Here is a 134,175-nt window from a genome sequence, read left to right as displayed (position 1 = left end):
TCTTGCAATCTGGTTCCTGTGTTTCCCAACAATAAACTAATTAATAATCTGTGACCTTTATTGAAGATGAAACAGCTGTTCTGGTGAATAATAAATACAGGATCATTTTATATCATGTTTACACTGGGAGACAAACTGGGAGTTAAATCATGACATGACAGACAATTATGGCAATGCTCAATGTAAAGCCTGTTGTCATATAAATAGCCCATGTTTCTTCTCTAGGCAGTGTTTTTAAGTCCTGCTAGCGACCCACAGCTGTTCACAGTTTCAGCTAATGCCGATCCAGCTCACAAATGGATCTAGCTAGCTTAAACGTAGATGTTTCAACAGCCACACAATATTTAAGGGTTTTTTTCATATGTGAGAAAATTCAATTCATTTATCTGATATCGCTCATATAGGACAGCTCAAGTAAGTCCAAAATGTAGAGTAGAACATACTTAATTTACAGGGGTAAATCAGAATAAAATGTCTGAGTGCTGTGTGTAGACAGTTGTGTTCAGTAAGCCTTGCAAGAGGTTAAAACATTTATAGAATCCACAAAGATCCCATTCTTTCCAGAACCCTTACCAGATGGCTAATGGCTCCAACAATCCTATGCAAAACAATCAGGCATTTTTTATACACAGCTTTAAAGCCTGCTGGACACACCAGGTCTGAACAGTGTCTGAGAATGAACAATTTAAATCATGTCCACAAAAAGTTCTTGGTGGTTATTGAGGGGGTCAACATGTACAAAAGGGGGTACCCACACTTGTTCTCTGCTTCAAACACTGATCCAGAACTTGTATGTGTATTGTATGTGTAATGAAACTCAGAACTCTGAAAATGCCTAAAATGATTTGGATGAAAGGTTCTTCAACCTAGCATTGTATTGTATTTATTGTATTTGTTTAATTTTTTATTGAACATATCAGGACTCATTGGACTCTTAACTATCTGCCAATATTAATATCACCACTATTAACTATCATTACTCTGACCATCACTGCCATGACAATATTAAGTTATACTACACCATGATTATTATATTATGATTATGAGCAGAAATGTTCAGCAGTATAGATGGTTTGGTAACTTTTATCAATAATTTATAAATAATTCTGAGCAGAGGAGAATAGATGGGTCCCACTTGTGACTCTGGGTTCCTCTCAAGGTTTCTTCCTCCAGCTCTGAGGGAGTTTTTCCTTGCCACTGTCGCCGTTGGCTTGCTCACTGGGGGTCTTGGATCCTTCATGTCCTCTTGTGTTATTTCTTTTTTCTGTCTTTTACTAATTACTAATTATGTAAGACTTTACATTTAAGGCATTTAGCAGACGCTCTTATCCAGAGCTTTGCTATTTACTTAAGAATAATCTCAGCTAGTTAGAATAGACTAATAGTTTAAAGGTACCTCTAAGTTTAGATATTACTAAACACAAGTCAGTAAGGAGACCACTCTACTATTCGCCCAAGTATTCTCGGAAGAGGTGGGTCTTCAGTCTGCGTTTGAAGAAAGCGAGCGACTTGGATGTTCGGACACCCAGGGGAAGCTCGTTCCACCACTTTGGTGCAGGACAGAAAAAAGCCTGGACGCTTTTCTTCCATGGATTTTGAGGGATGGTGGGTGGAGCCGAGCCGTACTTAAAGCTCGAAGGGCTCTTGGTGCGGATCGGCTTTTGACCGTTGCCATCAAGTACGGAGGGGCTGGTCCGTTCTTGGCTTTGTAGGCCAGCATCAGGGTTTAGAATTTGATGGGGGCAGCAGCTACAGGAAGCCAGTGAAGAGAATGCAGCAGTGGAGTAACATGGCTGAATTTAGTAACAACAACAACAACAGTTGTAAAAAGCGCTATACAAATAAATCTGACTTGACCTGACTTGACTTAATTCCAACCCATATGTAAGGCTCACTTTATCACACAATGCTACCAGTGCTCCAATTCTTTTGCCGAAAGTGGGTCAGTGGAGGTTGAGTACATTGCTGTATATAACTGTATAGAGCTGCTGTCTTGAATTACTGGGGCATCTTCAGACTGGATTGGACAACAGCAAGATTTTTTCTTTTACAGTTGTGCTTGTTTTAACAAACCCTGACAGTTCTCCTCACATGCATATGCTTTCAAGCTCAGTGCTCTTCTGAATGCACTCCTTTACTGACAGGTTCAAGATGTGGCCAAAACGGTAGACTTGACACAATTGGTTTGTCAGTGACAAAGGCTATGACTTTATTTCGTATACCCTACTGGGACAGAAGGACCTCCTTTTCCTCTGCTTCTGTTACAGGCTAGGTGAACCTGAGCCAGTTTGAAATCAGCATCAATAAAATGTCTAGTGACCCATAAAAACATATTTGTTGAAGGAGCACTGCAGCCAAAATCAACATTAAATCATCCATACAACTCTTGTAAACATGATTACTTGCCTCATACAGCCGTGCCAAAGCAGAACACAGCGTGGTGGTTCCTGCCCCTGGAGAGCACATTTTTGTGAGCCTGGTTTGTGCAGGAACAACAAGGCTCCTGCACAACAAGGCTGCACATCTATAGTTTTCTGAGCATGACATGGATTGAATAAGGATGGTGTAGCATAGTGGGTAGCAACATTGCCCTCCCTGTGGAGGATTGGGGTTTGATTTCCCTGCTGGACAAGTACACTGCACCACACCAAGTGCTTGGGTAAGACTCCCCTGGTCAACATGATTGACCAGCTTGAGCTGACCATGCTGTTTTTTTTTCCAGCAGAGTCCTAAAACTTTCTTATCTGTGTAGGTAGGTTCAAACGTAAGTTGTTCAAGACAGGAGCATCGGCCAAAAACTGTAAAGGTAATCAAACTTTGCATCCACACTGAGCCTCTTTGTTCAATATCAAGTGACTGCAAGTTTCCATCCCAGCAAATCAGGAGCACATGATCTATTTGGAGACTGAGACCAACTGACAAACAAGTGGAATCAGATGTGCTCCTGTTCCCGTATTCCAGTCACCAACATTGCTCTTGGAGATTTATCTTCCTGCTAATTTCCACAATTGACCCCTCCTTATTCAATCATTGGTAAGAGCTTACGCTGCATGCTTGAAACTGAAACTTTACCTAACTAACATATTAACAATTATCATTGTCACAAATGCTGATGGCATAATTCTGCATTAGTGATCACTTTAGCATTCAGCCAACATAAAGACACACTCAGAGTCAGAGAAAGTGATAACTTACCCTTACAGCCTTCAACATTAAGGCCACAGGTCATCTTCAAACTTTCTAAGTTCAGCCATGTAACTATTCTGCTGCTTTCTCTCTTCAGTGGCTTCCTGTAGCTGCTGCCCACATCAGATTCAAAACCCTGATGCTGGCCTTCAAAGCCAAGAATGGACCAGCCCCTCCATACTTGATGGCGATGGTCAAAAGCCGATCTGCACCAAGAGCCCTTCCAGCTTCAAGTACGGCTCAGCTTGATCCGCAGTCCCAAGGCTTTTTTCTGTCCTGCACCAAAGTGGTGGAACGAACTTCCCCTGGGTGTCTAAACGGCAGAGTCGCTCGCTGTCTTCAAGCGCAGGCTGAAGACCCACCTCTTCAGAGAATACTTAGGCAAATAGTACAGTATTATGGTCTCCTTATTGACTTGTGTTTAGTAATGTCTAAGCTTAGAGGTATCTTTGAATTTTTTGTCTATTTAAACTAGCTGAGGTTTTTCTTGGGTAAATAGCAAAGCACTTTTGTAAGTTGCTCTGGATAAGAGCGTCTGCTAAAAGCGCCTGCTAAAATGTAAAACTGTAGAAAAATCTATTTAAACAGTGTTTAAGAAGTATTTTAAAGTAAATAAAACTTTTTAAAATTTACTTTAATATACTATGTATTAATATAAAAACGTTTTTTAAACTGTGATGAAAGTTTATTCATAAGTGTTTGGTGAAAACATGATGATGTATTAATACCTAAATTTGCTTGTATATTTACAACATACTTGGACACATCTCAGTACATTTTAAATACATACGTGCATAATTTTTCACTAGGGACCTCATTTGGTAAATCAAGGCGTTCAGTATGACATAAAAAATCTGTGGTTAAAGTAGCTGCCCAGTAAGCAGAGGTTTTCTGTTGTCAACCCATGTGGACCCTACAATAGCTACTCATCCCACACCTTGTCCTGAGCACTCCCAGTATCCAGTTGAGCTTCATATCGAACCTGACCATGCATTTCTAACCTGAGATAGAAGAAGTTTAGAGCCATGAAATAAAGCAACCTGTCTGTTCTGAATGTGGGATTCAGACATATCTGGAAAATTTCTCACATGTCCCCTATTCATCACTCAACAGCTGTCATCCTCCACTCCACCAACCCAACACTTATCTCTTTATCTGCCAGTCCAACCTATAGACTTAGCAGCCCACACACACATTAGTGAAGTACCTGCAGCCTGTTTTCCGCTTCTTTCATGTGTCACACTGTTAGTCAGCAGCGTAGCGCACAGGGACTATTGCAGCATAGCTCAAGTATCAGCAAGGCCACACAAAATAGCTGTACAGTCACTCCCCCACTTTGCAAACTCAGGGAGGAGAGGGACAGAGAGGGAGAGAGAGAGAAAGAGACACAGAGAGAGAGAGTTTTATTTCATTTTGGCGATGGTGGTCTGAATAGGAGCACTTAAGCTTCTGTAGTCGGGCTTTTTTGTCTCGCCAGCTCTGATTGAGAGAAACTAATTGCACCGTTGAAAAGTGCCTCCCATGTGATCCTTCAGCCATGAATGACAAAGTGTCGCGGTCTGTGGATTACAGCTGTGCATGTGCGTCATGGGCAAATGCCAGCAGTCCCCAGAGAGCAATTCCGCTGTGGGGGATGTGCTTTTGCGCCACTCATGGACCCCAAGTGGTGGCCTGTCGGGCGGAAGCCGAGTGGAAGTGGTGGTTGAGTGTTTGTATATGTGTGTGCATGTCCCAAGGATGTGAATGGCGGGCGAACATGGTAATAACCAGTCGTAGCGCTAATGGCGAACTGAAATGGTTATTTATATGGGGCTTAAGAGCAGTGCAAAAAACCCACAGTCTGAATCCGCAGAACTCTGCCGCTCAATTATCACATTAATCTAGCCACAATCAAGCCACAAGACCAAGAGTATTCCACACGACTTTTGTGGGTCCCTCAGAAGCAAATGTACAATTTCTAAAATGGAATTCAGAATGAGCGTTGCAGAAGGCAACAAATCATGGGCACTTTTCAGGGAATGTCTGGTTATTTCAAAGAATCAGTGAGACCATTTAGATTTAGAGATTTTGGCTGGTCCAGATTGACTTACATTGGAATCAAGTTACACAAGCAGGAGAATGAAGTGTTTGGAGTCTTGCCCAATTACTTTGCATTGTAGGGTTGTGTAGGGTTGTTATTTATTTATTTTAATAAGGAAAGAGCTAGGTCTCCAGCTCCACTGCATCAATTAACAGATGCCTGTACCACCCAACATCACTTTAAAGAGTGATGAGGTTAGAGCACTATCTACTCACCCGGAAAGAGCCAGGCTAATTGTGTTCTCTTGGAGCAGCATGGCCCGACACTTGCTTATTCATTGTTTCCTCCAAAGAGTTACTGCCTCCACTGTCCACGGAAGGCATATGAGCATTTCTCTCAGAGGATGTCTTGGCATTAATTACTCTAGTCTAGATCTTTAGGCACTTGTTTAGAGGAGTCCATGTTTGATGAATGTTGAGCTACAGAGGCTGTGTTTATTACTTCTAACTTGGTGCCGTAACATTTCTATTTGACTGAATGTATAGCAAAATTTATTATTGCATATTATCAAGTAAATGTATTTCTAAAACTCGGCACCAACTGAGCAACAGGATCCCTAAAGAGCAGGGCTGAGCAGACTCATGCACAGAACAGAACATTCACATTAGAAACTAGGGATGCGCCAATCTGATATTAAGATCAGATATCCGTCCTGATATTAACAAAATTAGCTGGATCGGTTATCGGATAATTAGGCCGATGCATGGAACCGATCCTTTCACTTTAATTTGTTGGAGTGAGACTGCACTAAATGTTTACATTTTTGCAATGTTTGATAACTGCTTGTATGTTTCGCCAAGTTTCTTTTTTATTCTCAGGTTCAGCTGCTAGATTTTTATTTTGAATTACTGTGCACATTAAATATTAAAAAATAAGACTGATTACAGTTTGTGTGTTTAGCAAATGAAATCTCCTGATAGATAGATTTTCTTTATTTGAATATGTCCTTTTTTATTTTTGAATTTGAATGCTGTATCATGGTCCAGTACAATTGTTTTTTGTTTTAGTGACAAATAAATAGCAATTTAATACATTCATATCTATGTGGTAATTTGTTATATTTTGTTTTAAAAAAGTAATGTTTAAGTCAATCCTGATGCCTTAAGTCTCTCCTACATGGTGAGATATATACGGTTTATTAATTCAACAATGGTATCGGATTGGTACCGGGTATCGACCGATATACAAGGTTAATTTATCAGTATCGGAACTGAATAAGCTGGATCGGTGCATCCCTATTAGAAACCACAAGCAAATTTCAATATGCACAGAAGCACAGATACATGTTTTCAATCCAAAAAGCCCAAAAGACCATGTGGTATTATTGTTTTGTTTTGTCAGGGTTTACTGTTTTTCTTGCTCTTGCCCAGTGTGCATCTGTACGCTCCTCCTCAACCATCATCACCTGGGAAACACAAAGCATCCAGCTCCTCTCCAGCAGCAATGTTACTATGGAAACAGGTGCAGCATCTAACCATCCCTCTGCTGACCTGGGCAGTAGGGGGAGTGGGGGCCCAGTGTTGCACTGCAAAGTTGTGTAAAATGTATAAAGTCAGAGCAGAGAAAAGGTGCTAAGCTTTTCTTCAGAAAAGGGTGCAGAAATAATGTGAACCCAAAAAAATGCTGATGCTGTGTTAAGCCTTTTGTTCACTGCTGGGATTTGCACTGCCATGCTCAGTGCTGGATTTCATTTCCTGGGTGATTCATTTCTTTGTCATACACATTAACATTTTTCAGTGTCATTAAACCCTTAACGCAAAAAGGTTTATTACACAGTAAGGTGTATTACTTAGGAACTACAGGGACGTTTGTACAAACAGGTCGGGCTATTCTTTCAGCCCGCCTGCAGGCCTAGGACTGTCGTAGTGGTTAAAAGAAGCAGTGGAATGAAAATTAAGCTTGGAAAACTGTTGGCAAACAGCAATTTAACCACTTAAATGGCCAGTGGCCGCCAACGGGCCAAAAATTTTATTACACAATTATATTACTAGAGAACAGCCCCACCAGTTTGTACAGACGTGCCTGCAGTTATGGAGTAATACACCTTAGTGTGTAATAAGTCTTGAAGTGTTAAGGGGTAAAAAATGAATGAACATATGCAATTGTGGCGTATACAAACAACAGCAACTGAAACTAAGTGGATTTTGTTGGAGCAAAATAGCTGTTACCTTTTACCAAAATGTCTGCAACAAAAGAGAGAGAAGATGTTAGAGAAGAGTCCGTATAGCCTAACTAAGGCAGAGGGTGGTGAATTTTCTTTGCTTGTCCGGACACAAGTTTACTGACAATCGTTTGAATGGGTTTGAATTGAATAGGCTAATAGCAATAGTGCACAATGCTGGAACTGAATTCTACACCTTTATAAATATGGGTTCTTTTATTAAGCTGATTGAGCTCCAGCAACCAGCTGGATGGTTCAGTTGTTCGTTGCCTGGTCAAATTGTTATTTTCTGTAATGAACAGCCTCTTGTATTGCTCCTAGTCAAAAATATGGTTACACCATGGTTAACAAGTCAAAGTACTTCTTTTTATGTACTACACTCCTAAAAATAAGAGTGCTATGAAGTGATGTGATAGAAGAACCATTTGAAGAGTTGAAATTGGTAAGGAACCTTTAAATTGGTAAGGAATGCTCATCTCTTTTACAGAAGGCAATGCAAATGAGAAAATACAAAGATAAGATCCCATAAAATGTGATTTAAATAACATACATAACATATTAAACTCCTCTGAACCACCATATGAAATTCTTATGAAAACAGAATTGTGATTTTAACCCACTGATTCTGATTTTCTTTTATATTTTAAGAATAATATGATGTCAGATATTTCAGCATCTCTAGATGTGTATATACATATCTAAAGACATGTTTTTTTTAATGCCACTGTGTTGACTCTTTTGGCGTATACAAACAACAGCAACTGAAACATTTACGGCATTTAGCTGACGCTCTTATCCAGAGCGACTTACAAGGTTATTCGTATTACAGAGGAAGGCCAATGTAGTGTTAAGAGTCTTGCCCAAGGACTCTTATTGGTGTAGCACAGCATAGCCACCCAGACTCACTGGCAGGTAGTGGTGTTATCTGTCGCGCCACACCAACCACAACACGAAGTGGATTTTGTTGGAGTTGGAGCAAAATAGCTGTTACCTTTTACCAAAATGTCTGCAACCAATGAGAGAGAAGATTTTAGAGAAGAGTCCATATAGCCTAACTAAGGCAGAGGGGGGTGAATTTCCTCGTCCAGCCACAGAGAGACATGCATGAGGTAGATTTGAGGCTTTAGGCCGTCATGTGCAGCCATTTATCCTACATTAGTGTACGCACAATAAGAAGTAGCGAAGGTGGAAATATGATGCTAGGGTTGGGCATGTGGCTAGAAGCTAAATTGGCCTTAAAATGGAACACAGATTTGATGATAAACAGGTCCTTAAGAACACCCTTACACATGATCAAATCACAGCTGCTCGCAGACCTTGATGGCTTGTTGCATTATTTTTAATGTGTAATCTTTGTCTAAACCTCTTTGCCCAAACAGGAGCGTGATAGTTAATTAGCTTGCATTAGGCTTCTTCTCTTCATGGAAAACGTATCACAACTACACTCTGGCAGTAGCATAGCTACTCCAGCACTGCTAGGAGTGGGTAATGTCATTCTGATTTTCCATGCAGAACAGATATTCACTCTGAGCCTATATACAGTCAGCCCCGCACAAATCTGTTCCCCCTGAAGGTGAATATAAAGCTCATGTGCAGACAGAATAGATGTGCCAGCATTAGAGGAGCTCATTTAGGTCTCTATTCAACGCGTTGGTGGGGGGGTATGAGCTGGGGTGCTTTGTCCTTGAAATTAACACTTTGGACTCAAGGCTTTACTAATAGTGATTCAATGCAGGGCCCAGTGTGCTTATTTTATGGATCGCTCATTAGAGACAACAGCACCCCGTCCGCCACAGCTGTTCATTTTTCACATTTAGGCCTGATTGACGGCTAAGGTCACTGTACTGAAGGGTACGTCATGCTGTTTTGGGGGAAATTCTGCTGCAGCCTTCTTTTGCTGGTGATGCGTACTATGCATTTGGTGGTCACCGTGCACAAGCTTTTCATATTACTTGCCATCCTTTAATAATGCATGCCCACTTCTCTCTTGACCGTATCTCTTGCGTCTTGCGCAGTATTAGCACTAAGCTATGCAAGTGAACAAGTAATTTTTCCACTCATTAAACTTGCCTTATTTAAGGACTTGTGCTATGGGAGAGCGCTGGGTCTTTCAGACGCATTCAATGACCTTACCTTGTCATTGCGCTGCTGCCTGCGGTTGCCAGGATACTATTTCCAATGGCAACAGTAGAAGTAGAGCACTGATGGCAGTAGAGAGAGAGAAAAGAGGGAACATTCATTGGAGGTTGGAGGAGACCGGAAGCCCATATAAGAGAGTGGAAGCACTTTAGCAGCTCCAGAAGTGTACAACTGCAGCCTGTCTGTTAGCTTTCTCTAACTTTTCCATGTGCTGGTAGGTCCTGTCATATCAACATCTTGTAACACCAGCTGCTCTTTACACTTACATGAGTTTGAATTGAATAGGCTAATAGCAATAGTGCACAATGCTGGACCTGAATTCTATACCTTTATAAATATGGGTTCTTTTATTTAGCAGATTGAGTAGAACCGTGGTGACTCCAGCAACCAGCTGGATGGTTCAGTTGTTCATTGCCTGGTCAAATTGCTCTTTTCTGTGATGAACAGCCTCTTGTATTGCTCCTAGTCAAAAATATGGTTACACCATTGTTAACAAGTCAAAGAACTTCTTTTTATGTACTACACTCTTATAAATAAGCGCTATGAAGTGATGTGATAGAAGAACCATTTTTGCAAAAGAGTTAAAATGGTAAGGAACCTTTAAATTGGTTAGGAAATCTCTTTTACAGAAGGCAATGCAAATAAGAAAAAACTAAGATAAGATTCCATAAAATGTGATTTAAATAACATACATAATCTCTTAAACTCCTCAGAACCACCATGGGTTCCCGGCTTCTATCCCACTGTTATAACACACTTTTTGAAACAACTCAGCCAGTTTGCATTGCTTTTAGTAATTTTAAGGGCGTAAAAAAAAAAAAAAAAAAAGCCTTGGAGCGTTTGGGGTTAAAGGAAAAGAAAATAAACATAAAATGAACTTAGAATTTCGCACTGCTGAAAGGCTTTGGTAACATTTAATAGAAAAAGTATTTAAAATAAGACCAGCCACTAAGCTGTGAAATACCTGCGCTAGCAAATTTTAAAACCCTCAAAAAGTTGATGAAGGGAGGAGAACATTAAAATCTACTCTGAGTTACAAGTTTCACATGTTGGATGGCAGCCATACCTGACTAAAATCTTACTCTGAGCCAACCTTTAAGCTGTTAATTAATCCATAATCCAATAATCTTCTATGGCATTGTTTAAACAACCACTCGTAGCACCTTAATTTTTTACAGTGAATTCAGCAACTGTTTTGCTTAAGTTAGTTATAGCATTCAGATAAAGGTGCCACATTGGGTTCTCAGAGCTATATCATACATTCTTAACAGGAACTGCTGGAGGGATTTAAGTGAAAGCAGTAGTCCTACACTGTTTAAAGTATAAGATCCTTGAGGAACTGTAGAAGGTTCATCAGTACTATGAGTGGTTCTTTAAACAATGCCATAGAAGAACTGGATTGATTAACAGCTTAGTAAACCACTTGGTTTACTAAAGAACCATGTTTGAAAAGTAGTGTGTAATTCAGCCTTCATAAAATGTCAAACTTCATATTAACATCAAGTTTTTGAACTTCAGAAAGGTTCTTCACACTCATGCATTTTATTGTTAAAATGTTTTTAAAGAACCAAGCACTGGGAGGTTGTTTCAGGAAGCAAAAAAAAACATTCATGGCATCTTTCAAAGAAATCCACAAAAAATGTATGGTTCTTTGGAGAAGCATTCTTGTTAATGAGTTTAGTTTAAGCCCTTTAAAAAGCCTATGATCCACCGGCAGGCCAAAAGTGTATTACAAGCTTTGTAATTACCAAAGAATAGCACCACCAGTTTGTACAGAAGTCCCTGCAGTTACTGAGTAATACACCTTAGTGTGTAATACGCCTTGGAGTGTTCTAGAGAACTTCTAAATAACATTTTCCAGAACATTTCTAGAAATGGCTATTAATTATTGCTTCAATTAATGCAGAACCTTTTAGCTTACTGTATGTGCAGGTTGTGTGCTCCTTTAAAAGGCTCAAGACCCTCACAAGTCTTTCTATAGGAAACCAAAAGTGTGTCTTCTCTGGAATCACTGAACAAACACCTTTTTGTTGGTGGTTTTGGACAGTGGTGACCAATGCTACCTTTCAATGCTTATCTTTCATACATGATGAGAGCTGAATCACTATCATACAATGTAAGAATTATGCTGAATTACAGTTAGTGAGTATGACCTTTTGCAGATCATTTGTAAAATCATGCTGAGGAGTGACTAACCTCTGAAATTTCCTGTTCCAGTGAAGATTTGAATAAATAACAAGAAAAATGTAACAATTTTCTCTTTTTTCTTTTTAAGTAATGACATAACGACACTAGTCAAGCAGCGAGACAAAGACGTATCTAACAAGTTCAAGTGCTTGTCAGCACGGTGCCAAATAAATGCTCTAAACAGAAGCCCACCAAAAGCAGCAGTAGATAATAGCATATTTGGAAAAGGGGATAATAGCACTCTTATCCCACGTTTAGAATGAGCCTTTATTCTTTGCTTTCAGCTCTGCCACAAACCTCTCTTTTGTTGTAGGGAAATGTTAAAGGGGGTCTTTTTCAGAGGAGATGTTGGTGTGCTTTGAAAAAGAGATTTGGTAGATAGACCTACAGCCTGCGTCAGAACGGCATGAATACTGCATATTAATTATGATAGCATACAATTTAAAGAAAAGCTTGCGGAACGGAGCTCCCGTGTAGGTGACACTGTGATTGGTGTGGGTATTTTCTGGACTGAGTTTGACTCATTGCTTCTCCAGTAAAGGAACATTTTGCATTACATTTGATTCCCATTCAGGGCCTGGTTTGAAAGTGCTGTGCAGATATCCTGACATTTATACCCACTGCGCTAGAAATTCGCAAAGCTCGAATGAATCGAATTAAATCAAATGGGGTGATCCGAATGAACTGCCCTTTACCAATGTGAGGAGTTGTGCTTGTATGTCTGAATGTTTGTATGACTATGTGTGTGTGTGTGTGTGTGTGTGTGTGTGTATGTGGTGTACATGTACCCCATTTCAAATGTTCTCTGCACCAAACGGATGGTCATCTTTCATGGATTCTTTTACATACACTGCCCCCAACTGGTCAGACTGCCTCCCTGCAACAGATGTGAACTTGAGTGCACTTTCTTTACCTATCAGTGTCCTATCACACAACTACTGTGCAGTGCAGCCTCAGTCTGACCGTCCTTAATTTAACTGCCATTCGTTTCAAAGAATAGTCCAATCCTCAACAACTAACTGTAACGTCAGATGTATGAGTGTTTAGAGCTCCAACCTTTACTACTATTACAGCTTCCATTCGTTTCAGGAGACTCGCTTTCAGAGTTTCTGCAGACATCTGTTATAACATTTCCCATTTCCACATAAGTTCAGTCTTAGACTTTCTGATTTTCACCATCCAAACACATTCAAAGATATTGAGGTCTGGACTAAGTTCTGGGGTGATCAGTCGCTTGTTCTTAGAACAGCAGCAGCTTCAGCAGTGTGCCTGTTTGCTTTTCTTAAGAAGTGTTGAATCGTCTTCAGCAGCCATCTATGGTTTGATAGATGGAAGCCAGCACGGGCCGCTATTAGTTGACCAAACAGAATTGGACTGTACTGGTTAGGCCCTATTCACACCTGGTCACTTTGTGTGACTAGTATCTGGATTGTACACCAGGTAGTCAGTTGTGTCTCCAGTTGGTCAGGCTGAATTCTGATTGCTGTGTGGGACAGAATATGTAAATTCACTCATTGTGCACAATTGTTACTGGTGTTTTGTTTGTACTGGGAGGGTTTTGGTTGTAAAATGTGTCTTGGAGAGATGGATGTGTTTCCACTGCTATAACATGTGGCTCAAAGGTGTCTCAGACCTCCTCCTGAAGTGTTTTGAGTGATGGGATTTGTATCTGGTTTAGAGTCTGGGGTGTGTTAACACTTGTATTTTTATGTGGCTTGGTCTTATTCAGATATAGGGGCAGTAGTGGCTCAGCGGTTAGAGTGTTGGGCTATCGATAACAATAGGGTTCGATTCCCGGGCTCGGCAAGCTGCCACTGTTGGGCCCTTGAGCAAGGCCCTTTACCCTCTCTACTCCCCGGGCGCTGGAGTTGGCTGCCCACCGCTCTGGGTTTGTGTGTACTCACTGGCCCTAGTTCACTAGTGTGTGTGTGTGTGTGTGTGTGCGCGCACTGTACAGTGACTGTACAGTGACAAATACGAGCACCTTTACCTTTATATTCCTGCTACTCAAGAGGGATGAAGTGACCAGGTGTAAACAGGATCTTAGTGTTCTCCTCCAAGTGCATTCAGATGTCCAATGACATTGTGTTAGCAGTGGTTTGTAAAGATTCTGTTGTCTTGAGAGGAACAGTGCACATTGTGTGCTGGTAGAAACTGGAAATGACTTTATTGGAGAGAAAATTGTAACAATTCCAAACAAAAATCACTGAATTGTACTTTCTCATTTATACTTTCTACACATATTTATGTATTTACTCCATTAAATCTCCATTAAAGGTTAAGAATGCATTTTGTTTTGAGAGAAATTATACACTATTAAAAATAAATGTGCTGTATATAAGTAATGCAGTTGATTTGAAATATTTGGTGCAAGCCTGTAAGGCTCATGGCCAATGGCTGAGAGAAATGTGTTAGGATTAGTGTTGTCAACATTAATGCACACGATTAACCTGACAACTTTAACATGTTAACCATCTTTTTTAATACAAGTTTGGCCCCAAATTCCTCCCGTAAACACAGCGTCACTACTGTTGAGCTCAGAGAATAGATTACACTTTATTTATGCTACAATATAAATTACATTTCATAAGTAATTTTCATTCTCTTACACACACATGCATCCAGCCCAGTGACTGATTATCCTATTATCTACTATTTATCTCTTAAAATGTTGTTGAAGAATTTTCTCTATTAAAGCTTCTGTGTCCGAGCTTCATCATGTTCAAGGCTAAAGTTCTCAAAACTACACTGAGATAGTTTTATATACAGTTTATATACAGTCTATTCAACATTTATTTGTTCTGCTGCCCAAACATTCAAAGATGTGCTGACTAGCATTTTAACTTGTTAAGTGTACATTCAACTTTGTACATTCATCAATGGACATTCAACTTTTTAATCGATTGACACCACTAGTTAAGATAGATCAAGCCAGTCAGGCTAACATTAGCATGGTGGTCCTTGTTGTTTCCAACTAGGTTTCAATGACCTACACCACACCACAACATTTCAAACTGGTACCTCATTATTTAATAATAATTGTTATACTCTGAATAAAGATCACTACATTCGGTGGAATGGGATTTTACCAGTGTTGTGTAAAAGCTTGTCCAGTATAGCAGCAGTCTTTATGCATTTGTGGGTGGAGCATGGATAATTCAGTTGAAGAAGCAGTGAATAATGGGAAGCATACGGACGCTCTATCAAAAAATAAACTAAAGCACTAAATGCATCTCATTTTAAAGGTCCCATGACAACTTTTTTATTGTATTTGATTTTTTCCCCTGAGGTCAACTCATGATGTTTATGTACCAAAAACATAATTCATTTTTGCCATAGTTCATTTTTGTAAGATCATTGTCCAACCTCCAACTATTTTAAGCTAGCTGTTTTTGTTGCTGTGCCTTTAAGAATGATATATGTAAATAAGCTCTTTTCTAACTGGCTGTCCTAATTAGAAAATAATTAGTCTGCTGTGAAATACTCTGTAAAAGCTGTCAGGTTATGTAAGCTAGTAATTTTTGTGACATCACAAAGATAATGGATTTGCTATGGACTGAAGATTGAACGGTTTAAAGTATACATGCTACATTATTTCATATGTAATATAAGTACCTCTATTTCAAAATAAGCAAGTACTTTTTTAATGATTTTTAAGACTTCGATGGATTCAAAGGCTGTATATGTTGACTCCATTTGTCTTAAAAACTGAATTAATTAATTAATATGTTTATTGTTATTTTTTCTTTTGAGTGTTTAGAGATTGCCAGTGAAACAAATCCACGAGCCACGTACACGAGTTCCACTGTGTGTAAACGGAAAAAAGAAATCAGTGTTGTATAATTCTTTTAATGAAAGCACTGCTCTTCAGTTGGCCCAGTCAGACTGTAATAACACTGCTGCTCAATTGATGATGATGACCATGATGACCATGATGAAAATTAACCATGTCAAGGTCAACAGCTTCCGGAAATGTGTTGTCCAGGCAGTGTTTCACATAGAATCTGGATGAGTCAGCACTGGTAATGCCCACCACTGGTGTAGCCCACAGAATACAGCACAACAGCACTCAATGTTACAATTACATGATAGTTAAAGACAGTTAAGCCAAAAAAACACATTTACTCTCTCACCACAAATCCTAACAATCAGCCAACGCATGTCTAAAGGTTTCTTTTTTAGCTTTGCACTTGAGCTACAAGGCTAATGTCACTTACAAGTGCTTGTTGACACCTTACATCTAGATTCGTGTTTGGATTGTACCTAAATGTGCTTTGGCAGGGTTCTGTACCTTGTAAGGGTTTAAAGAACCTTCTCTTGCTGTTTGTAACACTCACACACTCATCTCTTCTGCAGAACACAGTCCTTAAAAAAAAACAAAAGTGGTTATTTTATGGCTCAAAGAACCCTTTGTAGCACCTTTATTTGTAGTGCGCTGATATACATATTAGGTTACTTCAGGTAATGGGAAATCGTTAATAACATAATGTATTCACAAAATATTGACCAAAAATGTCAAGGTACTGTGATGTATGTGTTGTGCATTTCTGCTGCACAACAAAATATATATCATTTACACTGAACTACATTATTGCAGCCAATAGGTAGATTTCCCCCTATGCCATGATGCCACCACCCAGCTGGGAGGCAGAAGCTAGTATGTGTGTTCTTATAGGCAGGAGCTCCTTGTGAAGGAAGGGCATCAAACCCACAATAATCTGCATTTGGGACAATGGGTGGAAACTGTACACATTTGATTCTTGTCTCTTAAGGTGCTCTACAATGGAAGGTTGTCTATTCATTTAAAAGAAAATCTGGCAGAACCAAAACAGAGCCGGTAAACGGGCCAATTCCAAATTTTTTACCTACCTTTAAAAATTACACACAACAAGCCCACTAGAAAAAGCTTTTCATGTATGCATTCTCCATTAAATTCTCCATGCTGAACAAGAACAACTGAGTGATAACCTGCTGATGATCACTTTGCCTGTATTCATGAAAGTTTGCCGTTGCATCACACAGTTTTATAACAGACACCTGCAGAGTTAAATTCAATAAATGTACAGTGAATTGGATGTATCTTCGTAAGTGCAATTATTCCTTCAGCCATCCATCCATTTCATCCATCATCCAACATGTGTGTCTGTATGTGTGTGTATGTGCTAAAGCACCAACCTTGGTCAAACAAATAGGCCATTAATTTGAATGCTAAAAGGAGGCATGGGAATAATCTGAGCACTGATTTTGGAAGCAAAGCAATAGAACAAAGCTTGTAAGATCTTTTATGTTGATGTAACCTGTCTCCTAGGACATGAAAAAAAAGCTCTGCACCCTCGCAATGCATAGCTTCAGGTTCTTTCACAGTTGCTCATTGTCATGTTTAATATTCATGGAGCTGAGGCCGGGAATGCAGCGGCGGCAGGCTCTGGGGGCATGGCGGCCAGAGAAAAGAAAGGCTTCAGGTGTGCAGCTCTCTCCATTCTGACTGCAATCAAGCCGGTGAAGGTCACGGAGGAAATATGTGAGTCCCTGGAGAGAAGGAAGGAAGCGCAGGGTGAGTCATTATGAATCAGTGGAGTTAATGTCAGCCTTGCTCACAGACAAATTGCTTTATACTTTATGATTTGCTTTTCCAAGTTATCTGGCTTCTTTTTGGGAGGAGTGGATAGTGGAAAGAGGCCTGGTGTTGATCAGGAAGAGCCTTGTTATCTTATCTATGTACAGCCTCAGAGCAGCATATCATCACAACATATTTCTTAATGTTCAAATGAGCTTCCTTTACATTGTGGGAAAAAAACATACTTTTTACATTAACTTGCATTGAGTTAACCTTAAAGTTAACGTTAAGATAAAACATAGATTTCATATTTTACGCAAATTGTATTCCTTATTTCCATCTTTTACAGTTGCAAACAGTTGCAAAACAACACATAAAAAAGCCCCTGAAGCTACAGCGCACCCTGTGCGCCCTGCATGGTCAGTAACCGCCTCATTGACAAATACACAGCTTTCTGTAGCAGGTAAGAGTCTCTCATGTCATGTTTGGGGGATTTTCCCCATTTTCCTAGTGTTCCTTGCGAAAGCTTTTTAGTGCTGTGTGATTCCCTGTCCCACTGGCTGCAACACAAGCCCAAAGCATGATAGATCCATTTGTGTTCTTAACAGTTAAAGAAATGTTCTTTGATGAAATTCTGCATCCTTATTTCCAAACATAAGTTGTGCTTATTAAGTGCTTATTGCAGACACAAACCTTTGCTTTAATCTGTGTGGTGAAGTCACAGGGAATAAGTTTCCTTTGATGACTTTTCCATAAAGGGCCTTTTTGTGTGGGTGCACCACCACTCCAGTGTCTGCTCAATCTTAAGTTTTTTAATATAAACACTTATAGGTTTCATATGAAACAATTTAAGGCAGCTCAGCGGTTAGAGTGCCGGGATATCGATAACAGGGTTGTGGGTTCGATTCCCGGGCTCGGCAAGCTGCCACTGTTGGGCCCTTGAGCAAGGCCCTTTACCCACTCAGCCTACTGGAGTTGGCTGCCCACCGCTCTGGGTGTGTGTGTGTACTCACTGCCCCTAACACATGTGTGTGTGTGAGTGTGTGTTCACTACCAGATGGGTTAAATGCGGAGGACACATTTCGCTGTACAGTGTACAGTGTACACTGTACGGTGACAAATACGTGCACCTTTACGTTAAGTTTAAGTTATTTCTCAGTAGGTGAAGTCCTACTTTTCTAAGAAAAACAATATACAGAATCTTAAGATAAACACAAAGCATCCAGATGATTTCTCAAATGTTCTCTTATGAAAATGTATGCTGCATTTAACGGCTTCATAAATGATGCGAGACACATTTTCAGTTTTCCACTTTTATCAATTATTCAGTTAAATCCGTGCAGGATAGCCCAGTGGAGGAAAAACACGCTTAAACTAAGCATTCAGCATTTGGTTAACAAGAACTAGAGTGACTTCAAAAGGCATTATTTTTAATGTGTAGAAACGAACAGGACTTTAAGCAAAAGCTCTATGTTTAATAATGTTCAACAAGACATTCATTCTCACAGTCTAAGACCAGTGTAAGGCCTCCATAAAGTTAAGAAAATATTTAGAGAATCATTTTAAATCTTATTTACATAACAAAGCAAAATCTTTCATCTAAGAAGGATTTATTGGCCCTTAAGGTATTTATAGCCAAATGTCATAAATGTAACTTTTCTTAGATTTATTCTAAGAGGTGCTTTTTTAAAACCTAAAAAGTTAAGATAAGGAGTGTAAGATAACTTAATCAAACATCTTCCTAAAATAATAATAATAATAATAATAATAATAATAATAATAATTGGTATCTTAAAAATATATGCGTTCTTTAATATGTTCCTAAGGCACTTTATGATAGCCCCACACTAGTCTTAGTCTGTCACAGTTCAGATGGTCAGCCTTTAAAAATGATGATGGTTTTAATAGGTTTGAGCGGTTTGAATAGCTGAAAAATAGTTAAATAGTAAAATAGCTGAAAGTGGAGATAAAAATGTGTCTTTCGTCATTTATGATAAGCTTTAAAAACAGCGTTTAAAAGACTATGGTACAAAAGGCGACATGAGAACCAATGAAAAGTGTCTTTAAGACTTCTAAGACTTTCTCAAGAGAAGAATTGAGTGTTTTTAGAGAATTGCATAAGAACAACAGGCCTTTTTCAGCAACCTCTCTTCTTAAAACCCACTAGCAGTTTTTTAACTAGATGCTGACACCAGTGGTTTTTATTATCTGGGATTAGTTCAGTTTATGAGAACAATTGGCTATTAGTATAAAAGCAAGCCTGTGATTTTGGTCAACAAAGAAAATTATTTAGAAGATATTGCCATATGAAGACCATTCTTATGAACGTCTTAGTGTTTATATGAAGATCTTTCTTTAATATTTCCTTAGGAACACTTTTCTTCACTTAGGCCTGAACCCTTACAGTCTAAGGCAAGTGTGAGACGATTGCAAGTATAAGAAAATGATATAATTGAAATAATTAAAACATGTGTTTTAGGAATAGCAATTGTTCTTAGGATATTTCTTGAGTAAAAGTAGTAAGTATGAAGTTAAAAATCACATCTCAGAAGAATTTCCTTCTTAAGACACTTTTGTGCAGACGACCCCCAGGCCTCTAGGGGGCAGTAAAGAAACCGAGTCGCGGATGGTGCTTCTTCAGCGTTTCCGTGCTCAGATCATACACAAGGACACCCAGCAGAGGATCAAACAGGGCTCTGGAGTTGAGGATCAGTCATGGCTCGGTTGCTCAGGAGTAGTGTGAGGGGGTACTTCATGACCCAGGTCCGGCTGAGCTCTGACCAGGTACTGCGTTCATATGACGGCTGCTTCAGTGTCGTTGCTCTCTCTGCCCTGCAGAAACACCCTGCTGTTTCGCACTTCTGACGCAATCAACCCTGCTGCTGATCTCAGATCTGTTCAAACAGGGCCTGGCCACAGGACGACGACGAGTTTACTCACATGTGCTCTGTTTGCTCCTTTCACTCAGGTTCTGCTCTCAGACAGGCTTCTCTCTCTCTGTGTGTGTAGGTACTAGATAGGTGTTGGATTGTTCTCCATCTGATCCATCTTGTCAGTGGAGAAGGGTTGATTTTAGCTGTGTTTCATATCTGAGCCCGTGTTTAATAGCTGCTAAAATATTTCTAATATCAAACAAGGTCATACTGCCTCTCTCACTCTCTCAGCCTAGCTCGGTTTAGGTTAGTCTGGTTTACTTGTGTGACCCAATAAGCTTGTGGGACACATTTGGTAAATGCATGCAGCATAAACCATTTTGTGTGTGTATGTATGTGTGTGTATGTATGTATGTGTGTGTGTGTGTGTGTGTGTGTGTGTGTGTGTGTGTGTGTAATACACACACACACACACACTTATTATATTTTCATAATCTGTAGATTAATTCCCCTTAATTTGATACTGCCAATGAAACCATCCCATCATAGCTCCCCCTAGCACTAGCAATGTTCCAGACACTATGAGGTTAAGGACTGTCTCCTCTGGGACATGTGACGTACCAGCCACCACCTCTTTTTGAACTGCTGCCAATGTGGCAAAGCCAGCTAACAGGTGCATGTGCCACCCCACATCGCCCAAAACAGCCAGCTGTGCTTTTGCTAACTCCAGCTGCTGATGGTAAAGCAGCGTCGCTAGGTATTTGATTTTGCAACTCCTGGGCCAGTAGTGGAAGCGCATTAGTCAGCTGAGCCACGTTTATATTGTTTTATCTAATTTGTTTTTTAATTAAGCTTGTTTATTGGCATGACTTATTACAGTTGTTTTCCAAAGCATGGGATGAAAAAATGGGAATATTGATGGAAAATATACATAAATAAAATGTTGCACATTTCTATTAGTGTTTTTATTATTATTATTATTATTGCTAACTTCCTTTCTCTCCATCTGTTTCTTGTTCTCTCTCTCTCTCTCTCTCTCTGTTGCTCCCCCTCTTGTTCACTCTCTCTCTCTTGCTGTCTTTCTCTTGCGCTCCCATTTTCTCTCTCGCTCTCTCTCTCTTTCTAGCTTGGAGAGTTGGGGAAAGGTGCCGGTAAAGGTGGAGGAGCAGGAGGGTCCATAAGGGAAGCTGGAGGAGCTTTTGGGAAGAAGCAGGCAGCTGAGGAGGAGCGGTACTTCAAGTGAGTGATCTTCCTCTGGTCTTAACATGATGCTTTTGTCTTAAAGTGACACCTGAGCTCTGAAGACGATCAGCAGCCTGAAAGCTATTCAGTTACTTCGGCATCTTGGGTGTCCCCCCCCCCCCCCCCCCCCCCCCCCCCCCACGGTTTCCTTTCACTGCTTTTAATGCAATGCTTGAAATAAATTCTGTTCCTCTCTGAGTTCCTGTCCATTTTAGTCCCGCCTCTAACCTTGTGCTTCATATTCAAGCACAGCACTGACACTCTCCTATTCCAGGATAGGCTTTAAATTGAATTTTAGTTAAAATTTTAAATTAAAATTCTTTTAAAATAGGTGAACAGCTTTTGTAACTTAAATTCAAATAACTCTTACTTTTTTTTTATAAAGTAGTTTTATTATTATTACTACTATCAGCCTTCTCTCTCCTCTTGCATTTTTCCCCTATTCACAGCTTGGTTCCAGATTTCTCCTGGATGCCCTCAGCTAGCATGTGGATGTGTTCCATGTGTTGATTTACCATCATTAAGCACTGATTTACCAAACCAGGTGTTGGATGAGAACTGTAAATGATACTTAACTAGAAGGGGAGATATCATGATCAAGAAGGTGGTTCACCCAGGATGAGGTTCAGCCATTGCACTCCGGTTGTGCAGACCCCTGCGAATTCCCAAATGCGGGAATCTCGACCACCTTTACCTTTTTAGAGCTTTGGATATGTACAGCCCCTAGTTTTTGTACTACTTCTAATAACAGTGTTCTACTAAGTAAATAAACCCTAACTGCCCATAAAGGGCAGTACTTATTTTTACAGGTGCATAAAACATTAACACCTGCACTATGAAAAAAAAATAAAAAGTCATTGTCTGTCTTGTAGTTTGTGAAATAAGAGGTTGTGATTGTGGTTCTACAGGCAGAAGGAGAAGGAGCAGATGGCCGCTCTGAGGCAGCACCACAAGGATGAGATTGAGCACCACAAAAAAGAGATTGAGCGTCTTCAGCGCGAGATCGACCGTCACAAGGGCAAAATCAGAAAACTCAACCATGACGACTGAGCTGCGTCCATCACAGGGCTCACGTGTCTCACTCCGGTTCTGCCAAAATTCACTCAATGCCTGTTCCCACAAGCAGCTTCCCACTCTGTAATCTCTTGTGGTAAATGGAGTCTGTAGAATCATTAATAAAGATCATAGGAGTTTTCCAAAAGTGGGTAAGGACTGCCTGTCTCTTGACTTTACACAGTGCCTCTGTTAGGGGTGGGCAATATGACGATGTGTTATGTTATTGAGTACATCATGGGTATCGTCAGTATTAATACGGCAAATGCATTTATCATGTAGATCCGTTACAGAGAGCCTGTGAACAACAACCAGTGTAGCTAACTGAATGTGCCCAATAAGAATAGTGGAAATTGTAGACTGGAGATTTGTCTCCAGCTAGTCATTTGAGTTCCCATTCTTATTATTTTTGATTTATTATTATTATTAAAATGGTCAACCAAATTAATATCAATGTGTATAAAACTGCATTGGATTATGCTAATTATTTTTGTAGTGGGACCAGTACTGCCCATTACACAAAAAATAACACAATGCAGTCATTTTCCTGTTTTAAAGGCACACTCTGGCAAAGGTAAAACTGTGGCTAACCACTGCTGGATCTTTTGTAAACATGCTCGCTTGCATGCCTTGACTGGGAAAATCCCCTTCTTGTGAGGTGCTTGGTGTACTTTTGAGGGTGAGATATTTGGGTTTTTATCCCTGTCAGCTGTACTCCACAGGTATTCTTCAGTTACATTGGAGCTCTTGTTGGATGACCCAGGTAAGAACTACACCAGTGCTGGCTTCTACTGTCTTGTATTAGTTGTATTAGCCCATAACTCTGACGCTAGGCCAGTAGTCAAGATTTGCTGGACATCTCAGTAATGCATGCTGGGTATTGTAGTAGGAGTACTTTGATGAAAAGAAACATTCAAACACAAGGATGTGATGGTGTGCTATAGTAGACTTCTCAGCATGACCTGACATGATGTAACTGGAGTGGTCTGGTTCTACGGTTTTGTTGTACTACACTGTAAACCGTCATTACTCTGATTACATCAAGAAAGCTTCCATCAGTGCTGAGACTTACTGAATTAAACACAGTCACTCAATAATTAACACTGATTACAGGCAAGTGAGGAATTCATTAGCTTACACCTGCATTACTGTCAGTGTGGTATCAGCTTACACATCAGTAAAAATTTAAGGGAAGACTAATAACACACTTTTATTCCATGTTTGGTACTACAGAACCAAAAACAGTGTTTCTGGACATCGGTGGTAGTAAAAAAAAAAAAAAGTCACCTTTTTTGCCACTGTTTTACTGTTTCCCTCGGTTCTACACATGAATGCCAAATGCTGTTACAGGGCAGGCTAGTTTAATGACTTTTAGTTTTTACTTTTTATTTGATGACAGGCTGCAAAGCACACTTACAGAGGGTTCAGTAGGCTCATTTCAGACTGGACTGGTATGTGGAAATTCCACCTTTATTCCGACATGGAAGCTTGATTTACACTTCAGCAGCATTTGAAGGCATGTCTCTTTTATTTAGCATTTCATTAAATGTGAGTAAAATATCTTTCTTTTAGTGTTTATATTCTTGTTGTAGTCTGAGTTTCATAAAACACCTCAAACAACATTAATTTGATCCTTTCATTAGTAACTATAGCACACAATGTCCCATTTAAAGAATAGAGAACAGCCAGGTTAAAGATCATTCTAGAACATTTTACATTAGTAGAGAACACTCTAGAACATTAGAATGGATTTAGGACATTTTAGAGCATTTTGAGTAATGAATAGAAAGCACTCTAGATAATTGCAATGGAAGAACATTCTAGAACATTTAAATGAATAGAGGACATTGTATTCAATCCAATTCAGTTTTATTTATATAGGCAGTCTAGAACATTGAATGGAATGAGAACATTCTAGAACTTTTAAATGGATAGGGAAGATTCTAGAACTTTTAAATGGATAGAGAAGATTCTAGAACGTTTAAATGGATAGAGAACATTCTAGAATATTTGAATGGGTCGAGGACATTTTAGAACATTGACATTGGGGGAGAACATTTTAGAACTTTTAAATGGACAGGGAACCTTTGAGTGGGTGGAATTTATTCCAGAGCATTCCAGAACATATGAAAGGGCATTCTGGAACATTCAAAGGGGCGGAGAACACTCTAGAACATTTAGACGATTAGAGGACATTCTAGAACACTAGCGTTGATTAAACGCATTCCAGAACAGCGTGAACAGACAGAACACGTTCTAGAAATATGAAAAATAAAACTGTTCTAGAACGTTCTAGAACTATGAAAAATAAAACTGTTCTAGAACGTTCTAGAACTATGAAAAATAAAACTGTTCTAGAACGTTCTAGAACTATGAAAAATAAAACTGTTTTAGAACGTTCTAGAACTATGAAAAATAAAACTGTTCTAGAACGTTCTAGAACTATGAAATATAAAACTGTTCTAGAACAGTAAGAGCTGGGCAGGGACTTCCCGTTAGAAGAGCTCTGTGTGCTCTGGCATTAAGAGCCAGCCCGTACTCCGCTGCGGCGCGTGCTCTACCCAGGCCGGGGTGTTTTATTAATAATTGATATAAAGCTGATCAGAACGGGTAGAAAGAAAGATTTGACCCCGACGTGATTTGAACACGCAACCTTCTGATCTGGAGTCAGACGCGCTACCGTTGCGCCACGAGGTCTGAGAGCGCGGGACAGTCTGCCGGCCTAAGAGCTTACTTTTCTAGCGGTCATCATTATCGACCCGACCCTGGTGACGGGGGTCTGAAACTGGGGGTTACTTACTCTTACTCTTGACGGGAAGTCTAAGACATTTTCTAGTAAGCTCGTTAACCGAAGCTTCGTAAATGTGTTTCTACCAGAGACGTTTCAACGTTTAATCAACAAGCACTCAATCATCTTCTATGTGACGACCAGCAAAACACAAAGCCCACGAAAACCCCAAATTCAGCCGTTATCTGTCTGCCACTACACCCAGCATGGTGTCAGTCAGAACCCGTCCACTCGTCTGAATGGGTCATACGGGGCTTTGTTGTTGACTGATGGTCTAACGGTATCTGGGCGTCATCTCACACCTTCTATTAACATAACATTAGACCTCAGTAGAGGTAGAGGTGTGAACATGGCCCACCATAATCACTCACACCAGACCAGAGGTGTTCCCTGAGGGAGGGAGGGAGGGAGGAGGAGGAGGAGGAGGGGGGGGAGGGGGGTCTAAAATGATTATTTGTCATTTTGATGTAAGTTGTTGGTAAGAAAATTGGAAGAAATGATTGTAGGCATGGAGCTAGATTTCCCTACGCCTTCTCCCCCTTCTCTTTGTTCTCACACACAGTTTGGAGTTATTCAGTCAGTGAATGTGGAGGTTTCTGCAAAGTCTTGCACATACAGTATGTACCAAAGCCCTTGATTTACTGGTGCTCACTGTGGAGCTCATAAAGAGAGAGAGGCAGTGAACAGAAAGACAGGCAGAGAAATGTTACATTTTAGTTGATGTCTAAACCAAACTTTGTACAGTTATTGAATTTTAGTTGGAAGGAACGTTTCTCTCTAGAGCACATTCAGGAGGCTGCAGGAGCGAGACACGGTGCTGTACAACTGAACATAAACAACAGATTTAAAACACATACAATAGAATATTACCTGGACATATCATTTAAAGCTAAAATACTAAACATGATGTTTGAGAATATAGATGTTATTAAGTTAATATATTTGTATAATATATTAATATAAATATAAATATATAAATATAAGTTAAAATTACTCAACACCATAATCTTAAAACCAACAATGTATAAACAGCATTCTGACACTGTGAGAATGTAACAATGATGAAGTTTAGCTGATGTTGGGTTTTGTTCGATATACCACACAAATAAATGTTGGTATTTAACGTCAACAAAATATCCTATTAGATTAAATATGGCATTAATGTTTTGTATGGACACATAGTATATACTAATATACTATACTATACACACACACACACACACACACACTATATATACATATTCCTATATATATATATATATATATATATATATATCAGTTTAATATATACATATATATATATAATCAATTTAAGAGTCATTTGCAATAATCTGTAATAAAAATTGCTATTGCTTTATTTTAATTCTTATTTATATTGTGTATATAGTGTAAATTATTTATCTACATTTATTTATTTTATCTGAATGTCTTCCCCACTGTGGGACTAATAAAGGATTATCTTATCTATCTTATCTTATATATATATATATATATATATATATATATATATATATATATATATATATATATATATATATATATATATTCCTTCATAGTTTGATCCCTGTCGCTGCTCTATACACTGTGTAAATAATTCTGAATTAATAAACCAATAGAAATGCTCCAAATGCTCTTATTTTACATTAATATCCATTAATAGCATTTTGGCTTCTCCTGTAAACTCAGCATTTTGAAGATACATGTTTTTCGTTGTACAGCGACAACATAATGAAGTGTGTATATAATCATGTAAAAATAATAAACATCACAACAACATCAGAAACTTACACATAAGTTAATACATAAATGACACGTATTTACAGTAATTTCAATAAAATTGCAGTAGAGGGGTATAGTGGCAGTGTGCATGGCGGCAGTATCATAGTAAACAGAGTGAATTTCCTTCAGAAATAGAAGGGTAAATCACACTGGACGCGCTTTATTAAAAGTATCAGTGCTGGTATCGGGCTCGTCTCGTTTATTGTACTCGGTATCGTCAGTAAAACCCGCGGTACCGCCCAGCCCCCGCCTGTTCCCCCCCCGCCTGCCCCCCCCCCAACACAACAGAACCCTCTTTCTACTCCTCTGACGTTCCCTCCTCTGACGCAATCAGCTCTGCCGGCGCGCGAGGAAGTGGCGTCGTTCGAGCGCCGCGTTCTATCTCTCTCTCTCTCTGTGTGTGTGTGTATGTGTGTGTGTGTGTGCGCGCGAGCGAGCGAGAGAGAGCGTGTGAGCGCGCGCACGTCTGTCTGTCTCGTGGACAGAACCCTCACCAACACTCGAGGTCCATTCTTCTGGCCGTCGCGTTCGGCGCCGAGAGCAGGAACACAGCCGCGGGTTGGAGGAGTCGCCCTCGCAGGAGAACCCACACCAGAACCGAACCTTCTGGTGAGGCTCAGTTGAAGCGATCCTGCCGTTTTTTCTTTTGGCGGGTGGCTCGGTTTGAATTCCGCAGGCCTCGGCTAAAGCCTAACGGCTAACCGCACTTCGCCACTTTTCTGCTAGCTTAGCTTAGCCTGCGTTAGCCTAGCCGCGGGTAGACCGGCCGCGGCTTTTTAAATAGACTCAAAGCTCATGCGCTTGCGGTGAATTCGCGTTCCTAACGCGCTTGTCTGTGTCCCTGTGCGGTCGCAGTGCGGCTAACTGTCTTTGTTTGGGTCGTTTTGAGCAGATTATGTTTAGCTAGCTGGCTAGTGTATCCTCAGCACGCGAGGGGGGCGGAACGCTGTTGTGTGTTTAGCTAGCTATAGCTAGCACGGCTGGCTAACGGTGCCGCTGTCTCAAGCCCACCGTCTCTGATTTTGGGCAGCTAGCTCTCCTACAAGTGCTGAAATCCATTGCTGGCAACACTGTCTTTGCATTTCAGCCCCGTTTGGGTGGTAATGGGGACGAAGGGCCTTAATAATAGCCGACTTCCATTCACAGCTACTAGCTCCTTCAGACCGCGGTGTGCATTTCAACAATGAACAAAAGCAGGTCGTAACTTGGTTGATTACACAGCCAGTTTGCAGATAATTTTGCTCAGACTGCTCAAAACCTGCAAAACGACCTAAAGTCTATGATTTTCTTTAAGACACCAACGTTTATTTATCAATTTTACTGTACACACCCCCCCTGCTCCTCATATTCTAGTGTTTACCCTGCTCCCAACACACCTCCTCTGCCAGTCAGGTGTTAAACAAGTCCCTCCCGGTCTGCAGAGCAGGCAAGCACTTAAATGTGCAGACTTGGGATATTGCATGCTTTCTGTTAATGATGCACTGTGTGGGAAGGCAGCACTAAAGGTCATAACTTGGTGGTGGTGGTGGTGGTGGTGGTTGTTGTTGTTGGGAGTATGGTAAACCCTAAATGTCTAGGGCAGATGATCCGTCAGAATCTGTGGGTTCCTTCAGAGCAGGCTTGGGCACTACAGAGTTGAAGTGTGAGGGTAAAACAACATTTTTGAAGGTTTACTTTAGCTGATGCCGTTTTGTCTTTCTCAGAAGAATGGCTGCTGAAGTGAATGGCAGCTCTGCTCCAGCAAAGGAGGAAGAAGAACCCATGGATGTCTCTGCTGCACACTCTGAGAACTACCAGACGCTCATTGATGCTGGGCTGCCCCAGAAAGTAGCAGAGAGTCTGGACAACATCTTTCAGACTGGTAAGAAGAGAGTCTCCAGTACTGTGTCGACTGCAAAATAGAGGGATTGTGTTAATTGTTGGATGTTTTTTTTCCTACTTGTTTTTGAAATACTTGTGGTCTGTTTTGATGCCTTCCAGAGGTTATGTGCATGTCAGGGAGCATTTTAAGAGTGCAGTTTTTTTTAATGTTTTGAGATACAACTTTCAACCCTTTAAGGACAAAGCTTCAGTAATTATTTTGTACCTTATCTTTGCTCAACAAATTAATAGGCAGGTTAACCTACTGAGTGTAAATTTGCTTGTAGTTGTAATCTTTTTAAATCTACTAGGTGCAAGTTTATTGAGTATGTGCTTGTCTTCTGCAGGTTTGGTGGCCTATGCTGACCTAGATGAAAGGGCAATCGATGCCCTCCGGGAGTTTAATGAAGAAGGTGCGCTGTCTGTGCTGCAGCAGTTTAAAGAGAGTGACTTGTCCCATGTGCAGGTGAGATGTCCTACAGTTGTGACTATTGGCCCTTATTTTTGATGAAATTGCTTTTGCAAGTATTCTGTTATGGTCAACTCGTTCACTCGGAGAAGAAACACATCAGGTTAATATAATTGACTATAAATATAAAATAAAAATTTTATATAAAAATATTTAAATAAATATTTAATATATATAATGTCTTTTATTCATTGTAAAGCAGATAATCCCTATTTTGAGATCGTTTACAGTACAGTTCTTTTTACAGCCTAAAATATATTATTTTTGCCTGTTTTGCAGAATAAAAGTGCGTTCCTGTGTGGTGTCATGAAGACGTACAGACAGAGAGAAAAGCAAGGCAGCAAAATACAGGAATCCACGAAAGGTCCAGACGAGTCAAAGATAAAGGTGAAACACTTTGGAAATCATTGTTGACTTCATTTGAACTAATCAGAGCACTCTAGCCCAGCTTTGGTCCATAACCTGCCATGTGTCTTGTTTTGCGCTCATCATTGTGTTCATGCTCTCTCAGGCACTGCTGGAGAGGACAGGGTATACCCTTGATGTCACCACAGGCCAGAGGAAATATGGTGGGCCACCCCCAGAGGAGGTGTTCTCTGGTACTCAGCCAGGCATTGGCACAGAGGTAACCCAGTTTTAATTCAATGGTAATTTTACTACTGGCCCCTTAACTTTGCTAGAGGGGGGGGGGGAGTAAGGACATGTATATGTAAAGCTCCCACTCTTGGTCAGTGAAATGTGTAACATGGCATTGCAGATTTGTCATTGCTTTTATTCTATCAAATGTTGCAAAAGGGCACTTAGAGATTCATACCTTTAGTCAAGTCTGTTGACTAAACATTGCTCTTTCCACACTGAATGTACTTTGTAGGTGTTTGTAGGAAAGATTCCTCGGGACTTATACGAAGACGAGTTGGTTCCACTTTTTGAGAAGGCTGGGCCAATATGGGACCTGAGGTTAATGATGGACCCGTTGTCTGGGCAGAACCGCGGCTACGCGTTCATCACCTTCTGCAGCAAAGAAGCTGCACAGGAAGCTGTGAAACTGGTGAGTGCGCAGTGCACTGCTTTACTCACAGAGTTAATGCTCTATTGCACCTACAGTAGGTACCTACTGTACCTACCCATATCTCATTGGCAGGTTAAAGGCACACTACAATCTGCTCATATCTTTTTATACGGTTTTGGTATTATTTAACGTAATGTAGATAAGTATCCAAACCTATTATTTGCCTGACTTTGCTTGGGTTTTTTGCTGTAGACTGTTGGTAAATCATTTTTCTGTTCTTCTTTCAGTGTGATAATTATGAGATCAGACCAGGCAAGTATTTGGGTGTCTGTATCTCTGTGGCCAACAACCGCCTGTTTGTCGGCTCAATTCCAAAGAACAAGACCAGGGAGAGCATCCTGGAAGACTTTGGCAAAGTGACAGGTCAGAACCCAGATAGTGTAAAACACATACAGTTATAAGTTTAAAGTTTTATTGCCTGATTTAAAGCGTTTAAAGTCCTTATGATAAGGTATTGGTTTAAACTTGTGTATTTGCGCATACATTTCCAGAGGGTCTGCAGGAAGTGATTCTGTATACCCAGGCTGATGATAAGAAGAAGAATCGGGGTTTCTGCTTCCTGGAGTATGAGGACCATAAGTCTGCAGCTCAGGCTCGTCGACGGCTAATGAGCGGCAAGGTTAAGGTGTGGGGGAATCCTGTTACTGTGGAATGGGCTGACCCAGTTGCTGAGCCTGATCCCGAAGTCATGGCCAAGGTGTGTGTTTTAGGTTACACATTTCACACTCTGTCCCAATTGAGTTTGCTATAGAGTTTTTCTCCCTTTTCCTTTATTTGTTTAGTTATTTATTTTTGGTTATTTCAAGAGTTTATGCTTTCATAAACACAAAATCTGAACTTTAGTATTTATATTTGGATGCACATATTTTCGCTTTGAGGGGCAGGCTGTTAATAAGTAGGAACTACAATAACTTCAGAGGCTGGTTGTGTAAATAGAAGCATGACTTGGTATCTGGATTTCGTTGACGCTTTTGTAAAACTTCTCTTGCAGGTGAAGGTGTTGTTTGTTCGTAAACTAGCCACTCCTGTTACAGAGGAATTGTTGGAGAAGACTTTCTCCCAGTTCGGAAAACTTGAGCGTGTTAAGAAGCTAAAAGACTATGCCTTTGTGCACTTTGAGGAGCGAGATGCTGCAGTTAAGGTAAAGTGAAAATGTTAATAAATCGGGCATTTGAAACTCTTATCTGTGTAGATGCTGTATTGGCTTACATGTCTTTTTATATTTAAATGTGCTAGTAGATTTGATAGTACCATTAACTGTCTACAGTTATTATAAATTATATTAATTACAGGACAATTTAAATAGATTACTGAAGGTAACTATTTGAAGGGCTTTATTTAAATTGTGTGCATTTGTTAGGCTATGGAGGAGATGAATGGAAAAGAGTTGGGGGGAGAGGAAATTGAGATTGTTCTGGCCAAGCCACCAGACAAGAAGAGGAAAGAGCGACAAGCTGCCAGGCAGACCAGCAGAAATGCAGGGTGAGAGTTTGTTCATTCACATATACACACATGCTTCATAACAGACGACCAGAAGACACACTGGACGTTACCACAGGCGCTTGCTAAGTGCAGGCTGTTCTGCATTCTCTATTGGTAATCTTAATATTGTCTCTGTTATATTAAACCTCTCCTCTCTGTTCTTGTATCTATGCAGGTATGACGATTATTACTATTACCCTCCTCCCCGCATGCCGCCCCCAGGGCGTGGTCGGGGCCGGGGAGGCAGGGGTGGCTATGCTTACCCTCCTGATTATTATGGTTATGAAGAATACTACGATGACTACTATGGCTATGATTACCATGACTACCGTGGCGGCTATGATGACCCTTACTACGGTTATGATGACATGTATTCTATGAGGGGGCGTGGCAGTCGTGGTAGCCGTGGTGCTCCACCACCTCCTAGAGCACGCGGGGTTCCTCCAGCCCGTGGAAGAGGTGGCTACGCACCAAGGGGAGGAGCTCCCATGGGAGCGGGGCGAGGAGGGCGTGGCGGGGGCCGTGGTGGACCCTTCCAGCCTCCGAGGGGGCGTGGCACTAGGGGAGCCCGGGGAAACCGTGGCGGGAATGTTGGCGGTAAGAGGAAGGCTGACGTGTTCAACCAGCCAGATTCGAAGCGCCGTCAGACGACCAACCAGCAGAACTGGGGGTCACAGCCTATAGCTCAGCAGCCGTTGCAGCAAGGTGGCGACTACGCTGGTAACTACGGTTACAGCAACGACACTCTGGAGTTCTCCCAGGATTCCTATGGCCAGCAGTGGAAGTAGAAGACACAAACACCACCACAAAAAGGTATTTGGCTACAATAAGAAAATGACAAAAAAAAAAGATCACAATAGAGCACCTACCCTCCCCCTTCCTTTGAAAAAAAGACATTGATTGGCCAGCAGTGTTTAACTGACTTCTATTCTCCATCTCCCTCTATAGAATATGTCAGTGACACATAAAGGACACGCCCCAGAATTGGCATCACAAATCCTGATTGGCTGAAAGTACGTTTTGGCTGAAGACAAGAATGTATCCGATCCTCCTCCTGCCCCTGATTGGTTTGCTTACACACAGGCCTGACCGGGACATTTTGTCTTAAATCATACTCCACTTTTATCCCTTCCATTTGTTCTTTGTTTTAAAGCCAGCAACGAACATTTTAAAGAAACAAGGACTTTTGACTTCTAAAAAAGTAATAAAAAAAAACAAGCAAAAAAGTTTGAGAGAACATTAAATTCATGAAATGGTCTTGCAGAAAGCTCATGTCCAAACATTCAACCCACCCACCCATACTGGACACCTTCTTATGTCCCCCTCCCCGTCGCTTGCTCTCTTTCTCTCTATTTCTCTCTGTGATTTCTGCTAGTGGCATAGGGATTTGCTTGTAAATAATGGCTGTCAGCTTTAGCTTCATTTTCATTTTTGTTTCTTTTTTCAGAAGTGGAGAAAAGAATCCACTGGAAGGAAAAAAGTTTTGTAGCTGGAAGTACCATTAAAAGTGTATGTTGAGCATTTCTAGAAGTAGTTCAATTGTGTTTTTTAAAAACTGATATAACAACTTCAAACTTTTTTTTCCCTTTTTGAAATTTGCTCGTTAGGACTTGGTTTGGCTCACCTTAAGAGCCATGACAGTTTGTTCTCTGATGTTTGTATTTATAACTTTTATTTTTTGTTTGTTCCGTTTCAATAAAAACTCATCCGAGCAACATCAATTGGTCAAGTAACTTGAAATCCAGTGTTTGTGATCTAAAACTGATCTGACTTTGTATCTTTGCTTATGTATCACTTTCCCTTCATACTTCAATTAAATTGGATCATTTTGCATTATGAGAAGAAGTTAAACATTGGAGAAAATACTGCATGCAGTATGAGAAGTGCTACGTATAGCATGACATGCATTTTTAGCTCTGTCAAATCCAAAATTTTTAATGGCTGTTTTTACTGATATCAAATTGGAGGCAGTGTTTTTTTAGTTTTGTTTTGTTTTGTTTTTTTTTGTATGAAAAGAAGTTATGAGAAGTTATTTTTCCCAGCAAAACGTTTGTGTAAAATGGAAGTCCCAAACACACTAAAATAATGAAGTTCAAACACTTAAGTCAATATTTATTTTTAACTTAACAGCTGCCAGTGTGGTGATCTAACATTTTGGACCTACAAGTCATTTCTCCAGACTGAAATGCAGATGGTCTGTTTGTACATCATGCTTCTCACCACATGTAGCTCTCGTGAGTCCTAGAATGCATTCTAATTTGACCAGCATTTTAATTTCTCTATGTATATTATCATTGAAGTTTGGACTCAGACAATATTCACACACTTCTGTCAGAGGACTTGATTTGACCTGCATACAGCAACTGGGGTTTTTTTGTCCATCAGAGGGGAAATGAAGTATCTACAAGTGCTGGTCATATAACAACATTTTAGGCATGTCAAGTTGTAATGTGTCACTATATCTAGCTCTCAGTTGTAGGTAACACAAAATGTGATGAGTGATTCCGCTACTGTGAATATACAGTTGCAAGAAAAATGATCCCTTTGAAATTGCCTGGAATCTTGCATTGATTACCAATATATGTGCTCTGATCACAATTATAGACACAATCAAACTAACTAATAAAACAAACAGTTGCTGTTGAGACTTATTGAGCTCACTCAGTAAACCTTCACAGTGCAGGCTAGAATAAGTAAGCAACTCTTAAGTTGAATAACCTGTAGATCCTGTAGTCATATCCACCAGAGTTTTCTGTAGCTGCGAATAAGTCTTGTCCAATGTTGAAATCATACCACAGTGGTTTGATAGGGCTAAGGTCAGGTCTCTGACTATGGCCATTCCAAAGACAACATCTGTATTTTACGACCATTCTTTAGCTGTTGTACTTGAGTGATTTGAGTCACGGTCTTCTTGCATTATCTAATGCAAGGCATCCAGGCCCTGCAAACCATGATGCTCCCTCCACCATGCTTCACAGTTGGGGTGAGGATTTGGCTTTGGCATTGAGGCTTTGGCCTCAAAACATAGTGTTGTGCGTTTGTGCCAAGTAGTTATATTGCCTCATAATATATTGCCCATAGAATATTTTCATAGAAGCTTTGCAGAACATTGATGGTCTTAAAGCCAAAAAAAAGTTCAGATGCTGCAACAGCAGCAGCTTTCTTCATGGTGTCCTTCCCGGAACACCAGTCGTGTTCAGTGTTTTTCTAATAATGGACACATGAACAAAATTTAGTTAGCTTTTTCCCTTGGGGTCAGCCACGTCTTTCAGATTGACTGTGTACTTAGGTGTTTGGCAGCGCAAAACACATGTGAAACCCATGCCTCCAAATGTCATCTTAATCGAAACCCCAATTACTCAACAATAGGATAACTTCCTTTTTTTAGCCTGCAGTATGGGTGTGTGTACTCTTGTGTGCTCAATACAAGACATGAACAGCACAATGGTTTGTATGAAAACCAGTAATCAATACAGAAATCCTGGCATTTCCAAAGGGGCATGTTTACTTTTTTTCTTGTAAAGTAGTGCTTCCCACCTGCTGGACAAAAGCCAGTGAGCAACCCTTTAAAAAATGAATAATTTTTGCCTGCTTCAAATTGAACTCTCTGGACCTCTTCAATTTCTCCTAAGCACATTCTGTCTTATTGATCAGACCCCCCCTTCCCCCTCTGCGGTATGTGGTAAGTGAACTGTGCTGCTGATGCTGCTGTCATTTCCAGAGTGTCTGTACGTGTGTTTGGTAAGTGTTTGTCCCTTTGTATCTGACTTACCCAGGTATCGGAGCGAGAGAGAGACGTTTCTAGCTTGAGGAACACACCAGAACTGTGTTCTTCTCCAGGGGGTGAGCTGGTCTTTCACACTCTCCTCTCAATCTCTCTCTCCCTTCTCTCATCTTTCTTGTCCTTTACTGTGGTATTTTAGTCATAACCTGAGCTAAAGAGATGAAAAGAGGAAAAGGCTTTGCCCTGCTGAGAGCTGTTGCCCAGCTGTTGAGCTTCTGTGAGTCAAAAAAAGGAAAAGAAATCATTGCACTTTCAATCCATTTAAAAAAAAAAAAAAAAAAAAGGTTAAGGCAGCAAATATTGGACCTGGCAAGCAAGTTATTTTGGAGCCTAATATATGCTATTGATTTGGTCAGCAAGTCAATTATTTTGTTTTTATCAAGCTATACATAATCAAGGGAACACAGTGCCCACACCCTAATTAAAATATGAATTGTGAATGTGACCAGAAACTCAAAGATGGGAGTACCTACCCTGAACATACATTCTTTGGTTACTGTCTATCCCCTTCCCATTCATTGTTAAAAAAAAAAAAATCTGTGGGACCCTTATAGTATTTTGGGTTATGGACCATTTTTACCATAGCAGTTATACAGATGTGGTATGCAAAACACTGGTGTGAATGGATCAGGTGTGGTGGTGGTATTGTGGGGATTTTAAACATTCTGTACTTACTGATCAATTTATTGGACCCCCCCCCCCCTCCCCTGTATCTCTATCCTACTGGTGTACAGATGGAGACTGCAGCTCAGTTTAATGCACAGCTTGTGTTGGCCATCCTCAAGCCCAGCGTTTCTCTATCCTGGTCTTGGAGACCCCCTGCCCTGTACATTTTTAGTGCTTTGTTTGCTTCCAACGCATTAGTCAACTAATCAGCTCATTAACAAAGCCCTTTTGGAATTGCAGGGAGTTTGTGTGTTAAAGCATGGAGTTTACTAAAATGTGCAAGGTTGGGTACCTTCATCTGATTCAAATGATATGAGTGGCTGCAGGTTTTCAAGCAAGAATTAGAGCCACGCTGGCTCTTTCTGGATAACATTGGTGACCTCTACTCCAGACCTTCATCAACGTTTCTGACCACAGAGCTGTTCTGGTCTAGATGTTTAGATTGGGAGACTATTCTCAACACACTTGATACGCTCTGCTGTGCTGGTAATAGACCACCACCCAATATATAAATAATAATCTTAACAGGGGTGTGCCTATTATTATAGTGCCTTTCCATTTCCATTATGGATGGGGTAAAGGGGGCTGTTTGGTTGTGCCGCACCACAATTGGCCATTGGCAGTAATTGTTTACCTACAAGGTGCACCGGTATGTTTCTGATAAAAATGGCCATTGAGTGTACATACAAGGTAGGTATTCCCAGTAGTGCCTCTCTATTGCTGCACCTGATTCTGCACACACTTGATTTTAATTTATGGAATACACATCTATACAGTGGTCTACATGATGTGGTTTCACATTCCAATTTTTCCAGTCCTATTTTTGAATCAGTGAATTACAGCAGCCTGGAAAGGCTCATGGAACTCAGCTGCACAGGTGCATACCTTTTTGTAACACTTCTTTTGCCTCCAGAGGGCAGCAGACACACCGTGTGAAGTGGATGCTCCTAACCTCTCCATCATAACCATGATGCTGAAGGTACAGTTGGAATCTGTAAAAGTATGCTCATATTGGTTGGCTGTAATGTGTGTGTGTGTGTGTATATTACTTTGAAGTAATAAGTGTTTATATGGACCATATAAAGTAGCTGAATGCATTAATTAGAAAGGGTGTCCACAAACATTTGGGCATATAGTTTCCAAATGGCACGACTTTCTTATTCACCAAATAAGATAGATATGGAACGTACTGGTACTGTGCAAAAGGTTTTAGGCACCTTGTGTAAAAAAACCTTGTGCACCTTAATTTGTAAAATTAAATGTATAAAATAATGTATGAATGTATATGGCCAGTAAAACACTAATGTTAAACCTGGAACCAAACTTTGTTCTTCGGACCAGCGCAGATGATCTCAACTACTTATTGAGATACATAATGAGAATGTTTCTATTTACTGTAATTGTTTACCTGCATCTGTTCTGATGTGTACAAGCAAAGCGTTTTAATAACGTGCCTTGTGCCTAAACCCACTGCACAATATGTAAAGTGTAACACACCTTTAGCATATTTGCTTGATATAATTTATAATATAATAATTTATACTAATTGATAATTCAACTTTATAGTGAGTATTATTTTTTTTGTCTCCATCACCTTTTCGTGTGCTGGCTTAAGTTCCTCTGTATTTGGCTTTGTAAAGGTAGTGTTTGTTTATTAGTTTTTTTGTCAAAGCAATCAAAGCAAAATTTCCTCATTAACTGATTAAACTGGTTGCTGCTTCTAAATGTACCCATTGAGGTATCAGGTGTGTGTGTGTGTGTGTGTATATATATACACACACACACACAGTTACCTTTTTAATATTTATATATTTATATATATATGTGTGTGTGTGTGGTCCCAGAATGCAGTGCAACTTCAAATTTGATTAAATCTTCAAATATTTGTAAATATTCTATTTTAATTCTAATATTTAATTCTACTAGTTTTTGGTACACTGAAGTGTAGCCGTGCACTACAGGTCAGGTGGAATAAAGTAAAGTACATAATTCTGTCTCCCATATGTGCCAAATTTTAGAAATAGGGATGTCTGTGAAGCGAGACTTTTAACAAGTACTTCCTTACTTGTTCTTTTCCTCTGCAGGGTTGGAGCAGCATTACAGAGCGAGGAGATGCTGAGAATGTGCTTGTGTTCAATACCCTGTTGCATATCTTAGCAGCTCTTGGGCCACGCTGACATATGCCAGCTCCCTTCAGAACTCCATTTGTTGTTGAGACATGGGTGGGCTGAGCTTACCGTGCTCTGGCTTAGAGCCCGTGTTCAGGTTTATTGGTAATACAGATGTAATTTATTACAAAATGCTGTAATTGTTTTTGTTTTGTTTTTTCTTCTCATTTGTACAGTAAGTCATTTATGTTAATTGTAGCACCATTTTATGATTCATTATTCATTTTCTTTTAATAAATACTCCAATATGACTGAGGCCAGATGTTCCATGAGTCGTAACCTGACTGCGTTCTTGGTCCTAGGAAGAGCTGCCTCATCAACATTGTTTAAAGTAAAGCATGCCTTCATGAGTTTTAGGGGTTTTTAGGGAGTTTTTTTACACATGTTGACCGTGACTCCTCCTGTGAGTCGTAGTAAAGCTTTAGGTTTTTAAGAAAAGGAAGCTTAAGAAAAATGTTATACACTTCAGAGGCAAAAGTTTTGGGACACCTGCTAATTGTTGCTCTGAAGTCAGGAATATAAAAAAAACTTATCCTGCTTTTGTTGGAGTAACTGTCTCCACTGTCCAGGGAAGGTGATTCGATTAGATTCTGGGGCATTGCTTTGAGAATTTGATTGCATTTAGTGACTAGCATTAATGAGGACATGGTGTTGGATGATCCCTACTCAACCTTATCCTGGAAATATTGGATGGAGCTCCATACATCACTCCAGGAAACAGTTTTATTGCCCCACAGCTCAATTCTGGGGGATTTGGTTCCCCTCTAGCCAATGCCTAGCATTTGGGATAGGCCATGTTGCTTTGTGTATCTACTCCAGAGTTCTGTTCTGTTAGCATTACATCTCTGCAGGGACTAGACTGTGTGTGTGTATATGTGTGTGTGTGCGCGTGCGTGCGCGCAGCCAACCACTGGTAGACCTGGAGACTCTGTAGCGTTAAAACTTCAGGCCGCTTGTAGACATGGGGAACTTTTTGAGAAGGGGTTCGGAAGCCATGCCCAGAGCCATGCCCAGAGCAATTGCCGAACCCTGGGAATGGACAGTGGGTCAAGAACTTGTTCAGTGTTTCATCCTGGTTCCCAGTCCACTGGTAAACCTGCAGACTTGGGAAAGAAAAAACAGAAAGAAAGAATGGTTTTGGAATCTCTCAAGCTTTAAGTGGCTAAATGTATTAATTAGGATGGGTGTCCACAAAAGCTATAGTGTAGTTTGAGTGGGTTTTCTTGTAACAAATAACCACTTATGTTTTTTTTATTGTCAATACGGGTTTTAAGAGTGTCCATAGCCCACAATTCCACAACACTGTTAGATATCCCTGTAATATTTTAAACAAGATACTCAAGATCAGCCCGTCTGGCACCAACAATCAAGCCACACTTAAAAAAACATGGACATCACGTTTTCCCTGTTTCTGATGGTTGATGTGAACATGGCCCATTTTGTTCCTTTGTGTCTTCGTTTTGTATTGAGAGTAATATTTAATAAAAGTCTGGATACATGTTGCATTTATAAGATGGTGCACAATTTTCTTTGAAGCAGTTTGAGGGGCAGTGTTACAGTACAGTACAAATAACAGCCAAGAACAGAAAGTGTACCAACAATGCCAGGGATGCCGGCCTTGAGATGTGTGGACTTACATGATAGTACCTTTGTAATAATTTAATATTACAACAATTTAATATTTTTTATTCATAAACCTGATGCAGCAATATGAGTTATTGTATTCATATTTTTATTATTGCAATCATTTATCGCTAATTAAATACTTAATAAGTATACTATTTATTATTTTTTGGTGTAGTGTGTTGTATTGTCCCTCTTTTAACCTTTTAAAGCACCAACCTCAAATCTCTAAAATGGTAAAACTGGTAAATCTGGTACAATTTAAACCCAACATAAGTCGCAACTTCCAGATTCACATAATGTCGAAATGAAATATTAAAATACATGTTTCGCGCGACAGCGGCGGGACTTTTACGTTTGTATAATAAAAGTCCGGGTGAGTGACGTGCTCGCACCCCTTTCCGACGTCACTCGTGTGTACGTAAGATGGCGGCTGCAGGAGCTCCTCAGGCTCAGAGCAGTGGCTCTGCGGACGATGAAGCTTTCCAGACGTTTTACACAGAGGTTAGACTGGTTTAATGTTGGCTAATGCTGTTAGTGGTGGCCTCAGCAGCGTCTCTGGTGCGGTCATGGGTCCGGCAGCCGGTTTTCTGGCTCGGTATCGGTGCCTTTCTGAGCTGTGGTGGTGTCGCTGTAGTCATTCGGCGGTGAAACGGAAGACTGATGCTCCCTGTTTCATCCAGGTTATTAATGAAGGGTGTTTGTGCTCATGGTCAGTCTTCTGGATACATTATAGCAAGGACTTTAAGAGTGACCAACACTGCAGGGTCTCCAGGGTTGGAGTAACAGCTGAGGGAGGACCCTAGTCTTGACCCAGGACCTGTAGCTTGGTGGTCACTTAATCTAGACAGGCTCCAATAATAAACAACAAACTGCAGGAAACAAGACCCCTATAACTGGGGTTTAAGACCCCTGGATAGCCCAGACTCTCTGATTCAGTCCAGTTCTGCAGGCTTTTCTTGCAGGCTGTGGGCTGTGGTTCATGCACAGAGTAGGGCTGGGAGATATGGTGCAGATATTATATCACAATATATTTGATTTGATATGATGTTATGTTATTTTAGGGTGATGTCACACACAGTAGTTGCAGATTTTAATAAAAAGTGTATCCAGGTACTGTCCCATACTAGTGTTTATCCCTAACCTGCTGCACACCTCCTTCACCAGCTCAGCAGGACTAATTCCTCCGTCTTCAGGTTCACTAACGATATCCACGATTCCAGAAAAGCATACTGTGCATCACTATAACCTTTTATTGCAAAAATGTCGCCATACTGGCCACCACTAGTGCATGGCTGCCTTGTCCCATCCGGTGTGGTAGACTGAGTGGGCTGGTGCATGCATGCTAGAGGTGGGCAAAAGGGAATGCAATGTTCAGATATCTCCAGACAATTTTGTGTTGCGCTGTATTAATCACAATGTTTTTACTGTTTGTGAAATGGCAGATTAAAAAAAAACCTCCTGTTTGGATACCTCAGTATCGGTGTGAGACACCTATCCTATCTCATACTGATGCAGTGTTTTTTAGATAGATAGATAGATCACTTTATTTATCCCACGGGGAAAGTCAGTTTTTACAGCAGCAAAATCAAACAAGAGAGCAGCATAATAAAGGCACTTAAAATAGTAGTAAGTTTTTTAAATTATTTATTTATTATTAATAATAATAATAATAATAATAATAATATGCTACACTTAATCCAGTTGAACAGGACAAGTTGGTCCGTGTTCTTTGAGCACTGATGGTATCAGAAGTTCCCAGTCTTTGCTTGTTGAGAGTTTCAGGTTAGTTATCTTTCTATACTTGAATGGTCATTTTTTTATCAATTAAAAATAATTAATTAAAAGGTAAAGGTGCACATATTACATAAATGTGTCCTCCGCATTTAACCCATCTGGTAGTGAACACACACTCACACACACACACATGTGTTAGGGGCAGTGAGTACACACACACACCCAGAGTGGTGGGCAGCCAACTCCAGCGCCCGGGGAGCAGAGAGGGTAAAGGGCCTTGCTCAAGGGCCCAACAGTGGCAGCTTGCCGAGCCCGGGAATCGAACCCACAACCCTGTTATCGATAGCCCAGCGCTCTAACCTCTGAGCCACCACTGCCCAAAAATACTGCTTATAAATATTTCAAAATACTACAGGGTTTTTGTGTGTGCTCGATCATAAACAACAAATAATAAACAACAAACTGCAGGAAACAAGACCCCTATAACTGGGGTTTAAGACCTCTGGATAGTCCAGACTCTCTGATTCAGTCCAGTTCTGCAGGGTTTTCTTGCAGGCTGTGTGCTGTGGTTCATGCACAGAGTAGGGCTGGGCGATATGGTGCAGATATTATATCACAATATTTTATATGATATTAATCATGGTTAATCATTAATAATAATAATATGATGCACTTAATCCAGTTGAACAGGACAAGTTGGTCCGTGTTCTTTGAGCACTGATGGTATCAGAAGGTCCCAGTCTTTGCTTGTTGAGAGTTTCAGGTTAGTTATCTTTCTTTGATTGATTTATCAATTAAAAATAATTAATTTATAAATACTACAGGGTTTTTTTTGTGTGCTCAATTATATATATATCAAAAGATGATTCTCTTAATATTATATTAAATTTTTCTTAAATAATCTCTTAAAACACACAGTGTCCACTTATTCAGAGGGCATTATTCTGCAAAACAAATATACTTTATTTCCTCACTGGGGTAATATGTATTTAGGGTAATCACACAAAATGTATATGTGCATCAATGTAGTGTATGGATAATAATTAAAATGATTTCCAGGCTGAAGCAGCAAATGACTACAATGTTACTTGAAGCTATTCTCTCACTCGTACACGGCCGTTAAAGTAAACAGAAAAATAAAAAATGGCTGAATCACGTTAGATAACAAACAGCATCAATGCAGAATTGACTTTTAGCATGGGGTGATGGAGACACAGCACTTACAGTGCTGTTATGCTGCTGTCTTAGCACAGCAATAGACAAAGATAAGCCATCTCCACGTTGTCCAAAATATCCCACCCTTTTTTCTGAGCTTGCCCCAAATGACACAGTTCTATACTTTGCTGATTACTAGTGTGGTACTGTGCGTTTTGGGATACAGCCCCTGTTTTCAGCGAGTGTATACGCAGAATACAGCCCACTACTACTTCTGGGCCAGCCCCTGGATTAGAAACTTAAATTGGCATTCAGGCCTGCAAGTAGCAACAGCGTAAAAGTGTAATTTATTATGCTCTGTACTTTGTATTATGTAGTGCAGCACGGTATCCTGCTGCCTCGCTGGTTTGACAGTATACTGTATCCTTTTTGTATTTTTGTCCATCAGCCCACCCGAGCCCACCAGGTGAAAAAGAAATCTTGTAGATGTAGCTGATTGCAAACAACCCAAAGGGCTTGTAGTTTATCTAAAAGTTCCTACCTTCAGTTTACATAATCAGAAGAGGGTGTTCCTAGTCTGTAAACTGGAAAATCTTGCTTTGGAGACACTCTGCTCTCTAGCGCTCTACTCTGGGAAGGCTTGACTCTAGATTTGTAGGATCTGGTTGCATTCGGCTTCTCATGAGAACATTATAGAGGTCAGATACTGTTGTTGGATGATCAGGTCTGCCAATCCAACTTATCCCAAAAGGACTGGATGGAGCCCCAGGACTCCAGGCAATGCAGCCCCAATGCTCCACTGCTCCACAGCCCCATTCTTCGCCTCTGGCTGATGCTTGCCACTGGGCACTGTGACCTTAGGCTCGGTACTTTTCTATGGTGATTGTACAAACTGAGCAGCTGTGTGGCACAACATATATCACCAGTTCCTGCCAGTGAGCTACCACACCATGTGGGAGACCAGGGTTTGATTCCCGGTCTGGGTGACTATGCTGCGCTGCACTAACAACAGTCCTTGGGCAAGACTCCTAACACTCCATTGTCCCATCTCTGTAATACGGGTAACCTTGTAAGTCGCTCTGGATAAGAGCAACAGTTAAATGCCGTAAATGTAAATGTGTCTGTAATTTCATCTCAGAGTAAATAACTTTATAAGGGTCCAGTTAAGACCTGTTGTTTTGCTTGATTGTCTGTAGCTACCTAAACTAATGTTTAAATTTGCCAGTCTTGAAATTTGTCCATGAATTAATGGATGTTGTCTTACCTATATGCAAAAATAACTGACTGCCCTATTACAAATGTATTGTCTCCTACAGGTGAAGCAGATAGAAAAGAGAGACTCTGTATTGACGTCCAAACAGCAGATAGATAGGTTGCTCCGGCCTGGCTCGTCATATTTCAATCTTAACCCGTTTGAGGTGAGTAATCTGTTTGATCTGTTAGTGAGGCCTCTGTTTATCTGTGCATTAGAAGTGTTTACACATTCATTTGTTTACACAGAAAAATGCCATCTTTGTTCTGCTGTAGGTTCTTCAAATTGATCCGGAAGCAACAGATGAAGAATTAAAGAAAAGGTTTCGACAGGTAGGCTTGTTACAGCTGATTTTAGGATAATGAATGAGGTGTTGTTAAACTAAGACAAATTGTTTTTATACTGAATTCACAATTTGAAAGTGTGCAGGAGCTGCAGGTTTAATTACAGCTTACATCATCCAAAACATTGTATTAAGTTTTAAGTGTGGAAAATGAAGCTACACACATAACTTCTAACCTGCTTGTAGGTGAGTTAGACCAATCAGAAGAAACCAAACACCTGCTTGCCAAAATGGCTCTATTGGTCAGAAAATTTGCAATTAAGTAGTCTCATTAAATTATTCAGCCCTATCTTTGACTTATTTATAAAGCCAAGAGGGATTGGCCAGAGAATATTCTTTGCAGTCTGAGTCAGTTTCTGATAAACTGGCCCTTAGTGCTCTTTTTCCTGTTTTTTTTTCTGATTTAGACACGTTTTTAAGAGAAACTGCACATTTTGAACTGTGTTCTATTCTGTTTTTCAGTTGTCTATCTTGGTCCATCCAGACAAGAACCAGGATGATCCAGACAGAGCACAGCAAGCTTTCGAAGGTGAATCTTGCTTTACAATAGCTGACCCTAATTAACAGCAACCTAATCTTAAAGTTTATATATATATATATGCATAATTGTATTTAATTATATTTATTATTATGTTATTATCTAACTATATTATTCATATTATTATATCTTGTTTAAGTAAAATGTAATTACAGAAAAATAGTGTTATTAATACTTACAAACCAAGTTAGTTTGGGACTGGACCAAAACCACCCCTTCTCAAGGGCTCTTGCGGTTATTTTGGTCCACATCCAAGTGCGATTGCTGTATTCACACCTGCCCAATCGCACCAAGGGTGAAAACAAACCAAGGTCCAGCTGTAAAAAAAATGCTCTAAATATAGCGCATAGCAGTGACCTAACCCCTTTTTTTGTGAAAATGTAATCCTCTCTGAATATGGCTAAATAGTTTTGCGCAGTTGTGTACCATATGCCACATTTAACCAATTTGCTTTTTAAACTATGTACAGCGGTTGATAAGGCATATAAGCTTCTTTTGGATGCTGAACAGAAGAAGAGGGCTGTTGACGTGATCCACGCAGGAAAAGAATACGTGGAACATATGGTGAGAGCTGCTTAGATTCAAAATTTAACAGTGTAGTGAGAGACATTTCTGCATATGCTTATAGAGGTGTTTGTTGGACTTTTCCCAAACTGACAGATGCTATCTACAAATGTTACTATGTCTTAACTCAGTTTTGAGCTGTTGATTCGCCTCAATGAAAGCCCCGAGGAGAAGCACTTGGTAGTCTAGAAATTATACAGCTTGGAGGAAACATTCACTATGGACAAAAGTATTGGGACACCTGCTACTTCAGTATTTCTTTTGAAATCCTGGGTATTCATTTTTGTTTCTACTATTGTAGCTGAGCAACTGTGTCTACTGTGCAGATAAGGCCTACTATTAGATTTTGGAGCATCACTATGAGAATTTGATTAGCATTAAGCAACAAGAGAATTTGTGAGGTCAGGTTGTTGGATGATTACCACACCACTTTAATCCCAACTCCCCAACTCATCAACTCATCCCAAAATATTGGATTGAGCACCAGCAATCATTCCAGAAAACACAGTTCCAATGCTCCACAGGTAGGGGGCTTTATACCCCTTTAGCCCACGTCTGGTACTAGACATAGGTTGCCAATAGGTTCATGTTTATTTATCGTCACTAATAGACAATCTGTGCGACTAGACACGCTGTGTGCTTTTGCAGCAAAGGTTGCAACTTAAAGTAACTGAATGCATTAATTATAATGGGTGTCCACAAACATTTGGACATAAAGTGTATTTCTTTATTACTGGCCCACTCAGCTTTTCAGACCTTCACTGGTTGGTGTTTTCAAATGAATACCATCATTTTTTTAAGCATGTTCACTTCTGCAGTTCAAAATGCATCCACTTGGTGGCATCGATGTATTAATAGTGTATAGTAGAAATGAACTAAAAGTAATTCCATTAATAATACTACTACTTCTAATAATAGTAAGCATCTTATATTTATTGATAATAGGCCTTGCAAAATACATTGGGCTTATGATAAGAATTACTATACTTACATATTTATGATTTATCAAACACACACACAATTACAATGATGAGATCCTGACTTAACATATGGACTTTGATGACTGTGTAGGCTGCTGACTGTTATTTTTAATCTACTTAATTATCTACTAATTACCTGGGTTTAGTCATGAATATAGCCTGAGCTGCTGAATTGGCTTTAAACATCATCACCATCAAACCTGACATGAATTTATGATGCAGTCAATTAAAGCAGCTATTATTTATATGTTTGTTTGTTTGTTTGTTTATATTAACCATTTGTGTTCTATTTTACATTTTTGTCAAGGAAACAAATACTAACAAAACAAGTTAATACTTGATTCATATTATTCAGCCCAGTCCAGAACTCTGCAGAATCTGCATGTTTCTGGCATGGTGCATCAATCTGTTGGTACTTTTACAATGAACTGATATTTAGACTCTGCTGGAAATATGTAGGTTTATCTGTTGACTTTGGTGTTTGAATTGACAGATGAGTCAGAAAAAGAAGCAGCTGAAGAAAGATGGAAAGTCCACAGATATAGAGGAGGATGACCCGGAAATGGTATGGATTTTTTGCTGTAGTGTGTTTGGGTTTTTTGTCAAATTGCCAGTTAGCTGTTAAACGTAAGTATTGCTGTGTCCTGGTAAAAAACAATGGTGCATCAAAACCATAAGTCATTCCTTTTGAATGTAGCTGAAGTATTTAACTATATTTAACAGCTGAAGAAGTTTTACTTGGAGGAATGTTTCATCTGTGATTTTAATCCAGTGTCAATTTGCAATGTTTGTAGTTTAACAGTCTGACAGTAGTAGTTGTGAAGTGAATAGCTTTCTGACAATTTTCTGGATGTTCACCTCTCGTTTCATTTTGTGGGCCAATTTTAAACATTATGAATTATTTTTGGGTTATTGGTGTAGTTGAAGTCTGTGGACTAAATAATTCCACAGCAGTTAGCTATTTGTGTTAGTCTCAGACTGCATCAGAATGCACTCTTGAATATGCATAATATGTACTGGCTGTGTGTTCTGTTTTATTTCTTGCCTGTTGTCTTGCACTGTTAATGTAATATTACTAGCAGTTGTAGTAGCAGTATTTTGAAGTTATTATATTGACTGCATGAGAAGGCTAAAATGACTTTGTCTGTTTCCTAGTTCAGGCAAGCTGTATACAAACAGACCATGAAGCTTTTTGCTGAGCTGGAAATTAAGAGGAAGGAGCGAGAAGCCAAGGAGATGCACGAGAGGTAATACCCAAATATTACAGCTAAATATGAAACATCTCTGTTGTTTACCGGTTCCACCAGTGTTTGGCGGAGGGGTTGTTTCCCTGACCGTCTTTTCAGGCCCTTGAAACCTCGTTTATTTAAGGTTTAATTTCAAGACTTTTTAGCAACTACTAATTATTCAGTCCCTACAATAAATAAATTATTTAGTCATTTCTGTTAAACTAATGTTATGCTTAAAAGCAAAGAACAGAGCTGTGGGCCGTCACACAGGCCTTCAGGGATTTGACATATACAAATATAAGCATATTCATATTTTTTAAATATCACCGTTTTTGCTTTTGCTTTTCTCAGAAAAAGACAAAGAGAAGAGGAGATTGAAACGCAAGAGCGAGCCAAACGAGAGAGAGAGTGGCAGAAAAACTTTGAGGTAGGTTTGTCCAAATGTGGAATGCTTCTGTTTTGATGGATCATGTGGAAAAGCTTAGAAATGCACTATGCTGTCATATTGATGTTGTCAGATTAATTGCTTAAAAATGAATGGCTCTCTAAAGATGAATGGCTCTCTGATTTGCCTGATATGATATTTACTGAACTTCAGAAGAGCTGAACGTTTAGGTTACACTGGACTGCTGTGCTACAATTTCTGCATTTTATGCATTTTACAATATTTGTAACCATATCGAATCAAACTTAAATGCGGATCCAAGTAAACGTTGTCCCTGTTTTTACGTTTTATGAATGTTTCATTTATTTAATTTATTATCATCTGCAAAAATGTACATCGGAAAATGTACTCATGTGAGCCCACAATTCCATTATCAGTGCATGCGTATAAATGCCTGAAGAATTAAATATTTAAATATTGTAATCAGAAAATGCTGGTAGCCTCTAGATAGAAATCTTACTAGATTTTTTTTCTATTTTGTTTCCCAGGAAACGAGGGATGGCCGTGTGGACAGCTGGAGAAACTTCCAGGCCAAAGGCAAGAGCAAGAAGGAGAAAAAGAACAGAACGTTCCTCAAGCCTCCAAAGGTCAAAATGGAGCAGAGAGAGTGACAATAATGTGGAGAAAGTTTAAAGAGAAGGAAGGCGAAACCCTCTAAATACCGCCCTCCCTGAGCTTTCCTCTCTTTTCGTTCCCCCAGTCTTTCCTCTTCAGGCCTTTTAGTTTGCTATTAAAGAAATGGATCACAAAAACCCCACAGATCTACACATTTCCCCTTACTCCAAATTTGTCAGATGAATTGAGACAAAAATAAGCAGGGGAGAGGGTGTGTGTGTTTTTTTTTTTTTTTTTGTTTGTTTGTTTTTTTTGGTGGAACTATGCGTTTCATTATAGTAGGCCTGTGGTTCAGAACCATGATGCTCAGCAGGTGGCACTATGGTGCAGTATTGTCCCCCCTTCTGCTTTTGTCATTTTCCGGAACAGAAGAGTCTTGCGATTGAGCTGGAGCATTGTGTAATACCATCCGTCACAGTATATTAACTCAACATTGCAACCATCACCTCAACAGTCAGGCCTGTAGTGTGTCTAGCTTATGTTTTTTGTTTTTTAATGTACATATTTGTGAAACTTGTGACTTTTGAGAGACTTGGACATGATATATGCTGTGCACATTTAAAAAACTAGTAGTGATGACCCCCCCCCTTTTTTTCTTTTTCTTGGTTAACATCTGAGAGGTTTTTGTTTTGTCTGTTTTCTTTTTTTTACCCTATTCACCCAAAATAAAACTGGTTTGTAGCTTACATTACAGCTCTAGGATGTTTTTTTATTGTTTTGGGGGGGTTTATGTGGTGATTTTGTTTAAAATGAGTATCTTGAAGTCACGGTGTGGCCATGTTACCTGCCTGCTCAGTGGTGATGTTCTTTCCATCAGCATGACTCTTCCCACACTGTTATTGTAGGTTACAGGGCTGTGAGCTACCTTCCCGGTAGAAGACTGAGGTTCAGTTGCCTGTTAGAGGGAGCACACAACACTACAGCAGTAAGGCCTGTTTACACCTGGCATTATCATGCGTTTTGAATCTGGTTAGTATCTGGTTTTACTTTGACCGGATTCTGTTTACACCTGTCATTAAAATGTGTGCCCAGTGTGACCAGATGAGATCTGATTTTGCTTTTCCACGTAAAAAACACACCAGCACCTACATCGTTTCCGTTTAACTTCCTGTGAACAGCAGTTTTTCAATAAAACTGTGCTGTTCCGGTGGGGAAGAATAATAAAAATGGGATAGAACAATAGATGGTTCTCACGTTCTCCTAACGGCTCTGTCAGAAAATGTGACAGACTATCTAAACCACAAGAGACCAAACTCTGTAATACTCTCACCTACCAGTAAGCACAAGTACACACACAGTGAGCGAGAGTAAAGCCAAGCTCCACAGTAATTACTCGTATCACTGGGCTTTTTTACAGACGTATTCCTGCTTACCTGATTGAATCCAATGCTAGAATACAATTTTGTTTTACACTGGTATTAAATGTGGACAAGATCTGATCATGATCCAGGGTGGCTTTTCGCACCTGGCTTTTCATGTAAACAACTGAAATCCGAACCTGATCTGATCACCAAAAACACTTTTTAATGCCAGTTGTTACCCAATAGTCCCAAGAGTCCTTGGGTAAGACGGCTAACTCAAAAATTTATTTTCTTACCTGTGTAAGAGATGAGGGCATCAGCTAAAACGCTCTAAATGTAAATGTGGAATTTGAACTGAAAGCTGACTTGAAATCAATAGTCATGTCATTGATCTGGAAATTTGTCAGCCATGTCTATGATCCACTGAATATGTACCCGCACTCTCCTAGCTTTCATTGGCTACGGCCTGAGTGGCTCAGTTAATTACATTTCAGTATTATATTTAGTATTTATTTTCGTTATTTTATTATTTATAATTATTATCTGAAATGAAATGAAATATTGAACTTCCAAGAGATTACTGGATGAACATATTTTTGTTGTACTTGTTTCTCTGTTGGAAATTAGCCTTGTAAAAAGGCAGTTTTGCATTAGCAGCGCATGCTTCAGTGCTCTGGGAGTGTTTATAGTCCTGTGAGTTTAACACTTCATGACTGAGAGCTGCTACAGCAACTTCTTCACCCACAGCAGCCATGCCTTTCATCCCCATCTTCATCTGGACTCTGATCTTCTGCGCTAGAGGTATGAGATCATATTATATGTAAGAAATTTACTAAATACCCTTTGTATTATTTTTCTAAAATGGTTATAATTTTTGGTCATATGTCATCATTTTGCTTAATACATCAGTTTGTTTATACTATTAATGTGCATTTTTGTAATTAACTTTTTCTTAAGTGGTTGCTGTAGAAGGTCGGGTGACTGTGACTCAGACTCCTGCAGCAAAATCAGCTTTCCCAGGAGACACCGTTACCATCAGCTGTAGAGCCAGCAGTCCAGTGTATCGATACAGTGACGGAAAAGAAGGTATTCACTGGTTCCTGCAGAAACCTGGAGAAGCTCCTAAAGCCTTGATTAGACATGTGAAGATACTAGTGGCTGACACTCCAGCTCGTTTCTCAGGTAGTGGAGAAACTTCAGATTTCACTCTGTCTATCAGTGGAGTCCAGCCTGAAGATGCTGGAGATTACTACTGTCAAATATATCAAAGTGGTACAGTGTTCACACAGTGATACAGAGCTGTACAAAAACCATCACTCTGTATAGAGACCTATTGATCTACTGCAGGTGCTGAGTTGGAGGATGTGAAACAGCACTATCACACTCTGTGGAAGAGAAAAAACACACCACACTGACTAATTACTTACAGTAGAAATAAAAGTTTGGGGGCACCCAGAATATAAATGTTTTGTGGTTCCCAGTTCTATTCCTAAACCTTATTCAGGCCGTAATGCTAACCCTGTTCCTAAACTTCACCCTCGCCCTAATCCTATCTTTAAACCTGTTTCTAAAACTCATGTGGGTCCTAGACCCTGTTCCTAAACATTCACCCTGGCCCTAATTCTAACCCTGTTCCTAAACCTCGCCATGGCCCTAATCCTAACCCTAATACTGTTTTTAAACCAGACCGTGGTCCTAACCCTAATACTGTTCCTAAACTTTGCCATGGTTCTAAATCTAAACTCAGTACTGTTCCTAAACGTCTGATCGTAATCACGACACTAACGCTGTTCCTAAACGTCACCCTGGTCCTAATCCTGACCCTAACACTTCCTAAACGTTGCCCTGGTCGTAATCACGACCCTAACGCTGTTCCTAAACGTCACCCTGGTCCTAATCCTGACCCTAAACCTATTCTCTATGATGTGTCTTGCATTTGTTTAATTATATTCTCTTTATCAAATTGTAGGGATTACATGATCACATTACAAATTTAGAGGCAGTCATTTTCTATAGTTTAGAAAAGTGGCCTTGTGACCTAAAGGTTGCTGGTTTGATCGCCTGAAACTGCAGGACACAACTGAAGTGCCCTTAAGGAAGGCACCTAACCGTAGGCATGTGTAGCCTCTTTTATAGGAGTTCTCAAGCACCCCTAAAAAAGTTGTTTTGCTCCTTGGGTGCCCAGCTCTCCGGGCATGTGCTTACAGTCTCCTCGTGTGTGTGTGTGTGTGTTCACTGCACAGATGGGTTAACACGGGAGGTCAAATTCCTAGGTGGGCAAACAAATGCTGATTCTGGTTTTATATTTGGTTTTGGTGGTCTTCTGTGATCACACTGTGTCCTTTCCGTCACTCTCTGCTCTGCACCTGCTCTCTGCAGACAGAAGGGGGATCCCACAATGAGACAGCGATTTACATGAGAAGCACATGCTTCAGTGCTCTGGGAGTGTTTATAGTCCTGTGAGTTTAGCCCTTAATGACTGAGAGCAGCTACAGCAACTTCTTCACCCACAGCAGCCATGACTTTCATCCCCATCTTCATCTGGACTCTGATCTTCTGCACTAGAGGTAAAGAACAAGTCTGTTCTTATATAATGCCACATTTATATTACACTTATACTATAGTAGGGCATAGTCCAATATAATGTTCTGATATGTTAATCTGTTCCTTTCTTCTATTAATAATTTGATTTATTTATTCTTATTGATCACCTTAGAGGTCAGAAGTCAAGCGACTGTGACTCAGACTCCTGCAGTGAAATCTGCTCTTCCAGGAGACACCGTCACCATCAGCTGTAGAACCAGTCCTGAGGTGCATCAAGGCTGGGGTTATCAACCTCTTTCCTGGTATCTACAGAAACCTGGAGAAGCTCCTAAACTCCTGATAAAAAAAGCAAGCGAGTTAGAGTCTGGAACACCAGCTCGATTCAGAGGAAGTGGATCTAGATCTGACTTCACTCTGACCATCAGTGGAGTCCAGACTGAAGATGCTGGAGATTACTACTGTGTGAGCGTTCACTGCCCTAATATCTGTGTGTTCACACAGTGATACAGAGTCATACAAAAACCTCCCTCACTCAGTCAGGCTGCACAGAGACTGCACTGCTGCAGTGGGATCTGCAGGTGCTGAGTTGGAGGATGTGAAACAGCAAAATTATGCAAATTAACTGCTTATGGGTGAATGTAGGTACAGCTGTTTCTCTGACTGGTTGTTCACACCTTCAAATATACAGACCCCCCCCCTGTCCAAAAAGTGACAATCACTCCAAGTGATTGTGGACACCCCTTCTAGTGAATGCATTTGACTACTTTATGCTGCACCCAGTAGAGAAGTACTGTTAATAGAATATGACTCTGTAGGACTCTAGGAATCTACTTGAGCCATGCCTAAATGCCAGGTGAGGGCTAAAGGGGTATAAGGCCCCCCAGCTGTGGAGCAGTGAAACTGTGTTCTCTGGAATGATAGAGCTCCATCCAATACTTAGGAGGTTAGAGGTATCTTTTGAACTATTAGCCTATTCTAACTAGCTAAGACTTTTCTTGGGTAAATAGCAAAGCACTTTGTAAGTCGCTCTGGATAAGAGCGTCTGCTAAATGCCGTAAATGTAAATGTAAATGCAATACTTTTGGGATGAGCTGAGGAGTTGGGGATGAGGTGGGGTGGTGATCATCCAACATCCTGACCTCACTAATGCTCACCAATACTCATGTCACTGAATGCAATCAAATGCTTACAACAATGCTCCAGAATTTAGTAGAAAGCCTTCACTGGACAGTAGAGACAGTTACTCCAACAGAAGCAGGATCAACTCTTTTAATCCCCTTGATTTTGGAAGAATCAATGAATGAGCAAGCAGATGTCCCAATACTTTTGTCCATATAGTGTAGTTTGCCTGTTGTTCCATATTTATGCAATAGTGCAGCATCCGTTTTCCAGCATCTGTCCCTCTAATGGTGAATATCTAGGATGCCAAACGAGCCATGACCAAGTTCTGGTCTGCATGTCACCAGTGATGGCAGTTGGTAGGTTGTATGCAGGTCACATGTGGCTCAGAGCCTTAAATATGGCTTGCACAACTGTGCCACATTTGACCCAGGGTCAACATTCTGGTCATAACTCCCTGAAAGTGTTTTTAACTGGGTTGCTGTTAGTCCAGAATTGCTATCTGGGACATGACGTGGCTTTTTTATTAGAGCATTTGCTCTAATATAGTATAGTGCATACTGTCATGTATTTTTGCATTTAGCAAGCAGCACATGATTATGCCACATTATAAAGAAATCATTAAAAAATATTCTGGTCTGGAAAGAGTTACACAGCCACTGCTAAGGCTCTGGTAGTTCAGCAAACAACATTGAGAGCCGTTATCCACAAAGAGAAAAACCTGAAACATTGGTGGACCTTCCCAGAGGTGACCGACCTACCAAACTGTCACCAAGAAGAGCGTATCAATGACACATCCAGGAAGTCTCAAAAAAACCTAGACGAACGCCTCACTTGCCTCAGTTAAGGCCAATGTACATTTACATTTACATTTATGGCATTTAGCAGACACTTTTATCCAGAGCGACTTACAAAGTGATTCCACTATGAGAAAGACACTGGGCAAAAATAGCTTCTATAGGAGAGTTGCAAAGAAGCGGCAACATCTACTGTAGTAAGGATGTCTGTATCTTGTGAGGAAGACATCATCATCACACATCCCAAAAAGTGGCACCAGCACTGAGCTATGTTTTTGTAGCCTAGTTCATACTGCATTTTTATCTTCACTGTTTTATTATTTATCAAAATATCTCTGGTTATGTGTGTGGAATTGCAAAGGGGCTCTTTTATAAACATTCCAGCTTTAAGTGAAAATTCCTCAATGATCAAATGAAAGACAGTTCTAAATGTTCCAAATGCAGATGTCCTCATAAGCTACAGAAATATGGACCTTTTTTACCATGCAGGATTATTCCAGATATTCCAGCTGTCCTCGTGGTGCCATGGGAACAAGACAAGACAGGCTTTCATCTCTTATGATTTGATTTGCTGGGACAAAATGAGTCAGACAGAATCCCTCAATCATTTCTCCTCGATGCCCCAGACATTGAATAGATTCATTCGAACCCACCAGCAGCACTTCTGATTTAACTCAATGAAGTGCTGACTAACCAAAGCAGGTATCGATCATACCTATATTATGCTTACACTATATGTCCATATATATTTGTGAGCACCCCTTCTAATGAATGCATTCAGCTACTATAAGATGCACCCACAGACTAGCTTGTCTAGTCCCTGTACAGATGTATTGCCTATATGTATTGTCTTATTTAAAGCTTTAGTCATTTAGTTTGGTTTGCTCTAGATTGTTAAAGTAAGTGGGGTCACCATAGCCAGATACTAAGAGCTCTCAGAGGCCTTCTGGAAGATGGAAGTCAGGGAAGCTATTTAAAAAGATCTCAGAACACTTAGAAGTCAGTCGTTTCATTGTCCACAAACTAATTTACAAGTGGAGATTGTATAAAATAAGACTCGAGATTCATCTGTCCAGATCACATTGTTCCAGAAGTCCTGGTCTTGGTGTAGGTGTTCTAGATTTTAATCTTGGATTTATTTTTCAGTTTTCATTAATTATTTTTAAATAGTTTTTAAAATTTTGTTTCAAATTGTGATTTCTATTTCGGTTGATCTGTACTGTACTGTAATGTATTTGTACAGAAGTTTATATTTTCACAAGAACAGGTTTAGTATGTTCTGTGAACATGCTGTCTGTTACATTTGTTTTTATGTGTTTATCTGAGTAAATAAACACTTACTGGCCTAATAAATATGCAGTTCTCATTGCCAGCGTTTGCACAGAACAGTTTTTATTACAAAAACAACTGAAATGGAAATGTGTCCGTCTGACACGCTACACACACACACACACACATTCAGATGCATGACTGAAACTAAGATTTGCGTGTGCAGGATGCAGCCATGCTCCCAGAATAGAGTGACTGCCTGTGTGTCCAGGTGTTCGGGGTTCCTCTTGAGACCAGAGCCAGTTTTAGAGCAGCATTACATTAGTTTCACGATCATGAAGAACACTGATGTTATCTGAGTCAGCTAAGGGACACTCAGGTCGGCTTTATGGGTATCACAGAGTCTAAGAAATGTCATGCTGATACCATGCTGTTTCAGCACAGCTTGATTATGGAAGTAGGATAACTGCTTATACTAGGTTTGTTGACTTATAAGAACCATATTAGAACCGAAAGAGATGTGTGAGTGTCTGTAGCACCATTGTTTCTTTAGGAAATAGCAAAATTAGTATAATCTTGTATCCTTATATCCAAAAGGTGTTTTTCAAATAACTAAGAGATTTATAAAGAATAAAGTACCACAAAAATTTTTTAATTTATTGATTTTATAATGCAACGTTCGACATAAGAGCACAAAAAGACTTTTATTATGTATTCTAAAAGAAAATGAATTACAGCACAAAATAAAACAGGCTTTAATACATCAACAGAACTACAGAAAGTGACCTTAATAAGGCAGAGGTGTGTGAGAGAGCTCACAGGCCAGAGCAGTGGTCTGCGCTCACTGTTTTGCTGACTGGAGTCTGGGAGTCCTTGGTAGCCTCACAGGTCACTGTGTTCTTCAGCCACTGCTGCTGGTCGAGGGTCAGGGTGCTGCTCCAGCTGTAGAGGCCGTCGTCCTTTAGAAGAGCGGGGCTGGGACTGACCCCCGAGCTCCAGCTGCTACTGCCCACCTTCCAGCTCAACTTCCAGTCTGAGGGGAAGCCCCCGCTCCCCACACACAGCAGTGTGGCCTTCCCTTGCTCCGACTCTACACTGGACGGTGGGAGAACTGTAAGGGTGGGCGGGGTGTCACCTATTGGGGGGGGGATAAACAACACTGTTTCATTGGAAGAAATATTACACTAATTACTAGAGGATCACTGGTCTTCACACTACCTAAACATTTTTCAGGAGCAGTTGAAATTAGGGGTGCTACTTTCACAAAAAATTTACATCACAATAATTATGATATTAGGTATCGCAAACATTTAATGCACAGGTAAAATGAACCAATCATACAGATTTTATTTATAATGACATAAGCAGTTGGTCTGGTGTGCTTTATTTGATAGATATTCAGCATACACTCAGAAATGAATATTGTTTTTGCATTGCTGAGAAGATTTGATTGCATTCAGCAACAAGAACATTAGTAAGGTCAGGATGTTGGATGATCATGATGGCGCTCCATCACTCCAGAAAACACAGTTCCACTGCTCCACAGCTCAATGCTGGGGGGTTTATACCCCGCAAGCCCACACATGGCATTAGGCATGGAGCCAATAGGTCCATGTTTATCTGCTCCAGAAAGTCCTATTCTATTGGCAGTACTTCGCTACAGGGACTAGACAGGCTGTGTCTAGACCATTCTTCATCATTCTTGACATAATGGCATAATGAGATTAAATCTGACAGTTGTTCTTTTTATTGTGTCAAAGTGTCATGTTGAATGGACCAATAGAAATGCTCCAAAATAATTTAGAATAAAATCTTTACATTGACTTCCATTTAACATTAAGAGGGTTTTTTGAGATACAAGGTTTGTGTGAATAATGATGCATGCATATTTTACACATAAAGATATATCATCACTGTCATGTATAAAGCCTCATATTTCAATTTTTGTTTTTATTTTTCAATATTTTGTTTAACATTTGTTTTACATTTATGAAATCATGTGTATGCCCTTGCTGTCACTAGCTTCTTCACTTTCAATAGAAGTCAATGTAAAAAGCAGTTTGGAGCATTTCTATTGGTCCATTCAACATGACATTGGGAACAATTGTCAGATTCAGCTGATGTCAAAATGGCAAAAAGGTATTTGTGGGGCAGTAATGTGATATATCAAAAAATATTTCAAACATCATAACATGCTAAAAATAAACATCTTTCTTAAAAACCGCACAACATTGTAGTAGCACTACATCTATTAAAACATCTCATTATTATTTTCCACAATTTAATTTCTCTCTATTTTGATAAATCTTAACATTATTACTCAGCTTTTGAATGAGGAACACACTGACACATCAATGTGTTTCTGTAAAAACCTGAACACTGAATAAAAACTAAACCAAATTTAAAAAAACATACTTGTTTTAATGGACTTATCACATTTGAATTGAATAATAAAAGCTTTTACTGATAAAGAATTTTTAGTTACTTACGACCGACTGCCAGTTTGGTTCCTCCACCGAAAGTCCACCACAGTGATACAAACTCATTCAGTGGCTGTACAAAAACCTCCTGCTCTGAACACACTGCTCTAAACACTCTTCCACACACTGCACTCTTAAGGAAAGGGGAAATCAAGTGTCTTTATACCAGATGATGAACAAAGTAGCATACATTAAGACTTTTTTCCCTTTAACTTTCTTTACTTGACTAACCAGAAGCCTTTAACAATATTTAAATCTAACTACTAAGTATTAGACATAGTGATTCTAATGTTAGATAAAGCTTAAGACTTAGAATGCAACAATTCTCTATTTCTCCAAAAGAAGAACAGAAAAGCTCAACAGTGAAAAACCTTACTAATGCTGTACTTACAGTAACATACTCACTGCTAACATCTCAAGATCTGGGTTTCCATCTCAGTGACAGAGAGCAGGAACATAAGGAACATTTAACCACTGAATGAGGAGACCGCCCCCTGTTGGTTATGAAGAAGAACCTCATTCTCATTTGATATAGGATCAGTTTAAAGATGCTCAGGAAAGAGTAGCTCAGGAGAAGTAAAGATGGAACAAAGTACAAGGTTGGGTTGAATCTTGGCAGTAAGGTCCATATGCTGACTGCACACCATTAGCTAGCATTCAACCATGAGTTAAATCTACTAATCTCTGGATTTTAGCATCACTTTACCTTTAACTACAGGAGAAGGAAAACTCCTTAACTTCCAATGGAAAGCAGTGCAAAAAGTCATTTTGGATTATGTTCATTGGTCCATTCATCATGACATTTTTACACAATATGAAAAACAACTGCCAAATTCACATTTCTTATTTTAGAGTTTTATTGTAGAGTTTCCAATCAGTAATGACTTAATCAGTGATATGCTTCAATAGAATTATTATTTAAAAAAAAATAAACTCATGAAACAGGCCTGGACAGAAATTATGGTACTCTTAACTTAATATTTTGTTGAACAACCTTTTGAGGCAATCACTGCAATGAAACGATTCCTGTAACTGTCAATGAGACTTCTGCACCTCTCAGCAGGTATTTTGGCCCACTCCTCACAAACAAACTGCTCCAGTTGTCTCAGGTTTGAAGGGCTTTTTCCAGACGGCATGTTTCAGCTCCTTCCAAAGATGCTCAATAGGATTTGAATCAGGGCTCATAGAAGGCAAGAAAAGTTCCATTTCTGTCTCATCTGTCCATAGGACATTCTTCATGAAGCTTTGGGGCTTGTCAACATGTAGTTTGGCAAATTCAATATGGCTTTTTTATGATTAGTTTTCAACAATGGTGTCCTCCTTGGTGGTCTCCCATGAAGTCCATTTTGGCTCAAACAAAGACAGATGGTACGATCTGACACTGATGTTCCTTGAGCTTGAAGTTCACCTTTAATCGCTTTAGAAGTTTTTCTGTGCACTTTTGTTACTATTCGTATTATCCGTCTCTTTGATTTGTCATCAATATTTCTCCTGCAGCCAAGTCCAGGGAGGTTGGCTACTGTCTCATGGATCTTAAATTTCTGAGTAATATGCGCAACTGTAGTCACAGGAACATCAAGCTGCTTGGAGATGGTCTTATAACCTTTACCTTTAAACATGCTTGTCTATAATTTTATATTTTATATTTTAAATAATCTCCTGAAACAATTCTATCCTTCACTTCCTCTGGTCCATGTTGCGTGTGATTCATGCCATGTCACCAAACTGCGCAGTGACTACCTGTAGCCCTATTTATAGGCCCACTGACTGATTACAAGATTGTAGACACCTGTGATGCTAATTAGTGGACACACCTTGATTTAACATGTCCCTTTGGTCACATTATTTTCAGGGGTACCATCATGTCCAGGCCTGTTTAATGAACACCACTCTACTAGTAGAGGTTATAAAATGTATATAAGTGTAATATCCCATATGAGTGCAGTTTATGATACATTAACAGTAATATTGTATTAATATTTACCTCTGGAATCACAATCCAGATGATCTACAGAAATTAAGTTCTCTTAAGAAGATATTTGCATAGACAGAAGACACGTTGCACTGAGCGCTCCATGCTTCAGTGCTCTGGGAGTGTTTATAGTCCTGTGAGTTTAACACTTCATGACTGAGAGCTGCTACAGCAACTTCTTCACCCACAGCAGCCATGACTTTCATCCCCATCTTCATCTGGACTCTGATCTTCTGCACTAGAGGTGAGACGCTGATTTAGACCTAAAGATACTTTAAACCTTGAAACTACACTTTGCATCTATATGCGCCTCAATTGTGAGCAGTTTTACATTTATTTCTATGTTTTTATATTTCTCCAGAGTCAATGGGTCAGGTGACTGTGACTCAGAGTCCTGCTGTGAAATCTGCTCTTCCAGGAGACACCGTCACCATCAGCTGTAGAACCAGTCCTGCAGTATATTATCACAGCTCATACGGCCACTACTTATACTGGTATCAGCAGAAACCTGGAGAAGCTCCTAAACTCCTGATCAAACTCGCGAATCAGCTTCAGTCTGGATTTCCAGCTCGATTCAGAGGCAGTGGATCTGGATCTGACTTCACTCTGACCATCAGTGGAGTCCAGACTGAAGATGCTGGAGATTATTACTGTCAGAGTTATCATAGTGGTAATGTGTTCACACAGTGATACAGAGTCGTACAAAAACCTCCCTCACTCAGTCAGGCTGCACAGAGACTGCACTGCTGCAGTGGGATCTACTGCAGGTGCTGAGTTGGAGGATGTGAAACAGCACAATCACACTCTGTGGAGGAGAGAAATCACACCACACTGACTCACTACTGATTATGAAGTACTGTGTTCCCAGAATATTTGTGTCCACAGTGTAGAGCGATCATCAGCAGTAGAGCCAAACAGACAGTGCTCTACTACAGCTAATACAGCCACCACTTACATTAATATCAGCAGAACCCAACCCCTCAGTTCATCCACTCACATGACTGATCTCCAAATACTGAACTAAAATATGCAGTTGTGAACAAAGCAGCTTAGAACAAACACCAAACACTTCTTATCCACCTGAGATAGACAAAGTAATTTATGCCTTTGTTGCTTCCTGATTGGCCTGCTGCAATACCCTGTATCTTGTGGTCAGTAATATGTGTATTGCCCATAAATGAATAATTCAAACTGTTCCATCCCAATCATTAAGTGGTACCAAGAAACACCACATTACTCCAGCTTTAGCATTCCTACTGTAACCGAGCTTCACTAGGTTTCACCTACCACACTTAATATTCACTGAAATGAGAAACGCACATGGACAATGAAGTGTGGTTTCCCTCTTTTTTATTTTCTGCCTCAATTTACTCTACAGCGCCCCTAAAGGGACACCCCAAAGGTCTTTCACACTACTTTGACTTTGAATTCAATACAGAATCCAATATACACCATCTTTGATTGTGTCTTGACTGTGGCAGAAATAATTTTCTAGGGACGTTTTGAAACAGTGTGGTGTAATAATAGTTTTCATCAAAACCTTATTTGAATGTTTCTTACACAACATTGCATACCCAGTTAGCCAAAAACATCTGAAATAAATTTCACAATAATAAAAATACAATTTAATAAAATAGAATACAGTAAAAAAAAAAAAAAAATTATAAAGCTGAATCACAGTCAAACTATTAAATAATATTTAATGGATGTGTCCTAAAATGTTCATAATTGAAGAATTTCTTTAAACATAAAATAGAATACTTTCTGAATGTACACTGATCACAAACAAGTTCAAATGATGAATTTTCATAATTATTTTTAATGTGCCTACCAAATGTGAAAAGTCCAAATTCATGAGAGTGAGAATAACTATGAGAATAAATATGAATAAATAAATTAATAAAAACATTCAGAAAACTTGACAGCTGGAACAATCTAAGAACCAAATGTCATAACTTTCAGCATGTTCACATAATTTTCTACTAAGTCAGCTTTAGTAAAGAACATTCTCATTTGATTGACTAAATTGAGTAAATAAACACTTACTGGCCTAATAAATATGCAGTTCTCATTGCCAGCGTTTGCACAGAACAGTTTTTATTACAAAAACAACTGAAATGGAAATGTGTCCATCTGACACGCTACACACACACACACACACACATTCAGATGCATGACTGAAACTTAGATTTGTGTGTGCAGGATGCAGCCATGCTCCCAGAATAGAGTGACTGTCTGTGTGTCCAGATGTTCGGGGTTCCTCTTGAGACCAGAGCCAGTTTTAGAGCAGCATTACATTAGTTTCACCATCATGAGGAACACTGATGTTATCTGAGTCAGCTAAGGGGCACTCAGGTCGGCTTTATGGGTATCACAGAGTCTAAGAAATGTCATGCTGATTCCATGCTGTTTCAGCGCAGCTTGAATATGGAAGTAGGATAACTGCTTATACTAGGTTTGTTGACTTATAAGAACCATATTAGAACCGAAAGAGATGTGTGAGTGTCTGTAGTACCATTATTTCTTTAGGAAATAGCAAAATTAGTATAATCTTGTATCCTCATATCCAAAATGTGTTTTTCAAATAACTAAGAGATTTATAAAGAATAAAGTACCACAAAAAACATATTTTTTTAATTTATTGATTTTATAATGCAAAGTCCGACATAAGAGCACAAAAAGACTTTTATTATGTATTCTAAAAGAAAATGAGTTATAGCACAAAATAAAAGAGGCTCTAATACATCAACAGACAGCAAAACTACAGAAAGTGATCTTAATAAGGCAGAGGTGTGTGAGAGCTCACAGGCCAGAGCAGTGGTCTGCGCTCACTGTTTTGCTGACTGGAGTCTGGGAGTCCTTGGTAGCCTCACAGGTCACTGTGTTCTTCAGCCACTGCTGCTGGTCGAGGGTCAGGGTGCTGCTCCAGCTGTAGAGGCCGTCGTCCTTTAGAAGAGCGGGGCTGGGACTGACCCCCAAGCTCCAGCTGCTACTGCCCACCTTCCAGCTCAACTTCCAATCTGAGGGGAAGCCCCCGCTCCCCACACACAGCAGTGTGGCCTTCCCTTGCTCCAGCTCTACACTGGACGGTGGGAGAACTGTAAGGCTGGGCGGGGTGTCACCTATTGGGGGGGGATAAACAACACTGTTTCATTTGAAGAAATATTACACTAATTACTAGAGGATCACTGGTCTTCACACTACCTAAACATTCTTCAGGAGCAGTTGAAATTAGGGGTGCTACTTTCACAAAACATTTACATTTACACAATAATTATGATATTAGGTATCGCAAACATTTAATGCACAGGTAAAATTAACCAATCATACAGATTTTTTTTATAATGACATAAGCAGTTGGTCTGGTGTGCTTTATTTGATAGATATTCAGCATACACTCAGAAATGAATATTGTTTTTGCATTGCTGAGAAGATTTGATTGCATTCAGCAACAAGAACGTTAGTAAGGTCAGGATGTTGGATGATCATCACCTCACTTCACCCCAACTGCCCAACTCAACCCAATAGTACCGGATGGAGCTCCATCACTCCAGAAAACACAGTTCCACTGCTCCACAGCTCAATGCTGGGTGGTTATATTGTGATATATAAAAAAATAGTTCAAACATAACATGCTAAAAAAAATTACACTGCACTGCACTACACTTTTAAAGATGTTTTTTAGCATGTTATAATGTCTGAAATATGTTTTGATATATCACAATACTGCCCCACAAATACCTTTGTCATGTTTTTGCTATTTTGACGTCAGCTGAATCTGACAATATTCCTAATGTCATGTTGAATGGACCAATAGAAATGCTCCAAACTGCTTTTTACATTGACTTCTATTGAAAGTGAAGAAGCCAGTGACAGCAAGGGCATACACATGATTTCATAAATGTAAAACAAATGCCACAAAATATGGGAAAAAACTTTGACAAAAATAGAAATATGAGGCTTTATATGTGACAGTAATGATATATCTATATATGTAAAATAAAACTGCACTACTTTCTAGTAGCACTACATCTATTAAAACATCTCATTAATTATTTTCCACAGTTTAATTTCTCTCTGTTTAGATAAATCTTAACATTATTACTCAGCTTTTGAATGAGGAACACACTGACACATCAATGTGTTTCTGTAATAACCTGAACACTGAATAAAAACTAAACCAAATTTAAAAAAACACTTCAAATGTACTTGTTTTAATGAACTTATCACATTAAAATTAGTAATAAAGAAATTTTTAGTTACTTACGACCGACTGCCAGTTTGGTTCCTCCACCGAAAGTCCACCACAGTGATACAAACTCATTCAGTGGCTGTACAAAAACCTGCTGCTCCAAACACACTGCTCTCTAAACACACAACTATCTAAACACTCTTCCACACACTGCACTCTTAAGGAAAGGGGAAATCAAGTGTCTTTATACAAGATGATGAACAAAGTAGCATACATTAAGACAGTTTAAAGATGCTCAGGAAAGAGTAGCTCAGGAGAAGTAAAGATGGAACAAAGTACAAGGTTGGTTTGAATCTTGGCAGTAAGGTCCATATGCTGACTGCACACCATTAACTAGAATTCAACCAGTTAAATCTACTAGATCTCTGGATTTTAGCATCACTTTACCTTTAACTACAGGAGAAGGAAAACTCCTTAACTTCCAATGGAAAGCAGTGTAAAAAGTCATTTTGGATTATGTCCATTGGTCCATTCATCATGACATTTTTACACAAAATGAAAAACAACTGCCAAATTGACATTTATTATGACTTTTATTGTAGAGTTTCTGATCAGCAATGACTTAATCAGCGATATTCCCCATCTTTATCGGGATGCTGATCTTCAGCACTTAAGGTGAGACACTGATTCAGATTGAACTTTTAGAAGAAACTATCCTACATTAAATATTTAAGTTTAAAAGTACACAAAAAGTTCATAAAAGTTCTAAAGGTCTGACAGTTACACACATGGACAAGATTGTTGTTACCCCTCGGTTAATGAAAGAAAACCCCACAATGGTCACAGAAATAACTTGAATTTGACAAAAGTAATAATAAATAAAAATGCTATGAAAATGAACCAATGAAAGTCAGACATTGCTTCCCAACCATGCTTCAACAGAATTATTTAACAAAAATAATGAACTCATGAAACAGGCCTGGACAGAAATGATCCTTAACTTAATATTTGGTTGAACAACCTTTTGAGGCAATCACTGCAATTAAACGCTTTCTGTAACTGTCAATGAGACTTCTGCACCTCTCAGCAAGTATTTTGGCCCACTCCTCATGAACAAACTGCTCTAGTTATCTCAGGTTTGAAGGGTGGCTTTTCCAGACTGCATGTTTTAGATCCCTCCAAAGATGCTCAATAGGATTTGGGTATTATCCTGTTGCAAAACACATGACCTGCGACTGATACCAAGCTTTCTGACACTGAGCAGCACATTTATCTCTAGAATCCCTTGATAGTCTTTAGATATTTATTATACCCTGCACAGATTCAAGACACCCTGTGCCAGATGCAGCAAAGCAGCCCCAGAACATAACAGAGTCTCATGTTTCACAGTAGGAACAGTGTTCTTTTCTTGATATGCTTGATTTTTCCATCTGTGAACATAGAGCTGATGTGAAGTTCCATTTTTCTCATCTGTCCATAGGACATTCTGCCAGAAGCTTTGGGACTTGTCAACGTGTAGTTTGGCAAATTCCAGTCTGGCTTTTTTATGATTAGTTTTCAACAATGGTGTCCTCTTTGGTCGTCTCCCATGAAGTCCACATTGGCTTAAACAAAGACAGATGGTGCGATCTGATACTGATGTTCCTTGAGCTTGAAGTTCACCTTTAATCTCTTTAGAAGTTTTTCCGGGCACTTTTGTTACCATTCGTATTAGCCGTCTCTTCGATTTGTCATCAATTTTCCTCCTGCAGCCACGTCTAGGCAGGTTGGCTACAGTCCCATGGATCTTAAATTTCTTAAAGTAATATGTGCAACTGTAGTCACAGGAACATCAAGCTGCTTGGAGATGGTCTTATAACCTTTACCTTTAACATGCTTGTCTTTCATTTTCTTTCTAACCTCCTGAGACAACTCTTTCCTTTGCTTCCTCTGGTCCATGTTGAGTGTGGTACACACCATGTCACCAAACAGCACAGTGAATACCTGTAGCCCTATATAGAGGCCCACTGACTGATTAGAAGATTGTAGACACCTGTAATGCAAATTAGTGGGCACACCTTGATTTAACATGTCCCTTTGGTCACATTAGTTTCAGGGGTACCATCATTTTTGTCCAGGCCCATTTAAGGAGTTTACTTTTTCAAATAATTCTGTCGGTTCAAAATCAGTGTCTTATTTTAATTTGTTTATTTGTTCATATTTATTTATTATTACTTTTGTCAGATTCATTTAGATTTATTTCTGTGACCATTGTGGGTTTTTTTTCATTATCCGAGGGTTACAGTTTTGTCCATGTGTGTATACTATTTCTCCGGTGTCTGTATACTATAAGTCTGGTGACTGTGACTCAGACACATCTCCATTACTTTAACATTCAGTAAACTATAAAAGACGAAACCCCCACAGTAGATGATCTACGGAAGTAAAAGTTCTGGTGAAGTTCAGATAAGAAAATATTTGCATAGAGAGAAGACATGTTGCACTGAGCGCTCCATGCTTCAGTGCTCTGGGAGTGTTTATAGTCCTGTGAGTTTAACACTTCATGACTGAGAACTGCTACAGCAACTTCTTCACCCACAGCAGCCATGACTTTCATCCCCATCTTCATCTGGACTCTGATCTTCTGCACTAGAGGTGAGACACATATTTAGACCTGAAAAAACTTTGAAAATGCATACAATCTATATGATTAAATGTGAGCAGTGTTACATTTTATTTCTATGTTTTTCTGTTTCTCCAGAGTCTATAGGTCAGGTGACTTTGACTCAGACTCCTGAAGTAAAATCTGCTCTTCCAGGAGACACCATCACCATCAGCTGTAGAACCAGTCCTGCAGTATATCATCACAGCTCATCCGGCCACTTTTTACACTGGTATCAGCAGAAACCTGGAGAAGCTCCTAAACCCCTGATTAAAGTCGTGAATCAGCTTCAGTCTGGATTTCCAGTTCGATTCAGAGGCAGTGGATCTGGATCTGACTTCACTCTGACCATCAGTGGAGTCCAGACTGAAGATGCTGGAGATTATTACTGTCAAAGTTATCATTATATCAGCAACACCGAACTGTTCACACAGTGATACAGAGTCGTACAAAAACCTCCCTCACCAGTCAGGCTGCACAGAGACTGCACTGCTGCAGTGGGATCTACTGCAGGTGCTGAGTTGGAGGATGTGAAATCAGCACAATCACACTCTGTGGAGGAGAGAAAACACACCACACTGACTCACTACTGATTATAATCCATATTATTCAGAATGGCATTCTTAACTCAGAGTATCATGTGGGTCTACAGTGTACACTTTACCAACTTTCTATCCTCCATAATCACAGAAAGCTGCAGTCAGTGAGATGATAAGTAGTGAAACATACACAGAGAAAGACGCCCAGTCTTTTAGATAAACAGACATATGCTAGTGGTCTGTTCCCTCAGCTTACTAACGTTACTAGCCGAGCCATTTCAGCTCATATGGTTCAGCTGGTAAACAGTCAGTCTGTGAAGATGTAGTAAACTGATAGCAAGTGTGAAAAGTGGAGCTGAAAGCTTAATTTCCTTCCGTTTATTCCAGTAGAGATTAATAAGGAACTCTCCATGCCGTCACTCTACGGTACATTGCTATGGTACGTAATGGTAGCCACACTGCACTGGGAGAGAGACGTTACAGAGAGGCTCTCCTTTCTTAGCTAGTGTGCTAGTGTTCATAGCATCACCAAAATTAACAATTTATACATGAAATTTTGATAGATTTTGTTTTCTGGAATTTAGTTGATGACATCACCATTTTGGAGATGCTAGCTAACATTAGCTAGCTTTATTTAGTGAAGCTTGTCACTCATTTTCTTTTGCTATCTATAACTAAATTAATTTACTATCTATACATTAAAAATATTTTAAAATGTTAAAAATTATTATTATAAAGGTTTTCTTTATTGTACACTATATCATTATTTTATAGAGCTTAATACACAATATTAAAATGAATGCAGTGATGCCTTTAAAGGCAGTCTAATAATCTGTGCTAAAATGTGATAGTAATTACAGAGCTCTGATTTTTACTGTAACCATGGTTACAATTCTGTTATTCTCACTGTAATACAAATGACAGTAAATTGGCAGGCACAGACAGAAGTACCTTTCGAAGGCTGTAGAGAGGTCAAGAAGTGTCCTTTGTAATCTGTATCTGGTTTGTCAGTGATTGTAATGCTGCATGGAGCTTCTCTTTTGCTCATTTTAATCAAAATTGTTTTGATTAATGATAATAAAAAAATCATTATACTGACAACTTATGCAAATGTAACATAACTGGTGGGCCTCCTGTACTCAACTGTATTTAAATAGACCAAGTAAACTTCATGTTTCCAGCTTAAACATTAAACATTACCTGCCAATAAACTGGCAATATAACCCTGTGGTAATGCAAGAGTGACCACTGCAGTAATCAGCCAGCCCAGAGTCACACTCAGAACACAGAACATGGTATCTTGCTCCTACAGCCTCCATCACTGAGGCCAGACAGTCAACCATTGTATTATATAAAAGAATAAATACACTCAGACATGAAGGTAGCCTGGGAGGATTAATTACACACTTGTGGAGAGTGTGAGGGGAGGACATGCCTAAAACACACATGGACAAAACTGTTGGTACCCCTCGGTAAATGACAGAAAAACCCACAATGGTCACAGAAATAACTTGAATCTGACAAAAGTAATAATAAATAAAAATGCTATGAAAATGAACCAATGAAAGCCAGACATTACTTTCCAACCATGCTTCAACAGAATTATTAAAAAAATAAACTCATTATACAGGCTTGGCCAGAAATGGATGGTGTCCTTAACGTAATATTTTGTTGTACAACCTGCAATCAAATGATTCCTGTAAGTGTCAAAAAGACTTCTGCACCTCTCAGCAGGAATTTTGGCCCACTCTTCATGAGCAAACTGCTCCAGTTGTCTCAGGTTTAAAGGGTGACTTTTCCAGTTTCAGCTCCTTCCAAAGATGCTCAATAGGATTTAGGTCAGGCCATAGAAGTCCAATGATTTCCTCTTAGCCATTCTTGGGTATTTTTAGGTGTGTGTTTTTTGGGTCATTATCCTGTTGCAAGACCCATGACATGCAACTGAGACCAAGCTTTCTGACACTGGACAGCACATTTCTCTCTAGAGTCCCTTGATAGTCTTGAGATTTCATTGTACCCTGCACAGATTCAAGACACCCTGTGCCAGATGCAGCCAAGCAGCCCCAGAACATAACAGAGCCTCCTCCATGTTTCACAGCAGGGACAGCGTTCTTTTCTTAATATGCTTCATTTTCCGTCTGTGAACATAGAGCTGATGTGCCATGGCAAAAAGTTACTTTTTTGTCTCATCTGTCCATAGGACATTCTTCATGAAGCTTTGGAGCTTGTCAACATGTAGTTTGGCAAATTCCAGTCTGGCCTTTTTATGATTAGTTTTCAACAATGGTGTCCTCCTTGATCGTCTCCCATGAAGTCAACTTTGGCTCAAACAATGACGGATGGTGCGATCTGACACTGATGTTCCTTGAGCTTGAAGTTCACCTTTAATCTATTTCAAAGTTTTTCTGGGCTCTTTTGTTACCATTCGTATTATCCGTCTCTTTAATTTATTATCAATATTTCTCCTGTGGCCACATGCAGGAAGTTTGGCTACAGTCTAATGGATCTTAAATTTCTGAGTAATATGTGCAACTGTAGTCACAGGAACGTCAAGCTGCTTAAAGATGGTCTTATAACCTTTACCTTTAACATGCTTGTCTATAATTGTCTTTCTAATCACCTGAGACAACTCTTTCCTTTGCTTCCTCTGATCCATGTTGAGTGTGGTACACATCATGTCACCAAACAGCACAGTGACTACCTGTAGCCCTATTTATAGGCCCACTGACTGATTACAAGATTGTAGGTGGCACTGATCAAACATAAGGCAAAGCCTAAAGGTCCTGATATTTAATTCAAACAGCTCAGTTCACTCATGTAGTTTCACACAATTGAATAAATTCACCTTAACTTAAACAATTATAACATGTTTGTTTTACACACCTTTTATTCAAAACACGTTTTATGAGTGTATCACACAAAAGATTTTTAATAAAACAGCTACTGCATTTTAATAGCATTATACAGAATTACGACAAATACCACACTCACACTGCTTTTCACTGAAATAAAATGGTGTTGCTGAAGATAAAAAAAAAACACAGAAGTCATGAATATCCTGAATGGAGAGAATAACAAAGCTTGTTGAATTTACAATGTTGCAATGACCACACACAATAATTAAGTAAACTTGACAAATTTGTGAAGTAAAAGTAAAGTTTTTGACAAAAACAAAAATTTGTAAAGTAATATCAATAAAAAAACCTGAGTATAGGCAACTGAGTTTATTTAAATAACTCACACGTACAACCTTCACACAAAAATATAAATACTTTATATACTGTATACTTAAAAAAACATACTTAAATGTTTAATTTTGAAATAGTCTTTCCCACTTTGAGATCAATGATAGATTTGCCATGATGGACAAATTATATTTCTAAACTCAGGCTGGGAAGCTCATCTGGTTCAAATAACAAGCATTGATTCTATTAATTGTACTTAAAGATGAAAAAAAGTTAATTAGTAGATAGAAAAAGTGAAATAATAAAGCTCTGTTGAGAAGATATTTGCATAGACAAAGACACGTTGCACTGAGCGCTCCATGCTTCAGTGCTCTGGGAGTGTTTATAGTCCTGTGAGTTTAACACTTCATGACTGAGAGCTGCTACAGCAACTTCTTCACCCACAGCAGCCATGACTTTCATCCCCATCTTCATCTGGACTCTGATCTTCTGCACTAGAGGTGAGACACTGATTTGGATTGAACTTTAAGAGCAAACTTTTCTACATTAAACGTCAAAGTTAAAATATTCTTCATACAAAATTTAATAAAATGCATAAGAGTCTAAAATCTGAAAATGGTTCTACCTTTTCCATTTCTGTTTTTCCAGAGTCTATAGGTCAGGTGACTGTGACTCAGACTCCTGCAGTGAAATCTGCTCTTCCAGGAGACACCGTCACCATCAGCTGTAGAACCAGTCCTGCAGTATATTATTACAGATCATACGGCCACTTTTTACACTGGTATCAGCAGAAACCTGGAGAAGCTCCTAAACTCCTGATTAAAGTCGTGAATCAGCTTCAGTCTGGATTTCCAGCTCGATTCAGAGGCAGTGGATCTGGATCTGACTTCACTCTGACCATCAGTGGAGTCCAGACTGAAGATGCTGGAGATTATTACTGTCAGAGTTATCATAGTGGTGGTGTGTTCACACAGTGATACAGAGTCGTACAAAAACCTCCCTCACTCAGTCAGGCTGCACAGAGACTGCACTGCTGCAGTGGGATCTACTGCAGGTGCTGAGTTGGAGGATGTGAAACAGCACAATCACACTCTGTGGAGGAGAGAAAACACACCACACTGACTCACTACTGATTATAATCCATATTATTCAGAATGGCATTCTTAACTCAGAGTATCATGTGGGTCTACAGTGTACACTGTACCAACTTCTGCAGTTTTCACAGCAGTACCACTGAATAATGATCAAATTCTTACTGTAGAACCTGAATACAGCATCTTACTGTAGATCTGTAAAGCATCATGGTCAAAATTCAGTAGAGGGTGAATTCTACAGTAAATATATTTTATCCTGTAAATCACAATACAGTACTTTTAAGCAGGACTCATTTCCAGTAGCAATAATCCATCTTCACCAATCTTACATTCTCCATTCTCAGATTCTAGTCTTTATCGTCTCACAGACAGAAGGACGTCTTTCTATCCTCCATAATCACAGAAAGCTGCAGTCAGTGAGATGATAAGTAGTGAAACATACACAGAGAAAGACGCCCAGTCTTTTAGATAAACAGACATATGCTAGTGGTCTGTTCCATCAGCTTACTAACGTTACTAGCCGAGCCGTTTCAGCTCATATGGTTCAGCTGGTAAACAGTCAGTCTGTGAAGATGTAGTAAACTGATAGCAAGTGTGAAAAGTGGAGCTGAAAGCTTAATTTCCTTCCGTTTATTCGAGTAGAGATTAATAAGGAACTCTCCATGCCGTCACTCTACGGTACATTGCTATGGTACGTAATGGTAGCCACACTGCACTGGGAGAGAGACGTTACAGAGAGGCTCTCCTTTCTTAGCTAGTGTGCTAGTGTTCATAGAATTACCAAAATTAACAATTTGAACATGAAATTTTGATGGATTTTGTTTTCTGGAATTTAGTTGATGATGTTGCCATTTTGGTGATGCTAGCTAACATTAGCTAACTTTATTTAGTAAAGCTTGTCACTCATTTCCTTTTGCTATCTATAACTAAATTAATTTACTATCTATACATTAAAAACATTTTAAAATGTTAAAAATGATTATCATAAATGTTTTCTTTATTGTACAGTATATCATTACTTTATAGAGCTTAATACACAATATTAAAATGAATGTAGTGATGCCTTTAAAGGCAGTCTAATAATCTGTGCTAAAATCTGATAGTAATTACAGAGCTATGATTATTACTGTAACCATGGTTACAGTTCTGTTATTCTCACTGTAATACAAATGACCGTAAAGTTGGCAGACACAGACAGAAGTACCTTTCGAAGGCTGTAGAGCGGTCAAGAAGTGTCCTTTGTAATTTGTATCTGGTTTGTCAGTGATTGTAACGCTGCATGGAGCTTCTCTTTTGCTGCTACAGTCAGACTGCTTGGTTGTCTTTATGATGTTATTTTAATTACTTTGATTATGATATTATTTTAAGTAATTAATCGTTATAACCATTAAAGCAAATCAACCACCTGGGATGCTACAGCCACCACATAGCAACTGCTAAACAGTGCCATAGCAAACCCATAGCAACACCATAGCAACCATTGAGCAAAATCAGTTACACCCTTCTGACCTTGTAGCTACATGGATGTGGATTATCCACTGGGGTTTGTGAAACCATTTTCCTTCAGGACGTTTTTACAGTATTAAAGTGTAAATGATGATGTTAATGAAGAGAGTGTGTGTTTACACATGCAGTTGTTAGTCTACAGGGACTGGATCAGTCAGTGTAAATGATGCTGATAGTGAAAATGATTTCTGGTGTTTGGAACAGAAAGTGTCAAACAGAAATGAGAGCACTGTTTCAGATTCTGAAAGAAAAGCTTTTATTTGAATGAAAATTTGACATTTCCTCATTAAAAGACATTTAAAAGACAATTAAGAGAAAGAAGCTGATCTTCTGATGCAGAGTGAGGCGGAGGTGTGTGAGAGAGCTCACAGGCCAGAGCAGTGGTCTGCGCTCACTGTTTTGCTGACTGGAGTCTGGGAGTCCTTGGTGGCCTCACAGGTCACTTTGTTCTTCAGCCACTGCTGCTGGTCGAGGGTCAGGGTGCTGCTCCAGCTGTAGAGGCCATCGTCCTTTAGAAGAGCATGGCTGTGACTGACCCCCGAGCTCCAGCTGCTACTGCCCACCTTCCAGCTCAGCTTCCAGTTTGAGGGGAAGCCCCCGCTCCCCACACACAGCAGTGTGGCCTTCCCTTGCTCCAGCTCTACACTAGACGGGGGCAGGACTGTCAGGGTGGGCACTGTGTCACCTAGGAGACACACAGAGACAATGATCCAGTAATGTTCATAATTACCTACTAATCAATGTTTCCTACACTGGAAAAGCAGCAGCTGGAGAACAGAAACTGTGATTCTGGTTATATGGTACAGAATTCGGTACTCAAATCAGCCACTAGTGCATCATGGGTATTAGTCTCTGCTGGTGTGCACTGCTTGAACGCTGCCTATTTCAGTGTGTTGTACGATTACTGGATATGAAGTACTGGAGTGCACTATATAGTGAACAGTGTACAGTTTCAGATATTTCCATACAGACAGCAAAAGCTCTCATTCAGTCAGTACAGAGAAACAGCTGTAGGAGCAATGAGAGGACTGACTTTCAGCTGTGTGTGTGTGTGTGTGTGTGTGTGTGTGTGTGTGTGTATGTGTGTGTGTGTTTGTGTATGTGTGTGTCAGTGTTTAGTGGTGCATCACAAATGTTTCTAGTCAAATGAAACCCTCCTGGATACTTTGCCAACACACTATGTACACATATGTACATACAAGTTTTTTTTTAATAAATTACATTTAAATAAATGAATGTAAGCTATTTTTAGTCATATAGAAATAGGAATTTGGAATGTCACTTTTAGCATTCATGTCTAGTTAATGTAAAAAAAATATTTATTAATGCTAGAAATAAAATTAAAATTGAACATTCTTAAATTCTTGAGTGTCGAAATTCTTTATATTTTAAAATATTTAATTTCTACAAAATTTAAAGAAACCTTTTTTTTACCGAATTGTACTTATTACATTTTCAGATGTAAAACTTCAGTCTTGACCTGTTGAAATTCTAACAATATAAAATTAGTCTTATATGTTAAGTAAAATATTGTGCACCAGCAAATCATTTCATCAGGTGTAATTATTAGATTTTCAGGATATCAGTATCACATTTTTAGCATTGGTATCATTTTTTCATCCTCATTAATAAAATATAATTCTGAAGTTTAATTAATAGAACCAGTAGCATGTTTATTATTTCAGATTTGTGAAACTGGATTAAAAACTAAAACAACTTCCTGCAGTTATTTAAGAAACATAGTCATAAAATCACATATTTGTGTGTAGACTAGTTTGTATGAATAATGCTTCACATTAAAATTTCTAGAGAACTTCACATCAATATAGAGCTGAATTAGCACCTATCAATGAAGTTACTGTCCTTCATTCATCACTCTAGGTCATAAACTTTACAGATATTTCACTTTACAACATTAGTCTTAACAGAAATTAAATCAGTCATTAAGACATGAAGTTTTATTTTACAAATGTAGCATTTTGTTACTTACGTCCAACTGCCAGTTTGGTTCCTCCTCCGAAAGTGTACCACAGTGGTATAATCTCATTCAGTGGCTGTACAAAAACCTGCTGCAGCAAACACACTGCTCTCTGAACACACTACAGCATTTTACACTGCAATTAGGGAGAAAGTGAGGGTCTGTGAGTCAAATAGTAAATATATAATTGTCCTGACTATTTTCTAGATCTGTCTAAATACATTTACCTTTTAAATTCAATATTCTCTAAACTCTGGACATCTCAGCAGTTTCCCACTTAAAAATCTTCTGTTTTTCTCAATAATGATTAATTGCAAAGATCTATTACTAGAATGTATAGAAGTAATTAAGTCTGACTAACTGACAGATTCTACTGGATTACAGGAAGTTACAAAGTTGCAGTTTTACCTTTTACAGTGGTCTAAAAATAGTTCCCCATCAATATATCTGTCCTTTTTTTCCATTTTCATCTCTGCCAGTATCCAATCTGCATCTTCAGCTGCAGTGTTAAACTCATTCAAATCCAGGAGACAACAAAGTCAACAAAATATGGCACAGCCCAAAACATTAAAAACATAATTTGTTAAGCAGACCAGCCTTTTGATTTTCAAGAGGGGTGAACACTTTTGAAAGGTGCTGTATATTAATAACTCATAAGAACAACCTCCACACACTAAGTATGAAAACAATGAGAGAAGGTCATATCAACCCATTAAAATTGATTTCTCTTAAGAAGATATTTGCATAGACAGAAGACACGTTGCACTGAGCGCTCCATGCTTCAGTGCTCTGAGAGTGTTTATAGTCCTGTGAGTTTAACACTTCATGACTGAGAGCTGCTACAGCAACTTCTTCACCCACAGCAGCCATGACTTTCATCCCCAACTTCATCTGGACTCTGATCTTCTGCACTAGAGGTGAGACACTGATTCAGATTGAACTTTCACAGCTAGCATGTAATGAACATATTCAGTTAAAATGTTATTAAACAAAGTTCACATAAAGTTCATAAGAGTCAAAAATGTGAAAATACTTCTACTTTATTTCTGTTTCTCCAGAGTCTATAGGTCAGGTGACTGTGACTCAGACTCCTGAAGTAAAATCTGCTCTTCCAGGAGACACCGTCACCATCAGCTGTAGAACCAGTCCTGCAGTATATTATCACAGCTCATCTGGCCACTACTTACACTGGTATCAGCAGAAACCTGGAGAAGCTCCTAAACTCCTGATATTACTTGCGAATCAGCTTCAGTCTGGATTTCCAGCTCGATTCAGAGGCAGTGGATCTGGATCTGACTTCACTCTGACCATCAGTGGAGTCCAGACTGAAGATGCTGGAGATTATTACTGTCAGAGTTATCATTATATCAGCAGCACAGACCTGTTCACACAGTGATACAGAGTCATACAAAAACCTCCCTCACTCAGTCAGGCTGCACAGAGACTGCACTGCTGCAGTGGGATCTACTGCAGGTGCTGAGTTGGAGGATGTGAAACAGCACAATCACACTCTGTGGAGGAGAGAAATCACACCACACTAACCATATACTATGTTTTTACGTCTCCCTACTGGTTATCAAGTGTATCTGTCTGTGCACCTTTATTTTATCATCAGTCTTACAGTTTTATCATACAGTCCTACTCTGTCAGTCCTACTCTGATCTTCCTCCAGTTGATTCTTCAGTATAATCTCCAATCTGACATCACTACAGAGGCACTAGTTTCATTAAAATTCATTGGAACATAGAGCTTGTTCACACGAGTCTACACCACATTTCCCACAATGATTGTTTTACGTCTAATATCATATTTATTATCACTAAATGCATATGTCCAGATATTTGTGAACACCTCTTTTGAGATCATTTAAATAGCAGACATTGCTGACACAGATGTACAAATGCCTGCCCACAGATTGTTTAGTCCCTGAGAGAAGTATCGTCAATTGAATTGGACTCACAGGAGCAGATATACATGAACCTACTGGCACAATGACTAATGCCAAATATGGGCTAAAGGGGTATAAAGCTTCCCATAATTTAACTGTGGAGCAGTTGGACTGTCTTCTGGAGTGATGGCGCTAGTATCTGTAGGCTAAGCATGATATTATATAAGTTCAGGTGATGTTGGTCAAGTGTTTAACAGTAGAAAAGGAGAGGAAGAACTCAGAGGTCAGATTTATCTGGTTCTTACAGTTCCTGCTCCAGAGTTCTTCAGTCTTTGTGTAAGGGGTGGCTCTAGGGCAAGGCCTCCCCCTGCCACCAGGGGGAGGCCCCGAGTCACCCCAGCCAGTAATTGAGCCCAATTCCCCACACCTGGGCAGTAGGCTATATAGGCACACCGATCCAGTTGCCCCATTGCTGGATCTTTTGATTCTGGTGGTGTGTGTGTCTGTGTGCCAGTCTGTGTAGTTCTCGAGTTGAAGGCTGAGTGTGTGTCACTCCCCTTCGTGTGTCTCTCCTGAGTCTGTCTCCCTGTGTCTGTGCAGTGTGTGTGCGTGTGCGTGTAGCACACATACACTCGTGTACCAGAGGAAGGCAGGAGTGTCTGTCTTCCCTGGTGTGTGTATGTGTGTGTGTTTGCACACATACACTAGTTTTACAGAGGAAGGCAGGAGTGTCTGCCTTTCCTGTAACTTCTCAGATTTCTTGTTTCTTTTGGGAGATCCTTTTTGCCCCTTAGTTGTATTTCCCTCTAGAGTTAAAGAGGTAGCCAGCTCTCCCCTGGCGTCCTTTCTTATCCCGCCTTTGTTTCGCGTGAAACGCGACGTCTCCTCATTAATTAAATCCATCCCTTTACAATTCTTTTGTTGGGCGCTTCGATAACTGCCGCTTTGGTGAAGCGGCAGAGCCCGGTCTCGTGACGCAGCGGCCAGGGTTCGAGTCCCGGGGGGGGGTCATTTCTCATTTCCATTTTGCCTGTTCTAAGATTATAGACTCTGCACTTGGGCCCGTTGGTCACGTGATCGTGGTAGCTAACTCAGTACCCTCCAACACAGCGGCCTGGGTTCAAACCCTGCTGCAAGTGAGCACCTCATTACACTTTGTCCTGGTTACTGGATGACAAGTGCCCTCCACAATGTGTTCATGCTCAAACACAACAGACTCATAATTACCAGTTTATGTGTGCACCCATGTGTGCTTGATCACACACATCATCAAACCATTCAGAACTTGAACAGTAGAACTAGTCCAATAATCCACAACCCAACACTGGAAACAGATTATCTGAAGAAGAGCTCCAGCTTCAGTCAGTGAACTCAGAAATGACTTGATAGTTTCACAGTAAACTCAGCTGTACGTTCAGATGCTGCTCCTCATTTATAAATAGACTTCATCCTCAATGTCTTTGGAAAAATAGAAAGAGCACAAGAGCAGCAGCTCTGTTTTCGTAGCTCTGGACCTTCAGGACCCCAGACACAGTGGAACCCAGGTGAGTATCACCACTTCTGTGTCTTTCTCAAAAGCAGTGATCTCCAAACTCAGCTCAGAGAGGATCAGGAAGATCCAGCTGTGCTGAGGGAGGAACTGCAGCTCCTTTTCAGAAATCTTAAAGCAGAAGCCCAGACTCTCTCTTTGACCACAAGTGTCCAGTGTGTGCTGTCCAGCACTGAACACCTTTGCAGAAAGCTGAAATAGAAACACTACAATCCAAACTCCAAATTCTTGATTCAGAAATTAGGTTCTATCTGATCTACAACCTTTCCCTCACTCCATGTATATTTACTGTTTTAATATTCAGTGAACTATGAAGGTGAAACCTGCAGCAGATGATCTACAGAAGTGAAACTTCTGGTGAAGTTCTGTTAAGAAGATATTTGCATAGACAGAAGACACGTTGCACTGAGCGCTCCATGCTTCAGTGCTCTGGGAGTGTTTATAGTCCTGTGAGTTTAACACTTCATGACTGAGAGCTGCTACAGCAACTTCTTCACCCACAGCAGCCATGACTTTCATCCCCATCTTCATCTGGACTCTGATCTTCTGCACTAGAGGTGAGACACTGACTACTTTCACAGCTAGCATGTAATGAACATCTTCAGTTAAAATGTTATTAAACAAAGTTCACATAAAGTTCATAAAAGTCAAAAATGTGAAAATACTTCTACTTTATTTCTGTTTCTCCAGAGTCTATAAGTCAGGTGACTGTGACTCAGACTCCTGAAGTAAAATCTGCTCTTCCAGGAGACACCATCACTATCAGCTGTAGAACCAGTCCTGAGGTGTATCAAAGCTTGGGTTATCAACCTCTTTCCTGGTATCTACAGAAACCTGAAGAAGCTCCTAAACTCCTGATAAAAAAAGCAAGCGAGTTAGAGTCTGGAACACCAGCTCGATTCAGAGGCAGTGGATCTAGATCTGACTTCACTCTGACCATCAATGGAGTCAAGCCTGAAGATGCTGGAGATTATTACTGTCAGAGTTATCATAGTGGTGTTGTGTTCACACAGTGATACAGAGTCGTGCAAAAACCTCCCTCACTCAGTCAGGCTACACAGAGACTGCACTGCTGCAGTGGGATCTACTGCAGGTGCTGAGTTGGAGGATGTGAAACAGCACAATCACACTCTGTGGAGGAGAGAAAACACACCACACTGACTCACTACTGATTATAATCCATATTATTCAGAATGGCATTCTTAATTCAGAGTATCATGTGGGTCTACAGTGTACACTGTACCAACTTCTGCAGTTTTCACAGCAGTACCACTGAATAATGATCAAATTCTTACTGTAGAACCTGAACACAGCATCTTACTGTAGATCTGTAAAGCATCATGATCACAATTCAGTAGAGGGTGAATTCTACAGTAAATATATTTTATCCTGTAAATCACAATACAGTACTTTTAAGCAGGACTCATTTCCAGTAGCAATAATCCATCTTCACCAATCTTACATTCTCCATTCTCAGATTCTAGTCTTTATCGTCTCACAGACAGAAGGACGTCTTTCTATCCTCCATAATCACAGAAAGCTGCAGTCAGTGAGATGATAAGTAGTGAAACATACACAGAGAAAGACGCCCAGTCTTTTAGATAAGCAGACATATGCTAGTGGTCTGTTTCCTCAGCTTACTAACGTTACTAGCCGAGCCGTTTCAGCTCATATGGTTCAGCTGGTAAACAGTCAGTCTGTGAAGATGTAGTAAACTGATAGCAAGTGTGAAAAGTGGAGCTGAAAGCTTAATTTCCTTCCGTTTATTCCAGTAGAGATTAATAAGGAACTCTCCATGCCGTCACTCTACGGTACATTGCTATGGTACGTAATGGTAGCCACACTGCACTGGGAGAGAGACGTTACAGAGAGGCTCTCCTTTCTTAGCTAGTGTGCTAGTGTTCATAGAATTACCAAAATTAACAATTTGTACATGAAATTTTGATAGATTTTGTTTTCTGGAATTTAGTTGATGATGTTGCCATTTTGGTGATGCTAGCTAACATTAGCTAACTTTATTTAGTGAAGATTGTCACTCATTTCCTTTTGCTATCTATAACAAAATTAATTTACTATCTATACATTAAAAACATTTTAAAATGTTAAAAATGATTATCATAAATGTTTTCTTTATTGTACAGTATATCATTACTTTATAGAGCTTAATACACAATATTAAAATGAATGCAGTGATGCCTTTAAAGGCAGTATAATATTCTGTGCTAAAATCTGATAGTAATTACAGAGCTGTGATTATTACTGTAACCATGGTTACAGTTCTGTTATTCTCACTGTAATACAAATGACAGTAAAGTTGGCAGACACAGACAGAAGTACCTTTCGAAGGCTGTAGAGCGGTCAAGAAGTGTCCTTTGTAATTTGTATCTGGTTTGTCAGTGATTGTAACGCTGCATGGACCTTCTCTTTTGCTGCTACAGTCAGACTGTTTGGTCGTCTTTATGATGTTATTTTAATTACTTTGATTATGATTTTATTTTAAGTAATTTACCATTATAACAAAACTTTGATCCATTAAATTTCAACCATTAAAGCAAATCAACCACCTGGGATGCTACAGCCACCACATAGCAACTGCTAACCAGTGCCATAGCAAAACACCATAGCAACACCATAGCAACCATTGAGCAAAATCAGTTACACCCTTCTGATCTTGTAGCTACATGGATGTGGATTATCCACTGGGGTTTGTGCAACCATTTTCCTTCAGGACGTTTTTACAGTATTAAAGTATAAATGATGATGTTAATGAAGAGAGTGTGTGTTTCCACGTGCAGTAATTAGTCTACAGGGACTGGATCAGTCAGTGTAAATGATGCTGATAGTGAAAATGATTTCTGGTGTTTGGAACAGAAAGTGTCAAACAGAAATGAGAGCACTGTTTCAGATTCTGAAAGAAAAGCTTTTATTTGAATGAAAATTTGACATTTCCTCATTAAAAGACATTTAAAAGACAATTAAGAGAAAGAAGCTGATCTTCTGATGCAGAGTGAGGCGGAGGTGTGTGAGAGAGCTCACAGGCCAGAGCAGTGGTCTGCGCTCACTGTTTTGCTGACCGGAGTCTGGGAGTCCTTGGTGGCCTCACAGGTCACTGTGTTCTTCAGCCACTGCTGCTGGTCGAGGGTCAGGGTGCTGCTCCAGCTGTAGAGGCCGTCATCCTTTAGAAGAGCGGAGCTGTGACTGACCCCCGAGCTCCAGCTGCTACTGCCCACCTTCCAGCTCAGCTTCCAGTCTGAGGGGAAGCCCCCGCTCCCCACACACAGCAGTGTGGCCTTCCCTTGCTCCAGCTCTACACTGGACGGGGGCAGGACTGTCAGGGTGGGCACTGTGTCACCTAGGAGACACACAGAGACAATGATCCAGTAATGTTCATAATTACCTACTAATCAATGTTTCCTACACTGGAAAAGCAGCAGCTGGAGAACAGAAACTGTGATTCTGGTTATATGGTACAGAATTCTGTACTCAAATCAGGCACTAGTGCATTATGGGTATTAGTCTCTGCTGGGGTGCACTGCTTGAACGCTGCCTATTTCAGTGTGTTGTACGATTACTGGATATGAAGTACTGGAGTGCACTATATAGTGAACAGTGCACAGTTTCAGATATTTCCATACAGACAGCAAAAGCTCTCATTCAGTCAGTACAGAGAAACAGCTGTAGGAGCAATGAGAGGACTGACTTTCAGCTGTGTGTGTGTGTGTGTGTGTGTGTGTGTGTGTGTCAGTGTTTAGTGGTGCATCACAAATGTTTCTAGTCAAATGATACTCTCCTGGATACTTTGCCAACACACTATGTACATTTCTTATTTCATTATCTTAGATTTATATTAAAGTACATTCAATTGTAACAGATGTTCATTTGTGGACAAAACAAGATAAACAAATGAAGCTGAAAATGTAAATCTATAAATTCTTAATCACGTATTAAAAAAAAAAAAAAGTTCTACAGCGCTGATCATAATGTATTTAAATTCCTTATATTTTTGATGCACAACATTTTATTAATATATAACATTTAAATAAATTAATGCAAGCTATTTTAATGTCTAGTTTTATGTCTAGTTAATGTAAATAAATTATTTATTAATACTAGAAATAAAATAAAAATTGAAGAAACCTTTAAATCTTGAAAACATTTTAAATCTAAAACTTTAATCTTGACCTGCTGAAATTCTAACAATATAAAATGAGTCTTATATGTTAAGTAAAATATTGTGCACCAGCAATTCATTTCTCCAGGTGTAATTATTAGATTTTCAGGATATCAGTATCACATTTTTAGCATTGGTATCATTTTTCCATCCTCATTAATAAAATATAATTCTGAAGTTTAATTAATAGAACCAGTAGCATGTTTATTATTTCAGATTTGTGAAACTGGATTAAAAACTAAAACAACTTCCTGCAGTTATTTAAGAAACATAGTCATAAAATCACACATTTAAGCAAACCCCACAGTATGGGATGAAATCCTGCTGTGTATAAATAATGCTTCACATTAAAATTTCTAGAGAACTTTACATCAATATAGAGCTGAATTAGCACCTATCAATGAAGTTACTGTCCTTCATTCATCACTGTAGGTCTTAAACTTTACAGATATTTCACTTTACAACATTAGTCTTAACAGAAATGAAATTAGTCATTAAGACATGAAGTTAGTATTTTACAAATGTAGCATTTTGTTACTTACGTCCAACTGCCAGTTTGGTTCCTCCTCCGAAAGTGTACCACAGTGGTACAATCTCATTCAGTGGCTGTACAAAAACCTGCTGCACCAAACACACTGCTCTCTGAACACACTACAGCATTTTACACTGCAGTTAGGGGGGATGTTAGGGTCTGTGAGTCAAATAGTAAATATATAATTGTCCTGACTATTTTCTAGATCTGTCTAAATACATTTACCTTTTTAATTCAATATTCTCTAAACTCTGGACATCTCAGCAGTTTCCCACTTTAAAATCTTCTGTTTTTTTCTCAATTATGACTAACTGGAAAGATCTTAATGGATAAAAAAGCAATTAATACAAGAATGTATAGAAGTAATTAAGACATTTGCATAGACTGAAGACACGTTGCTCTGAGCGCTCCATGCTTCAGTGCTCTGAGAGTGTTTATAGTCCTGTGAGTTTAACACTTCATGACTGAGAGCTGCTACAGCAACTTCTTCACCCACAGCAGCCATGACTTTCATCCCCATCTTCATCTGGACTCTGATCTTCTGCACTAGAGGTGAGACGCTGATTCAGATTGAACTCTCAGAGCAAACTTTTCTACATTAAACCTCAAAGTTAAAATATTCTTCATACAAAGTTTAATAAAATTCATAAGAGTCAAAAATCTGAAAATATTTCTACTTTACTTCTGTTTCTCCAGAGTCTAAAGGTCAGGTGACTGTGACTCAGACTCCTGAAGTAAAATCTGCTCTTCCAGGAGACACCGTCACCATCAGCTGTAGAACCAGTCCTGCAGTATATTACTACAGCTCATACGGCCACTACTTACACTGGTATCAGCAGAAACCTGGAGAAGCTCCTAAACTCCTGATTAAATTTGTGAATCAGCTTCAGTCTGGATTTCCAGCTCGATTCAGAGGCAGTGGATCTGGATCTGACTTCACTCTGACCATCAGTGGAGTCCAGACTGAAGATGCTGGAGATTATTACTGTCAGAGTTATCATTATATCAGCAGCACCCACATGTTAACACAGTGATACAGAGTCGTACAAAAACCTCCCTCACTCAGTCAGGCTGCACAGAGACTGCACTGCTGCAGTGGGATCTACTGCAGGTGCTGAGTTGGAGGATGTGAAACAGCACAATCACACTCTGTGGAGGAGAGAAAACACACCACACTGACTCACTACTGATTATAATCCATATTATTCAGAATGGAATTCTTAACTCAGAGTATCATGTGGGTCTACAGTGTACACTTTACCAACTTTATATCCTCCATAATCACAGAAAGCTGCAGTCAGTGAGATGATAAGTAGTGAAACATACACAGAGAAAGACGCCCAGTCTTTTAGATAAACAGACATATGCTAGTGGTCTGTTTCCTCAGCTTACTAACGTTACTAGCCGAGCCGTTTCAGCTCATATGGTTCAGCTGGTAAACAGTCAGTCTGTGAAGATGTAGTAAACTGATAGCAAGTGTGAAAAGTGGAGCTGAAAGCTTAATTTCCTTCCGTTTATTCGAGTAGAGATTAATAAGGAACTCTCCATGCCGTCACTCTACGGTACATTGCTATGGTACGTAATGGTAGCCACACTGCACTGGGAGAGAGACGTTACAGAGAGGCTCTCCTTTCTTAGCTAGTGTGCTAGTGTTCATAGCATCACCAAAATTAACAATTTATACATGAAATTTTGATAGATTTTGTTTTCTGGAATTTAGTTGATGATGTTGCCATTTTGGTGATGCTAGCTAACATTAGCTAACTTTATTTAGTGAAGCTTGTCACTCATTTTCTTTTGCTATCTATAAAAAAATTAATTTACTATCTATACATTAAAAACATTTTAAAATGTTAAAAATGATTATCATAAATGATTTCTTTATTGTACAGTATATGATTATTTTATAGAGCTTAATACACAATATTAAATGAATGCAGTGATGCCTTTAAAGGCAGTATAATATTCAATGCTAAAATGTGATAGTAATTACAGAGCTGTGATTTTTACTGTAACCATGGTTACAATTCTGTTATTCTCACTGTAATACAAATGACAGTAAATTGGCAGGCACAGTACGAAGTACCTTTCGAAGGCTGTAGAGAGGTCAAGAAGTGTCCTTTGTAATCTGTATCTGGTTTGTCAGTGATTGTAACGCTGCATGGAGCTTCTCTTTTGCTCATTTTAATCAAAATTGTTTTGATTAATGACAATAAAAAAATCATTATACTGACAACTTATGCAAATGTAACATAACTGGTGGGCCTCCTGTACTCAACTGTATTTAATTAGACCAAGTAAACTTCATGTTTCCAGCTTAAACATTAAACATTACCTGCCAATAAACTGGCAATATAACCCTGTGGTAATGCAAGAGTGACCACTGCAGTAATCAGCCAGCCCAGAGTCACACTCAGAACTCAGAACATGGTATCTTGCTCTTACAGCCTTCATCACTGAGGCCAGACAGTCAACCATTGTATTATATAAAAGAATAAATACACTCAGACATGAAGGTAGCCTGGGAGGATTAATTACACACTTGTGGAGAGTGTGAGGGGAGGACATGCCTAAAACACACATGGACAAAACTGTTGGTACCCCTCGGTAAATGACAGAAAAACCCACAATGGTCACAGAAATAACTTGAATCTGACAAAAGTAATAATAAATAAAAATGCTATGAAAATTAACCAATGAAAGCCAGACATTGGTTTCCAACCATGCTTCAACAGAATTATTAAAAAAATAAACTCATTATATAGGCCTGGCCAGAAATGGATGGTATCCTTAACGTAATATTTTGTTGTACAATCTGCAATCAAATGATTCCTGTAAGTGTCAATGAGACTTCTGCACCTCTCAGCAGGAATTTTGGCCCACTCTTCATGAGCAAACTGCTCCAGTTGTCTCAGGTTTAAAGGGTGACTTTTCTAGACGGCATGTTTCAGCTCCTTCCAAAGATGCTCAATAGGATTTAGGTCAGAGCTCATAGAAGTCCAATGATTTCCTCTTAGCCATTCTTGGGTATTTTTAGCTGTGTGTTTTTTGGGTCATTATCCTGTTGCAAGACCCATGACCTGCAACTGAGACCAAGATTTCTGACACTGGGCAGCACATTTCTCTCTAGAGTCCCTTGATAGTCTTGAGATTTAATTGTACCCTGCACAGATTCAAGTCACCCTGTGCCAGATGCAGCCAAGCAGCCCCAGAACATAACAGAGCCTCCTCCATGTTTCACAGCAGGGACAGCGTTCTTTTCTTAATATGCTTCATTTTCCGTCTGTGAACATAGAGCTGATGTGCCATGGCAAAAAGTTACTTTTTTGTCTCATCTGTCCATAGGACATTCTTCATGAAGCTTTGGGGCTTGTCAACATGTAGTTTGGCAAATTCCAGTCTGGCCTTTTTATGATTAGTTTTCAACAATGGTGTCCTCCTTGGTCGTCTCCCATGAAGTCAACTTTGGCTCAAACAATGACGAATGGTGCGATCTGACACTGATGTTCCTTGAGCTTGAAGTTCACCTTTAATCTATTTCAAAGTTTTTCTGGGCTCTTTTGTTACCATTCGCATTATCCTTCTCTTTGATTTATCATCAATATTTCTCCTGTGGCCACATCCAGGTAGGTTGGCTACAGTCTCATGGATCTTAAATTTCTGAGTAATATCTGCAACTGTAGTCACAGGAACGTCAAGCTGCTTAAAGATGGTCTTACAACCTTTACCTTTGACATGCTTGTCTATAATTGTCTTTCTAATCACCTGAGACAACTCTTTCCTTCGCTTCCTCTGATCCATGTTGAGTGTGGTACACACCATGTCACCAAACAGCACAGTGACTACCTGTAGCCCTATTTATAGGCCCACTGACTGATTACAAGATTGTAGGTGGCACTGATCAAACATAAGGCAAAGCCTAAAGGTCCTGATATTTAATTCAAACAGCTCAGTTCACTCATGTACTTTCACACAATTGAATAAATTCACCTTAACTCAAAATATTATAACATGTTTGTTTTACACACATTTTATTCAAAACACGTTTTATGAGTGTATCACACAAAACATTTTTAATAAAACAGCTACTGCATTTTAATAGCATTATACAGAATTACGACAAATACCACACTCACACTGCTTTTCACTGAAATAAAATGGTGTTGCTGAAGATAAAAAAATCACAGAAGTCATGAATATCCTGAATGGAGAGAATAACAAAGCTTGTTGAATTTACAATGTTGCAATGACCACACACAATAGTTAAGTAAACTTGACAAATTTGTGAAGTAAAAGTAAAGTTTTTGACAAAAACAAAAATTTGTAAAGTAATATCAATAAAATAACCCTGATTATAGGCAACTGAGTTTATTTAAATAACTCACACGTACAACCTTCACACAAAAATATAAATACTTTATATACTGTATACTTAAAAAAACATGATTAAATGTTTAATTTTGAAATAGTCTTTCCCACTTTGAGATCAATGATAGATTTGCCATGATTGACGAATTATATTTCTAAACTCAGGCTGGGAAGCTCATCTGGTTCAAATAACAAGCATTGATTCTATTAATTGTAATTAAAGATGAAAAAAAGGTAATTAGTAGATAAAAAAGTGAAATAATAAAGCTCTGTTGAGAAGATATTTGCATAGACAAAGACACGTTGTACTGAGCGCTCCATGCTTCAGTGCTCTGGGAGTGTTTATAGTCCTGTGAGTTTAACACTTCATGACTGAGAGCTGCTACAGCAACTTCTTCACCCACAGCAGCCATGACTTTCATCCCCATCTTCATCTGGACTCTGATCTTCTGCACTAGAGGTGAGACACTGATTCAGATTGAACTTTAAGAGCAAACATTTCTACATTAAACGTCAAAGTTAAAATATTCTTCAGAAAAAAATTTATAAAATTCATAAGAGTCTAAAATCTGAAAATGGTTCTACCTTTTCCATTTCTGTTTCTCCAGAGTCTATAGGTCAGGTGACTGTGACTCAGACTCCTGCAGTGAAATCTGCTCTTCCAGGAGACACCATCACCATCAGCTGTAGAACCAGTCCTGCAGTATATTATTACAGCTCAAATGGCCACTACTTACACTGGTATCAGCAGAAACCTGGAGAAGCTCCTAAACTCCTGATTAAATTTGTGAATCAGCTTCAGTCTGGATTTCCAGCTCGATTCAGAGGCAGTGGATCTGGATCTGACTTCACTCTGACCATCAGTGGAGTCCAGACTGAAGATGCTGGAGATTATTACTGTCAGAGTTATCATTATATCAGCAGCACCCACATGTTCACACAGTGATACAGAGTCGTACAAAAACCTCCCTCACTCAGTTAGGCTGCACAGAGACTGCACTGCTGCAGTGGGATCTACTGCAGGTGCTGAGTTGGAGGATGTGAAACAGCACAATCACACTCTGTGGAGGAGAGAAAACACACCACACTAACCATATACTATGTTTTCACATCTCCCTACTTGTTATCAAGTGTCTGTGCTCTTTTATTTTATCACCAGTCTTCTACAGTCCTGCTCTGATCTTCCTCCAGTTGATTCTTCAGTATAATCTCCTGCTGCTGCTTCAGATTCCACCTGTCTGCCACAGTAATGAGGGAACAGTACGCAGAGAGTGTGTTTAGAGTCTTAAGCACATTAGCTCAAAACCAGGATCATTCACTCATAGATGCAATGTTAGATCTTTAGTGAATACAAGCAGACTTTTACTTGTGGAATGTGGGGAAGTCTAGCACTGGATGAGCTTAAGGAATGATTTGGAACTCAGAGAATTTTTCAGGCCTTCAGTGATATTTGACAAATCTTGTCAATCAAGAGATTCAGTAAACATTAATAAAAGTTTAATTTCAATTCTAATATATGCATAGTGTGCATATTTTATATGCACACATATGCTAGTGGTCTGTTCCCTCAGCTTACTAACGTTACTAGCCGAGCCATTTCAGCTCATATGGTTCAGCTGGTAAACAGTCAGTCTGTGAAGATGTAGTAAACTGATAGCAAGTGTGAAAAGTGGAGCTGAAAGCTTAATTTCCTTCCGTTTATTCCAGTAGAGATTAATAAGGAACTCTCCATGCCGTCACTCTACGGTACATTGCTATGGTACATAATGGTAGCCACACTGCACTGGGAGAGAGACGTTACAGAGAGGCTCTCCTTTCTTAGCTAGTGTGCTAGTGTTCATAGCATCACCAAAATTAACAATTTATACATGAAATTTTGATAGATTTTGTTTTCTGGAATTTAGTTGATGATGTTGCCATTTTGGTAATGATAGCTAACATTAGCTAGCTTTATTTAGTGAAGCTTGTCACTCATTTCCTTTTGCTATCTATAACTAAATTAATTTACTTAATTTAATTAAGTTTTCTTTATTGTACAGTATATCATTATTTTATAGAGCTTAATACACAATTTTAAAATGAATGCAGTGATGCCTTTAAAGGCAGTATAATATTCTGTGCAAAAATGTGATAGTAATTACAGAGCTGAAGAAGTGTCCTTTGTAATTTGTATCTGGTTTGTCAGTGATTGTAACGCTGCATGGAGCTTCTATTTTGCTGCTACAGTCAGACTGCTTGGTTGTCTTTATGATGTTATTTTAATAACTTTGATTCATTGCGATTTTATTTTAAATAATTAATAATTATAACAAAACTTTGATCCATAAAATTTCAACCATTAAAGCAAATCAACCACCTGAGATGCTACAGCCACCACATAGCAACTGCTAAACAGTGTCATAGCAAAACACCATAGCAACACCATAGCAACCATTGAGCAAAATCAGTTACACCCTTCTTATCTTGTAACTACATGGATGTGGATTGTCCACTGGGGTTTGTGCAACCATTTTCCTTCAGGAATTTTTACAGTATTAAAGTGTAAATGATGATGTTAATGAAGAGAGTGTGTGTTTTCATGTGCAGTAGTTAGTCTACAGGGACTGGATCAGTCAGTGTAAATGATGCTGATAGTGAAAATGATTTCTGGTGTTTGGAACAGAAAGTGTCAAACAGAAATGAGAGCACTGTTTCAGATTCTGAAAGAAAAGCTTTTATTTGAATGAAAATTTGATATTTCCTCATTAAAAGACATTTAAAAGACAATTAAGAGAAAGAAGCTGATCTTCTGATGCAGAGTGAGGCAGAGGTGTGTGGGAGAGCTCACAGGCCAGAGCAGTGGTCTGCGCTCACTGTTTTGCTGACCGGAGTCTGGGAGTCCTTGGTGGCCTCACAGGTCACTGTGTTCTTCAGCCACTGCTGCTGGTCAAGGGTCAGGGTGCTGCTCCAGCTGTAGAGGCCGTCGTCCTTCAGAAGAGCGGGGCTGTGACTGACCCCTGAGCTCCAGCTGCTACTGCCCACCTTCCAGCTCAACTTCCAGTCTGAGGGGAAGCCCCTGCTGCCCACACACAGCAGTGTGGCCTTCCCTTGCTCCGACTCTACACTGGAGGGGGGCAGGACTGTCAGGGTGGGCACTGTGTCACCTAGGAGACACACAGAGACAATGATCCAGTAATGTTCATAATTACCTACTAGTCAATGTTTCCTACACTGGAAAAGCAGCAGCTGGAGAACAGAAACTGTGATTCTGGTTATATGGTACAGAATTCGGTACTCAAATCAGGCACTAGTGCATCATGGGTATTAGTCTCTGCTGGGGTGCACTGCTTGCTGCCTATTTCAGTGTGTTGTACGATTACTGGATATGAAGTACTGGAGTGCACTATATAGTGAACAGTGTACAGTTTCAGATATTTCCATACAGACAGCAAAAGCTCTCATTCAGTCAGTACAGAGAAACAGCTGTAGGAGCAATGAGAGGACAGACTTTCAGCTGTGTGTGTGTGTGTGTGTGTGTGTATGTGTGTGTGTGTTTGTGTGTATGTGTGTGTCAGTGTTTAGTGGTGCATCACAAATGTTTCTAGTCAAATGAAACCCTCCTGGATACTTTGCCAACACACTGTGTACATTTCTATATCTTAGATCTCTATCAAAGTACATTCAATTTAAAAAGATGTTCATTTGTGGACAAAAAATTAAAAAATGAAGTATAAAATGTAAATCTATACATTCTTAATTGCGTATTAAAAACTGAAAGTTGTACTGTGCTGATCATAATGTATTTCATTTCCTTATTTTTTATGATGTAGAAATATGCTTCCACAACATTTTATTAAAATAAATGACATTTAAATAAATGAATGTAAGCTATTTTTAGTCATATAGAAATAGTAATTTGGAATGTCACTTTTAGCCTTCATGTCTAGTTAATGTAAATAAATTTCTTTATTAATACTAGAAATAAAATTAAAATAGAACATTCTTAAATTCTTGAGTGTCGAAATCTTTATATTTTAAAATATTTAATTTCTACAAAATTTAAAGAAACCTTTTTTTACCAGTATGAATTGTATTTATTACATTTTCAGATGTAAAACTTCAGTCTTGACCTGCTGAAATTCTAACAATATAAAATTACTCTTATATGTTAAGTAAAATATTGTGCACCAGCAAATCATTTCATCTGGTGTAATTATTAGATTTTCAGGATATCAGTATCACATTTTTAGCATTGGTATCATTTTTTCATCCTCATTAATAAAATATAATTCTGAAGTTTAATTAATAGAACCAGTAGCATGTTTATTATTTCAGATTTGTGAAACTGGATTAAAAACTAAAACAACTTCCTGCAGTTATTTAAGAAACATAGTCATAAAATCACATATTTGTGTGTAGACTAGTTTGTATAAATAATGCTTCACATTAAAATTTCTAGAGAACTTCACATCAATATAGAGCTGAATTAGCACCTATCAATGAAGTTACTGTCCTTCATTCATCACTGTAGGTCATAAACTTTACAAATATTTTACTTCACAACATTAGTCTTAACAGAAATGAAATCAGTCATTAAGACATGAAGTTACTGTTTTACAAATGTAGCATTTTGTTACTTACGTCCAACTGCCAGTTTGGTTCCTCCTCCGAAAGTGTACCACAGTGGTACAATCTCATTCAGTGGCTGTAAAAAAAACCTGCTGCAGCAAACACACTGCTCTCTGAACACACTACAGCATTTTACACTGCAGTTAGGGGGAAAGTGAGGGTCTGTGAGTCAAATAGTAAATATATAATTGTCCTGACTATTTTCTAGATCTGTCTAAATACATTTACCTTTTAAATTCAATATTCTCTAAACTCTGGACATCTCAGCAGTTTCCCACTTAAAAATCCTCTGTTTTTCTCAATAATGATTAATTGCTAAGATCTATTACTAGAATGTATAGAAGTAATTAAGTCTGACTAACTGACAGATTCTACTGGATTACAGGAAGTTACAAAGTTGCAGTTTTACCTTTTACAGTGGTCTAAAAATAGTTCCCCATCAATATATCTGTCCTTTTTGTCCATTTTCCTCTCTGCCAGTATTCAATCTACATCTTCAGCTGCAGTGTTAAACTCATTCATATCCAGGAGACAACAAAGTCAACAAAATATGGCACAGCCCAAAACATTAAAAACATCATTTGTTAAGCAGACCAGTCTTTTGATTTTCAAGAGGGGTGAACACTTTTGTAAGGTGCTGTATATAAATAACTCATAAGAACAACCTCCACACACTAAGTATGAAAACAATGAGAGAAGGTCATATCAACCCATTAAAATTGATTTCTCTTAAGAAGATATTTGCATAGACAGAAGACACGTTGCACTGAGCGCTCCATGCTTCAGTGCTCTGAGAGTGTTTATAGTCCTGTGAGTTTAACACTTCATGACTGAGAGCTGCTACAGCAACTTCTTCACCCACAGCAGCCATGACTTTCATCCCCATCTTCATCTGGACTCTGATCTTCTGCACTAGAGGTGAGACACTGACTCAAATTGAACTTCCACAGCTAGCATGTAATGAACATCTTCAGTTAAAATGTTATTAAACAAAGTTCACATAAAGTTCATAAGAGTCAAAAATGTGAAAATATTTCTACTTTATTTCTGTTTCTCCAGAGTCTATAGGTCAGGTGACTGTGACTCAGACTCCTGAAGTAAAATCTGCTCTTCCAGGAGACACCGTCACCATCAGCTGTAGAACCAGTCCTGCAGTGTTTAGCAACTCAAACGGCCACTACTTACACTGGTATCAGCAGAAACCTGGAGAAGCTCCTAAACTCCTGTTTAAATTTGTAAGTCAGCTTCAGTCTGGATTTCCAGCTCGATTCAGAGGCAGTGGATCTGGATCTGACTTCACTCTGACCATCAGTGGAGTCCAGACTGAAGATGCTGGAGATTATTACTGTCAGAGTTATCATTATATCAGCAGCACAGACCTGTTCACACAGTGATACAGAGTCGTACAAAAACCTCCCTCACTCAGTCAGGCTGCACAGAGACTGCACTGCTGCAGTGGGATCTACTGCAGGTGCTGAGTTGGAGGATGTGAAACAGCACAATCACACTCTGTGGAGGAGAGAAATCACACCACACTGACTCACTACTGATTATAATCCATATTATTCAGAATGGCATTCTTAACTCAGAGTATCATGTGGGTCTACAGTGTACACTGTACCAACTTCTGCAGTTTTCACAGCAGTACCACTGAATAATGATCAAATTCTTACTGTAGAACCTGAACACAGCATCTTACTGTAGATCTGTAAAGCATCATGGTCAAAATTCAGTAGAGGGTGAATTCTACAGTAAATATATTTTATCCTATGAATTACAAAACATACTTTAACCAGGATTCATTTTCATTAGTTTCAGCAATAATCCATCTTAACCCAGAAATACATTCTCCATTATTTCCAACCCAGATATTAGTCTTTATCATCTCACAGACAGAAGGACGTCTTTCTATCCTCCATAATCACAGAAAGCTGCAGTCAGTGAGATGATAAGTAGTGAAACATACACAGAGAAAGACGCCCAGTCTTTTAGATAAACAGACATATGCTAGTGGTCTGTTTCCTCAGCTTACTAACGTTACTAGCCGAGCCGTTTCAGCTCATATGGTTCAGCTGGTAAACAGTCAGTCTGTGAAGATGTAATAAACTGATAGCAAGTGTGAAAAGTGGAGCTGAAAGCTTAATTTCCTTCCGTTTATTCGAGTAGAGATTAATAAGGAACTCTCCATGCCGTCACTCTACGGTACATTGCTATGGTACATAATGGTAGCCACACTGCACTGGGAGAGAGACGTTACAGAGAGGCTCTCCTTTCTTAGCTAGTGTGCTAGTGTTCATAGCATCACCAAAATTAACAATTTATACATGAAATTTTGATAGATTTTGTTTTCTGGAATTTAGTTGATGATGTTGCCATTTTGGTGATGCTAGCTAATATTAGCTAACTTTAGTTAGTGAAGCTTGTCACTCATTTTTCTTTTGCTATCTATAACTAAATTAATTTACTTAATTTAATTAAGTTTTCTTTATTGTACAGTATATCATTATTTTATAGAGCTTAATACACAATATTAAAATGAATACAGTGATACCTTTAAAGGCAATATAATATTCTGTGCAAAAATGTGATAGTAATTACAGAGCTGTGATTATTACTGTAACCATGGTTACAGTTCTGTAATTCTCACTGTAATACAAATGACAGTAAAGTTGGCAGACACAGACAGAAGTACCTTTCGAAGGCTGTAGAGCGGTCAAGAAGTGTCCTTTGTAATTTGTATCTGGTTTGTCAGTGATTGTAACGCTGCATGGAGCTTCTCTTTTGCTGCTACAGTCAGACTGCTTGGTTGTCTTTATGATGTTATTTTAATAACTTTGATTATGATTTTATTTCAAGTAATTTATCATTATAACAAAACTTTAAACCATTACATTTCAACCATTAAAGCAAATCAACCACCTGGGATGCTACAGCCACCACATAGCAACTGCTAAACAGTTCCATAGCAAACCCATAGCAACACCATAGCAACCATTGAGCAAAATCAGTTACACCCTTCTGACCTTGTAGCTACATGGATGTGGATTATCCACTGGGGTTTGTGCAACCATTTTCCTTCAGGACGTTTTTACAGTATTAAAGTAGAAATGATGATGTTAATGAAGAGAGTGTGTGTTTTCATGTGCAGTAGTTAGTCTACAGGGACTGGATCAGTCAGTGTAAATGATGCTGATAGTGAAAATGATTTCTGGTGTTTGGAACAGAAAGTGTCAAACAGAAATGAGAGCACTGTTTCAGATTCTGAAAGAAAAGCTTTTATTTGAATGAAAATTTGACATTTCCTCATTAAAAGACATTTAAAAGACAATTAAGAGAAAGAAGCTGATCTTCTGATGCAGAGTGAGGCGGAGGTGTGTGAGAGAGCTCACAGGCCAGAGCAGTGGTCTGCGCTCACTGTTTTGCTGACCGGAGTCTGGGAGTCCTTGGTGGCCTCACAGGTCACTGTGTTCTTCAGCCACTGCTGCTGGTCGAGGGTCAGGGTGCTGCTCCAGCTGTAGAGGCCGTCGTCCTTTAGAAGAGCATGGCTATGACTGACCCCCGAGCTCCAGCTGCTACTGCCCACCTTCCAGCTCAGCTTCCAGTTTGAGGGGAAGCCCCCGCTCCCCACACACAGCAGTGTGGCCTTCCCTTGCTCCAGCTCTACACTGGATGGGGGCAGGACTGTCAGGGTGGGCACTGTGTCACCTAGGAAACACACAGAGACAATGATCCAGTGATGCTCATAATTACCTACTAATCAATGTTTCCTGCACTGGAAAAGCAGCAGCTGGAGAACAGAAACTGTGATTCTGGTTATATGGTACAGAATTTGGTACTCAAATCAGGCACTAGTGCATTATGGGTATTAGTCTCTGCTGGGGTGCACTGCTTGAATGCTGCCTATTTCAGTGTGTTGTACGATTACTGGATATGAAGTACTGGAGTGCACTATATAGTGAACAGTGTACAGTTTCAGATATTTCCATACAGACAGCAAAAGCTCTCATTCAGTCAGTACAGAGAAACAGCTGTAGGAGCAATGAGAGGACTGACTTTCAGCTGTGTGTGTGTGTGTGTGTGTTTGTGTGTGTTTGTTTCAGTTAGACCCTTTCACTTCTCTTATCATACAGATCAGAACTGTGTTTAGTGGTGCATCACAAAAGTTTTGGGTTTAAATAAAAAATCTATCCAGATGTTAGATCTGTATCAAATTACATAAATTGTTCTGTAAAATTCTATGATGTTTAAAAGTATTAACATTTATGGTTGAAGAAGAAAGTGCATTTTAGATTCACATGAAAAATGTATTTTCATTGTTCTAATGAATCAAAATCTTCCATAACTTTTTTTCTTAAAATTAAAGACAGTAATTTAATTCCAGTTATTGTAAACTATTCATACGTTTAAAATAGGAATGTTGGAAGGCCTACTATATCTAGTTAGATTTAAAATAAATTAGCCATTAATGCTAATAATATAATCACATTTGTTTCACAAATCCTGGTTTCTATTGTGGTACAAAATACTAATTTCTAAAAGACATTTCACAAAATGTAATTGATTCCAAAAAAAGAGCAAAAAGAGGACCTTTTTTTTAGTATAAATTGTGCGAAATAAAATGTATTGAAATGTTGAAATTCTAACTTTCTATTAAAATGTATTTTTATTTGTAAATACCACAAATGTACTTTTACTTCATTATGTAAAAGTAAAATATTATTTTGAATTTCTGATCTTTAATGTTTAATAATTAGATTTTTGACAGGTGAAAACTAAAGTTCACTTCACAACTGAATTAAAACTGACAAAAATCTTTCCTCAATTAATTTGAACCTGTAAAAAACATCAGTTCTTACTAGTGAGAACTGAAATTTTACACAGAAAATATTATTCCTGAGTTTCACTACTAGAAGTACTAGCAAGTTTATTTCAGGTCAAGATAAAAAAACTGAAGCAGCTTGCCATTGGTACACAGGAAACTTAAACACCAGTCTTAAGGAAATTTCACAGTGTTGAATTAAAACCTGCTGTGTAGAATTAAAGCTTCACATGAACATTTAAACAGTTTTACAAGAGGAATTTCATATTAATATAGAGCTGAATTAGCTCCTAGCAATGAAGTTACTGTCCTTCATTTATCACTGTAGACGTTAAATAAACACTACAGATAAACAGACACATTTGAACAGAAATACTAATATTCATTAATTATTCTGTTGCTATTTTAGACATGTAGTAATTAGTGACTTACGTCCAACTGCCAGTTTGGTCCCCCCTCCGAAAGTCCACCACAGTGATACAAACTCATTCAGTGGCTGTACAAAAACCTGCTGCTCCAAACACACTGCTCTCTAAACACACTACAATATGTATACTGCAGTTAGGGGGGTGTAATAAGGTGTTCTTATGTCTAGTAATAAATATATAAACATGCTGACTGTTTTAAAGATCTTTTTAAAACTCATTTGACCTTTTAAGCTTCAAGAATTTCTTAACTGAGTACATTCACATCAGTTTTCTCATCATTCTCATCATACTGTAACTCATAGTTTATGGGATGTAGAAGCAAGAAATTGTTAAAGTTACTGTTGGTAAAGTCCAACAGAAACTATAAATTAAACAATGTAAAAAAATATGAATGGTATACTTTATAACTAATTAAGTCTCAATAACTCTTCTACTGAAAAAAGCAAGTTTCTGTAAGTTGCAGTTACCTTTTACAGCATCCTAAAATGCATTTTCCATAAATATATTGTTCATATTTGTCCATTATTCTCTTCACCAGTATCCAAGCTGTGTTCTCAGCTGCAGGGTTAAACTCATTAAGCCTTTGTAGACAGCAAGTCTCTCAACAGGAAAAACAAGAGTTACATATGAGAAGCATGAAATCACCCTCTGCTGGCAGTTCAGTAAAATGTTACAACTGTTTTTTTACAGTAAAATATGGCACAGCACAAAACATTGATTAGTGTTTTAATGCAGAGCAATCTGATGATTTTAAAGAGGCATCAGTTCATCTGTAAGGCACTGTACACTCTTAAAAATGAAATGCTATATTTAAATAATCTAGTTAAGTCAACCAGTCACACAAATCTAGTTTGATTAAATTGGATAAACAATTAAAATAATAAACAATTAATTACACTTATATATTTTAAGTAATCCAATCCAAATATTGTTAATTAAATCCAACACAGGGTTACGTTCAGTTTACTGATTAAACTCAACAAAAATGTTTTTTCTTTTGCTTTACATAATTGTTTTGATTAATGACAATAAAAAAAAAACATTATCCTAAATGAACTTATGTGAATGTAACATTACTGGTGGGCCTCCTGTACTTAACTGTATTTAATTAGTCCAAGTAAACTTCATATTTCCAGCTTAAAGACTAAACATTACCTGCCAATAAACTGACAGTATAACCCTTTGGTAATGCAAGAGTGACCACTGCAGTAATCAGCCAGCCCAGAGTCACACTCAGCAACACAGAACATGGTATCTTGCTCTTACAGCCTACATCACTGAGGCCAGACAGTCAACCATTGTATTATATAAAAGAATAAATACACTCAGACGTGAAGGTAGCCTCAATGAAGGGGGTGAACACTCACAGAGATGGAACTAAGCAAGGCTTTATTAAAACACAACAGTGAATCAAATGAATGTAGAGTGAAATCAATGAGCAGCAAACTAATGGGCAAAACTGGAACACAAACAAACAAAGTGGTGAACACAACAAACGTGGGACTGGGTTAACCAGAGAAACAGCTGCCTGAACTAGATAACCAGTCAAGCCCAACCTGAGTATGTCGTGAAACTGCCTCGTGAGCTTGAGCCACCATGAAGCATGAACTGGACGCAATGTAACACGCTTGCCTCTAGAACCAGACTTGGAAATAACTTGAACAGGAACAGATACTAGCTAACAGGAACACGCCATGGACACGTGGAGTTTCAATTCATGGCAGTTACTCTTTGTAGGGAGGCTCCTTAAATACTCCCAGTCCCAGGAGCAACACATGAACAGGAAATGAACACAAATGAATCAGAAATGAGGCAGAAGTCCTTATATGGACCTGTGGGTGGCAACCTGGGATTGCAACCGGGGAAAGTGCGATAACAAGGGCCTGACAATATATATGGTAAAATAAATTCACCTACTCAAAATATTCATAAAGTTTATTTTACACAAATCAATTAAGGGCGTTTATCTAATTTCCATTTTGAGGTTGTTCATCTTAATCAGCCTTTGTGATCCCAAATTTCTGTCTTTAAGTTATGTTAACTTAAGTTTTTTATTAAACAGTCTAGTAAGATTTTATAGAGAAGTATTGCAAAAAGTTCACTTATTGACACTTTATTAGGAACATGTTCCTTTTTAGATTAAATAAACACTCATCAGAGTCTCAGTAAGATCTAAACAACATGTCAGTGATGTAGCAGCACCTGAACATTGAGAAGATCATCAAGAGAGTTTTACTGAAGACTTCTACTGAATTCAGCTCTTCACTTTATTTGGAGAGTTCCAGTTCATATCTGTAGATGTTAACCTGAGAAATCACTGATCATCAACAGGATTAGGGTTAGGATTAGGTTTTGGGTTGAAGTTGAGGTAAGGATTAGAACCAAGTTTGGGCTAGGTTTTGTTTGATGGATGTAACGTATTGCATCTACTTGATGTGACATATTAATAGTAAATCTACTTAATATCATTAAAGCATCAACAGAACATTTTCAAGATCTTTACCTCAGTGCATTCAGATGTGTCTCTGCTGCTGCTGCACTGATATATTGTTTGCTGAAATTCTGTTAAGACTTTATTAATACAAAGGACCACTTAAAGTGTTTCTGCTCATTGGCTTTATATTGGCTCATATTAACTTTACTAAAAACCCTTATGAGTTTATCACTCAAAGCATATTTTAATAAAACAGCTACTACAGTTTAAAATTATACAGAATTATTACAAATACCACACTCACACTGCTTTTCAATAAAATACAAAGATGTTACTCAAGAGAAAATATCATGAATTATGGAAGACATGGATATCCTGACTGGAGAGAGAAACAAAGCTTGTGTTTTTAAATTTACTTTACAATGTTTCAATGACCAAACACAAATTCAATAAGTAAACTTGACAACTCAACTGTATTTTGTTGAAATAAGCAAACTGACTTAAGTTTCAGTAACACAAATGTGTTAAGTCATTTTAATAAAACAAACCTGAGTATAGGCAACTTATATTATTAAAATAACTCACAAGTACAACTTTCACACAAAAATGACAAATATACTTTAAATGTCTTATAAATGAACAATATTTAAATGTTTAGTTTTAATAGTCTTCTCCAGATTGAGATCACACTTAAATTTCTGATGATTGATGAAGCCTTTTTTACTAATCATATTTCTAAACGTAGGCTGGGAAGCTCAACTGGTTTAAATAACAAGCATTGCAATTTACATAGACAAAAGACACGTTGCACTGAGCGCCCCATGCTTCAGTGCTCTGGGAGTGTTTATAGTCCTGTGAGTTTAACTCTTCATAACTGAGAGCTGCTAAAGCAACTTCTTCACCCACAGCAGCCATGACTTTCATCCCCATCTTCATCTGGACTCTGATCTTCTGCACTAGAGGTGAGACACTGATTCAGACTGAACTTTCATAGCTAGCATGTAATGAACATATTCAGTTAAAATGTTATTAAACAAAGTTCACATAAAGTCCATAAGAGTCAAAAATGTGAAAATATTTCTACTTTACTTCTGTTTCTCCAGAGTCCAAAGGTCAGGTGACTGTAACTCAGACTCCTGAAGTAAAATCTGCTCTTCCAGGAGACACCGTCACCATCAGCTGTAGAACCAGTCCTGAGGTGTATCAAGGCTGGGGTTTTCAGCCTCTTTCCTGGTATCTACAGAAACCTGGAGAAGCTCCTAAACTCCTGATAAAAAAAGCAAGCGAGTTAGAGTCTGGTACACCAGCTCGATTCAGAGGCAGTGGATCTGGATCTGACTTCACTCTGACCATCAGTGGAGTCCAGACTGAAGATGCTGGAGATTATTACTGTCAGAGTTATCATTATATCAGCAGCACCCACATGTTCACACAGTGATACAGAGTCATACAAAAACCTCCCTCACTCAGTCAGGCTGCACAGAGACTGCACTGCTGCAGTGGGATCTACTGCAGGTGCTGAGTTGGAGGATGTGAAACAGCACAATCACACTCTGTGGAGGAGAGAAAACACACCACACTGACTCACTACTGATTATAATCCATATTATTCAGAATGGCATTCTTAACTCAGAGTATCATGTGGGTCTACAGTGTACACTTTACCAACTTTATATCCTCCATAATCACAGAAAGCTGCAGTCAGTGAGATGATAAGTAGTGAAACATACACAGAGAAAGACGCCCAGTCTTTTAGAGAAACAGACATATGCTAGTGGTCTGTTCCCTCAGCTTACTAACGTTACTAGCCGAGCCGTTTCAGCTCATATGGTTCAGCTGGTAAACAGTCAGTCTGTGAAGATGTAGTAAACTGATAGCAAGTGTGAAAAGTGGAGCTGAAAGCTTAATTTCCTTCCGTTTATTCCAGTAGAGATTAATAAGGAACTCTCCATGCCGTCACTCTACGGTACATTGCTATGGTACGTAATGGTAGCCACACTGCACTGGGAGAGAGACGTTACAGAGAGGCTCTCCTTTCTTAGCTAGTGTGCTAGTGTTCATAGCATCACCAAAATTAACAATTTATACATGAAATTTTGATAGATTTTGTTATCTGTAATTTAGTTGATGACATCACCATTTTGGTGATGCTAGCTAACATTACCTAGCTTTATTTAGTGAAGCTTGTCACTCATTTCCTTTTGCTATCTATAACTAAATTAATTTAGTATCTATACATTAAAAACATTTTGAAATGTTAAAAATGATTATCATAAATGTTTTCTTTATTGTACAGTATATGATTATTTTATAGAGCTTAATACACAATATTAAAATGAATACAGTGATGCCTTTAAAGGCAGTATAATATTCTGTGCTAAAATCTGATAGTAATTACAGAGCTGTGATTTTTACTGTAACCATGGTTACAGTTCTGTTATTCTCACTGTAATACAAATAACAGTAAAGTTGGCAGACACAGACAGAAGTACCTTTCGAAGGCTGTAAAGCGGTCAAGAAGTGTCCTTTGTAATTTGTATCTGGTTTGTCAGTGATTGTAACGCCGCATGGAGCTTCTCTTTTGCTGCTACAGTCAGACTGCTTGGTCGTCTTTATGATGTTATTTTAATAACTTTGATTATGATTTTATTTTAAGTAATTTACCATTATAACAAAACTTTGATCCATTAAATTTCAACCATTAAAGCAAATCAACCACCTGGGATGCTACAGCAACCACATAGCAACTGCTAAACAGTGCCATAGCAAACCCATAGCAACACCATAGCAACCATTGAGCAAAATCAGTTACACCCTTCTGATCTTGTAGCTACATGGATGTGGATTATCCACTGGGGTTTGTGCAAACATTTTCCTTCAGGACGTTTTTACAGTATTAAAGTGTAAATGATGATGTTAATGAAGAGAGTGTGTGTTTTCATGTGCAGTAGTTAGTCTACAGGGACTGGATCAGTCAGTGTAAATGATGCTGATAGTGAAAATGATTTCTGGTGTTTGGAACAGAAAGTGTCAAACAGAAATGAGAGCACTGTTTCAGATTCTGAAAGAAAAGCTTTTATTTGAATGAAAATTTGACATTTCCTCATTAAAAGACATTTAAAAGACAATTAAGAGAAAGAAGCTGATCTTCTGATGCAGAGTGAGGCGGAGGTGTGTGGGAGAGCTCACAGGCCAGAGCAGTGGTCTGCGCTCACTGTTTTGCTGACCGGAGTCTGGGAGTCCTTGGTGGCCTCACAGGTCACTGTGTTCTTCAGCCACTGCTGCTGGTCCAGGGTCAGGGTGCTGCTCCAGCTGTAGAGGCCGTCGTCCTTTAGAAGAGCGGAGCTGTGACTGACCCCCGAGCTCCAGCTGCTACTGCCCACCTTCCAGCTCAGCTTCCAGTCTGAGGGGAAGCCCCTGCTGCCCACACACAGCAGTGTGGCCTTCCCTTGCTCCAGCTCTACACTAGACGGGGGCAGGACTGTCAGAGTGGGCACTGTGTCACCTAGGAGACACACAGAGACAATGATCCAGTGATGCTCATAATTACCTACTAATCAATGTTTCCTACACTGGAAAAGCAGCAGCTGGAGAACAGAAACTGTGATTCTGGTTATATGGTACAGAATTCGGTACTCAAATCAGGCACTAGTGCATTATGGGTATTAGTCTCTGCTGGGGTGCACTGCTTGAACGCTGCCTATTTCAGTGTGTTGTACGATTACTGGATATGAAGTACTGGAGTGCACTATATAGTGAACAGTGCACAGTTTCAGATATTTCCATACAGACAGCAAAAGCTCTCATTCAGTCAGTACAGAGAAACAGCTGTAGGAGCAATGAGAGGACTGACTTTCAGCTGTGTGTGTGTGTGTGTGTGTGTGTGTATGTGTGTGTGGGTGTGTGTGTGTGTGTGTGTGTTTGTGTGTGTTTGTTTCAGTTAGACCCTTTCACTTCTCTTATCATACAGAGCAGAACTGTGTTTAGTGGTGCATCACAAAAGTTTTGGGTTTAAATAAAAATCTATCCAGATGTTGGATCTGTATCAAATTACATAAATTGTTCTGTAAAATTCTATGATGTTTAAAAGTATTAACATTTATGGTTGAAGAAGAAAGTGCATTTTAGATTCACATGAAAAATGTATTTTCATTGTTCCAATGAATCAAAATCTTCCATAACATTTTTTCTTAAAATTAAAGACAGTAATTTAATTCCAGTTATTGTAAACTATTCATACATTTAAAATAGGAATGTTGGAAGGCCTATTATATCTAGTTAGATTTAAAATAAATTAATGCTAATAATATAATCACATTTGTTTCACAAATCCTGGTTTCTATTGTGGTACAAAATACTCATTTCTAAAAGACATTTCACAAAATTTAATTGATTCCAAAAAAAGAGCAAAAAGAGGACCTTTTTTTTAGTATAAATTGTGCGAAATAAAATGTATTGAAATGTTGAAATTCTAACTTTCTATTAAAATGTATTTTTATTTGTAAATAACACAAATGTACTTTTACTTCATTATGTAAAAGTAAAATATTATTTTGAATTTCTGATCTTTAAGGTTTAATAATTAGATTTTTGACAGGTCAAAACTAAAGTTCACTACACAACTGAATTAAAACTGACAAAAATCTTTCCTCCATTAATTTGAACCTGTAAAAAACATCAGTTCTTACTAGTGAGAACTGAAATTTTACACAGAAAATATTATTCCTGAGTTTCACTACTAGAAGTACTAGCATGTTTATTTCAGGTCAAGATGAAAAAACTGAAGCAGCTTGCCATTGGTACACAGGAAACTTAAACACCAGTTTTAAGCAAATTTCACAGTGTTGAATTAAAACCTGCTGTGTAGAATTAAAGCTTCACATGAACATTTAAACAGTTTTACAAGAGGAATTTCATATTAATGTAGAGCTGAATTAGCTCTTAGCAATGAAGTTACCGTCCTTCATTTATCACTGTAGACATTAAATAAACACTACAGATAAACAGACACATTTGAATAGGAATACTAATATTCATTAATTATTCTGTTGCTATTTTAGACATAACAGTAATTAGTGACTTACGTCCAACTGCCAGTTTGGTCCCCCCTCCGAAAGTCCTCCACAGTGATACAAACTCATTCAGTGGCTGTACAAAAACCTGCTGCTCCAAACACACTGCTCTCTAAACACACTACAATATGTACACTGCAGTTAGGGGGGTGTAATAAGGTGTTCTTATGTCTAGTAATAAATATATAAACATGCTGACTGTTTTAAAGGTCTTTTTAAAACTCATTTGACCTTTTAAGCTTCAAGAATTTCTTAACTGAGGACATGCACAGCAGTTTTCTCATCATACTCATCATACTGTAACTCATAGGTTATGGGATGTAGAAGCAAAAAATATAGGTATTGTTGGTAAAGTCCAACAGAAACTATAACTTTAACAATATAAAAAAATATGAATGGTATACTTTATAACTAATTAAGTCTCAATAACTCAAAAAAGAAAGTTTCTGTAAGTTGCAGTTACCTTTTACAGCATCCTAAAATGCATTTCCATAAATATATTGTTCATATTTGTCCATTATTCTCTTCACCAGTATCCAAGCTGTGTTGTCAGCTGCAGGGTTAAACTCATTAAGCCTTTGTAGACAGCAAGTCTCTCTACAGGAAAACAGAGTTACATATGAGAAGCATGAAATCACCCCCTGCTGGCAGTTCAGTAAAATGTTACAACTGTTTTTTTACAGTAAAATATGGCACAGCACAAAACATTGATTAGTGTTTTAATGCAGAGAAATCTGATGATTTTAAAGAGGCATCAGTTCATCTGTAATTATATTTAATTGATCTAGTTATGTCAAATCTAGATTGATTAAAAATTAAAATAATAAACTATTAATTACAATTATATATTTTAAGTAATCCAAACCAAACATTGTTAATTAAATATAACACAATTGTATTTAATATAACACAAACTCAACAAAAAGGTTTTTTCTTTTGCTTTACATAATTGTTTGATTAATGACAATAAAAAAAAAAACATTATCCTAAATGAACTTTTGTGAATGTAACATTACTGGTGGGCCTCCTGTACTTAACTGTATTTAATTAGTCCAAGTAAACTTCATATTTCCAGCTTAAAGACTAAACATTACCTGCCAATAAACTGACAGTATAACCCTGTGGTGACCACTGCAGTAATCAGCCAGCCCAGAGTCACACTCAGCAACACAGAACATGGTATCTTGCTCTTACAGCCTACATCACTGAGGCCAGACAGTCAACCATTGTATTATATAAAAGAATAAATACACTCAGACATGAAGGTAGCCTGGGAGAAACAATTACACACTGATAGAAAGTGAGCGGGTGGACATGCCTAATACGTGTCATGGCGTGTGCAGCCAGTCAATGAAGTGGGTGAACACTCAGAGACTGAAGTAAGCAAGGCTTTATTAAAACACAACAGTGAATCAAATGAATGTAGAGTGAAATCAATGAGCAGCAAACTAATGGGCAAAACTGGAACACAAACAGAACGTGACAAACAAAGTGATGAACACAACAAACCTGGGACTGGGTTAGCCAGAGAACCAGCTGCCTGAACTAGATAACCAGTCAAGCCCAACCTGAGTACGTTGTGAAACTGCCTCGTGAGCTTGAGCCACCATGAAGCATGAACTGGACGCAATGTAACACGCTTGCCTCTAGAACCAGACTTGGAAATAACTTGAACAGGATCAGATGCTAGCTAACAGGAACACGCCACGGACACGTGGAGTTTCAATTCATGGCAGTGACTCTTTGTAGGGAGGCTCCTTAAATGCTCCCAGTCCCAGGTGCAACACATGAACAAGAAATGAACACAAATGAGGCAAAAATGAGGCAGAAGTCCTTATATGGACCTGTGGGTGGCGACCTGGGATTGCAACCTGGGAAAAGTGTGATAACAAGGGCCTGACAATATATATGGTAATATAAATTCACCTACTCAAAATATTCATAAAGTTTATTTTACACAAATCAATTAAGGGCGTTTATCTAATTTCCATTTTGAGGTTGTTCATCTTAATCAGCCTTTGTGATCCCAAATTTCTGTCTTTAAGTTATGTTTACTTAAGTTTTTTATTAAACAGTCCAGTAAGATTTTTATAGAGAAGTATTGCAAAAAGTTCATTTGTTGACACTTTATTAGGAACATGTTAATTTTAAGATTAAATAAACACTCATCAGAGTCTCAGTAAGATCTAAACAACATGTCAGTAATGTAGCAGCACCTGAACATTCAGAAGATCATTAAGAGAGTTTTGCTGAAGACTTCTACTGAATTCAGCTCTTCACTTTATTTGGAGAGTTCCAGTTCAGATCTGTAGATGTTAACCTGAGAAATCACTGATCATCAACAGGATTAGGGTTAGGATTAGGTTTTGGGTTGAAGTTGAGGTAAGGATTAGAAAAAAGTTTTGGATAAGGCTGGGTTAGGTTTTGCTTGATGGATGTAACGCATTGCATCTACTTGATGTGACATATTAACAGTAAATCTACTTAATATCATTAAAGCATCAACAGAACATTTTCAAGATCTTTACCTCAGTGCATTCAGATGTGTCTCTGCTGCTGCTGCACTGATATATTGTTTGCTAAAATTCTGTTAAGACTTTATTAATACAAAGGACCACTCAAAGTGTTTCTGCTCATTGGCTTTATATTGGCTCATATTAACTTTACTTAAAATCCTTATGAGTGTATCATTCAAAGCATATTTTAAAAAAACAGCAAGTGTTAAGTCATTTTAATAAAATAAATCTAATTATAGGCAACTTATTTTATTAAAATAACTCACAAGTACAACTTTCACACAAAAATGACAAATATACTTTAGATATCTTATAAATAAACAATATTTAAATGTTCAGTTTTAATAGTCTTCTCCAGATTGAGATCAAACTTGAATTTCTGATGATTGATGAAGCCTTTGTTAATAATCATATTTCTAAACGTAGGCTGGGAAGCTCAACTGGTTCAAATAACAAGCATTGCAATTTACATAGACAGAAGACACGTTGCACTGAGTGCTCCATGCTTCAGTGCTCTGAGAGTGTTTATAGTCCTGTGAGTTTAACACTTCATGATTGAGAGCTGCTACAGCAACTTCTTCACCCAAAGCAGCCATGACTTTCATCCCCATCTTCATCTGGACTCTGATCTTCTGCACTAGAGGTGAGAACTGATTCAGATTGAACTCTCAGAGCAAACTATCCTACAAACCTGTGAGTTTAAACAATCTTCATAGAAAGTTTAATAAAATTCATAAGAGTCTAAAATCTGAAAATACTTCTACTTTATTTCTGTTTCTCCAGAGTCTATAGGTCAGGTGACTGTGACTCAGACTCCTGCAGTGAAATCTGCTCTTCCAGGAGACACCGTCACCATCAGCTGTAGAACCAGTCCTGCAGTATTTTACCTCAGCTTATTCGGCCACTACTTACACTGGTATCAGCAGAAACCTGGAGAAGCTCCTAAACTCCTGATCAAACTCGCGAATCAGCTTCAGTCTGGATTTCCAGCTCGATTCAGAGGCAGTGGATCTGGATCTGACTTCACTCTGACCATCAGTGGAGTCCAGCCTGAAGATGCTGGAGATTATTACTGTCAGAGTGCTCATAGTGGTGGTGTGTTCACACAGTGATACAGAGTCATACAAAAACCTCCCTCACTCAGTCAGGCTGCACAGAGACTGCACTGCTGCAGTGGGATGTACTGCAGGTGCTGAGTTGGAGGATGTGAAACAGGACAATCACACTCTGTGGAGGAGAGAAAAACACTACACTAACTTCATACATTTCTTTTTTACATCTCCTTTATTTTTACTGGATCAAGTCTATCTGTTTTTGCTCTGTCTATTTAGTTCCAGTTTCTACAATCTTCCCCTGATCTTCCTCCAGTTGAACCTTCAGTCTTCTCCTGATCTGAAGCTCCTGCTGCTGCTGCTTCAGATTCTGTGTCTCTGCTGCAGTAATAAGGGGAAAGTAGTCTTCATTAAGACATTTCTCCAGAACTCCAGAAGTCTAGTTCATTCACTCATAGATGCATGATTAGACATTTAGTGGACATTTTTTATTTAATGGATATAGAGAAGGTGAGCACTGGACAAGGAGCAATTTCATTAGGCTTTCAGAGAGATATGATGGTTCTTTACCAGTAAGAGGTGTCAAAACAGCGATAAACATTAATAGTAATCTCTTAAGGAAACAGGCAGAGCAGTGGTGCTAAAATATCTTTAACTGGATATTGAATTCTGGTAAGTGTTCTCATAGCTGGAGCTGCATTTTCTACAAGCTGGAGGTCTTTGTCTGTAATTGTTGTAGGAAGTGCTGTGAGTAAAAAACATTACAACAGTCCTATATACACCATGTATTCACCAAGAACTGCCTTCCACAGTTAAAGACACTGAATCAGAATGAAATACATCTGATCAACATCATAAGCAGGAGAAGTCGGAGCAAAACCAGGGCGAAACCAAACCATAGGCCAATTAGGAAGGGTCCAATGTGACATAACTACAGAGGCACTAGTTTCATTAAAATTCATTGGAACATAGAGCTTGTTCACACGAGTCTACACCACATTTTCCCACAATTACTGTTTTATTTCTAAAATCATATTTATTATCACTAAATACATATGTCCAGAAATTTGTGGACGCCTCTTTTAAGCTACTTTAAATTGCAGACATTGGTGACACAGATGTACAAATGCCTGCCCATAGATTGCCTAGTCCCTGAGAGAAGTATCGCCATTTGAATAGGACTCAGGGGAGCAGATAAACATGAACCTACTGGCACAATGACTAATGCCAAACATGGGCTAAGAGGGGTATAAAGCCCCCCATAATTGAGCTGTGGAGCAGTGGAACTGTGCTCTCTGGAGTGATGACACTAGTATCTGTAGGCTAATCATGATATTATATAAGTTCAGGTGATGTTGGTCAAGTGTTTAACAGTAGAAAAGGAGAGGAAAAGCTCAGAGGTCAGATTTATTTGGTTCTTACAGTTCCTGCACAGGAGTTATTCAATCTTTGTCCTGGTCACTGGATGACAAGTGCCCTCCATGATGTGTTCATGCTCAAACACAACAGACTCATAATTACCAGGTTAATGTGTGCACCCATGTGTGCTTGATCACACACATCATTAAACCATTCAGAACTTGAACAGTAGAACTAGTTCAATAATCCACAACCCAACACTGGAAACAGATGATCTGAAGAAGATCTCCAGCTTCAGTCAGTAAACTCAGAAATGACCTGATAGTTTCACAGTAAACTCAGCTGTACGTTCAGTTGCTGCTCCTCATCATAAATAGACTTCATCCTCAATGTCTTTGGAAAAATAGAAAGAGCACAAGAGCAGCAGCTCTGTTTCTGTAGCTCTGGACCTTCAGGACCCCAGACACAGTGGAACCCAGGTGAGCATCACCACTCCTAAATCTTTCTTAAAAGCACTGATCTCCAAACTCAGCTCAGAGACGATCAGGAAGATCCAGCTGTGCTGAGGGAGGAACTGCAGCTCCTTTTCAGAAATCTTAGAGCAGAAGCCCAGACTCTCTCTTTGACCACAAGTGTCCAGTGTGTGCTGTCCAGCACTGAACACCTTTACAGAAAGCTGAAATAGAAACACTACAATCCAAACTCCAAATCATTGAATCAGAAATTATGTTCTATCTCATCTCCAACCCCTCCCTCACTGCATGTATATTTACTGTTTTAATATTCAGTGAACTATGAAGATGAAACCTGCAGCAGATGATCTACAGAAGTGAAAGTTCTGGTGAAGTTCTGTTGAGAAGATATTTGCATAGACAGAAGACATGTTGCACTGAGCGCTCCATGCTTCAGTGCTCTGAGAGTGTTTATAGTCCTGTGAGTTTAACACTTCATGACTGAGAGCTGCTAAAGCAACATCTTCACCCACAGCAGCCATGACTTTCATCCCCATCTTCATCTGGACTCTGATCTTCTGCACTAGAGGTGAGGCACTGACTACTTTCACAGCTAGCATGTAATGAACATCTTCAGTTAAAATGTTATTTAACAAAGTTCACATAAAGTTCATAAAAGTAAAAAATGTAAAAATATTTCGACTTTATTTCTGTTTCTCCAGAGTCCAAAGGTCAGGTGACTGTGACTCAGACTCCTGAAGTAAAATCTGCTCTTCCAGGAGACACCATCACCATCAGCTGTAGAACCAGTCCTGCAGTTTATAGCAACTCAAACGGCCACTACTTACACTGGTATCAGCAGAAACCTGGAGAAGCTCCTAAACTCCTGATATTACTTGCGAATCAGCTTCAGTCTGGATTTCCAGCTCGATTCAGAGGCAGTGGATCTGGATCTGACTTCACTCTGACCATCAGTGGAGTCCAGACTGAAGATGCTGGAGATTACTACTGTCAGAGTTATCATAGTGGTTATGTGTTCACACAGTGATACAGAGTCGTACAAAAACCTCCCTCACTCAGTCAGGCTGCACAGAGACTGCACTGCTGCAGTGGGATCTACTGCAGGTCCTGAGTTGGAGGATGTGAAACAGCACAATCACACTCTGTGGAGGAGAGAAAACACACCACACTGACTCACTACTGATTATAATCCATATTATTCAGAATGGCATTCTTAACTCAGAGTATCATGTGGGTCTACAGTGTAGACTGTACCAACTTCTGCAGTTTTCACAGCAGTACCACTGAATAATGATCAAATTCTTACTGTAGAACCTGAACACAGCATCTTACTGTAGATCTGTAAAGCTTCATGGTCAAAATTCAGTAGAGGGTGAATTCTACAGTAAATATATTTTATCCTATGAATTACAAAACATACTTTTAACCTGGATTCATTTTCATTAGTTTCAGCAATAATCCATCTTAACCCAGAAATACATTCTCCATTATTTCCAACCCAGATATTAGTTTTTATCATCTCACAGACAGAAGGACGTCTTTATATCCTCCATAATCACAGAAAGCTGCAGTCAGTGAGATGATAAGTAGTGAAACATACACAGAGAAAGACGCCCAGTCTTTTAGATAAACAGACATATGCTAGTGGTCTGTTTCCTCAGCTTACTAACGTTACTAGCCGAGCCGTTTCAGCTCATATGGTTCAGCTGGTAAACAGTCAGTCTGTGAAGATGTAATAAACTGATAGCAAGTGTGAAAAGTGGAGCTGAAAGCTTAATTTCCTTCCGTTTATTCGAGTAGAGATTAATAAGGAACTCTCCATGCCGTCACTCTACGGTACATTGCTATGGTACGTAATGGTAGCCACACTGCACTGGGAGAGAGACGTTACAGAGAGGCTCTCCTTTCTTAGCTAGTGTGCTAGTGTTCATAGCATCACAAAAATTAACAATTTGTACATGAAATTTTGATAGATTTTGTTTTCTGGAATTTAGTTGATGATGTTGCCATTTTGGTGATGCTAGCTAACATTAGCTAACTTTATTTAGTGAAGATTATCACTCATTTCCTTTTGCTATCTGTAACAAAATTAATTTACTTAATTTGATTAAGTTTTCTTTATTGTACAGTATATGATTATTTTATAGAGCTTAATACACAATATTAAATGAATACAGTGGTGTTTTTAAAGGCAGTATAATAATCTGTCCTAAAATGTGATAGTAATTACAGAGCTGTGATTATTACTGTAACCATGGTTACAGTTCTGTAATTCTCACTGTAATACAAATGACAGTAAAGTTGGCTGAAACAGACAGAAGTACCTTTCGAAGGCTGTAGAGCGGTCAAGAAGTGTCCTTTGTAATTTGTATCTGGTTTGTCAGTGATTGTAATGCTGCATGGAGCTTCTCTTTTGCTTCTACAGTCAGACTGTTTGGTTGTCTTTATGATGTTATTTTAATTACTTTGATTATGATTTTATTTTAAGTAATTAATCATTATAACAAAACTTGGATCCATTAAATTTCAACCATTAAAGCAAATCAACCACCTGGGATGCTACAGCAACCACATATCAACTGCTAAACAGTGCCATAGCAAACCCATAGCAACACCATAGCAACCATTGAGCAAAATCAGCTACACCCTTCTGATCTTGTAGCTACATGGATGTGGATTATCCACTGGGGTTTGTGCAACCATTTTCCTTCAGGACGTTTTTACAGTATTAAAGTATAAATGATGATGTTAATGAAGAGAGTGTGTGTTTTCATGTGCAGTAGTTAGTCTACAGGGACTGGATCAGTCAGTGTAAATGATGCTGATAGTGAAAATGATTTCTGGTGTTTGGAACAGAAAGTGTCAAACAGAAATGAGAGCACTGTTTCAGATTCTGAAAGAAAAGCTTTTATTTGAATGAAAATTTGACATTTCCTCATTAAAAGACATTTAAAAGACAATTAAGAGAAAGAAGCTGATCTTCTGATGCAGAGTGAGGCGGAGGTGTGTGAGAGAGCTCACAGGCCAGAGCAGTGGTCTGCGCTCACTGTTTTGCTGACTGGAGTCTGGGAGTCCTTGGTGGCCTCACAGGTCACTGTGTTCTTCAGCCACTGCTGCTGGTCGAGGGTCAGGGTGCTGCTCCAGCTGTAGAGGCCATCGTCCTTTAGAAGAGCGGGGCTGTGACTGACCCCCGAGTTCCAGCTGCTACTGCCCACCTTCCAGCTCAGCTTCCAGTCTGAGGGGAAGCCCCTGCTGCCCACACACAGCAGTGTGGCCTTCCCTTGCTCCAGCTCTACACTGGACGGGGGCAGGACTGTCAGGGTGGGCACTGTGTCACCTAGGAGACACACAGAGATAATGATCCAGTGATGTTCATAATTACCTACTAATCAATGTTTCCTACACTGGAAAAGCAGCAGCTGGAGAACAGAAACTGTGATTCTGGTTATATGGTACAGAATTTGGTACTCAAATCAGGCACTAGTGCATTATGGGTATTAGTCTCTGCTGGGGTGCACTGCTTGAACGCTGCCTATTTTAGTGTGTTGTACGATTACTGGATATGACGTACTGGAGTGCACTATATAGTGAACAGTGCACAGTTTCAGATATTTCCATACAGACAGCTAAAGCTCTCATTCAGTCAGTACAGAGAAACAGCTGTAGGAGCAATAAGAGGACAGACTTTCAGCTGTGTGTGTGTGTGTGTGTGTGTTTGTGTGCGTTTGTTTCAGTTAGACCCTTTCACTTCTCTTATCATACAGAGCAGAACTGTGTTTAGTGGTGCATCACAAAAGTTTTGGGTTTAAATAAAAATCTATCCAGATGTTAGATCTGTATCAAATTACATAAATTGTTCTGTAAAATTCTATGATGTTTAAAAGTATTAACATTTATGGTTGAAGAAGAAAGTGCATTTTAGATTCACATGAAAAATGTATTTTCATTGTTCTAATGAATCAAAATCTTCCATAACTTTTTTTCTTAAAATTAAAGACAGTAATTTAATTCCAGTTATTGTAAACTATTCATACATTTAAAATAGGAATGTTGGAAGGCCTATTATATCTAGTTAGATTTAAAATAAATTAGCCATTAATGCTAATAATATAATCACATTTGGTTTCACAAATCCTGGTTTCTATTGTGGTACAAAATACTCATTTCTAAAAGACATTTCACAAAATTTAATTGATTCCAAAAAAAGAGCAAAAAGAGGACCTTTTTTTAGTATAAATTGTGCGAAATAAAATGTATTGAAATGTTGAAATTCTAACTTTCTATTAAAATGTATTTTTATTTGTAAATACCACAAATATACTTTTACTTCATTATGTAAAAGTAAAATATTATTTTGAATTTCTGATCTTTAATGTTTAATAATTAGATTTTTGACAGGTGAAAACTAAAGTTCACTTCACAACTGAATTAAAACTGACAAAAATCTTTCCTCAATTAATTTGAACCTGTAAAAAACATCAGTTCTTACTAGTGAGAACTGAAATTTTACACAGAAAATATTATTCCTGAGTTTCACTACTAGAAGTACTAGCAAGTTTATTTCAGGTCAAGATAAAAAAACTGAAGCAGCTTGCCATTGGTACACAGGAAACTTAAACACCAGTCTTAAGGAAATTTCACAGTGTTGAATTAAAACCTGCTGTGTAGAATTAAAGCTTCACATGAACATTTAAACAGTTTTACAAGAGGAATTTCATATTAATATAGAGCTGAATTAGCTCCTAGCAATGAAGTTACTGTCCTTCATTTATCACTGTAGACGTTAAATAAACACTACAGATAAACAGACACATTTGAACAGAAATACTAATATTCATTAATTATTCTGTTGCTATTTTAGACATGTAGTAATTAGTGACTTACGTCCAACTGCCAGTTTGGTCCCCCCTCCGAAAGTCCACCACAGTGATACAAACTCATTCAGTGGCTGTACAAAAACCTGCTGCTCCAAACACACTGCTCTCTAAACACACTACAATATGTATACTGCAGTTAGGGGGGTGTAATAAGGTGTTCTTATGTCTAGTAATAAATATATAAACATGCTGACTGTTTTAAAGATCTTTTTAAAACTCATTTGACCTTTTAAGCTTCAAGAATTTCTTAACTGAGTACATTCACATCAGTTTTCTCATCATTCTCATCATACTGTAACTCATAGTTTATGGGATGTAGAAGCAAGAAATTGTTAAAGTTACTGTTGGTAAAGTCCAACAGAAACTATAAATTAAACAATGTAAAAAAATATGAATGGTATACTTTATAACTAATTAAGTCTCAATAACTCTTCTACTGAAAAAAGCAAGTTTCTGTAAGTTGCAGTTACCTTTTACAGCATCCTAAAATGCATTTTCCATAAATATATTGTTCATATTTGTCCATTATTCTCTTCACCAGTATCCAAGCTGTGTTCTCAGCTGCAGGGTTAAACTCATTAAGCCTTTGTAGACAGCAAGTCTCTCAACAGGAAAAACAAGAGTTACATATGAGAAGCATGAAATCACCCTCTGCTGGCAGTTCAGTAAAATGTTACAACTGTTTTTTTACAGTAAAATATGGCACAGCACAAAACATTGATTAGTGTTTTAATGCAGAGCAATCTGATGATTTTAAAGAGGCATCAGTTCATCTGTAAGGCACTGTACACTCTTAAAAATGAAATGCTATATTTAAATAATCTAGTTAAGTCAACCAGTCACACAAATCTAGTTTGATTAAATTGGATAAACAATTAAAATAATAAACAATTAATTACACTTATATATTTTAAGTAATCCAATCCAAATATTGTTAATTAAATCCAACACAGGGTTACGTTCAGTTTACTGATTAAACTCAACAAAAATGTTTTTTCTTTAGCTTTACATAATTGTTTTGATTAATGACAATAAAAAAAAACATTATCCTAAATGAACTTATGTGAATGTAACATTACTGGTGGGCCTCCTGTACTTAACTGTATTTAATTAGTCCAAGTAAACTTCATATTTCCAGCTTAAAGACTAAACATTACCTGCCAATAAACTGACAGTATAACCCTTTGGTAATGCAAGAGTGACCACTGCAGTAATCAGCCAGCCCAGAGTCACACTCAGCAACACAGAACATGGTATCTTGCTCTTACAGCCTACATCACTGAGGCCAGACAGTCAACCCTTGTATTATATAAAAGAATAAATACACTCAGACGTGAAGGTAGCCTCAATGAAGGGGGTGAACACTCACAGAGATGGAACTAAGCTTTATTAAAACACAACAGTGAATCAAATGAATGTAGAGTGAAATCAATGAGCAGCAAACTAATGGGCAAAACTGGAACACAAACATTAAGGTGACAAACAAAGTGGTGAACACAACAAACGTGGGACTGGGTTAACCAGAGAAACAGCTGCCTGAACTAGATAACCAGTCAAGCCCAACCTGAGTATGTCGTGAAACTGCAACTGGGCGCAATGTAACACGCTTGCCTCTAGAACCAGACTTGGAAATAACTTGAACAGGAACAGATACTAGCTAACAGGAACACGCCATGGACACGTGGAGTTTCAATTCATGGCAGTTACTCTTTGTAGGGAGGCTCCTTAAATACTCACAGTCCCAGGAGCAACACATGAACAGGAAATGAACACAAATGAATCAGAAATGAGGCAGAAGTCCTTATATGGACCTGTGGGTGGCAACCTGGGATTGCAACCGGGGAAAGTGCGATAACAAGGGCCTGACAATATATATGGTAAAATAAATTCACCTACTCAAAATATTCATAAAGTTTATTTTACACAAATCAATTAAGGGCGTTTATCTAATTTCCATTTTGAGGTTGTTCATCTTAATCAGCCTTTGTGATCCCAAATTTCTGTCTTTAAGTTATGTTAACTTAAGTTTTTTATTAAACAGTCTAGTAAGATTTTATAGAGAAGTATTGCAAAAAGTTCACTTATTGACACTTTATTAGGATTACATATTCCTTTTTAGATTAAATAAACACTCATCAGAGTCTCAGTAAGATCTAAACAACATGTCAGTGATGTAGCAGCACCTGAACATTGAGAAGATCATCAAGAGAGTTTTACTGAAGACTTCTACTGAATTCAGCTCTTCACTTTATTTGGAGAGTTCCAGTTCATATCTGTAGATGTTAACCTGAGAAATCACTGATCATCAACAGGATTAGGGTTAGGATTAGGTTTTGGGTTGAAGTTGAGGTAAGGATTAGAACCAAGTTTGGGCTAGGTTTTGTTTGATGGATGTAACGTATTGCATCTACTTGATGTGACATATTAATAGTAAATCTACTTAATATCATTAAAGCATCAACAGAACATTTTCAAGATCTTTACCTCAGTGCATTCAGATGTGTCTCTGCTGCTGCTGCACTGATATATTGTTTGCTGAAATTCTGTTAAGACTTTATTAATACAAAGGACCACTTAAAGTGTTTCTGCTCATTGGCTTTATATTGGCTCATATTAACTTTACTAAAAACCCTTATGAGTTTATCACTCAAAGCATATTTTAATAAAACAGCTACTACAGTTTAAAATTATACAGAATTATTACAAATACCACACTCACACTGCTTTTCAATAAAATACAAAGATGTTACTCAAGAGAAAATATCATGAATTATGGAAGACATGGATATCCTGACTGGAGAGAGAAACAAAGCTTGTGTTTTTAAATTTACTTTACAATGTTTCAATGACCAAACACAAATTCAATAAGTAAACTTGACAACTCAACTGTATTTTGTTGAAATAAGCAAACTGACTCAAGTTTCAGTAATACAAATGTGTTAAGTCATTTTAATAAAACAAACCTGAGTATAGGCAACTTATATTATTAAAATAACTCACAAGTACAACTTTCACACAAAAATGACAAATATACTTTAAATGTCTTATAAATGAACAATATTTAAATGTTTAGTTTTAATAGTCTTCTCCAGATTGAGATCACACTTAAATTTCTGATGATTGATGAAGCCTTTTTTACTAATCATATTTCTAAACGTAGGCTGGGAAGCTCAACTGGTTTAAATAACAAGCATTGCAATTTACATAGACAAAAGACACGTTGCACTGAGCGCTCCATGCTTCAGTGCTCTGGGAGTGTTTATAGTCCTGTGAGTTTAACTCTTCATAACTGAGAGCTGCTAAAGCAACTTCTTCACCCACAGCAGCCATGACTTTCATCCCCATCTTCATCTGGACTCTGATCTTCTGCACTAGAGGTGAGACACTGATTCAGACTGAACTTTCATAGCTAGCATGTAATGAACATATTCAGTTAAAATGTTATTAAACAAAGTTCACATAAAGTCCATAAGAGTCAAAAATGTGAAAATATTTCTACTTTACTTCTGTTTCTCCAGAGTCCAAAGGTCAGGTGACTGTGACTCAGACTCCTGAAGTAAAATCTGCTCTTCCAGGAGACACCGTCACCATCAGCTGTAGAACCAGTCCTGAGGTGTATCAAGGCTGGGGTTTTCAGCCTCTTTCCTGGTATCTACAGAAACCTGGAGAAGCTCCTAAACTCCTGATAAAAAAAGCAAGCGAGTTAGAGTCTGGTACACCAGCTCGATTCAGAGGCAGTGGATCTAGATCTGACTTCACTCTGACCATCAGTGGAGTTCAGACTGAAGATGCTGGAGATTATTACTGTCAAAGTTTCCATTATATCAACAGCATCAACCTGTTCACACAGTGATACAGAGTCGTACAAAAACCTCCCTCCCTCAGTCAGGCTACACAGAGACTGCACTGCTGCAGTGGGATCTACTACAGGTGCTGAGTTGGAGGATGTGAAACAGCACAATCACACTCTGTGGAGGAGAGAAAACACACCACACTGACTCACTACTGATTATAATCCATATTATTCAGAATGGCATTCTTAACTCAGAGTATCATGTGGGTCTACAGTGTAGACTGTACCAACTTCTGCAGTTTTCACAGCAGTACCACTGAATAATGATCAAATTCTTACTGTAGAACCTGAACACAGCATCTTACTGTAGATCTGTAAAGCTTCATGGTCAAAATTCAGTAGAAGGTGAATTCTACAGTAAATATGTTTTATCCTATGAATTACAAAACATTCGTTTAACCTGGATTCCTTTTTAAATGTTTCAGCAATAAGCCATCTTAACCCAGAAATACATTCTCCATTATTTCCAAACCAGATATTAGTCTTTATCATCTCACAGACAGAAGGACGTCTTTCTATCCTCCATAATCACAGAAAGCTGCAGTCAGTGAGATGATAAGTAGTGAAACATACACAGAGAAAGACGCCCAGTCTTTTAGATAAACAGACATATGCTAGTGGTCTGTTTCCTCAGCTTACTAACGTTACTAGCCGAGCCGTTTCAGCTCATATGGTTCAGCTGGTAAACAGTCAGTCTGTGAAGATGTAATAAACTGATAGCTTATTATTCCAGTAGAGATTAATAAGGAACTCTCCATGCCGTCACTCTACGGTACATTGCTATGGTACGTAATGGTAGCCACACTGCACTGGGAGAGAGACGTTACAGAGAGGCTCTCCTTTCTTAGCTAGTGTGCTAGTGTTCATAGCATCACCAAAATTAACAATTTATACATGAAATTTTGATAGATTTTGTTTTCTGGAATTTAGTTGATGACATCACCATTTTAGAGATGCTAGCTAACATTAGCTAACTTTATTTAGCAAAGATTATCACTCATTTTCTTTTGCTATCTATAACTAAATTAATTTACTATCTATACATTAAAAATATTTTAAAATGTTAAAAATGATTATCATAAATGTTTTCTTTATTGTACAGTATATGATTATTTTATAGAGCTTAATACACAATATTAAAATGAATACAGTGATGCCTTTAAAGGCAGTCTAATAATCTGTGCTAAAATCTGATAGTAATTACAGAGCTGTGATTATTACTGTAACCATGGTTACAATTCTGTTATTCTCACTGTAATACAAATGACAGTAAAGTTGGCAGACACAGACAGAAGTACCTTTCGAAGGCTGTAGAGCGGTCAAGAAGTGTCCTTTGTAATTTGTATCTGGTTTGTCAGTGATTGTAACGCTGCATGGAGCTTCTCTTTTGCTGCTACAGTCAGACTGTTTGGTCGTCTTTATGATGTTATTTTAATAACTTTGATTATGATTTTATTTTAAGTAATTTACCATTATAACAAAACTTTGATCCATTAAATTTCAACCATTAAAGCAAATCAACCACCTGGGATGCTGCAGCCACCACATAGCAACTGCTAAACGGTGCCATAGCAAACCCATAGCGACACCATAGCAACCATTGAGCAAAATCAGTTACACCCTTCTGACCCTGTAGCTACATGGATGTGGATTATCCACTGGGGTTTGTGAAACCATTTTCCTTCAGGACGTTTTTACAGTATTAAAGTGTAAATGATGATGGTAATGAAGAGAGTGTGTGTTTCCATGTGCAGTAGTTAGTCTACAGGGACTGGATCAGTCAGTGTAAATGATGCTGATAGTGAAAATGATTTCTGGTGTTTGGAACAGAAAGTGTCAAACAGAAATGAGAGCACTGTTTCAGATTCTGAAAGAAAAGCTTTTATTTGAATGAAAATTTGACATTTCCTCATTAAAAAACATTTAAAAGACAATTAAGAGAAAGAAGCTGATCGTCTGATGCAGAGTGAGGCGGAGGTGTGTGAGAGAGCTCACAGGCCAGAGCAGTGGTCTGCGCTCACTGTTTTGCTGACCGGAGTCTGGGAGTCCTTGGTGGCCTCACAGGTCACTGTGTTCTTCAGCCACTGCTGCTGGTCGAGGGTCAGGGTGCTGCTCCAGCTGTAGAGGCCGTCGTTCTTTAGAAGAGCGGGGCTGTGACTGACCCCTGAGCTCCAGCTGCTACTGCCCACCTTCCAGCTCAGCTTCCAGTTTGAGGGGAAGCCCCCGCTCCCCACACACAGCAGTGTGGCCTTCCCTTGCTCCAGCTCTACACTGGACGGGGGCAGGACTGTCAGGGTGGGTACTGTGTCACCTAGGAGACACACACACACACACACACACACACACACACACACACACACACACACACACAATAATCCAGTGATGTTCATAATTACCTACTAATCAATGTTTCCTGCACTGGAAAAGCAGCAGCTGGAGAACAGAAACTGTGATTCTGGTTTTATGATACAGAATTTGGTACTCAAATCCGGCACTAGTGCATCATGGGTATTAGTCTCTGCTGGGGTGCACTGCTTGAATGCTGCCTATTTCAGTGTGTTGTACGATTACTGGATATGAAGTACTGGAGTGCACTATATAGTGAACAGTGTACAGTTTCAGATATTTCCATACAGACAGCAAAAGCTCTCATTCAGTCAGTACAGAGAAACAGCTGTAGGAGCAATGAGAGGACTGACTTTCAGCTGTGTGTGTGTGTGTGTGTGTGTTTGTTTCAGTTAGACCCTTTCATTTCTCTTATCATACAGAGCAGAACTGTGTTCAGTGGTGCATCACAAAAGTTTTGGGTTTAAATAAAATTCTATCCAGATGTTAGATCTGTATCAAACTATATAAATTGTTCTATAAAATGTATGATGTTTAAAAGTATTGACATTTTTATGAAAATCAGAATGTGCATTTTAAATTCATATGAAAAATACAGTAATTTATTTCCAGTTATTGTAAACTATTTATACATTTAAAATAGGAATGTTGGAAGGCCTATTGTATTTAGTTAGTTTAGTTAGAGAAAACAAATTAGCCATTAATGCTAATAATAAAACCAAATATAAAATGATTCTATCATCTATTGGGGCACAAAATACTCGTTTCTAAAAGACATTTCACAAGATTTAATTTATTTCAAAAAAGAGAAAAAGAGAACTTCTTCAGTATAAATTGTGCCAAATAAAATTTATTAACATGTTGAAATTCTAACGTTCTATTAAAATGTATTTTTATTTGTAAATAACAATGTAATTTTACTTTGTTATGTAAAAGTAAAATATTATTTTGAATTTCTGATTTTTAAGGTTTAATAATTAGATATTTGACAGGTGAAAACTAAAGTTCACTTCACAACTGAATTAAAACTGACTAAATCTTTCCTCCATTAATTTGAACCTGTAAAAAACATCAGTTCTTACTAGTGAGAACTGAAATTTTACACAGAAAATATTATTCCTGAGTTTCACTACTAAAAGTACTAGCATGTTTATTTCAGGTCAAGATAAAAAAACTGAAGCAGCTTGCCATTGGTACACAGGAAACTTAAACACCAGTTTTAAGCAAATTTCACAGTGTTGAATTAAAACCTGCTGTGTAGAATTAAAGCTTCACATGAACATTTAAACAGTTTTACAAGAGGAATTTCATATTAATATAAAGCTGAATTAGCTCCTAGCAATGAAGTTACTGACCTTCATTTATCACTGTAGACGTTAAATAAACACTACAGATAAACAGACACATTTGAACAGGAATACTAATATTCATTAATTATTCTGTTGCTATTTTAGACATGTAGTAATTAGTGACTTACGTCCAACTGCCAGTTTGGTGCCCCCTCCGAAAGTCCTCCACAGTGATACAAACTCATTCAGTGGCTGTACAAAAACCTGCTGCTCCAAACACACTGCTCTCTAAACACACTACAATATGTACACTGCAGTTAGGGGGGGTGTAATAAGGTGTTCTTATGTCTAGTAATAAATATATAAACATGCTGACTGTTTTAAAGATCTTTTTAAAACTCATTTGACCTTTTAAGCTTCAAGAATTTCTAAACTGAGGACATGCACAGCAGTTTTCTCATCATTCTCATCATACTGTAACTCATAGGTTATGGGATGTAAAAGCAAAAAATATTTAAAGGTATTGTTGGTAAAGTCCAACAGAAACTATAAGTTAAACAATGTAAAAAATTCTGAATGATATACTTTATATATCCAATTAAGTCTGAGTAAATCTGACAACTTCTACTGAAAAAAGTTTCTGTAAGTTGCAGTTACCTTTTACAGCATCCTAAAATGCATTTTCCATAAACATATTGTTCATATTTGTCCATTATTCTCTTCACCAGTATCCAAGCTGTGTTCTCAGCTGCAGGGTTAAACTCATTAAGCCTTTGTAGACAGCAAGTCTCTCTACAGGAAAACAGAGTCACATATGAGAAGCATGAAATCACCTCCTGCTGGCAGTCCAGTAAAATGTTACAACTGTTTTTTTTACAGTAAAATATGGCACAGCACAAAACATTGATTAGTGTTTTAATGCAGAGAAATCTGATGATTTTAAAGAGGCATCAGTTCGTCTGTGTCACGCCCGCACAGGACTTTATGAGGCGGAACAGTGTTTCAGTTCACTCTAAGAACTCTTTAAGTTCACGTTTACTTTGCAGACTCTTATGTTGAATTCTGAATTCACGGTTTGGTGTTCGTTTGTACTCACGCCTCATTAATGTGTATCACCTGTGGGCTGACATATATATGGAGGGCTGGCGCAAGCAGCCAGTGCCGAGGATTAGTTCTATAACGCTTTAACGCTCTAACGCATTAGTTCTGTAAGGCCTTTCAGCCTAAAGACCTTCACACCATAGCGTCATAACAACCTTATGTTCTGTAGACCTTAATGTTTACTCCGACGGTGTCCAGTGTGGTATCTGCGGCACCGTGGTTTAGCGTGGGTCCATTGGGTATGCTGATAGCCTACTCATCGAGAGGTTCAGGTAGGGCTAGTTCAGAGGACTTAGCCCTGTCTTTGGTATAAAGACAGTCTCTAAGGATCCCCGGTAGTTAGAAGAGTAAACCCTCGCCCCCGTTCAGCTCTGTTGTTCAGGTTCGGTAGCGGTTCCCTCAGCTCTGGAGTCTCGTAAGTTCTGAAGCGCCTGACTAGCGCGGTATTGTGTTAATGTACCTGTTTTCTCCCAGGCACGGCCTGTTGGTTTTGGTTAGCGGTTTCTCTAGCTCAGACCTCTCACTGGCTCGCCAGCCTAGCCCTCGTCTCGGGTCAGCCCCAGGTGTGCTCTCTGATTTGTCCAGTTCTCTTGCCACTGTTATGGTTGTGTTCATTATTATCCCTGGTTAATTCTTGCTGCTTTTGTGTTCTGTTCTGCCCTGTTTATTTCAAAAATCAACTCTCGCGTTGGTCCATCTCCTGCGAATGTTCACCCTTTATATTTATTTCATCTAGTTATGCCAACCAGTCACACAAATCTAGTTTGATTAAATTGGATAAACAATTAAAATAATAAACAATTAATTACACTTATATATTATATTGTTAATGAAATCTTACACAGAGTTACGTTCAGTTAACTGATTAAACTCAACAAAAAAGTTTTTTCTTTTGCTTTACCTAATTGTTTTGGTTAATGACAATGAAAAAAAAAATCATAATACTGACTGAACTTATGTGAATGTAACATTACTGGTGGGCCTCCTGTACTTTAATTAGACCAAGTAAACTTCATATTTCCAGCTTAAAGACTAAACATTACCTGCCAATAAACTGACAGTAAACCATGTGGTAATGCAAGAGTGACCACTGCAGTAATCAGCCAGCCCAGAGTCACACTCTCCACACTACATCACTGAAGCCAGACAGTCAACCATTGTATTATATAAAAGAATAAATACACTCAGACGTGAAGGTAGCCTGGGAGAAACAATTACACACTGTTAGAGAGTGAGCGGGTGAACATACCTAATATGTGTCATGGCGTGTGCGGACGGGATGAACACTCACAGAGACGGAACTAAGCAAGGCTTTATTAAAACACAAGAGTGAATCACAGGAAGGTAGAGTGAAATCAATGAGCAGCAAACTAATGGGCAAAACTGGAACACAAACATTAACGTCACAAACAAAGTGGTGAACACAACAAACCTGGGACTGGGAGAAGCAGGGAGCGACAGGGGATAGTTCCGTAAACTACCGTGATCTGAACTAGAAAAGCCACAAGCCGTGCTTGGGCGATACTAAAGAGAAACTAGAACTGTCACTCTCTATGTAAACAAAGGGTTAGCCAGAGAACCAACAGCCTGAGCTAGGTAACCAGGCAGACCCAACCTGAGTATGCGGTGACTGCCTCGTGAACTTGAGCCGCCATGACGCATAAACTGGACGCAACGTGACACGCTTGCCTCTAGAACCAGACTTGGAGATAACTTGAACAGGATCAGATACTTACCACCAGGAACACTCCACGGACACATCGAGTTTCAATTCAGAGCTGTGAACCGGAAATAAGGCAGAAGTCCCTATATGGACCTGTAGGCGGCGACCCGGGATTGCAACCAGGGAAGGGCACAAAAGCGAGGGCCTGACAATATATATGGTCAAATAAATTCACCTAAACTCAAAATATTCATAAAGTTTATTTTACACAAATTAATTAAGGGTGTTTATCTAATTTCCATTTTGAGGTTGTTCATCTTAATCAGCCTTTTTGATCCCAAATTTCTGTATTTAAGTTATGTTAACTTAAGTTTTTTATTAAACAGTCCAGTAAGATTTTATAGAGAAGTATTGCAAAACGTTCATTTATTGACACTTTATTAGGAATCCTTTATAGATACAGATAGATATAGATAAGCACTCATCAGAGTCTCAGTAAGATCTAAACAACATGTCAGTGATGTAGCAGCACCTGAACATTGAGAAGATCATCAAGAGAGTTTTACTGAAGACTTCTACTGAATTCAGCTCTTCACTTTATTTGGAGAGTTCCAGTTCATATCTGTAGATGTTAACCTGAGAAATCACTGATCATCAACAGGATTAGGGTTAGGATTAGGTTTTGGGTTGAAGTTGAGGTAAGGATTAGAACCAAGTTTTGGATAAGGCTGGGTTAGGTTTTGCTTGATGGATGTAACGTATTGCATCTACTTGATGTGACATATTAACAGTAAATCTACTTAATATCATTAAAGCATCAACAGAACATTTTAAAGATCTTTACCTCAGTGCATTCAGATGTGTCTCTGCTGCTGCTACACTGATATATTGTTTGCTGAAATTCTGTTAAGACTTTATTAATACAAAGGACCATTCAAAGTGTTTCTGCTCATTGGCTTTATATTGGCTCATATTAACTTTACTAAAAACCCTTATGAGTTTATCACTCAAAGCATATTTTAATAAAACAGCTACTACAGTTTAAAATTATACAGAATTATGACAAATACCACACTCACACTGCTTTTCAATAAAATACAAAGATGTTACTCAAGAGAAAATATCATGAATTATGGATGACATGGATATCCTGGCTGGAGAGAGTAACAAAGCTTGTGTTTTTAAATTTACTTTACAATGTTTCAATGACCAAACACAAATTCAAAAAGTAAACTTGACAACTCAACTGTATTTTGTTGAAACAAGCAAACTGACTCAAGTTTCAGTAACACAAATGTGTTAAGTTATTTTAATAAAATAAATCTAATTATAGGCAACATATTTTATTAAAATAACTCACAAGTACATCTTTCACACAAAAATGACAAATATACTTTAGATGTCTTATAAATAAACAATATTTAAATGTTCAGTTTCAATAGTCTTCTCCAGATTGAGATCAAACTTGAATTTCTGATGATTGATGAAGCCTTTTTTACTAATCATATTTCTAAACGTAGGCTGGGAAGCTCATCTGGTTCAAATAACAAGCATTGCAATTTACATAGACAGGTGACTGTGACTCAGACTCCTGAAGTAAAATCTGCTCTTCCAGGAGACACCGTCACCATCAGCTGTAGAACCAGTCCTGCAGTATATTATGACAGCTCATACGGCCACTACTTACACTGGTATCAGCAGAAACCTGGAGAAGCTGCTAAACTCCTGATTACATTTGTGAATCAGCTTCAGTCTGGATTTTCAGCTCGATTTAGAGGCAGTGGATCTGGATCTGACTTCACTCTAACCATCAGTGGAGTCCAGCCTGAAGATGCTGGAGATTATTACTGTCAGAGTGCTCATAGTGGTGATGTGTTCACACAGTGATACAGAGTCGTGCAAAAACCTCCCTCACTCAGTCAGGCTGCACAGAGACTGCACTGCTGCAGTGGGATCTACTGCAGGTGCTGAGTTGGAGGATGTGAAACAGCACAATCATACTCTGTGGAGGAGAGAAATCACACCACACTAACCATATACTATGTTTCTACATCTCCCTACTTGTGATCAAGTGTCTGTGGTCTTTTATTTTATCACGAGTCTTCTACAGTCCTACTCTGATCTTCCTCCAGTTGATTCTTCAGTATAATCTCCTGCTGCTGCTTCAGATTCCACCTGTCTGCCACAGTAATGAGGGTGAGGTTCTCACAGTAATGAGAATGAATAAGCACATTAGCTCAAGACCAGGATCATTCACTCATAGATGCAATGTTAGATCTTTAGTGAATACAAGCAGACTTTTACTTGTAGAATGTGGGGAAGTCTAGCACTGGATGAGCTTATGGAATGATTTGGAACCCAGTGAGTTTTTCAGGCTTTCAGTGATATTTCACGGTTCTGGACAATCAAGAGATTCAATAAACGTTAATAAAAGTTTATTGTCAATTCTAAATAAAACAGTCAGTCAGTGCAGTGATGCTCTAAGATGATGCTGAATTCTGGTAAGTGTTCTTATTGCTGGAGCTGCATTTTCTACAAGCTGGAGGTCTTTGTCTGTAATTGTTGTAGGAAGTGTTGTGAGAAACACATCACAACAGTCCTATATACACCATGTATTCACCAAGATCTGCCTTCCACAGTTAAAGACACTGAATCAGAATGAAATACAGCTGATCAACATCATAAGCAGGAGAAGTCGGAGCAGAACCAGGGCGAAACCAAACCATAGGCCAATTAGGAAGGGTCCAATCTGACATCACTACAGAGGTACTAGTTTCATTAGAATTCATTGGAACATAGAGCTTGTTCACATGAGTCTACACCACAATTATTGTTTTATTTCTAAAATCATATTTATTATCAATAAATACTTATGTCCAGATATTTTTGGACACATCTTTTAAGCTACTTTAAATAGCAGACATTGCTGAAACAGATGTACAAATGCCTGCACACAGATTGCCTAGTCCCTGAGAGAAGTAACGCCAATTGAATAGGACTCACAGGAGCAGATATAGATGAACCTACTGGCACAATGACTAATGCCAAACATGGGCTAAAAGGCTATAAAGCTTCCCATAATAGAACTGTGGAGCAGTTGGACTGTCTTCTGGAGTGATGGGGCTAGTATCTGTAGGCTAATCATGATATTATATAAGTTCAGGTGATGTTGGTCAAGTGTTAACAGTAGAAAGGGAGAGGAAGAGCTAAGAGGTCAGATTTATCTGGTTCTTACAGTTCCTGAACCAGAGTTCTTCAGTTTGTGTCCTGGTCACTGGATGACAAGTGCCCTCCACAATGTGTTCATGCTCAAACACAACAGACTCATAATTACCAGGTTTTTGTGTGCACCCATGTCTGCTTAATCACACACATCATCAAACCATTCAAAACTGGATCAGTAGAACTAGTCCAATAATCCACAACCCAACATTGGAAACAGATCATCTGAAGAAGATCTTCAGCTTCAGTCAGTGAACTCAGAAATGACCTGATAGTTTCACAGTATAGTTTCTCAGCTGTACGTTCAGTTTATGCTCCTCATTTATAAATAGACTTCATCCTCAATGTCTTTGAAAAAATAGAAAGAGCACAAGAACAGTAGCTCTGTTTCTGCAGCTCTGGACCTTCAGGACCCCAGACACAGTGGAACCCAGGTGAGCATTACCACTCCTGGATGGAGGAACTGCAGCTCCTTCTCAGAAATCTTGAAGCAGAAGCCCAGACTCTATCTTTGACCACAAGTGTCCAGTGTGTGCTGTCCTGCACTGAACACCTTTACAAAAAGCTGAAATAGAAACACTACAATCCAAACTCCAAATTATTGAATCAGAAATTAGGTTCTATCTGATCTATAACCTCTCCCTCACTCCATGTATATTTACTGTTTTAATATTCAGTGAACTATGAAGATGAAACCTGCAGCAGATGATGTACAGAAGTGAAAGTTCTGGTGAAGTTCTGTTAAGAAGATATTTGCATAGACAGAAGACACGTTGCACTGAGCGCTCCATGCTTCAGTGCTCTGGGAGTGTTTATAGTCCTGTGAGTTTAACACTTCATGACTGAGAGCTGCTACAGCAACTTCTTCACCCACAGCAGCCATGACTTTCATCCCCATCTTCATCTGGACTCTGATCTTCTGCACTAGAGGTGAGACACTGATTCAGATTGAACTTTCACAGCTAGCATGTAATGAACATCTTCAGTTAAAATGTTATTAAACAAAGTTCACATAAAGTTCATAAAAGTCAAAAATGTGAAAATATTTCTACTTTATTTCTGTTTCTCCAGAGTCCAAAGGTCAGGTGACTGTGACTCAGACTCCTGAAGTAAAATCTGCTCTTCCAGGAGACACCATCACTATCAGCTGTAGAACCAGTCCTGCAGTATATTATCACAGCTCATACGGCCACAACTTACACTGGTATCAGCAGAAACCTGGAGAAGCTCCTAAACTCCTGATTAAACTTGCGAATCAGCTTCAGTCTGGATTTCCAGCTCGATTTAGAGGCAGTGGATCTGGATCTGACTTCACTCTGACCATCAGTGGAGTCCAGACTGAAGATGCTGGAGATTATTACTGTCAGAGTTATCATTATATCAGCAGCACAGACCTGTTCACACAGTGATACAGAGTCATACAAAAACCTCCCTCACTCAGTCAGGCTGCACAGAGACTGCACTGCTGCAGTGGGATCTACTGCAGGTGCTGAGTTGGAGGATGTGAAACAGCACAATCACACTCTGTGGAGGAGAGAAATCACACCACACTAACCATATACTATGTTTTTACATCTCCCTACTGGTTATCAAGTGTATCTGTCTGTGCACCTTTATTTTATCATCAGTCTTACAGTTTTATCATACAGTCCTACTCTGTCAGTCCTACTCTGATCTTCCTCCAGTTGATTCTTCAGTATAATCTCCAATCTTACATAACTACAGAGGCACTAGTTTCATTAAAATTCATTGGAACATAGAGCTTGTTCACACGAGTCTACACCACATTTCCCACAATGATTGTTTTACGTCTAATATCATATTTATTATCACTAAATGCATATGTTATATATTTGTGGACACCTCTTTTGAGATCATTTAAATAGCAGACATTGCTGACACAGATGTACAAATGCCTGCCCACAGATTGTTGAGTCCCTGAGAGAAGTATCGTCAATTGAATTGGACTCACAGGAGCAGATATACATGAACCTACTGGCACAATGACTAATGCCAAATATGGGCTAAAGGGGTATAAAGCTTCCCATAATTGAACTGTGGAGCAGTTGGACTGTCTTCTGGAGTGATGGCGCTAGTATCTGTAGGCTAAGCATGATATTATATAAGTTCAGGTGATGTTGGATGTTGGTCCACCAGGGGGAGGCCCCGAGTCACCCCAGCCAGTAATTGAGCCCAATTCCCCACACCTGGGCAGTAGGCTATATAGGCACACCGATCCAGTTGCCCCATTGCTGGATCTTTTGATTCTGGTGGTGTGTGTGTCTGTGTGCCAGTCTGTGTAGTTCTCGAGTTGAAGGCTGAGTGTGTGTCACTCCCCTTCGTGTGTCTCTCCCGAGTCTGTCTCCCTGTGTCTGTGCAGTGTGTGTGCGTGTGCGTGTAGCACACATACACTCGTGTACCAGAGGAAGGCAGGAGTGTCTGTCTTCCCTGGTGTGTGTGTTTGCACACATACACTAGTTTTACAGAGGAAGGCAGGAGTGTCTGCCTTTCTTGTAACTTCTCGGTTTTCTTGTTTCTTTTGGGAGATCCTTTTTGCCCCTTAGTTGTATTTCCCTCTAGAGTTAAAGAGGTAGCCAGCTCTCCCCTGGCGTCCTTTCTTATCCCGCCTTTGTTTCGCGTGAAACGCGACGTCTCCTCATTTATTAAATCCATCCCTTTACATTTCTTTTGTTGGGCGCTTCGATAACTGCCGCTTTGGTGAAGCGGCAGAGCCCGGTCTCGTGACGCGGCGGCCAGGGTTCGAGTCCCGGGGGGGGGTCATTTCTCATTTCCATTTTGCCTGTTCTAAGATTATAGACTCTGCACTTGGGCCCGTTGGTCACGTGATCGTGGTAGCTAACTCAGTACCCTCCAACACAGCGGCCTGGGTTCAAACCCTGCTGCAAGTGAGCACCTCATTACACTTTGTCCTGGTTACTGGATGACAAGTGCCCTCCACAATGTGTTCATGCTCAAACACAACAGACTCATAATTACCAGTTTATGTGTGCACCCATGTCTGCTTGATCACACACATCATCAAACCATTCAGAACTTGAACAGTAGAACTAGTTCAATAATCCACAACCCAACATTGGAAACAGATTATCTGAAGAAGAGCTCCAGCTTCAGTCAGTGAACTCAGAAATGACCTGATAGTTTCACAGTAAACTCAGCTGTACGTTCAGATGCTGCTCCTCATTTATAAATAGACTTCATCCTCAATGTCTTTGGAAAAATAGAAAGAGCACAAGAGCAGCAGCTCTGTATCTGCAGCTCTGGACCTTCAGGACCCTAGACACAGTGGAACCCAGGTGAGTATCACCACTCCTGTGTCTTTCTCAAAAGCAGTGATCTCCAAACTCAGCTCAGAGAGGATCAGGAAGATCCAGCTGTGCTGAGGGAGGAACTGCAGCTCTTTTTCAGAAATCTTAGAGCAGAAGCCCAGACTCTCTCTTTGACCACCAGTGTCCAGTGTGTGCTGTCCTGCACTGAACACCTTTACAGAAAGCTGATATAGAAACACTACAATCCAAACTCCAAATTCTTGATTAAGAAATTAGGTTCTATCTGATCTACAACCTTTCCCTTACTCCATGTATATTTACTGTTTTAATATTCAGTGAACTATGAAGGTGAAACCTGCAGCAGATGATCTACAGAAGTGAAACTTCTGGTGAAGTTCTGTTAAGAAGATATTTGCATAGACAGAAGACACGTTGCACTGAGCGCTCCATGCTTCAGTGCTCTGGGAGTGTTTATAGTCCTGTGAGTTTAACACTTCATGACTGAGAGCTGCTACAGCAACTTCTTCACCCACAGCAGCCATGACTTTCATCCCCATCTTCATCTGGACTCTGATCTTCTGCACTAGAGGTGAGACACTGACTACTTTCACAGCTAGCATGTAATGAACATCTTCAGTTAAAATGTTATTAAACAAAGTTCACAAAAAGTTAATAAAAGTCAAAAATGTGAAAATACTTCTACTTTATTTCTGTTTCTCCAGAGTCTATAAGTCAGGTGACTGTGACTCAGACTCCTGAAGTAAAATCTGCTCTTCCAGGAGACACCGTCACCATCAGCTGTAGAACCAGTCCTGAGGTGTATCAAAGCTTGGGTTATCAACCTCTTTCCTGGTATCTACAGAAACCTGAAGAAGCTCCTAAACTCCTGATAAAAAAAGCAAGCGAGTTAGAGTCTGGAACACCAGCTCGATTCAGAGGCAGTGGATCTAGATCTGACTTCACTCTGACCATCAAAGGAGTCAAGCCTGAAGATGCTGGAGATTATTACTGTCAGAGTTATCATAGTGGTGGTGTGTTCACAAAGTGATACAGAGTCGTACAAAAACCTCCCTCACTCAGTCAGGCTGCACAGAGACTGCACTGCTGCAGTGGGATCTACTGCAGGTGCTGAGTTGGAGGATGTGAAACAGCACAATCACACTCTGTGGAGGAGAGAAAACACACCACACTGACTCACTACTGATTATAATCCATATTATTCAGAATGGCATTCTTAACTCAGAGTATCATGTGGGTCTACAGTGTACACTTTACCAACTTCTGCAGTTTTCACAGCAGTACGACTGAATAATGATCAAATTCTTAGTGTAGAACCTGAACACAGCATCTTACTGTAGACCTGTAAAGCATCATGGTCAAAATTCTACAGTAAAAATATTTTATCCTATGAATTACAAAACATTCTTTTAACCTTGATTCATTTCTATTAGTTTCAGCAATAATCCATCTTAACCCAGAAATACATTCTCAGTTATTTCCAACCTAGATATTAGTCTTTATCATCTCACAGACAGAAGGACGTCTTTCTATCCTCCATAATCACAGAAAGCTGCAGTCAGTGAGATGATAAGTAGTGAAACATACACAGAGAAAGACGTCCAGTCTT

General features: G+C 38.9%; 4 protein-coding genes, 2 non-coding genes and 11 gene segments (V, D, J or C); 8 read left to right on the top strand and 9 right to left on the bottom strand.

Annotated features, from left to right (window-relative positions):
- Nucleotides 1-19,939: 19,939 nt before the first annotated feature.
- LOC140549813 (ATPase inhibitor, mitochondrial-like) lies at nt 19,940-22,629 on the top strand. The gene is made up of 3 exons (XM_072673554.1): nt 19,940-20,094; nt 21,310-21,422; nt 22,334-22,629. Exons 1-3 carry the CDS (start codon nt 20,026-20,028, stop codon nt 22,473-22,475), a joined length of 324 nt encoding a protein of 107 aa, XP_072529655.1. The 5' UTR covers nt 19,940-20,025; the 3' UTR covers nt 22,476-22,629.
- On the top strand, nt 21,993-22,152 carry LOC140550417 (U1 spliceosomal RNA). Its single transcript, XR_011979120.1, has one exon. It is a non-coding gene; the product is annotated as a U1 spliceosomal RNA (small nuclear RNA).
- Nucleotides 22,630-25,103: 2,474 nt separating the features above from the next.
- On the bottom strand, nt 25,104-25,175 carry trnaw-cca (transfer RNA tryptophan (anticodon CCA)). Its single transcript has one exon. It is a non-coding gene; the product is annotated as a tRNA-Trp (tRNA).
- A 2,210-nt stretch (nt 25,176-27,385) lies between these two features.
- Nucleotides 27,386-40,021, top strand: LOC140544242 (heterogeneous nuclear ribonucleoprotein R-like). Of its 3 annotated transcripts, XR_011978231.1 has the most exons (14): nt 27,386-27,654; nt 28,749-28,906; nt 29,253-29,371; nt 29,654-29,761; nt 29,886-29,999; nt 30,246-30,422; nt 30,671-30,806; nt 30,935-31,140; nt 31,435-31,584; nt 31,804-31,925; nt 32,101-32,738; nt 35,702-35,768; nt 37,289-37,354; nt 38,460-40,021. XR_011978231.1 is itself a non-coding variant. In XM_072667698.1 (12 exons), exons 2-11 carry the CDS (start codon nt 28,753-28,755, stop codon nt 32,711-32,713), a joined length of 1,899 nt encoding a protein of 632 aa, XP_072523799.1. In that variant the 5' UTR covers nt 27,386-27,654; nt 28,752; the 3' UTR covers nt 32,714-32,738; nt 32,874-33,665. The 3 variants fall into 3 exon arrangements, 2 of the variants coding, with proteins under 2 accessions (XP_072523799.1, XP_072523791.1); XM_072667698.1 differs by lacking the exons at nt 35,702-35,768; nt 37,289-37,354; nt 38,460-40,021 and adding an exon at nt 32,874-33,665 and having other exon boundaries at nt 28,752-28,906; XM_072667690.1 differs by lacking the exons at nt 35,702-35,768; nt 37,289-37,354; nt 38,460-40,021 and adding an exon at nt 32,874-33,665 and having other exon boundaries at nt 27,387-27,654.
- Nucleotides 40,022-40,579: 558 nt separating this feature from the next.
- Nucleotides 40,580-50,058, top strand: dnajc8 (DnaJ (Hsp40) homolog, subfamily C, member 8). Its single transcript, XM_072673553.1, has 9 exons — nt 40,580-40,670; nt 44,375-44,476; nt 44,586-44,642; nt 45,116-45,182; nt 45,661-45,755; nt 47,229-47,300; nt 47,891-47,982; nt 48,316-48,391; nt 48,898-50,058. The coding sequence occupies exons 1-9, from the start codon at nt 40,593-40,595 to the stop codon at nt 49,018-49,020; spliced, it is 762 nt and encodes a 253-aa protein (XP_072529654.1). The 5' UTR covers nt 40,580-40,592; the 3' UTR covers nt 49,021-50,058.
- Nucleotides 50,059-56,869: 6,811 nt separating this feature from the next.
- LOC140549624 (Ig lambda-2 chain C region-like) lies at nt 56,870-57,754 on the bottom strand. The segment is given in 2 exon segments: nt 56,870-57,189; nt 57,742-57,754. Coding segments are annotated over 2 exon segments (333 nt in total).
- Nucleotides 57,755-60,658: 2,904 nt separating this feature from the next.
- On the top strand, nt 60,659-61,196 carry LOC140549811 (probable non-functional immunoglobulin kappa variable 6D-41). The segment is given in 2 exon segments: nt 60,659-60,750; nt 60,868-61,196. Coding segments are annotated over 2 exon segments (421 nt in total).
- Nucleotides 61,197-73,895: 12,699 nt separating this feature from the next.
- Nucleotides 73,896-80,549, bottom strand: LOC140549623 (Ig kappa-b4 chain C region-like). The segment is given in 4 exon segments: nt 73,896-74,348; nt 75,654-75,762; nt 79,085-79,270; nt 80,541-80,549. Coding segments are annotated over 4 exon segments (624 nt in total).
- Nucleotides 80,550-81,977: 1,428 nt separating this feature from the next.
- Nucleotides 81,978-85,060, bottom strand: LOC140549598 (Ig lambda-2 chain C region-like). The segment is given in 4 exon segments: nt 81,978-82,430; nt 83,792-83,900; nt 84,859-84,930; nt 85,043-85,060. Coding segments are annotated over 4 exon segments (519 nt in total).
- A 5,826-nt stretch (nt 85,061-90,886) lies between these two features.
- Nucleotides 90,887-93,643, bottom strand: LOC140549539 (Ig kappa-b4 chain C region-like). The segment is given in 3 exon segments: nt 90,887-91,292; nt 92,770-92,919; nt 93,616-93,643. Coding segments are annotated over 3 exon segments (498 nt in total).
- Nucleotides 93,644-96,009: 2,366 nt separating this feature from the next.
- LOC140549526 (Ig lambda-2 chain C region-like) lies at nt 96,010-101,368 on the bottom strand. The segment is given in 3 exon segments: nt 96,010-96,462; nt 98,009-98,108; nt 101,228-101,368. Coding segments are annotated over 3 exon segments (561 nt in total).
- A 2,122-nt stretch (nt 101,369-103,490) lies between these two features.
- On the bottom strand, nt 103,491-106,688 carry LOC140549518 (Ig kappa-b4 chain C region-like). The segment is given in 3 exon segments: nt 103,491-103,943; nt 105,523-105,622; nt 106,605-106,688. Coding segments are annotated over 3 exon segments (504 nt in total).
- Nucleotides 106,689-111,429: 4,741 nt separating this feature from the next.
- LOC140549506 (Ig kappa chain V region K16-167-like) lies at nt 111,430-111,937 on the top strand. The segment is given in 2 exon segments: nt 111,430-111,478; nt 111,612-111,937. Coding segments are annotated over 2 exon segments (375 nt in total).
- Nucleotides 111,938-113,794: 1,857 nt separating this feature from the next.
- LOC140549499 (Ig kappa-b4 chain C region-like) lies at nt 113,795-116,008 on the bottom strand. The segment is given in 3 exon segments: nt 113,795-114,247; nt 115,795-115,894; nt 115,982-116,008. Coding segments are annotated over 3 exon segments (447 nt in total).
- A 3,107-nt stretch (nt 116,009-119,115) lies between these two features.
- Nucleotides 119,116-119,640, top strand: LOC140549488 (Ig kappa chain V region K16-167-like). The segment is given in 2 exon segments: nt 119,116-119,164; nt 119,306-119,640. Coding segments are annotated over 2 exon segments (384 nt in total).
- A 1,957-nt stretch (nt 119,641-121,597) lies between these two features.
- LOC140549486 (immunoglobulin lambda-like polypeptide 5) lies at nt 121,598-124,991 on the bottom strand. The gene is made up of 4 exons (XM_072673175.1): nt 124,837-124,991; nt 124,001-124,067; nt 123,464-123,563; nt 121,598-121,951 (listed from the first exon to the last, which is right to left on the bottom strand). The coding sequence occupies exons 1-4, from the start codon at nt 124,989-124,991 to the stop codon at nt 121,632-121,634; spliced, it is 642 nt and encodes a 213-aa protein (XP_072529276.1). The 3' UTR covers nt 121,598-121,631.
- An 8,097-nt stretch (nt 124,992-133,088) lies between these two features.
- On the top strand, nt 133,089-133,596 carry LOC140549477 (Ig kappa chain V region K16-167-like). The segment is given in 2 exon segments: nt 133,089-133,137; nt 133,271-133,596. Coding segments are annotated over 2 exon segments (375 nt in total).
- The last annotated feature ends 579 nt before the right edge of the window (nt 133,597-134,175 follow it).

Source organism: Salminus brasiliensis, chromosome 2 (genome assembly GCF_030463535.1).
Source record: "Salminus brasiliensis chromosome 2, fSalBra1.hap2, whole genome shotgun sequence".
In the NCBI taxonomy this organism is placed as follows: Eukaryota; Metazoa; Chordata; class Actinopteri; order Characiformes; family Bryconidae; genus Salminus; species Salminus brasiliensis.
The sequence above is the reverse complement of the archived record's forward strand: the minus strand, read 5'-3'. Positions and strand labels throughout refer to the sequence as shown.

What these genes read in the sequence shown, in the direction of transcription:
- LOC140549486 (XM_072673175.1), bottom strand. Translation starts at nt 124,991, where the DNA reads ATGAACACAACCATAACAGTGGCAAGAGAACTGGACAAATCAGAGAGC. An exon ending in CCGTGCCTGGGAGAAAACAG is followed by an intron (nt 124,068 to 124,836) that starts GTACATTAACAC and finishes GTTTTCCTGTAG; the next exon opens with AGAGACTTGCTGTCTACAAA. An exon ending in CACCAAACTGGCAGTTGGAC is followed by an intron (nt 121,952 to 123,463) that starts GTAAGTCACTAA and finishes TGTGTCTCCTAG; the next exon opens with GTGACACAGTACCCACCCTG.
- dnajc8 (XM_072673553.1), top strand. Translation starts at nt 40,593, where the DNA reads ATGGCGGCTGCAGGAGCTCCTCAGGCTCAGAGCAGTGGCTCTGCGGAC. An exon ending in TCAATCTTAACCCGTTTGAG is followed by an intron (nt 44,477 to 44,585) that starts GTGAGTAATCTG and finishes GTTCTGCTGTAG; the next exon opens with GTTCTTCAAATTGATCCGGA. An exon ending in TAAAGAAAAGGTTTCGACAG is followed by an intron (nt 44,643 to 45,115) that starts GTAGGCTTGTTA and finishes TCTGTTTTTCAG; the next exon opens with TTGTCTATCTTGGTCCATCC.
- LOC140544242 (XM_072667698.1), top strand. Translation starts at nt 28,753, where the DNA reads ATGGCTGCTGAAGTGAATGGCAGCTCTGCTCCAGCAAAGGAGGAAGAA. An exon ending in CAGACGAGTCAAAGATAAAG is followed by an intron (nt 29,762 to 29,885) that starts GTGAAACACTTT and finishes ATGCTCTCTCAG; the next exon opens with GCACTGCTGGAGAGGACAGG. An exon ending in AGCGAGATGCTGCAGTTAAG is followed by an intron (nt 31,585 to 31,803) that starts GTAAAGTGAAAA and finishes TGCATTTGTTAG; the next exon opens with GCTATGGAGGAGATGAATGG.
- LOC140549813 (XM_072673554.1), top strand. Translation starts at nt 20,026, where the DNA reads ATGGCTCGGTTGCTCAGGAGTAGTGTGAGGGGGTACTTCATGACCCAG. An exon ending in TCCGGCTGAGCTCTGACCAG is followed by an intron (nt 20,095 to 21,309) that starts GTACTGCGTTCA and finishes CTCTCTTTCTAG; the next exon opens with CTTGGAGAGTTGGGGAAAGG. An exon ending in GAGGAGGAGCGGTACTTCAA is followed by an intron (nt 21,423 to 22,333) that starts GTGAGTGATCTT and finishes GTGGTTCTACAG; the next exon opens with GCAGAAGGAGAAGGAGCAGA.